The 141,660-nt window shown below is 47.6% G+C and overlaps 7 protein-coding genes across 11 annotated transcripts; 4 read left to right on the forward strand and 3 right to left on the reverse strand.

Moving 5' to 3' along the window:
* Positions 1–14,590: 14,590 nt before the first annotated feature.
* Positions 14,591–16,997, forward strand: LOC131405728 (mast cell protease 4-like). The gene is made up of 5 exons (XM_058540848.1): positions 14,591–14,645; positions 15,208–15,370; positions 15,786–15,921; positions 16,153–16,407; positions 16,854–16,997. Exons 1-5 carry the CDS (start codon positions 14,591–14,593, stop codon positions 16,995–16,997), a joined length of 753 nt encoding a protein of 250 aa, XP_058396831.1.
* A 10,479-nt stretch (positions 16,998–27,476) lies between these two features.
* Positions 27,477–30,302, forward strand: LOC131405731 (chymase-like). The gene is made up of 5 exons (XM_058540851.1): positions 27,477–27,534; positions 28,240–28,390; positions 29,153–29,288; positions 29,516–29,770; positions 30,159–30,302. Exons 1-5 carry the CDS (start codon positions 27,477–27,479, stop codon positions 30,300–30,302), a joined length of 744 nt encoding a protein of 247 aa, XP_058396834.1.
* A 36,126-nt stretch (positions 30,303–66,428) lies between these two features.
* SDR39U1 (short chain dehydrogenase/reductase family 39U member 1) lies at positions 66,429–69,495 on the forward strand. Of its 4 annotated transcripts, none has more exons than XM_058540842.1 (6): positions 66,429–66,479; positions 66,764–66,870; positions 66,968–67,050; positions 67,431–67,552; positions 68,316–68,462; positions 68,733–69,495. In XM_058540842.1, exons 1-6 carry the CDS (start codon positions 66,464–66,466, stop codon positions 69,143–69,145), a joined length of 888 nt encoding a protein of 295 aa, XP_058396825.1. In that variant the 5' UTR covers positions 66,429–66,463; the 3' UTR covers positions 69,146–69,495. The 4 variants fall into 4 exon arrangements, with proteins under 4 accessions (XP_058396825.1, XP_058396826.1, XP_058396827.1 ...); XM_058540843.1 differs by having other exon boundaries at positions 68,319–68,462; XM_058540844.1 differs by lacking the exon at positions 68,316–68,462.
* A 1,379-nt stretch (positions 69,496–70,874) lies between these two features.
* KHNYN (KH and NYN domain containing) lies at positions 70,875–79,657 on the reverse strand. Of its 2 annotated transcripts, none has more exons than XM_058540833.1 (8): positions 79,569–79,657; positions 78,567–78,787; positions 76,652–77,751; positions 76,378–76,508; positions 76,195–76,291; positions 73,152–73,259; positions 72,843–72,944; positions 70,875–72,278 (listed from the first exon to the last, which is right to left on the reverse strand). In XM_058540833.1, the coding sequence occupies exons 2-8, from the start codon at positions 78,765–78,767 to the stop codon at positions 72,026–72,028; spliced, it is 1,992 nt and encodes a 663-aa protein (XP_058396816.1). In that variant the 5' UTR covers positions 78,768–78,787; positions 79,569–79,657; the 3' UTR covers positions 70,875–72,025. The 2 variants fall into 2 exon arrangements, with proteins under 2 accessions (XP_058396816.1, XP_058396818.1); XM_058540835.1 differs by lacking the exon at positions 79,569–79,657 and adding an exon at positions 79,433–79,561.
* Positions 79,658–79,660: 3 nt separating this feature from the next.
* CBLN3 (cerebellin 3 precursor) lies at positions 79,661–84,260 on the forward strand. Its single transcript, XM_058540846.1, has 3 exons — positions 79,661–80,857; positions 81,188–81,307; positions 81,671–84,260. Exons 1-3 carry the CDS (start codon positions 80,477–80,479, stop codon positions 81,866–81,868), a joined length of 699 nt encoding a protein of 232 aa, XP_058396829.1. The 5' UTR covers positions 79,661–80,476; the 3' UTR covers positions 81,869–84,260.
* A 6,177-nt stretch (positions 84,261–90,437) lies between these two features.
* On the reverse strand, positions 90,438–110,155 carry NYNRIN (NYN domain and retroviral integrase containing). Its single transcript, XM_058540825.1, has 8 exons — positions 109,864–110,155; positions 101,240–101,907; positions 99,568–101,118; positions 98,505–98,635; positions 98,288–98,384; positions 96,573–96,674; positions 96,263–96,364; positions 90,438–95,072 (listed from the first exon to the last, which is right to left on the reverse strand). The coding sequence occupies exons 1-8, from the start codon at positions 110,059–110,061 to the stop codon at positions 92,222–92,224; spliced, it is 5,700 nt and encodes a 1,899-aa protein (XP_058396808.1). The 5' UTR covers positions 110,062–110,155; the 3' UTR covers positions 90,438–92,221.
* A 21,761-nt stretch (positions 110,156–131,916) lies between these two features.
* On the reverse strand, positions 131,917–141,139 carry NFATC4 (nuclear factor of activated T cells 4). The gene is made up of 10 exons (XM_058540832.1): positions 140,933–141,139; positions 138,724–139,819; positions 137,102–137,264; positions 136,314–136,513; positions 135,819–135,991; positions 135,198–135,338; positions 134,201–134,256; positions 133,796–133,922; positions 133,062–133,643; positions 131,917–132,318 (listed from the first exon to the last, which is right to left on the reverse strand). Exons 1-10 carry the CDS (start codon positions 141,030–141,032, stop codon positions 132,251–132,253), a joined length of 2,706 nt encoding a protein of 901 aa, XP_058396815.1. The 5' UTR covers positions 141,033–141,139; the 3' UTR covers positions 131,917–132,250.
* Positions 141,140–141,660: the final 521 nt, after the last annotated feature.

Genomic DNA, 141,660 nt, shown 5'->3' on the forward strand with positions numbered 1-141,660 from the left:
ATAATTAATTTGAAATTCTAGATTAGAAGATTGATTAATTCTTGGAAAAAATGTAACTCACCACAATTGACACAGGAAAATTTGAAAATATGAGTAGCCCAATATCTATTAAGGAGATAGAATCTAATTCAAAACTTTCTCCCAAAGAAAACTCCAGAGCTAATATAGAAGACTGTCTTCATGACCTTCAGGTGGGCAAGAATTTTCTTAAATACAAAAAGCACTAATCATAAAGAAAAATAACTTAAAAAATAATTTTTGTTTATGAAAAGATGAGAGGATTAAAAGGCAAGCCACAAAGTGGGAGAAAATATTTGCAATGCATATATTGACAAAGGACTCATATGTAGAGTATATAAAGATATATAACTTCTACAAATCACTAAGATGAATACAGGCAATGTAACTTTTTAAATGAGCAAAATTTCAAACACACATTTTGCAAAACAGAATATCAAAATGCCTGACAAGTATGTAAAACATTTTTCAACAGAATTAGTCTTCAGTGGAATGTAAATTAGAAACTGCAATAAGACACCACTACACAGCCACCAGAGTGGCTAAAGTGAAAAGTTCTGACAATACCAAGTGTTGACAAAGTATACTGACAACATCAAAATTTTCATACACTGCTGATCGGAGTGGTACAATCACTTTGGAAAAAATGTTTTGCTCGGTATACACTTATGTTGAGCACAGCAATCCATTTCTAGATATACATGCAACAGAAATGCATACATATATGTAGCAAAAAGATAAAAAGTTCATAGCAGATCTAGTCCCAATAGCAAAAACACTGGAAATTCCAATATCCAGTAGAATGGATATATAAATTGTAGAATAATCATAATGGAATACTAATCATCTATTAGAATGAAGGAACACCATTCCACACAACCACATGGATGAGTCTTTAAAAGCATAACACTGAATAAAAGAAGCCAGATAAAAAGAGTGCATACTTGATTGATTCTATTTATATAAAGTTTAAAACAAGGAGACAAAATTAATCTAAGGTGATGGAATTCAGGATAGAGGTTACATTTAGGGAAAAGAAAAGTAACTGGGAGGGGCACAGAGGAGCTTCTGGGGTGCTGGCAATGTCTATTGTCTGATCTAGGTTGTAGTTTCATGAGTGTGTCACTTTGTGACAGTTTATGGTGAGTATACTTAAGACTTGTATACTTTAAGGAGTTTTGAGGGGTTTTTGTTGAGATATAATTTCTGTATAACATTGTATAAGGTTAAAGTGTACAACATATTGATTTGATACCTTTATATATTGCAATATGATTACCACCATAGCTTTGGCTAACATCTCTATCAGGTCACATAGTTACCACATCTTTTCGTGGTGAGAACATTTAAGATCTAGTCTCTTAGCAATTTTAAAGTATGTAACACAGTATCATTAACTATAATCACTATGCTGTGCATTAGATCTCCAGAACTTATTCATCTTCTGGTTCAAAGTTTGTATCCTTTAAGAATATATCCCCAATTCTCCCACCCCCCAGCCCCTGGTAACCACCATTCTACTTTCTGTTTCTACGAATTTGGCTTCTTTAGATTCCACGTATGAGTGATATCAGACAATATCTGTCTTTCTATGTCTGGCTTATCTCACTAAGCATAAAGCCCTCAAATTTCATCCATGTTGTCACAAATGGCAGGATTTCCTTCTTTCTCATGGCTGAATAATATTTCATTATACATGTATGTTCTTAGGTTTTTTCCATATGTTGGCTATTGTGAAAAATGCTGCAATAAGCATGAGAGTGCAGATATCTTTTCAATATCCTGTTTTCACTTCCTTTGGATATATACGCAGAAGTGGGATTGCCAGAGCATATGGCAATTTTTAACTTTTTGAGGAATCTCCATACAGTTTCCATAGTGGTTGAACCAATTTACATTCCAATCAACAGTTCACAAGGGTCCCCTTTTCTCCATATCCTCACCAACACTTGCTATCTCTTGTCTTCTTGAGGATAACCATTCTAGCAAATGTGAGGTGATATCTCATTGTGGTTTGGTCTGCATTTCCCTGATGATTAGTGATGTTGAGCATCCTTTCATGTACCTGTTGGTCATTTGGATGTCTTTTTTGGGAAAATGTCTATTCAGTTCCTCTGCTCATTTTTAAGTCAGATTGCTTTGGTTTTGTTTTTCTTTTTGTTTTGTTTTGGTTTTTCCTATTGAGTTGTAGGAGTTCCTTCTATATATTGTGGATCTTAGCCCCTTATCCAATGTATAGTTAAATTTATTCCTAAGAATTTAATGTTTTTGATGCTATTGTGAATGGGATAGTTTTCTTTATTTCTTTTTCAGATATTTTGTTGTTAGTGTGTAGACATGCAACTTATTTCCATATGTTGATTTTACGTCCTACAAATTTACTGAATTTGTTGATTAGTTCCAACAGAATTTTGGTTAAGTCTTTAGGGTCGTCTACATATAAGATCATATCATTTGCAAATAACAACAATTTTTCTTTTTCTTTTCCAATTTAGATGCCTTTTATTTCTTTGTCTTGACTAATTACTCTAGCTAGGACTTCAGTATGAGATTTGTATACTTTGATATGTTTGTGTCATTCTTCAATAAAAAGTTTACTTGAAAAATTTCTCAAAATACCACATGTTAGTGCAGATATGGAGCAAAGAGAAGTCTTGTAAGCTGCTGGTGAGAGCATAAATTGGTATAATGATTCTGAAAACAGTTTGGCATTTCCTATTAAAGTTGAAGATATGCATCTGCTTTGACCCAATGATTGCATTCCTAGTTACAGGCCATAAAGAATCTCATGCAAATGTGCACCAGGATATATGTTCAAGAATGCTTTCACAAGTACTATCCATAATAATCAAAAACTAAAAAAAAAAAAAAAAAAAACAAATGTCTGTCATCTGTAAAATGGATAGATAAATTGTGGTATTCATGCAATGAAAACAATGAATAAATCCCACAAACATAATTTTAAATGAAAGAAGCAAATTACAAAAGAATATATACGTGTCATCATATCATCCCATTTATGTAAAGTTCAAAAATAAACTAAATGGTATTGTCTAGAAGTACATATATAGGCAGTAAAAATATATTTACTCTTCTCCAAACTCAGGAACCAAATAGATATAGAAAAATAAGGGAAGAATTATCACAGAAGTCACGTTAGTGGTTACCTCTAGTGAGGGACAAGAGTTGTTATCAAGAAGCACACAGAGCTTCTGGGTGCTGGCTATGTTCTATTTCTTAGCCTGGGTGATAGTTCAATGAGCATCTGCTCTATTGTTCATTAAACTATACATGTAAGTTATAAGCACTACCTGTATAGGTGGCCTATTTCACAATTAAAAAACAAGCCAAGGGGTAGAAGCAAACTAGATGTCCATAGACAGATGAATGGATAAAGAAAATGTGATATATACATGCAATGGAATATTACTTAAACCTAAATAAAAACTGGGAGATCCACTTCCTCTCTTCTCTTTATGACATTCCTCTCACAAGCACAGAAAAATCGGTTCTTTACAACAGATCTTGGTGCTTAGATCCATTCACCATGGCAGCATCAATAGACCAGCCAAATGTTCAAAATTATGTCAATCATATATAACACCTATGGGAAGGAGAAAGTTATCCCTGGATGGTTGTGTTAAGAGATAAGGAAATGCAGGAATAAGGAGCAACTGAAAGAAAGAATCGTTACCTGGGAAAATATTGATTTCAGATCCAGGAGAGCTAAATGAAGAGTCCTGAGTAGCACCCCCTCAATTAACTGAAACTACAGATAGGGAGAGCATAAAAGATACTTTGAGGCTAGGCCCTCTCACTCTTGCCATGCTGGCTCAGAGCAGCTGCCCAGCTCCATTCCTGGCAACAACCACACACCAAACAAGCAACATGTGGGCACGTGAAAAGGACAGTTGGTGCCACACAGGCCTCCTCCAACAGCCCACCAGATATGAGATCGCCGTTGATAGATTTGATTCTAAGATGCAGAGAAATGTCTATTGCTGGCCTGGCCGATGCTGATTGCTGATTAGAGAATGGCAGCATCACAAGGTTTACGAGAGAAGCATCTCAGATTTCAAGGATTTTACCCAAACTCATGGGAAAGAGATTTCTTGAGAACTGCCTAGCATGACTACTGGATAAACAGAGAGGCTGGTGAAAGGAGATGAGACAGAGCAGGGAATAACACAAAACCAATGGTTCTCACGTCGGCAATGATCCTGCAACAGAAGTGAGAAAGCAAAACAATAAGCTCTGCATGCCACCTCTCACGCCAGGGGGAGTTCTACCCCTGAGACTTTGGAATCCACCTCCCCTCAACCTTTTACTTCCCTGGCTACTTTGCTCACTACCACCTTCAAGCACCAGCACAATTTACAAAAAAAAAAAAAAAAAAAAAAGACCAAGATGTCTTCAGGCGTAAGAGAGACAGAGTCCAGAATTCCTATAACTAAAGACCAAAGTACAATGAAGATCAGAAGCAAAGCAAAACTTTAAAGTAAAGCTAAATATTAAGAGAACTACAAATGGACTCCAGCTAAAGTACAGAAGAAAAAAATTATCCAGCCCCTATCCTATTCAATCTCATTGGGGATGCCCTCTTTAGACATAAAACAAGCATAGGTATCTGGTATTCAGATAAGCGCCGAAATGAATTATATAGACACAACCAGGGATTTCTGGAAAGAGAACGTTCATTGCATCCTGAAATGGCTAAGGAAGATTTATAATCATGGAAAACTCCAACGCAGAACCTTCAAGGTCAAGCCTCACTGCCTTCCCCATATCCTCACACATTAGACCCCTCTAGAGAACCCAAAGAGTTCATCCATACCCTTCTTAAACATGATCATTGTTGGCTAACTTATTATACTCTTAAGCAACCCATCAACAATGGGGCAATTGATTGTTAACTTATCATGATGTCGAGCAAAAGCCCTTTCCCTCTACTTTTCACTTCTGGTTCTGTCTTCTGAGACCCTCAGGACAAGACTGCTCTCCCCCACATGGCATTCCTTATGAAATTTGATGTCATTCATCAAGTCCCCTCTGAGTCTTCTCTTCTCAAGTCACACCTGGTCTCTCCCTTTCTTCTCCAGTAGTCCCAGCACCTCTCACCATCTAGAAGCCCTTTGCTGGACATCCTGTAGATGGCCAACTTCCCTCTAAAGGATGAGATTCTCAGCTGCTCAGAGGTGAGAATTTAGTTTGACCAGTGTAGACCATGTCTGAGTACTTTGTAGCTCTGGACACTCAACTTCCCTTGATGCAGCACAAGGTCACGTTGGCTCTCTGGCAGCCCCAACATATTAGGGATGCTTATGGGGTATGCATTCAAGTAAACCCCTAGGTCTTTCTTGCATGTGCTACTGCTGAATCACAACTTCACTGTCTCATCTTGTTTTGTTCTGTTAATCCTTTGTATAAAAATATTGGAATTTACATTTTTCTTTAAGCTTAAATGCAGAGGTTTTACAGATGGGATTCCTGATTCAAGCTTAAGTATGAATTCCCCACTCTGTCATATCTACCTATGTGTTGCTGGGCAAGTTCCTTAACTAAATCTCATTTTCCTCCATTACAAAATGGGGGTGGTAATAATTGAACATACCTCTTAAAGACATTTGAGGTTTAGAAGATATAATTCGTCTACAGTCCTCAGAACAGTGTCTGGCACAGAGCAGTAGCCAATCGATGATGAGTAATTTTACTTTCCTATATAAATTTCATTTTTTAATATTTGATCAGCTAAACTATCATTCAGAAACAAAGAAAAAATAACTTTCTGAACAAACAAAAAGAGACCCTCACTGAAGGAACTTCTGAAGATGTGTTTCAAGAAGAAAATTTAACCCATAAGAAAAGAGTGAGATGCAAGACAAAATGGTAAGTAAAGACGTTGCTAAAATGAGGGTAAATCTAAGCAAGGATTGACTTATAAAATCTTAATAATGATCTGACTAATTTGAGAAGAAAAGAAAAGAAGAGAAAGAGTATTGAACAACAACAACAAAAAGGTGATACAGGAAAAGGATGATAGGAGTCCTGGTGTTCTAAGATCCTTGGATTGTTCAGGAGGGATGTAGACACTGATTAACTAGGACTTTATTACTTCGAGTACTGTGTTAAAATTCAGGGGCTAAAAACCACTAAAAGAAGCAGAATATACTGTTTTTACACTAGTAAAAAGAGAAAGGGAAATATTTAAAGACTCAGTCATTACAAAAGCAGACCAGAAAGGAGAAAATTACACAGGCTATAAAATAAGTTGGTATAAAAAAATGCCAAATATAACAGCAATAAAACAAATTGTAAATAAACTTCACACATAAGTTAAAATACGGACATCATATTTGGAGAAAAAATCCAGCTAAATATTTATTTACTCATAAGAATGCTAAAAGGTTGGAAATAAAGGGATGGAAAAAAAGTACACCTGATAGACACAAACCAAAATAGAGCTGATGAGCTTATTTGAAACCAGGCAATTGGTTTTTTTTAAAAGCATCACTTGGGATAAATATTTTCCATATACTATCAAGATAAAAATTAGAAATCTCTAGAAAAACACAATTCTAAATATGCCCATATATTTAAAATCAATAATTCAAAATATATATAACAAAAATTAGAAAAGAAGAAAAGTCTCAAGCCCGTTATGTAGGACTCCACTTTAAGAAACTAGGAAAAAAACAGAAAATTAAACCCAAAGTAAGCAGAAGAAAGACAATAATAAGATAAGAACAAAAATCAAGAATTAGAAAGTAGAAAAACAACAGAGAAAAATCAATGAAGCCAAAGGTGGTTATTTGGGAAGATCAATAAAATTGATCTAGCCAGACTGATCAGGAAAAAAGAGACAACTCAAATTACCACTATCAGCAATGACAGAAGAAACACTGCTACATATTCTATGGATATTAAAAAGATAAGAAGGGAATATTATGAAAAACTTTATGTCTGTGAATTTGACAAATTAGGTGAAATGGGCAAATTCCTTGAAAGACACAAACCAACAAACTCATTCAACAATAAATAAGTATCCAGGGCCGGCCCCGTGGCTTAGCGGTTAAGTGCGCGCGCTCCGCTACTGGAGGCCCAGGTTCGGATCCCAGGCGCGCACCGATGCACTGCTCCTCTGGCCATGCTGAGGCCGCGTCCCACATACAGCAACTGGAAGGATGTGCAACTATGACGTACAACTATCTACTGGGGTTTTGGGGGAAAAATAAATAAATAAAATTATAAAAAATATAAAAATAAATAAATAAATAAATAAGTATCCTTACTAGTACTATACCATGTAGTTAAAAATCTTCCTGCAAACAAAGCTCCAGACCCGGAAAACTTCACTGGTGAAATCCACCAAACATTTAAGGAAAAAATAATATCTATTCTACAAAACTGTGTCATAAAATAGAATAGGAGGGCACATTTCCCAACACATTCATTGAAAGCAGTATCACCCTGATACCAACACCAGACAAACACATTATAACAAAAGGAAACCAGAGACAAATATCCCTCATGAACATTTTATTAATTATCTATTGCTGCATAACAAATTACCCTAAAATTTAGTGACTTAAAACCCACAATTTCTGTTAGTCAGGAATCCAAGTGTGACTTAGCTAAGTGTTTCTGGTTCAATTTCATCTATGAGATTTAATCAAATTGTTGACTGGGGCTGCAGTCTCATCTGAAGACTCAACTGGGGCTAAAAGATCCACTTCAAAGCTCACTCATGTGGTTGTTGACAGGTTTCAGTTCCATACAGACTAGGGCCTCAGTTCCTCATAGGCTGTGGAACTGAGAGCCTCTGTTCATCACCACACCATGTGGGCCACTCCATAACGTTGTGCACATTATGCCAGCTTGTTTCCCTTAGCACAAAAGAGCAAGGGAGAAGGAGAGAGAAAGAAAGACCCCAATATAGAAGGCATATTCTTTCAGCAACCTAATCTTGAAAGTGGCATCCTATCAATCCTACAATATTCTCTTAACCAGAAGTGAGTCAGTCAGTCTAGGCCACACTCAAAGGGATGAGATTACATGATAGCATAAGTAACAGGAGGCAGGGATCATGGAAGACCATCTTAGAGGCTGTCCACCACCATAACACATATGAAAATTGTTAACAAAATTTTAGAAAATCAAATATTAACAACAGAAAATTGGATAATGCATCATGATTAAGTGGGGTTTATCCTGGGATTATAAAGTTAAACATTCAAAAATCAGTCAGTATAATTCACCATATTAACAGACTAAAAATGGAAAACTCTATGATAATCTCAATCAAAGCAGAAAAGTCTTTAACAAAATTCAACATCCATTCATGATAAAAGAACAAAATCTCTCAGCAAACAAAGACTAGAAGGGAACTTCTTCAACCTGATAAAGAGCATCCACAAATTCCCTAAACCTAATATCATAAATGGTAAAAGACTGTATGCTTCCACTTAAGTTTGGGAATAAAGCAAGGATGTCATTCTTACCACTTCTATTCAACAATATACTGCAGGACCTAGCAAGTGCAATGAGGCAAGAAGAAGAAACGAAAGGTATATAAATTGGAAAGAAAAATTGTCTTTATTTGCAGGTGACATGATCATCATGTAGAAAATCCTAAGGAATCTACAAAAAAGCTACCAAAAATAAGCTTTTAGTAAAAGTAATAACTGAGTTTAGCAAGGTTACACGTAGCAAGGTTACACTCTTACAAGATTAATATGTAAAATTCAATTGTATTTCTATATACAAATAAAATCAGACATTGAATTTTAAAACATTTACAATATGTTTACAATAGGTTACATACAAAATATATGTCCATTTATGTATTCTTGAAATGACAAAATTATAAAGAGGAGATTAATGGTTGCAAGCGGTTAGGGATGTGGTGGGAAGGCACAGTGGGAGAGAGGTGAGTAAGGCTGTAAAAGGGCAGTATGTTAAGGGTCCATCAATGGATGAAGAAAATGTGATACACACACACACACAAACACACACACACACACAATGGAATATTATTAATCCATAAAAAAGAAGGAAAGCCTGCCATTTGTGACAATGTAGATTGGCCTAGAGGGCATTAAGCTAAGTGAAATAGACAGAGAAAGATAAATACCATATGATCTCATTCATATGTGGAATCTTAAAAATGAAACAAAAAGCAAAAAATGAACTCACAGATACAGAGAATAGATTGGTGGTTGCCAGAGGCAGGAGGTGGCAGGTGGGTGAAATGAGTGAAGCCATTCAAAAGTTATAAACTTCCAGTTACAAAATAAATAAGTCCTGGAGATGTAATGTACAGCATGGTAACTATAGTTAATAATACTGTATTGTATATTTGAAAGCTGCTAAAAGAGTAGATCTTAAAAGTTCTCATCGCAAGAAAAAAATTGTAGCTTTGTCAGGTGATGGATGTTAACTAGACTTACTGTGGTGATCATTTCACAATATACACATACATCAAATCATTATGTTGTACACCTGAAACTAATATAATGTTATGTTTTTTACATAATTTTTTTTAAAAAGGGAAGCATGAGAGGTCCTTGTAGTAATGAAACTGTTCTTGAAACATACCTTGACTGTTGTGGTGGATATATGAACCCACACATGTGATAAAATTGCATAGAACTAAATACACCACACACACACACTAGTACATGTAATACTGGTGAAACCCAAAGAAGATTGGTGGATGGTATCAACGTGAGTTTCCTGGTTGTGATATTATGCTGTAATTTTACGAGATGTTGCCATTGGAGGAAGCTAGGTGAAGGGTACGCAGGATCCCTCCGTATTATTTCTTACAACTGCATCTGAACCTACAACTATCTCAAAATTAAAAAGTTTAATTAAAAATAGTTCTGCTTGCTACTTCTTACCATAGCTACAGAACAATCCATCTTTTCCCAGGAGTGTGGAGACATATTTATTTTCAGCTTGAATTTTTATGCACCATTATCCTCCAGAGACACTTCGGAGTTGGGCTGTATTACTACAACCATCCACTTTCAAGTGATGCCAGCATATCATGGAAAACCATCTGTAAACCAGGTGTGAATATATTCCTTCTAAATCAACTGATCATTCAGAAAGGCTCCTTGCGGGTTGTACCTCTTTTTTAGTAGTAAGAGGGATCAGATGCAGCAACTTGTCCATTTCTTCAGAAGGAATATCTTGGTCCCAGATCACTGAACTCAGATATTTCACTAATAATGAAGACCCATGAATTTTTGTGGGATTTATTTTCCACCTTCTGGCATGCATGCATCTTGCCAAGATGTCTCAAGTAGTTGCTCCCTCTTGCTTCCCAGATCCAACCAATGTAATATCATCAATGTAATGGACAAACATGGTGTCCTATGAAGTGGAGAGGTGATCAAGTTCCCTGCAATAGTTGTTGATATGGCCCTGAGTGAAAGTGTATTGGTAGCCCTGCGACACATTCCCCAGAACAATAGCTGCAGGAGATTTGTTCCTTTGCTCCAGCAATAAAACTACCTCAGGAAGAGCAGCTGCAATTAGAGTCACCACCTGAATAAATTTACAATAATCTGCTGTAATTCTCCAAGATCCCATCTTTCTTCTGCGCAAACCAAATAGGTGAGCTGAATGGGGATGTCATAGGAATCATCACTCCTACATCAATCAATAATTTGGTGGTTGCACTAATCTCTGAATCTCTCCATGAATACAATATTGCTCCTGGTTTACTATTTTGGTAGGTAGATGTAGTTCTGGTGGCTTCCACTTCTCCTTTTCTACCGTAATAGCCCTCACTCCATGAGTTAGGCAACACTCTGGGGATTCTGCCAGTTTTTTAACACGTCTATTCTGTCTCTGTTTTCTGGAACTGGGGAAATAGTCAAAGGTTGGTTTGGGAACCCATCGGGCCCTCTATGAGATGGACTCATGTCAAAACTTTGTTGATCACCTCCACAATCCCTTCCTCTGACTGGCAATTCACAGAAGCATTTTGGGTCTTTAGGAATTAGGATCAGTTCAGAACCAGTGTCCAGTAACCAAAAAAAAAGACATGATTACTTCTCATATTTTTTTTCTCTAATTCATAGTCACTCTGGTAGATGGTCACAGGTAGCTTTGGGGAGGGCAAGGAGGAAGATGTACAGTACAAATTCTTGGCTATGTAACAAGGACCTTCCTCAGGGGCACTAAGTCCTCTTCATTCAAGGAGCTCTGGGTCAGTAAACTGGCTCACGTCTGGGAACTAGTTGAGATGCCTTGTGATGTTCAAGACCTCTGTTCAGCAGACCCAGAATGCTGCCACTTATGCAAATCAACTGAGACTTTAGTAGGCTGCCTGTCTATTTCAGTTCCAGGGACACCATGATCAATTAGCCGAAGTCAAAGACGTCTATTCGTCAAACTGTCTTGACTTCTGTCTCAACTCTGATACCCACTACAGTAACCAAGCCTACTTTATATCTGATAGCCTGGCTTCTCCCACCCTGGATCCCATCATCACCTTGGAACTCAGGGATCCCAGTTCAATAGCAGCAGTTCCTACTGTCATTCTAGACCTGCAGCAAACACTACAGTGTTCTTCACAGATGCCATTATGGCCCTCCCCAATGTATTTTTCATAGCTTTGGTGGAAAGAGTGCTCTACCACTCTCCTAAGACATACTTAGGGAGTGAGTAAACCAGTCTCACACAATAAATCCACTCTACCTTCTGATTTCCCTAAGCTTTGGATACCTTCCTCCACAGTATACCAAAGAAGTTCTGGAGACTCAATTTCACTTAGTATAGACCACCTTTGGTTCTACAGTCATGCATCACTTAACGATGGGGATACATTCCGAGAAACGTGTCATTAGGCAATTTTATCATTGTGCAAACATCATAGGTATAGCCTACTACACACCTAGGCTATATGGCACTAATCTCACAGGGCCACCGTCATATATGCAGTCCATCATTCACCAACGTCATTATGTGGGGCATGACTGTATATTTAAATCCAACCAACTAGGTAAATAGTTAAAGCCACTTAGATATGCTTGATCTAATATGCTGACATTAGAATCTCTACTTAGTGCATCCCATCAACAAAGTCAGCCTGGCCTAACATTACCACGTTCCTTCTATCCTACACCAACTACTTAAGACCCATTTCCATTCATGTTTCTGTTGATATAAATCAGCAAAAATCTTGCAATTGTTTTGATATATATTGCAATTCCTCATGGCTCACACTTACCTCCGAGACCTACTGGGACTTGAGTCTGGTTACAGACCTAGAAGCAGTAAAAGGCCTTAAGGGACGGGAGGGGGCCAGCAGTCCCCTGCAAAGTAACTACCTCAGGGGATCCCATTACAGATTCTTCAGGCAAGAGAAGACTAACCTCCTCAGCTGGAGAAGATTGACTGCTGTTAATGGCAAAAGAGGATTGGAGGAATTCAGGGGTTCAAGGTCCCAGCTTCATCAGAATCTGCCCAAATATAGTCCCATCCCAATTTTCAGAGTCCCAATTAATGCCTTAACTTTAAATAAGAGGTCCTGCCAGACTGGGAATTCAAAATGTGTTGCAAGCCACCCATAGGATTAGACATAGGTTTGGTTTTTAGAAATCTCAGACATGAGGTTTTATGAGATAAGAATTTCTTTTATGGCAGTCATAGAATATTTCTGGACCCTAACCTAGACCATCAGCTTGGAATTTAAAGCCCAAAGCTCATCATTTTCTTACGTTCTTTAGTACACTTATAGGCAATCAATTAACCCCATTATACTCCTTATTTCCACTAATATGTTTTATGGCGGCAAATATTTGGTCACCTAAAGTCTTGCCTTTGATTACAAATATCTACAGGGAATAATTTAGGTAACAGGTTTGCTACTGTGTGCCATAAATGATCACTTACAACTTACAACTAATTTCCTTTACCACTTACCACAAGGTAAGTAATACATTTAAATATAATCAGGTTAGAGAACCAATAGTAGATAACCCAGGCTAATTTACAGAACCTACACTTAGGTTCCCCTGAACCCCCTTCCAGTGCCAATATCTCTGTTATTTAGAGTACAGTCAGGGAAGCAGAAGCACTATGAGTGACATAAAATAAGGGATTTATTGTAAGGATTGTATCTTATAAAATTTTTGGAACTGGTGAAGAAATCCTCTCTAGATCCTCCTTGTTGTTGTTTTCTTTTGTTTTGTTTTTACAGATCAGGAAAGCAGGGTGATATATGGAAAGATCATGTGATTTGAGTCAAACAGGTATGTGTTTGACACCTAGTTCTGATATATATAGGCTCTGAAATCTTGTCAAGTGACTCAAGTTCTCTGAGCCTCGGTTTCCTCATCTGTAAAATCAAAACAATAATACTTCTCAGGGTTGATGTGAGAGTGAATGAGATAAAGTACACACTTGTAATATACCATATTTCTTTGATTCCAAGATGCACAATATTTCCCATTTTAACGTCTACTACAGGAAATCGTCTTGTAATCAATGGCATGTTTTTGTCTGAGAATACTTTTTTTCTTTCTCAGTGTTACATAAAATAATGAGGGCCCAGAGTAACATCTCAAATAATGACAGGTGCAGATATCACTTTGTTATCAAACCAAACGTGATTCTCAGTGCACAAGTGGAAAATCCCAACACACCCTAGAGAACACAAGCACTCTCCTTTATACATTCCATTCCTTTCTCTCTTCATTGGACTAACCCTTCATCCCACATCCCTTATTATTGAAATTAGTGGAATGAAAAAAGTATGAGTTTCAGAATCTGACATATTAAATTTTGGACCTTGCTGCTATGTAACATTCTGAGCTTCAGTTGAATGCTCCATAATTGTGTATAACACTTACCCAAAAGGACTGTTACAAAGATTAAATGAGACAATGCATGTAAAGTCCTATCAGTGCCAAACATAATGTGAGTAGTCAATAAATTCACCCTTTTTCCTTCTTTCTCTCACTGCCATATTCTATTCTTCTTCTGATTATTTGGATTGAAGGAAGAGCTGATCTCCTAGATCAGGGGGCAGCAAACTACAGCCTCAGGCCAAATCGGCCCACCACCTGTTTTTGTAAATAAAGTTTTATTGGAACACAGTTAGACTCATTGTTTACATATGGCTGCTTTTGTGCTACAATAGCAGAGATGAATAGTTGCCACAGAGACAGTATGGCCCGCAAAGCTGAAAATTCTTACTATCTGGCTATTTACAGAAAAAGTTTGCTGATACTTGTTCTAGATTCCTAAAGCAACTAAAAATTCTGCCCCCATTCGTGTTACTATTCTGCCTCTAGAAAGCTGCATTAGAAGAGATGCGTGCATGCCTCATCCTAGGAGTCAGGACTCTTGAGCTCTGACCACGGCTTCAATAGCAGCAAAACAGAGAGGAGAGTTGCGAGGATTTCTGATGAGGAAGCTAGTCAAGCCAGAGTGAAAGACAAAAATGTGACTATGTGGTTTCCAGCCCTCCCCGTTTCTTCTATTTCTGAGCTTATAAAAGCAGGGGCAAGGGAGGAGGGGACAGAAGAAGCTTACCATGGGCAGCCTCGCTGGGAAAATGCATGCCCTTCTCCTTTTGTTGGTCTTTCTCTGTCCTTCTGAAGCTGGAGCTGGTAAGTCCAGAGTGTAACTCCCTGTCCTCTGGTTCCTCAGCTCCTATTCCTAACTCACTGCCCTTAGTCGAAGAAGACCCTAAAATGAGATCTGTTGCAACTGTTCCAGGGGGAAATCTCTATCTGGAAGAGTCATACCCATTCCCTGCAGTTGATGACAGTTTCCCAGGGATGAGAAGTCTTGGATGGAGAAAGAATCAGAAAACTGGCTTTGGAAGTTCCTCCTTGTCTGTTTTCCTCAAAATATCCACAATTCTGCTGCATGGTCCTTCTCTGCCCTGGCTCTTGTGTGGAGAAGGCCAGGATGGGGACATGAAGAAATGTTTAAATGACAGCTCAGAATCAAGACAAGCCATTGTGTTCTGAGAAGTAGGATGAGGATAAATGGGCAGATGGGGGTGGAGAAGGCCAACAAAAAGGACGCATAGAGGGGCTGAGCTACATTAGGGGTAAGGGTGAGGTAGGGGGGGGTCCTTCAGCTTTCACTTCATTTTCCTCACCCAATGCTCTGTCTGAAGGCACAGTGAGCCTGTGTTTGGGGAGCTGGGGTTCTCTGTTTCAGGGGAGATTATTAGTGGCATTGAGTCCAAGCCACACTCCCGCCCCTACATGGCCCATCTGGAAATCATCACTGACCAGGGTTATGTTGCCATCTGTGGTGGGTTTCTCATAAGTCAAGAATTTGTGATGACAGCTGCTCATTGTAAAGGAAGAAACTTTGACTTGTTCTCTTTTCATGTGAGGAGCTGTGGTAACCAGAGTTATACACAACTTTGGAGTGGCCTATGGAGAGATTCTTGTGCCTTGCTTATCTCAAGAGGATCAGCAACGTATATTGAGAGGAACCAGGCCATTTTCATTTGTCATCTCCATCTCCAGAGGCCAGGGCTTTATTCAGGGCAGCCCAGGTCAAGGCAGGCCAACACTGCGTCTATTGTCCTGGCGCCAGCAGAGCTTTCTCAGTCCCGTGTAGCTGCCAGGGCCTGAAACTGTGATCCCTGGGGGGGACTTCTTTCCTGAATAAGATCTGAGTTCCTCAGGTGGCCCTGTACTGGCGAAGAAGAGAGCCTGAGGTCCCTTTGCTCAGAATGGAGTGGTGACCAGGAAACCTTTTCCTGCCTCTCTTTTCCCTCTCAACAGGCAAATTACTGTCACTCTCGGAGCTCATGACATGAAACAGGAAGAACCCACGTGGCAGAAGCTGAAAGTCATCGAACAATTTGTTCACCCAAAATATGACTGCTTCACCATTCTCAATGACATCATGTTGCTGAAGGTGCCATTATCTTCCTCGCATGTCTCAATTCCCCCTTCTTTAACTCTTCTCCTGACCTGTACCTTTCTCATTCTCTCTCTTCCAACCTGTTTCCTCGGGGTCTATCCTCCCACTCCATGCCATCACCACCCCATTGGGGAGAAACTCTTGCCCTCGCCCAGGGAGCCTCTACCACACCACACCCCCACTTTCCCTGGGACTGGCAATCCATCCACTCTCCGTCCCTCACAGCTACAAACGAGAGCCGAGCTGACCCACGCTGTGGGGACAATCCCCCTGCCCACCTCGTCCACCTTTATTCTACCTGGGAGAATGTGCCTGGCAGCTGGCTGGGGGAAAACGGGAGTGACAGAGCCGGTGTCAGATGCTCTGAGGGAGGTGAAGCTGAGACTCATGGAGGCCAAGGCCTGCAACCACTTTCCGTTTTACAAACATAAGTTCCAAATCTGTGTGGGCAATCCCAGGAAGAGAAGATCAGCATTCAAGGTGACCGCATACCTACACTGCCTTCCCCATGATGCAGTCCCTGGGAGACAGCCTCCTCTTGGGAGAGGGTGGGGTCAGGAGGTTCCCTAGAACAGTGGCTGGTCTGAGTTCATGGGTCTCTGGGACTATGGAAACTGGAATCCTCCTTCTGGGTTTCATCCTCCCATACCCAAGTCCTGCCTCTAACCCTCCCATCTAGTTCTCCACACAGGGTTCCAGGAGAGAAAGAAAGAAGATGGAGGGGGACAGGATCTAGAGTGATGGTTCTATGCCAGAGAGAGAAAGAAGACATTAAACCCTAACTTATGACTCCATGAGGAGCCAGGATTCCTGGACTGACTCTGGGGTATCTTGGGGCTGGCCAAGGTGCTGCTAGAATCAGGATGAGGTGATAGTAGGGAGAGAAGAATGATCCCTGCTCACGGACCGCTTTCTCTAACCCACAGGGAGATTCTGGGGGCCCCCTTCTGTGTGCCGGGGTGGCCCACGGTATTGCGTCTTATGGACGTGGAAATGCAAAGCCTCCTGCTGTCTTCACTCGAATCTCCCCATATGTGCCCTGGATTAATGAAATTCTAAAGGGCAAGTAGCCTCAGAAGCCTGGCCAGCCTGAGCGAGAGTCCCAACGCCAGAGCCCTCCCTGTTAGCCCCTAGGTTCCACAGGATCCTGGCCCCAATCAGAGCCCAGGGCAACTCCTCGAGGCACACAAAGCCCCTGCTGGTTTTATCCCCACCAAATCTCAATAAAGATGCATCCTCCAGCATGTGTATGTGAGACTCTTCTCTCTCCCCTCTAGCTGGTCTGCTCTGCAGGGAGGAGTCCACATCCTCCTCTCTAGCTTGAATGAAGACTTGCACTGGGCTCCTTTCTTGCCAAATTAATAATCTTGCCTACCAGTTTCCCTGTACATTGTGTGGTGTTATGGATTATTAAAGAAAATATTTTGATCTGCACAATAGGATTTAACATCCAGAGTAACATTGGCACTGATTTACCTTCTTCTTCCACTGCCCCCTCTTCCTCCTTCTCCTCTTCTCACTTCTCCTCTTCCCACAAACCCTGTGCCTCAGCCACTGCCATTCAGGGTATAGCTGTCCCATGGCAAACTCCCTATGACTGTTTCCAGAGATGGCCCCAGGCCTGGGCTGTTGATACCTTGTGTCCTTACACCCTCCTTTGCCCCATCATCCTCATCCCCCTCAATACTGTGTCTGCAGCCAGAGGAGCATCTATCTGCCCAGTGAGAAAGAAGAAAATGTCCCAAGCACAGGAGTTCAGGATGGGGGTCAGGGGAGGGATGACTCTTGGAAGTCCTCGGGATGGGTCTATCTGTTGCAGCAGTCCCAACGGGGCTGTGTACATTCTAGCCATTCTAGCCCAAAATGGAGAGAGGTACCCAAAAACGTCAGAGTGAGACTGGTCCCTGAACTGCATCAGAGCAATCCAATTCAACTGTCTTCCCTCAGAAATGACACAGAATCTCCAGGCCTTCCAGAAGAGGAAATCCTGAGTTAGGCTAAGTCCTCCAAGTGACCTGCAACACTCTGAATTCCATCCCCACCAGCCTCTGAGCTGGATGAGTACACTCATGGCCATACACACCCAAATGCAAGGGACACAGGGCATGAGCTCCAGCTAGCTCTCAGGAGCCTGCAATTAAAGGGCTCCCATACAGGTCCCACCATGGTCCCCAAGAGGCCTAAGAAGAGAGGTCTGACCCCGTGCAAGAAAGAGCTGCTACTCCAGGCCCCACACCGGGAACCCAGCACCTCCACCTTCCCCACTGCCTGCCAGCCCACAGATCTGGGCTTCCAGCTTTGCCACTTATCAATACAGATGAAATATAAAGAAAGTATAATATACAAGACTGATTAAAAACTCTAACTCTATGGGAAAAACAAGCATATGTGCAAAAAAAAAAAAACCTGAAAGGATCTCAAAAATAAAAGAACTTATGCTGAAATGGTAATAAAAGGATGTTTTTTCTTTTTGTCCTAACTCTTATTTTATATTTGTATAACTAAATAAGAGTTTTAAAATGTGAAATACAAGAGGCAGAGACGCTATGTGTAATGTTTGCTTAGGAGACCAGAGTACACGCTGAGTGGCATCTGAGGCCCCATCCTCTCTTGACCCCAGACCCTAAGGACAGCACATCCACAGGGCAGCCCTTCTTCCTGGGAAGCTGGACAACTGGAAACATGGGGGCAGTGGTCAGCCTACCCTGCCAGCCTGGCCCACAGGCGCTAATGGAGTTGGTGGAGACTGCAGGGAGCTGGGCTGAGCCCACAGGCTGAACTGGACCCCAAGGGGCTGATAGGCACTGACTCCAGCATGACCACCACTGCAGACTAAACAAGTATCACATGGACTCCTGCCATGGAAAGAGCAGTTGGAGGCCCAGCCCCCCAGAGAAGATAAGTGCGTATCATTGCTATAGTGTTAGTTCAGCGGTGCAGAGGATGGGGCCCAAGGAATACACCCTCCTGACCAACACTGAGAGCGATAAGAGAGTCTCAGCATCACAGGGTCAGTAGAAGAAACCATCCAGATAAGAGGGTTTTGCCCAAACTCATAGGAAGAGGCCCTCTGGACAGCTGAGGGCAGGAAATGCTGAAGAGCCAGCTCGCTCCTCCTGGGGTCAAGGTTGTTGGGGCCCAGGTCCAAAAGCCCAACAGGAAAATATCTGCTCCTCCAACCCCACCCCAATGTTAGGCTCTCCCCTGGGGACCTGGAGATTGTCTGTCCTGAACCCATAGTTCCTCTGGCAAAATTACCCTCACATAGTCATGCACTGTGTACTGGCTTGGCATGTGTATGTACTGAAGGAGTTGGTATGGTTGTACTGTGTCCTTCCAAAAAATATATTGAAGTCCTAACTTCCTGTGCCTCAGAATGTGACCTTATTTGAAAATAGAGTCATTTCAGATGTAATTAATTAAGATGAGGTCATACTGGAGCCCTTAATCCAATATGGAGAGAGACACACACAGGGAGAAGGCCATGTGAAGACAGGCATAGATTGAATGATGCATCTACAAGCCAAACACCAAGGATTGCCAGCTGTCACCAAAAGCTAGAGGAGAGGCATGGGACAGATTCTCCTCCATAGCCCTCAGAAGAAACCAATCCTGCTGACAGCTTGATCTCATACTTCTAGCCTCCAGAACCGCGAGAGAACAATTTCTTTTATTTTAAGCCACCTACTTTGTAGTACTTTGTTACAGTGCCTCTAGGAAACCAATATAGGAGTTAAGGTAGAGTTTTAGGAATTTAATGTTTTCTCAAAAAAATAGCCGTTTATTTTAATAAATGTTTTATATTGAGTAGCTTTTAAATTCATGAAAAGCTTTGCCATTCAAACATATCAAGAAAAGAATCTGTGACCAGTGGGGTAAAGAGATCACTAAAACCACTTATATAGGGTGTAACTCCAGCCTGCTTCAGAAAATCTCCTTTTTTTTTTTTTTTACAGTAATTAGAATAACAGACCCAGGGCTTTACTCTCACCTTGTCCTCACAATCCACTGCTCCCAGCTCCTGAGCCCACCCCATGGCCCGCTCCATCTCTAAGCCTTTCCCTGAAAGAAATTGCCACCCTGCGGAAAACTTGCCTCACTAGAGTAAGGCAAGAGAGGCATCTGGGTGCAAAATTTAAGGAGACAGTCACTTGAGGAGGCACTTGCAGAATGCTGAGAAATGACTTGCAGAATGCTGAGAAATGACTATCTCCTCACCTGTATGCCCCAGCTGCCTCTCTTGCCTCACCCTAGTCCCGGCCCTGACTAGCAAATTTGTGAGTAGTCGTGGCTCATAGCTGGCCTCTACTTGGCCTCTACATAGTTCAAATGAGTTTTTACTCAAGGTCACCATCATAAAGGACATTTCCTCAACATCAAAGTGAGTGATAGCCAAGCAGACATACAGATGAAGGAAAATTTATGTCCAAAGGAAATACATTTATTAGAAGCTGGAAATGGGTGAAGTTGATAACCACGCTGTGGACTTATAATTCATCCAGAGGATCCAAAAGAAATGCAAGGTGAGCTGTATCTCTGCCCTTGTAGGGCCACAGTCTCGATGAGTCAGCATGATATCCATGAAGGAGGCCATTTAATCCAAGGCCATACAAAATTCAAGGGAAATAACTAACTTTTACTAAGGGCCCACTTGGTAATGTTTTACCTACATTGCTTCATCTAATTATCATGACACCACATGCAAAAACAAAAAAACTCAACTTTAGTCTCACACCTTACACAAAAATTAACTGAAAATGGATCATAGATCTAATTGTAAAACTATAAAACTTTTAGGAGAAAATCTTCATGACTTCAAGTTAGGTAAAAAGTTCTTAGACATGACACCAAAAGCACAGTCCATAAAAGAAAGAATTGATAAATGGGACTTATCAAAATTAAGAAACCTTTGCTCTGTGAAAGACACCTGTTAAGAGGATGAAAGGACAAGCTACAGACTGAAAGAAAATATTTGCAAATCACAAAGCTGACAAATGACTTGTGTCCAGAATATATAAAGTACTGACAAAACTCAACTGTAAGAAAACAAAAACCCAATTAAAATATGGGCAAAAGACACGAACAGGCACTTCAACACGGAGGATTTATGGGTGGCAAATAAACACATAAAAATATATTCAATTTCATTACCCATTAGGAAAATGCAAATTAAAAACAGTGAAATAACACTACACACGTATTAGAATGGTTAAAATAAAAAATACTGAAAATATCAAAGGTTTACATGGATGTAGACCAACTAGAACTCTCATACATTGCTGGGGGAATGCAAAATGGTACAGCCACTTTACAAAATAATTTGGCAGGTTCTTATAAAATTAAACATATGATGGGCCGGCCCCGTGGCTTAGTGGTTAAGTGCGCGCGCTCCGCTGCTGGCGGCCCGGGGTTCGGATCCTGGGCGCGCACCAACGCACCACTTCTCCGGCCATGCTGTGGCCACGTCCCACATACACCAACTAGAAGGATGTGCAGCTATGACATACAACTATCTACTGGGGCTTTGGGGGAAAAAAATAAATGAATAAATAAAATTATAAAAAAAAAATAACATATGCTTATTATATGACCAGAATCTTACTCCTGGATATTTACCTTACAGAAATGAAAACTTAAGTTCACACAAAAACTTGTACACAAATGTTTATAGCAGCTCATAATTACCAAAACTGGAAATAATCCAAAGGTCTTTCAATGGGTGAATGGGTAAACAAACCGTGGTGCATGCATACAGTGGAATACTACTCAGCAATAGAGAGAAGCAAACTACTGTTCATGCAACAGCTTGGATGAACCTCAAAGGCATTATGTTGAGTGAAAGAAGCCAGCCTCAATAAGTTACACATTATATTATTCCATTTACATAGCATTCTCAAAAAGACAAAACTATGTGATGGATAACAGATTCTGCCTGTGCTGTCTGGGCTATTCATTTGAATATTCAAGGCCTGCAGCAATCAAGAGTGGAAAGAATTTGAACATTACAATTAGATAAGCCTGTGTTTGAATCTAGGCTCTCCAACTTGCTGTCTTTGTGCCTCTATGAGCCCGGTTTTCTCATCTGTAAAATGACAATGGACTATTGTGGGAAAAATTTTATTTTTAAATTCTCATGACTTCTTTTGGTGTACCGTTCTATGAATTTTAATGTACATATAGATTCATGTAACCACCACCGCTATTGGGATACACAACAGTCTCACCACCTCCCCAAAGTCCCTATGCTATTCTTTTATATTCACATCTCCCCACCCTCCAACCCCCATGAAAAAGAACTTCCAGTTTGAGGATGGAGGTAAGGGGGAATGGAAGGAAGGAGGGAAGGAGAGGGAGGAAGAGGGAGAGTGAGAGAGAAGGGGGGGTGCAGGAATTTCCTAACAGTGATTCACATTAATATACAATTGAGATACAAAGTTATACATCTCTCCCTGACCACCTGACACATTCTCTGTATTCTTGAGCTGCATTTCCACCCTCCACACCTCCCCTAGATGTGAACCCATTCTCTCTGAACAAACTGGCATTGGTCCCAAGGAAAACAGAAGGGTTTGGCGCTGGTCGTGGTCCTGATTTTCTCCCTCTACCCTTGCCCCAAGGGTGGTTGGACAGAAGCACCATTGAAAACTCCCTAAATGACACCTGGAGTGTTGGCCCTACCCTATGACTGTTGATACTGTACGCCACCTGTCTCATTAGTCTCAAATAACTTGCCCCTTCATGCTACCCTAATAGACTTACCAAACTCATATCTGCAGCTGGGCAGCATTTGCCATTCAAGAAACAAAGGAATCTCCTTGCAACCAAGAATGCAGGATGTGGAGAAAAGTCTAAACAAATGAGACACCCTTATAAGGCCTCAACATAATATAGCAATCCCAGTAGAAGAATATCATGCCATTTTAGGACTACCTAGAAGACAAGTCACTCCCAATCCAGGAACTATACTCTGACAGCTTGGCCCACAGGAAGCAGGAGCGGAGACTGTGGGAAGCAAAGTGGAGCCTGCAAGCACTGACTCTACAATTGGCAACAACCACAGGTTAAACAAGCATCATGTGGACCCCCGGAATTAAAATAACAGTTGTTGCCTCACCAGTCTCCCCTACAGCCCACTCAGAAAAGTTAAGATCATCATGGCTACAATGTTAATTCTGAGGTGCAGAAGATGATGGCCCAAGCAGTGGACCTGCCTGACTGATGCTGAGAGTAACAAGGGGGGGGGTGGCATCACAGAATCTACAGGAGAAACTGTCTAGGTAAAAGGACTTTCCCAAACTCATGAGAAAGGGCACCCTAGGACTTTCCCTCCTCAAATACTAGTCTATTGCAGGAATGGTAAATGGAAAAGAGAAATACCAGAAAGAAACTCCAACAAAGCAAGATTTGGGGGGTTCTTGTTGAAGATCTTGGGACAGAAATGAGGACAGACAACCATGAGACATCCTCCTCCCAGCCAAAACTTGGAGTCATCTCCTAGGACCCCTCCATTCATCATTCTCCTGGATACTCTGTCCACTGAAAAAAAATTGTGCAGAGTGAAGTAGTTCAAAAAGAAAATAGTGTGTTAAGAGTTAAGGCAAGAGTATAGTAAAATATATTAGTTTATACCCTTGCAAATTACTTTATAGATATTGAATGTAAGCTAGTAGCAGTTAAATTTAGACTTTAAATTTAGAAAAACTTGGTCATCCAAATTATCAACTACAGAAGGAGGTAGAGTTTATTGTAAGGACAAGCACAGAGTGAGCTCCAGCCTGCTTCAGGAAAATGTGGCCAATGCCATAAAGGATGTACTATTCTTGCTCCTTTGCACTGCTGTCTCAATCTGATGCAAGATGGCACAAGCCCGTGCCATTAGTTGTCCCTTATCCACAGTATTTCTTACAAGAGACTTCAACATTTATGAAAGTTTATAGGTGTTGTATTCCTACATGGCAACTTGGGGTTTAAAACAACTTTTACGCACATGGTCAATCAAAAAAGACACAGCTATTACTCAAATAACAAGGTTAAGAAACTGTCTGGCAGCCTAAAGCTGAATGAATAAAACAAGATGCTGTGCAAAGCAGAGCATAACTAAAGATTGTAAATCTGATTAATCTGTAATATGTTTAGAGGAATTTAGAGGAAAAGAATTATAGCCTCAATGAGGACATATCCATCATTTACCCATCAAATGGTTATATGGTGGTACAAGGTATAACACAATTAAAGGAACAAAACTAACATTAATTAAGGACTAATTAATAAATTAGTGGAATTTTACATTTTGTACCATATTTAACTCTCCAAAAACCCTGTTTCATATCATTCTTCATATTTTACAGATACAGTAACTAAGGTTGATGACTTAAGGAACTTTCCTAAGGTCAGACAGATAGTTAAGTGGCAGAAGCAGGATTCAAGCTTGCCCCATCTAACTGCAAAGCGAGCTCCACGCCCTGGATGTCAAGGTGAATATTGCCACAGATAATACATGTTTCAGAAACTTAGAAGGGATGTTTCCTCCACATTATAAAGGGTCAAGAATCACTGCCATCATTTAAATGTCAGTGCTTTTATATTAAGTCTAACCCTGACCATCCCGCTAATTGTGAATCTTAAACAAGACTCCATCCAACATCTACTTGAATATCTCCAGCAATGGGGAAATCACTTACTCCCCTTCACCACACATTCATGTTGTAACAACTGATTTTGAGTAAATTCTTCCTTATACAGAGTCAACATCTGCTTCCCAAGATGCTATAGAATCAGATCTGGAGGCTACCTAGCCAGAAACCATACCCAACTACAGCACGGGACTGTTCATCAAAAGCCACACTGCCCATTGGCTTGTCCCAGATACTGTGGGCAGCACCAGACACCTGAACCATGGCTGATTCTTCCCCCAAAGCCAGACTCATCTGCCACTCACTTTCACTAGAAAAATTGATTCTACATGATGCCTGCTCCCTCGAGTTATCCCTTCTAAATCAAATTTTACACCCATTCACCTGATTGGCAGAGACTTGCTCACATGGTTGGGCCTAGATGCAAAAGAATCTGGGGAAGAAAGTTTGTGGATTCTACCTTAAGAAAGCAAGAATCATAACTGGGAATTCCCTTAACACAGAAAGAGTGTTCAAAGGACATTTGAGTGGTAAATGTCCACTACAATCCATCACTTCGCTGCCCAACATGAATGTGCTCTCTTGTTCCATATTTAACCTTCCCCCAAACAAAAATGCCCCCACTGAACATAATTCTCACTACCTTTTATACAAAGGAAAATGTAAAAAAATGTATATTTTGACTCTCCCCAGAACTAAAATTACCCAGTCTCATCAGTTACTGCTTTCTGCTCCAAGTACAGGATCTCTAGGTGATACGCATCCCACCTCTAATTATGTCACACTCACAAACTGACAATTGTAAACCATGGACTGAACTGTAAAGTTCACCACCAACAACATGACACAAAGAAAATAGCAGAAGGAGGGCAGAGGAGACAGAAAAAGAGAATGTGTTAAAATACACAAATATACACATGACAGAGCAAGGAAGACAATATTGGCATTTTCTCATTTCTGAAATTGATCACCTGAGCAGAGCTGTACCTCTTCCATTCTCCCTTGACATCAGCCAGTGCACATAAAGTAGAACTCGAGTCTTGGTGGATCTGAACCTTAATGATGCTGTGGAGCCCATACTAGCCCATACTACCTCTCTACTTCTCATTACATGAGTGAAAAACAGAAATGCTTCATTTGTTTACACCTCTGCTTTTTGATCTAACAGGTGCAGGGCCACAGGACAGGACTTCTCCAGCTCCAGATTCTCCTCTGTTCTGTTGATGGTGGAATACCCAGAGCAAGGTGGCCAACTTTAGCAAACGAAAATACAGGACTCCAAGTTAAATTTGAATTTCAGATAGACAACAACATACATATACTAAAAAATTATTTGTTTTTCATCTGAAATACAAATTTAACTGAGCATTCTGTATTTTATCTGGCAACACTAGAGAGTGAAAAAATTAGTACAGGGACTCCTCAGACATTAAGAATATGTGTAAATGTTCTATTCTAGACAGGGTCAGAGCTGAGGGCAACAGACGACCCAGCCAATATATACTAAGGAATGGATCACTCCAGTCACAAGGCCAAGCTGAGACCAAGGGCACGGTATAAGGATTTGGGGAAAGTATTTATTCCCTGTGTTTCCCCATCTCTAAACTAAATGCCTTCTAAATCTCCAAGAGAAGTGACTCTCCACCATGTCACTCCACTCTTCCCTGGACTCCTTGCTTCTCCAAGTCTGGGGAAAACTAAGGCTATGTGCTTGAAACCCAGTTATGAGTTGTGTGATCTGGGCCATGTTAATGTTTCTGAGTCTCAATTCTACACTTGTAAAGTGACAGTAATGGTATTTCCCAAGATTGTTGTGAAAAAAAAAGAGTAAAACTTCAGATACTGACATCTGTTTATATTCTATTTCAGCAAAACAAGCTTGATTCGTAATGTGAGAGTAGGAAACCCCAGCCTCCCTGGAGCAAACCACCCTTCTACATCTACATCCCCACCGGGGGGACTCTATTTCTCTATTTCTCTTTGATGGTAGAGCAGAAAGGGTCCTTGATTTGGAATCAGGAAAATTTAATTCTAAACCATAAGCCTTGATAGCCAGATCCATAAAATTGAGAAAATCATTTCTACTTCACAAGGTTATTATGAAAATAATAATATATCTAAGAGTTGTAACAACAAATGGTACGTATAGGCTCTCAAAAAATGCTAATTCCAATCCCATTTGCTCTTGTGATCGTGTGTGTGAAGTCCTATCACAGGGTGTTCCCTTCCTCCATCTGTTCTCCTTGGGTCTCTTTCTTCTGCCAGTGAACATCGGTTCAGAGAAAGAGAGAGATCCAGATCAGTCTTTTTCAAATTGCAGGTAATCATCCTCCAAGTGGGGTGCTGCTCACATTTTAATATGGAGTGGAATAAAATTGAATGGAATGGAATGGAAACTAACAGACAGCATTGAACATTGTTTCCTGAAACTTTTGATTCATTTGCATGTGTGTATGTTTGTGCTCATGTACTCACACATACTTGTGTATGTGCATTAGGTCCTTTTGCAAAATGCATTTCCTACTGTGGGTCATAGCCATAACAATGCATATGCTTCTGAATGCTCAAAGTAAGGACTCTCCTCCACCCATGTTTCTGATGGGCCTCTAATGAACTGCCCTAACTGGGAAAGACATGTTCCTTCCACCTCCCACCCCAGAGAGGGCACCACAGTTGAGAGCTCATCCTGGAAGACAGGACTTTGGGAGCTCAGGCCTCAACGTCTCCTCCAGCAAAACAGAGGGCATCTCTGGGGGAACTTCTGATCAGAAAGACAGAGCTTAGAATGAGAGAAAAAAACATGACCACGCAGTTCCTGTGGTTACCAGCGCTGCCCTTCCCTCACTTGCTGGGAGTTATAAAACTCAGAACTGGGAAGTAGAAGCAGCCCCTGCCCCGGGGAGCCTCTCGGAGAAGATGCATCGTCTTCCTCTCCCCCTGCTGTTCCTTCTCCTGTGCTCCAGAGCTGAAGCTGGTGAGTCTCGGGGTTCGCCCCTCTGGAAGCTGCAGGATCAGCTCCTAAAACAAAGTTTAGCTTGCATAGAGCTCACCCTTAAACAGGATTCCAGGATCTCTATTGAAGAGCCCAGAGTGAAGTTTCCACCTGGGATATGCCTCCCCATTCTCTGCAGCCTATGGTACTTCCTACCATAGGCACAGGGAACCCCACGTTGACCAAGGGAAAGCCCAGTGCAGGAGGGAAGAAGAGGGGTGTCTGTTCAATATAATATGTGATAATGTGGTATAAAGTCCTATGCTCTCTTCAGAAAAGTCCTAGCCTCTCTTTGAGGCTACACATCACCTTGTAATTTGGCCATTCTGTGACATTGCTTGCGGACTATAAAGAAGGTCGAGACAGGAACCTGGCGAGCTTGTCCCGCACAGTGAGAGAGGAGGGTTGAGTCAGGGGCAGAATGAGAGTGTGGGAAATGCAAGGTGGAAATGCCTGAATGACATCTAAGGCCAGGTTGGCTATTGTGCCTGGAGGAAGGGATGAGAATTTATGTGGGAGGCTGTGGGTGGGGAAAGCAGGTACCAGAGACACCTGAGAGGGAAGACGGGCAGACTACAGGGTGAGGATGAGATTCAAAAGAAGCCTTTCTCAAGCTTAACCGAGTTTGCACATTCTCTGGAGAGAGGACCGATGCCTATGTTCAGGCCCTGGGGTTCTCTGTTCCAGGGGAGATCATCGGGGGCACAGAGTGCAAGCCACACTCCCGCCCCTACATGGCCTACCTGGAAATTGTCACTTCCGAGGATAACCTGGTGTCTTGTGGTGGTTTCTTGATAAGACGGAACTTTGTGCTGACAGCTGCTCACTGTGCAGGAAGGTGAGACAACAGGGTCTTGTTTATCTACAAGTGGGAGATAAACAGCCAGGGTAGCACCCAGGGACACACTCGCAGGGGCCCTGAGGAGGGGCTCCTGGGCCTGGGTCACTTTAAGAAGAGGCAGCACTTGGGCTTAAGGAAATTGGTCTCATAATTGAATAGATGCCCTGATCCTCAGTCATTGTAAGCTCAGCTCCCCTACAAAGGAAAAGGAGGACCCATCCAGGCCTCCTTCCTCTAAAAGTAGCTCTCCTCACCCCAACCCCAACACATAAGACACGGGACTCACTTTTCAGGGCCTCACCCAGTTCCCAGGCCACTTTTTCTATGCACTTTTCAAGAACATTGGCCTTTAGTTCTCAAAGACCTGAACCCATTCTTTTCATGGGGGCAGAGAACAGGGTCCCCAGGAAACCCCACCACTTCCCCCTTTCCTCTGATATCTCTTGCTCCAGAGGGCTGGCCCTCATATAGGGCTCCCTGAATTAAGAAGTGCTAACCCTGTCCCCTGGGTCCTCCCTGGCTTGCTCAGTCCCCAGCAGTCCCCGAGGGTCCTGGAAATTGTCTCTGTTTCCTGAGAAGCTCTTCCCTGAATAAAATCTGAGTTCCCCAAATGTCTCAAGTGGCCCAGGAAAAGGGGGACAGGTAGAGTCCAGTGACCCTGTGACAGACTCCAGTCCCCTTTTCTCAGAATGGGTACATCTCAGGAGAAGCCCCAAACCATCACTGTTTCTCCTTGTCCCTCCTTATCCCTCACAACAGGTCTATAACAGTCACCCTTGGAGCCCATAACATAAAAGAGAAAGAAGACACATGGCAGAAACTTGAGGTCGCAAAACAATTCCCTCATCCAAAATATGATGACTTAAATATTCACCACGACATCATGTTACTAAAGGTGACAACATCTTTCTTCCCTTCTCCAGTTCCTGCTGTTAGGCTTCTCCTTCAGGTCCCCATTGCCCTAAAATTTCCCAACCTGCCTCTGGACTGAACCCCCTCAACTCCAACTCACCTCTCTGGACGTGGCTCTAACGTGAAGCAATTTGCCCCGTCCCTCCCTGATTGCCTCCCACTGCCCCATAACCCATTTCTAGCACTGACAGCCCCTCATTCCCTTCACAGTTGCAGGAGAAAGCCAACCTGACCCTGGCTGTGGGGACACTCCCCCTTGCACCCCAGTTCAACTTCATCCCACCTGGGAGGATGTGCCGGGCGGCTGGCTGGGGAGTGACAGAAGTGGAGGAACTGGGCTCTGACACTCTGCAAGAGGTAAAGCTGAGACTCATGGATCCCCGGGCCTGCGGACACTTTACAACTTTTGACCACGACATCCAGCTGTGTGTTGGCAATCCCAGGAAGAGAAAATCTGCATTTAAGGTGATCCTCAGACCAGGGTCCTTCTCCACAAATTACTGTTCAGGGTCCAGGCATCTCCTGGAAGGAGATGGGGTCAGAAGATTGTCAGCCAGCGACAGGGTTTGAGATGATAGGACTGAGGAAGGTGGAATTGCTCCTCTGCAGGTCTGTCTTCCTATGGCCCCACACAGTCTCTGACCATCCCTCCCAGGCTACTGCCCCCAGGGCACATGGGGTGACAAGAAGGAAAGAAAGAAGGGGTGTCAGACGGAGACGTATGACCCCATGAGGAGCCAGGGCTCCTGAGGCTGGCCCTCGGTCTGACTGTGACTCAGACGTGGGACCTACAGGCAGGAGTGGATGACTTCCCTGGCTCACTTTCTGCTCTCTCTCTCTCTCTGTCCCACAGGGAGACTCGGGGGGCCCTCTTCTGTGTGCGGGGGTGGCCCAGGGCATTGTCTCCTATGGCCAGGTCAATGCAAAGCCCCCAGCTGTCTTCACCCGGATCTCCCATTACCGGCCCTGGATCAATGAAGTCCTGAAGGAGAATTAACCCTAGAGCCTGGGCTGGCCTGAGAAAACCTGGAACTGGACCCGAGCAGCTTCTCTGTGCCACTCGCTCTGAGCTGCCTCTGGTTCCTACTAAAGTCCTGCCACATACCTAAGCCTCAAGAAGTTTCCTCCAGGTCACAGAACTCTCAATAAACCTCAATAGAGATGCAGCTTCCAGACTTGAGTATGTGTCTTCTCTCTCTGATGCTCGCTTCTCCCAGCACATAGCAACCTGATCCCAGTGCAGGCAGCCTATAAGCTTTGAAAGGGGTGGGTGTGTGGGTGTGGGTGCAAAAGAGATACAGAGAGACAGAGACAGAGAGGAAATAATGAAGAAAAAATAGGGAAAGAAAGAAGAGAAAGAGATTCCCCAGAGAGGCAGGATCCATATTTCCAACTTAAACAAGAAATTACACCAGATCCTTCCTTGCCTTAACCATCAACCTTATACCAATTCCAATTTATCTTTAGTAATATTCAGAATCACTAAGAACGTTTTGAATTGCAAACAAGATGCAGGATGTTTCCAGTATCCCTGACCTCTTCCCCTAGATGCCAGTAGCAACACCCCCCTCTCCACCACCAAGTTGTGACAACCGCAAATGTTTCCAGGCATTGCTAACTGTCCCAGGGTGGGGGCGGGCAGGGATCACCCTCAGTTGAGAACCACTGGTTTAGATACATGACATAGAGAAGGCAGTTGGTGCCACATAGGGCCCTCCTCACAGTCCACCTCGATCAGAGAAGATCCACCATCTGTGGAGCTTTGATCTGAGATGCAGAGAAGACTGCCTTTCACTCGTTGCTGCAAAACAGATACCTGGAGCAGATAAGAGGAGGGATGGCATCACAAGTTCTGCATGAGCGACACCAGCCACAAAGGGCTGCACCCAAATCAGCGGGAAGTTGAAAGCCGAGAGCCCGGTCAGCACAAACTTGTGCCAGTGAGGGACTGGCTGGAGGAGAGGAAACAAGGCAGGACACAGACAGATGCAACAGGAGCCCACAGCTGACACCACTCCCCTCTGAGGGTGTGTGAGCCCCTTCCATCAAGTGAGCTCTCCCTAGGAATTCGTCTTTAAGAAATAGTCAGAGATATACATGAAGATTCATGAAGAAAGATTTCAATCTCAGCATTTTTAATAACAGAAAAACTGAAATCCCAGCCATAAAACAGTTTAAATGGTAAATTTATATGATTGAATATTTTGAATTCATTAAAAATTTCTTTTCAAAAACATTTAATCATATGGGAAAATTCAATATAATATAATGCTTTTTAAAAGCAATATAAAAATCTCCCTCCAGTAGAATCTCAATTTTGTAATTATATATTTTATGTATGCATAGGCAAAAAATGGAAGTAATTACATCAGAATAATTACGGTGGTTATCTCTAGAGCATAGGATTAATAGCTACTTTTATTTTGTTTCTACACTGGCTCCAAACCCCATGCATTCTAGCTGTTGGGGACTCAGCACCATATATCACCAGTAGATATGGACATATAACTATCCATTCTCCCATTGGTCACACAGGGAGCCCCCACCCAGACCTGAGTCTTCACCTGAGACACTGTGAGCTGTTCCCCTCCTTCCCTCTCGTTGTTGCCCCAGCTGCTTCGTGCCCTTGCAATCCAGCTTGACATGCAGAATCAGTATATTGGGGAAATTAAGTTTCCTTATATGTTACAAACTATTTTTAAGTGGTTATATAGTAAATGATTACCGAAAAAAATTGAAAAAGAAAACAAAGAAGGTTTACCCAATTGCAAGAGGCTGTATAAAACATAGCTCTAGAATGTTCAGGAAAATTTGATTCTTTTTTTTTGCTTTGGTGAGGAAGATTAGTCCTGAGCTAACATCTGATGCCAATCCTCCTTTTTGCTGAGGAAGATCGGCCCTGGGCTAACATCCGTGCCCATCTTCCTCCACTTTATATGGGATGCCACCACAGCATGGCTTGACAAGCGAACCCGAGAACCCCGGGCCACTGCAGCAGAGCATGCGCACTTAACCACTTGCGCCACTGGACCGGCCCTGGAAAATTTGATTCTTATAAATATTATGCTCTGATTGCTCTATAGTTCTCTTCTCTCAACACATTGCCCATCACGCTTGAATTTATCTCAGCAGCTGTCCTTTCTCTAAGAAAAGTCTTTGCAAACAAATTATAGCCACCGTAAGTTCTTATAAGTGGAAATTTTTCTTTCCCTGGCCATTTGATGAAAGAAATTAAACAAGACACAAACAAATGGAAAGATATCTTGTGTTCATAGATTAGAAGACTTAATATTGTTAAAAATGTCTATTCTTCACAAAGTGATCTATACCTTTAATGTAATTCCTATCAAAATTCCAATGGCATTTTTTACAGAAATAGAAAAAACAGTTCTAAAAGTCATATGAAAACATAAAAGACCCCAAACAGCCAAAGCAATCCTGAGATAGAAGAACAAAGCTGGAGGCATCACATTTACTGATTTCAAAATATATTACAAAGTTACAGAAATTAAAACAGTATGGTACTGGCATAAAGATAGACAAATAGACCAATAGATCGGAACAGAGAGCTCAGAAATAAATCCATGCATATACGCTCAACTGATCTTGGACAAGAGTGCCAAGAATACACAATAGAGAAAGGGTAGTGTCTTCAACAAATAGTTGAGGAAACTGTATATCCACATGCAAAGAAATGAAATTGGACCCTTATCTTATACCATATACAAAAATCAAACTCAAAATGTATTGAAGACTTAAACATAAGACCTGAAACTATAAAACTCTAGAAGAAAATACAGGAGGAAAGTTTCATGACATTAGTCTTGGCAATGATTTCACAGCTATGACACCAAAAGCATAGGCAACAAAAGCAATAATAGACAAGCGGGATTATATCAAACTAAAAAGCTTCTGCACAGCCAAAGAAACAATCAACAGAGTGAAAAGGCAACCTATAGAATGGGAAAAAATATTTGCAAACCATATGTCCAATAAGGGGCTAATTTCCAAAATACATAAGGAATTCCTACAACTCAATACCAAAAAAAAACTAATACCCTGATTTTAAAATGAGCTAAAGATCTGAATAGACATTTCTCCAAAGAAGACATACAAATGGCCAACGGGTATATGAAAAGATGCTCAACATCGCTAATCATCAGGAAAATGCAAATCAAAGGCACAATGAGATATCACCTGACACCTATTAGTATGGCTGTTATCAAAAAAAAACAAAAGACAACAAGTGTTGTCAAGGATGTAGAGAGATGGAAGACTTGCACACTGTTGGTGGGAATGCAAAATGGTGCTGCCGCTATAGAAAACAGTATGGAGGTTCCTCAAAAAGCTAAAAACAGGACTAGCATATGATCCAGCAATCCCACTTCTGGGTATATATACAAAAGAATTTAAATGAGGATCTCAAAAAAATATTAGCATTCTCACATTCATTGCAGTGCTATGCACAATAGCCAAGATGCGGAAACAACCAAAACGTCTATCAATATATGAATGGATAAAGAAAATGTGCTGTATACATACAATGGAATATTATTCAGCCTTTAAAAAGAAGGAAATTCTGCCATATGTGACAACACGATGAATGTTGAGAACATTATGCTAAATGCCAGTTTTATATAATATATAATTATGCCAGCCACAGAAGGACAAACACTGCATGATTCTACTTATAGGAGGTATCTAAAATAGTCAAATTCCTAGAGTCAAAGAGTTAAATGTTAGCTGCCAGTGACTGTGGGGAGAGGGAAATGGGGAGTTGCTAATCAACGGGCATAAAGTTTCAGTTAAGCAAGATGAATAAGTCTTAATGACACTGTACCTATAGTTAACAATACTGTATTATACACTTAAAAATTTGTTAAGAGGGTAGATCTCATGTTAAGTGTTCTTACTACAATAAAATATATTTCTACAAAAACTTTTGGGGTACAACAAAATGGGGCTTAAGGGGATAATTATAGCCCTAAAAGCATGTATTTGAAAATAAGTGCTAAAAATTAATGAGGTAAATGTTAAAACCAAAAAATTAGAAAAAAGAAAACAACAGGGTAAAGTTATTCATAGAAAGTGAAAGAGAGAAAATAACAGAAATAATCACAGAGAATAATTGAATTAAAATCAAAGAAACAGTAGAGACTCAGGGTAAGGAAAAATTTCATAATGACACACAAAAAGTATAAACTAAAATGAAAAAATTTAATTTGACCTCATTAAAATTTAAAACAACTGGACTGGATAAAGAAAGCATATTGAACACACACAGGTATTTTTTTCCTCCCTCCAGAAACCACTCTAAAATGGCAGCAAAGAGATTTTTTAATAGATTTCTATCTCTCAAGAGAAAGAGAGAGAATAAAGAGGAGACAATATCAACAGAATTTTGGAAGAATGAAGTAAAGACCTGACAGTTTCTATGCCAGCAGGAGGGAAAGTTGAAAACCAACCTGATTTACATTATAGAATCCCCAAAAGGAATTATTAGTAGCCATTTGAAGAATATCAGACCCGCCACTCCTCACAGCTGGACTGCCTCTCCATCACTCCAGTAAAAGGCTGGAGATTTATTCACTGGAGAAGAGAAAACAGAGAGTCTCTGATTTGGGATTCAAAATGCAAAGTTGAAGGTAGGTGTACTACGTTGAAAATAGGAGTAGTAAGTAAACTGTGAACACTAGATTATGAGACACATCATCACTCCTCCCCCAATCCTCTTCCTCTACTAGGCTCCCAGAACACTGGCATTCTGGTCTTCACCCTCCAGGAAGGACATAAGAAGCATTTTCTTTGGAGACTCCAACTAGCCCAAGAGGAAAGAACTGAAGATACTAATATCCGAGGCTCCCCAACTAAGGATCCAGCCAGAGAACCCCATGGGTAAGTTTGCAATTAACGAGCCTGATTTAGCTTTTTGGCCCCCAACTCTTAACCAGGCAATCAAGAGTCCCACCTGAGGACATCCTCTAAAATGAAAAATACAAAGGAAAGAAATGTGAGGAAGAGGAGAAAATGCAGGAAGAAGAATCTTTTTAAACTATCATTAATATCCCCAGAGCAATAAAAGACAAAGTTGCACTCTTGAAAAAAGAACAGGATACTATGTTTTTTAAAAAGAACTACTCCAAGAACACAAAGAAGCTATTGGATATTTAAAATAAGATAATAGCAGAAATTTAAAAACTCAATGGAAGATAAACTTAAGGAACTCTCCCAGATATCAGAGCAAAAAAAAAAAAGAAAAGAAAATAATAGAGAAATAAAAAGCAAATTGGAGCACCAGTCTAGGAAATTCATCACCGGTGTGACAGAAGTTTGTATCAACATAAAATAAAAATACTTTCAAATAATTTACTTCCCAGCACCCTTTCTCAGGACTGGAGGATGTCTTCCACCGAAACGAGAGCGTAAACCAAGAAATGAAGGGAGATCCCAGGATGACAGCGTTATCCCAGGTGAGTGGTCCAGATTGGAGCATGTCAGAAGGCCTGAGAGAAATCACTGTTAAGGAAGAAATTAATGGAATGTCTGTAGCTCTGAATGTGTCAAGAGGATATTCAATTTGGGATTGAATTAGTGAGGTATACATAAAAAACTAAGCAAGGAAAAAGGTATTAATTCTAGCAAAAATGAAAGTTGAAAAGAACAGGAAAACTAATCATAGTTTATACATGGCGCAGCTGTGAGCAGCATTTACATAGTCAAGATAGTGTGAACAGTGAATATTGACCTTCCACCCATGAGTCCTAATAAGGTACTTGGTCACTCACACACATAGGGATGTACTTTATGGTCCTATCTCCTTAGGTTTATAAATATTATTATTATCATCTTCATCATATTGAGCCATCCTCTTTCTTCTCATTATTAGTCATCATTATTGTAATTATTACCATTATTATTATTACTTACAGCTGTTGTTGTTGTTATAAAACATTGAATAAAGTTTCTCTACCCTTAAAAAAAAAAAAAGGTCAGCCCTGAGCCAAGGAAGAGCAGACTCCGCACGGGTCAGGGCTGGGCAGGCAGCCCTCAAGGTCCCCAGGTGCAGCGCTGTCCAGCCCAGGTCCCAGCTGAAGCACCAGCACTCTCTCTGCAAAACTTCACCACTGGGCTAGTGCTCAGGCCGGAGCCAGTGTGACCACAACAAAGGCACAGCACTTGTGGGGAGGCAGAGAGGGGAGAGGGTCAGTCCTGCCAAGAGGAGCAAAATACTAGCTCTAAATCCTGAGCCCAGGGTAGAATAGCTGCTGATGCGTAGGAAGGCGCCAGCCTGAGTGGTCTCTGTCTCGACTACTCTGGTTTTGAGAGGAACTCTGACTTCCTGAAACCACAGCTTTGACACACAGATCCAGAGCTGCTTTGGTCTGTCAGAGCCCAGACACCACCACGTTCTCTCATCCCCACCCCAGACCAGCCACACTCAAAGAACGCCCTGAGGGTGACTTTGGCCTCCCCTCTTTATTCTAGCGTGTCAACACCAGTGTCCAGGAGCTAGAATGTCAGCTCAAGGCCCTCCAGTCCTTCTCCCCTGAGAATAAATAGTCTGCACACACCCAGGACCCCTGAAGGCTGCTCTGATGTCCCAAGACTCCCAATATGCAGAACAGGCTTCCCCTGTTCTGTACAAGCTTCTCTAGCTGTGTGGCTTGTCTGAAATGGGCAGCGGCTAGAGAAAGCCATCCTATCCCTGGCTCTGAGTTCTGGCCGGTGAGAGGAGCAAGGTGAGCCAGAATCCTCTGAGGCCTGCTAAAGCAGGAGGCCACCCAAAGGCTCGGAGGCTCACCCAGCCTGGGAGCTGAATCGGGTAAAGGGAGGGGCAGCATGCAGTGTGGACAGGGACCCTAGAGCAGCCATCAGCACCAACCGAGAGAAAAGTGGCACCAGCTGAGAGTTGGGAAGGAATCATAGTAGAGCTGCCACGAGCCCCACAGATCGAGCGTCCCTGAAGATAACAGGTCTCCCTTCAAGGTCAGGCCTCAGGCAAATTTTTAAGGTTAGTATCGCCCTGGGAGACAAAATGATTCTGGGAACTCTAGAATTAAACTTCACCCACAAGTGCCAAGAATAAGGAACTTAGAGATGAGAGTTGGGACGTCCTCTGTTGGGGCACTGAGTAGAGATGGTCCCCTCCAAGCTAGACATGGCCTTTATTTACCTACCCCAAAGTAAACCATTCCTGAGACTCCCTGGGAAGGAAAAATGAGAGGGCAGAGGAACTAGCATCCTCAAGTAAATCCCTCTGTCTAAAGATGACAGGAGGCAGGACAGGGGCCACAGCATCTAATGGGGCCTCAGGAGCCCTGGCTCAGCCCTGGCTGTCCTCTCCCCCTTAACCTCACACTAGCAGCTAGTGGAGGCCTCTCCTGCAGCCCCTTGCTTGGGGAAGAGCAAATAGAGTTAAGAAGAGGAGAGTTTCTGGTGCAGGCCCCTCTCATAATGCCTCAATTTCCTTTTTTCTTTTTCCCCTCATCAGAGTGGAGCTCCAGGCCCCTCCTCCTATTTTCCTCTCTGGTCTCCATCTTGCTGCCCGGGGTAAAGGGAGCAGTGCGTTCTCTCAGCCTCAGCACCCACCTCATGGCCGAGCCACACTGTGTGGAGCAGCTACCGGAAAGAAGACCCTGAGGTGGAACGAGAGTGTGAGCAGCTCCGAGCCTTCTCACCCACCGGAGCTCCCCTATCGCTGCCCCAGGGTCCTCCTGACCCACCACCAAACTCTGCAGGCGTGCACCCACTTCTTACACACACACCGCCATGCCAGGCCCCTCTGTCAGGGCTTCTTTAGGAGAGGGGACTCTCCCCCATCACCTCCTACCCACCCCGCTCCCTTCAAATGGCAGAGCGATAGCCAGGGTGGGGTGGGAAAACACCTGAAGGTTCCCAGGCTGAGTGGCATGGCTTAGAGTCCCTTGAGGGTCCTACCCGCATCCCACTGGGCAGGAGAGGCCCTTCCCGCCCAGGCACAGGGCTCTGTCCCACAGCCACAAAGCTGCTGCTGGAGCCTACACAGGCCCAGCTTCCACACCCTTCTCTTCCCTGTCCTGCTTTGCCTGTCACCAGCCCAGACCACAGCTCAGCCTCAGGTGCCCTGTATGCCCACCCTCCTTCAGCCTGCTTGTCCCTGCAAGTTTCTCAGAGTCCCCCCTCCCCTGCTGGCCACCAGCTCCTGTCCTCTCCAGATCATCTTGACTTGAGCAGGTTCCTCCCACCTCTCCTCCGCTCAGAGTCCCTCCACTGTCCCATGCCTTGGCTGAGAGGGGACCAGACTTCTGGAGCAGGCAAAGGGTTGAGTCTCCTCAGAGGCAACTCAACCCAGGCCAGCATTCCCATGGACTCAGAGCCCACTGGCCGCCCAGTCACTCAGCAGCCCTTGCTTCCTTCAGCCTGCCTCGGACTTTGGGCTAAGACTCCCCCAGCTGGCCACCTGGAGCATGGCACCTTTTGAGCAAAAAGTTTCCTCCCTGCCACAGCGTGCCATCAATCCGTAGACAAAACTTCCTGAGCACAAAGAGTGTCCCAAGCACAGCGATACAAGCTAATAAGATAGGCTCAGGGCCTGCCCTATCAGAGCTCACGGTCTATAGCCTTTTATCCTACGTTAATATCCCAGGAGGAGCACAGCTTGTCCAAAATCCACTTGAAAAAAAACTGTAATAACCTTGTTTTGAGAAAAATACAAGATGTGAAGATGTGTCATTTGTAAAAAATAATGCAAAGTTCACATATATTATCTCATTGAATACTAGAATTACAGTATGAGTAGAGCTGAAACACTCAAGCTTATCTTTGAGAGGTAGCACTGTGTCGTGTTTAAATTTGCTGGTTCTGGAACCGACTGCCTGGGTTCAAATCCCAGCTCTACCACTTAAGAACTGCGTGATCTTCGGCAAAATATTTAAATGTCTCTGTATCTGTAAAACAGATCATTACAGTTCCTATCTCATACAGTTGTTGTTAGCATTAAGTGAGCTAGTATTTTGCTTAAAACACATAAGAGCTCAACATAAGTTCGCTACCATTGCTATCACCTCATCCAAAATCCTGATTGTATAAGCAGGACCCAGAAAGGTAGAAGGACTTCCATGATCATACTAAGTTCCTGACCCTTAACCAACGGTCTTTCCTCTGTGTCACTGATCCTCTCAGGAACTAGAAAATTCATTCAAAGGAATTTAATTAACCTACCTACCTGCCGCCCTAACCAAATCCTTCAATCCCCCTACCTCATCCTCACCTGGTAATCACCAAGCCCGGCTGGCTACTCCACTTTCTGACCACTCAAATGACCAGAAAGTTCTTGAACTAAAATCTGCATCCTGGTCATTTCTGCCCAGAGACTCTGTGTTCACACAGAACTAATACTTCAGACCCAAGACCACGCTCCAAATGCTTGACAATAGCTGTCATATACATCTCTGGGTCTTCTGTCTCTCTGACTACTAGCTCTCCTTCCTCCAACCACCTCCTCCTCTCAACACACCCCTCCAGGTCCAGGCCTGACACCTTCCCAGGACAGACGTTTCCCCCATATGTCCAGGTGTTGTATGACACCACGTGCACAAACAGTAGACAAAAGCCCTACCCCTGACTCCCCACAACAAAGAAGGGGACGAGGTGAGGTCTGGATGAGGCCACTGGGGGAGTGGAACCAGCCAAGGGTACTAATCAGAGCTGGGCCACTCCCCTGACTTGAGACCCATGAGTTCAAGTGTAAGTGGCTGACAAGAGTGCTTGTTGATGTCTGAGATTTGCTTCAAAATAATGGGGGAGGACAGGGAGTGAAGGTGTAAGGGGACTGAAAGGTGTAAGTGAGACAAAATTGGCCATGTATTGATAATGGTTGAAGCTGAATAATGGGTACTTTGGGTTCACTGTATAATCCTCCCTACTTTCATATATGTTTGAAAATGTTTTAAATGTTTCTGATGCAATATCTAATACAAGAAGATGACCCCTCCTTTCTCCTTGAAATCAGATTGTTCCCTTGTACAAGAAAGGATGAGGGCCAGGCTCTTGAAACTCCTTCCCTCCCCCATATGGAGCCATTGTCCTGCCTCTAGAATAATGTAATGTGGAGGCAAAGAGAAAATGTGTATGTACCATACCTATAACAATGTGATAACGGTGCACATGTTTGTGAGGTTATAAGTGACTGGGTACTTTTTGATTAATTTTAAAGTTAGTATATTGATTTTTACAATAGATATGATTAAACATAAAACAAAAAATATCAAGAGACTTTTCTGAAACATCCTCAGAGGGTCCAGAATATAAACTGAGACAGAGCACATCAACCAGATAGATCTTCCCAGAGGGCTGTGGAACCAGAGCACACAGGACCCAGATCCCCAGGACAGCAAGTGCAGGAGAGACCCCTGACCCTCCAGACCCAGTGCTAGGGGAACCGCTCATGGAAGCAGCTGTAGGGGCCCCAAGCTGGACACTGCTAGGCCCTGCCACTCAGGGCCCAGGGCCCAGGGCCCTGATTCAGCCCATGGCAGTGACCCCACCAAACAAGCTCCATGTGGGCCAAAGTCAGGAAAGACAAGAGCTCCCAGCAGGAGAGATTTGCCTCCGAGATGAGAGGGGTGTTGCCCATTCCTTGCTCCTACCTGGCTGGTGCTAATCGCCAACAGCAGGGAGTTGCAAGAGATTTGTCCCTCATAACAACAGGCTTCTCCCAGTCCATGGGAAGGGGTCATCCCAGGCCTGCACAGCACAGGCCCTGACCAAGCTGAGTCCCCTATGCTAAGGGAAAGGAAAGAAGCTAACACTGCTCAAGTCAAAACACACTGTCTGAGCGCTGACGCTGTGTGTGTAATAAGGGGAGGGATATGTGTCAGTGCGAGGGTTCTAAGACAGGATTTGTTTTCCTGAGAGGACCCTGGACTTTTCCTCTTCTCCCTGTCAAATATCCCATGACTGAATGTCCCATTTCAGTCCACCAGATCAGAGAGAGATGAGGAAGAAGCAGCTAACAGATCTGTCCAGATTTTGTGATTTGTGGCTGGGGCCATTCTTTACCGAGTCTATGTTTTTGATTAAATGACGAAAGGCTTCTGTCCTTACTCAACCTTTCAGTGCTTTCAACTTATGTGGATACTTTAAGTGTTTGGAGTTTTTGTTCTTGTTTTTGTCACCTGGCTTTAGGGCCATCAAACACCACGGCTCCCAGAAGAGGATCTCGCTGCATTACTTTGGGTTCATTTCCTCACCAATAATTGCATCGTTAGGAAGGGGTAGCCAGGAAGCTTGGCTAGTTTTCATGACAGTTTTCCTGATGAGAAGCTTCTCTGATTTCCATCTCGCACATGAGCTTATCTTTGCTGGGCCTGCTGGCTCTGAAAATTGTGCCATGACCAACCACAGGTTTTCCATTGCCAGCCCCCGCTCTGGGTGTGAAACAATCACGTCAGCCTGTTCTATGGCCTTTATCTCAAAGGTCCCAGCAGTGACAGATGGCACAATCACGCAGGATAATTCAGGAAAAGTTCGATGGAGGATCTATTTGCAAAGTAGACAAGGTTACATGAAACCAATAGAGGGTGGTGACACACTCCAGAGCCTGAGAGAGTGAGAAACCACCACTGCCCCTTCGGCATGAAGGGACCTGGGTAAGGAGTGGTCACTGGAACCCAGGGAGAGGGTTGAAGCTCTGCATCCACAGGCTCTGGCTGCAGCTGCAGGACAGGAGCTGTGGGCTGTGGTAGAGGAAGGACCTACAGCTAAGTGGTGGCCTGGCATTGGGATTGTGTGAGTAAATTCCACCATCTCACTCTTCTGCCCCCAACTCGTGCCAGTGCTCCTGCTGGCCAATCCCAACTGAAAGCCAGAGGACAAGGGGGGCTTTTGAAGCAGCCCACAAAGGTGGGGGGCGGGCAGGGTGGAGAGCAGATCCAGAGGGATGAATGCAGAATAACTGCACCAGGCCTTTTTCCCACCTGCTCCCAAGCCCTGAGGGAACCTTCCACAGAGTCCTCTGGCCTCTTCTCTCTCTGGTTAAAAGTCCTAAAGCCACATCCCATTCTGTTCCCAGCAGGCTCCTCAACTCTTCCTCTTCAAGGTCAGAAGAAAGGAACAGGTGATATCACTGAGCCTGAGATATTCTCAAGCCTGAGCTAAAGCAGTTTGTGGTGCAGGAGAAGCAGCAGGCCCGGGAGGAATACGATTGTGATTCACTTCTACCTGGGAGGCAGGAAGTGCTGCTTTTTTTAAGGCAAACTTCTCAATAGGGAGAGGCCTGGTCCCTAGGTGGCAGAGGCCACCAAGGGGGTCAGAGCTGTTCTAGGAGCCAGAGAGACATCTTTTGATTACTCAGTAACAATTAACTCCCAACACTGGTTCCTACAAATGGTGATATAACCTGGATCCCTCCATCCATCACAGAGAAGGACACACTCCCGTCCCGGGAAAACTGAGGTGACACTAATCAAAGCTTGGCTAACAGCTTCAGGAGACAAAGTGTTTGACATCTATTCTGCCCTCTTTGTTGAGCATTTATAAACAGTTTCTCTAGTCCGTCCCTGCCCCAGCTGCATCTGAGAGAACTGCTGACCTCACATCCTCCCACCACACTTGATCTGACCTTCAGGAGACAGAGTTCCAATATTTTGCCAAAGGGACCTACAAAATATCCAGCACTTTGAGGACTCTTGTGTACAGGATCTGAGCTGATACTAATCCTTGAGGCCCAAAATGCAATCGTGGCCCATCCGTTAGAGATGGAACTTAACAGATGCCAAGTGACAAATGGAGTCCTCGCCTACGTCCATCTCACAGTGGGTCAGTTGGGTTCTTGACTCCAGCCTGTGGTCACTTCCCTGGTCCCTGAGAATACCAATTCCCTGGTACTGAGTACTTGGAATGTACACACAGTACTTAGAAGCTGACAGAACTCTCATAATGATTCTCTGATTTCTGAAATAAAGTCCACTTTGGTAAGAAAAGCTGAGTGGAAGCGTGTGTAGCTGCCTCCCACCTCTGGCCAAACTGGTAAATCAGAAACAATGCAACATCCCAGGTGAAATGGCATAGTCAGTAGCCCCCTCAAAGACTTGAAGTGTGCAGGGGATGGGGCCCTGGAAAGCCAGATACACCATGGCAGATGTCAATGGACCACCATAAACTTCATCACGTGTAGCCCCAATTGCTGCTGCTGTTTTGCATGTCATATCTTTGTAGCCTAAAGGGCAGCAACCTAAACCAACAGAAGTGCTTACCAAGGGGTGGAGCAGGGTTGGAGGGTGGGACTCAATCCTCCACACTAATGGCGTGAGCAAAGAAGAGATACGACAATTTCCAGGCATAAATAATATTGACCACGGTTTTTACTGTTCTACACATTATGTCCAGAAGTCAATCAAAAATTACAACACACACATAAAAAGGGTAGAAGAGGTGCTAGAGGAGGAAGATAACAACTATTAATAATGACCCCAGGAGCAACTACAATGACAGGGACTGTAGCTTTTCCCTATAAAGGCATTTTTTAACTGTGATTAACATTTAAAACAGCAGACTTTGAGTAAACCTCCATAATGCAGGTGGGCCTCATCCAATCAGTTGAAGGCCTTTAGAGCAAAGACTGAGTTTCCTTGAAGTAGAAGAAATTCTCAAGACTGCAACAGAGAAACTCCACCTGAGTTTCTAGCCTGCTGCTCTGTGGAATTCAGATTCAAGACTGCAATATCAGCTCTTACCTGAATTTCCAGCCTGCCGGCTTTCCTCTCTTCTCTCTCTCTCTCTCTCACTCTCTCTCTCTCTCTCTTTCTCTCTCTCTTGATATAGATATAGATACAGATATAGATATAGATATAATTGTTGTTATAAACTGAAATGACCACTCCCTTGAAGAATCAGTAACAAAATGAAATGAACTGAATGTGGGGCATGAGTGCATCAGACCATTTCAGAGGGAGGAGGGTAGCTGATACTGTTGGTGTCCTGTCCATATTCCATCACTGCTCCCTGAAGTGAGGCTCCACAGAAGGCTTCTTACTCCAATCACCCACAACTCTCTCCCTAACAGCTTTCTCTGGATGCAGGAGCATACTCAGCCAGTACACATGGCAGACCAGAAATGGCCCCTAAAGTGGCCTCAACCCACAATGCATGGGAATTGGTGGACAAATACTCATCTGGTGGGACAGCTCTGAGGCATGTCTTACACCATCTCCCCAAAGCCCCAGATGAGATGAAGCTCCAGCTGCCCACAGTCATAATCTTCTCTTAAGGCACCCTGTATTTTCTTTCCTTCTTTCCTTCTGTTTTACCTCTCCTCTCCTTGCTGATGCTTCTAGAGAGCACACCACAAATAAACTACTTGCACTCAAATCTTTGTATCAGGGTCTGTTTCTGGAGGAACTCAATCTAAGATACTCTTAGACGTCAAGATTTATTTAAAACTACTATAATTAGTGCAATGTGACATTGATGCAAAGACAATCAATTAGAGGAATGAAACAGAATAGAGTCCTGAAAAAGACACATCCCTCCATGGACACTGGGTTTATGGCAAGGGAGGAACTGCAGAGCAATGAGAGGATGGTCATTTCAGTACCTATTGCTGGGCCAAGTGAACATCCACGGGGGAAAATGGAATTTGACCCCTATCTCACAGACACACAAAAATCAATTCCAGGTGATCCACGCGTGAAAGCTAAAACAATAAAACTTCCAGGAAATGTGACAGGAGAACATCTTCGTTACCTTGGGGGTCAGAAAGATTTCTTCAGAGATTGGTGTCAAGATGGCAGCATATGTGGACTCTGAACTCACCTTCTCCCATGGACACAGCAGACTTACAACTAATCTTGGAAAAATTACCACTGAGAGAGAACTGAAAACTGGATAAGAGGAACACCTACAACACGCAACAGTCCTGACTGAGGTGAAAGAGACAGAAATTCCCTTCTGTAGAGAAAAAAAAGCCACCTTTGTAAGGCACAGTGCCTCATAACCACCCAGGAGAAATCCAAAGGTACACAGCCTTCCCTGGAGGAGTGGGGCACCTGAGCAGGGACTGTTGCTGCTACAACCACTTTTTGGACCCAGCACAACCGAGACAAGTGTCATAATATCTGGCTTTGCTGGCTACTAACAACAACCGGGAATACTCCCAGAAAAGCAATCGGACAGAAGGGAAAAAAAAGGCGGCTCTTAAAGGGCCCATGCACAAATTCATCCATTTTGGAAAGCAACCTAAAATCACCAGACAGAAAGATGCACAGTCTTTTGGTGAAAAGAGACTCACCAGATAGGCCCTGGGTGCATCTTGGTGAGAGGTGAGACCTCTCCAGGGACTGAGACATTGGTGGCAGCCATTGTTGTGACCTGCTGCAGGCATGCTGACACAGTCACTAGCAGACACCATCGGCGTTCTCCCCCTGGCCTCTCCACCCAGGGTCTGCCCCACCCACTAGAGCACCAATTTAATCCAGCTCAGCCATGGCAGGCAGCCCACCCTAGGGACTGGCCCTACCCAACAACAAGCCCTCAGGCAACTTGTGGGCCCGCACAGGCTAGGTGCCTGGATTCTCTGCAGCCGGGTGAGTGGGTCCACCTCTGTGGGGCAGGGTGTGCACGAGGAAGGAGGAGGTGGAGTGTGCAGAGCATTGGGGGAGTGTGTAGGGCCTCCGCCATGGGGTGACTGGGTCTGCTTCAGAGGGTCGGGACACACCCATGGGGCAGGACTGTATGACAGTGTGTGTGGCCCTGTGGGTGGTGGGCTTGTCAGCTGCAGAAGACTTCTGTTTCTCAAACAGCCACATAGGGCATCAGCACCCCCTTCCAAAGCCTGAAACAATTGGATGCTCCCCTGCCTGGGGCCAGCCCCACCCAGCTGCAATCCTGAGAGAGCTGACAAGAGCCTTATAGGACAGAAGCCTACAGTCATTGTAAGCCCCTGAGCCTAACATCCAGCCATGCTGGGAGCCTACTCACTTAACAGAAAAACTGCATCAGGAATGTGCTATTAGACCTTGCAGCCAACTGTGCTGGGGCTCCCCACACCCAATAAAGAGACTGAAGAGTCCATAACAGCCACACACAGCTGAGCATTACAACCAGCCAGCCAGGGGGACAGTTCAGCCTCCCTGGGCATCTACAGCAAGAGCAACCCTACCACAACAGAAGGATGTACATAGTCCACACAGGGGTCACTCCTGGAACATTTGGAACTGGTCATGAAAGGTAAGCACACTGCTGGGCCTCATAAGGCATCTCTTACGTAAGGTCACCGCTCCAAGATCAGGAGACGTAGCTGACCTACCTAGTACATAGATACAAGCACAGAGAAAGAGGCAAAATGAGGCGGCAAAAGAATACATTCCAAGTAAGGGAACAGGATAAAAACCCCAGAAAAAGAACTAAATGAAACAGAAATGAGCAATCTGCCTGACAAAGAGTTCAAAGAGTCATAAGGATGCTCACTGATCTTGGGAGAAGAATGGATGAACTCAGTGAGAACATCAACAAAGAAATGGAAAATATAAAAAAGAACCAATCAGAAATGAAGAATACAATACTGGAAATGAAAAATTCACTAGACAGACTCAAAAGCAGAGTAGAAGATACAGAAGAACAGATCTGTGAGCTGGATGACGGACTAGAGGAAATCACCCAAGCTGAACAGATAAAAGAAAAAAGAATTAAAAAGAGTGAGGACAGTCTAAGGGACCTCTGGGACAACATCAAGTGCACTAACATCTGTATTATAGGTGTCCCAGAAGAAGAAGAGAGAGACAAAGGGGGAGAGAATCTATTTTAGAAATAATAGCTGAAAACTTTCCTAATCTAAGGATGGAAACAGACATCCAGGTACAGGAAGCACAGAGGGCACCAAAAAAGATAACCCCAAAGAGGCCCACACCAAGTCACATCATAATTAAAATGTCCAGAATTAAAGATAAAGAGAGAATCCTAAAAGCCACAAGAGAAAGGCAACAAGTCACATATAAAGGAAACACCAGAAGGCTACCAACTGACTTCTCAGCAGAAATATTACAGGCTAGAAGAGAGTGGCATGATATATTTAAAGTGCTAAAAGGAAAAAACCTACAGCCAAGAATACTCTACCCAGCAAGGTTATCATTCAGAATGGGAAGAGAGATAAAGAGTTTCCCAGATAAGCAAAAATTAAAGGAGTTCATCTCCAAGAAACTAGTCCTACAAGAAATGATAAAGGGACTTATTTAAAGGGGAAAGAGAAGACCACAAATGGGAAAAAATTATCTACTTCCATGATAAGAGGGTAATAGACACTAACGCACAAAAAAGACGTTAGATATGATATCAAAAACATAAAATGTGGGAGGAGGGGAGTAAAAGAGTAGAGCTGTTAGAGGGCAAACTAAAGAGACCATCAACTTAATATAGATTTCTATATATGTAGGTTATTATATATGAAGCTCATGGTAATCACAAACCAGGAACCTATAATAGAATAATTGCACAAAAAATTAAAAGAAAGGAACCCAAACATAATACTAAAGAAAGCCACCAAACCACAGGGGAAGAGAGTGAGAGAAGAAAAGAACAGAGAATAACTACTAAAACACCCAGAAAAAAAGTAACAAAATGGCAATAAGTACACACTTATCAATAGCTACTTTAAATGTCAATGGACTAAATGCTCCAATCAAAATGCATAGGGTGGCTGATTGGATAAAAACACAAGACCCATATATATGCTGCATACAAGAGACACACTTCAGACCTAAAGACACTCACAAACTGAAAGTGAAGAGATGGAAAAAGATACTCCATGCAAATGGCAATTAAAAGTAAGCGGGGGTAGCAATACTTATATCAGACAAAATAGACTTTAAAGATTTATTTTTATTTATTTTCCCCCCAAAGCCCCAGTAGATAGTTGTATGTCATAGTTGCACATCCTTCTAGTTGCTGTATGTGGGATGCGGCCTCAACATGGCCAGAGAAGCGGTGCGTTGGTGCGCGCCTGGGATCCGAACCCGGGCCGCCAGCAGTGGAGAGCGCGCACCCAACCGCTAAGCCACAGGGCTGGCCCCAAAATAGACTTTAAAACAAAAAACTGTAACAAGACACAAAGAAGGGCACTACATAATGATTAAGGGAACAATCCAACAAGAGGATATAACACTTGTAAATATCTATGCACCCAACATACGAGCACTTAAATATATAAAGCAATTATTAACAGACATAAAAGGAGAAATAGACAGTAGCACAATAATAGTAGGGGACTTTAGCACCCCACTTACAGCAGTGGATAGATCATCCAAACAGAAGATCAATAAGGAAAGATTGGCCTTAAATGACACACTAGACCAGATGGACTTAGAAAATATATACAGAACATTCCATTCAAAAACCGCAGAATACACAGTCTTTTCAAATGCACATGGAACATTCTCCAGGATTGATCACATTTTAGGCCACAAAACAAGTGTCAATAAACTTAAGAAGATTGAAATAATACCAAGCATCTTTTCTGACCACAACAGTATGAAACTAGAAATAAACTACAGGAAGAAAATTGGAAAAGCCACAAATATGTGGAGATTAAACAAAATGCTACTGAGCAACAATTGGCTCAATGAAGAAATCAAATGAGAAACCAAAAAATACCTGGGGACAAATGAAAATGAAAATATGACATGCCAGAATTTATGGGATACAGCAAAAGCGGTTCTAAGAGGGAAGTTTATAGCAATACAGGCATACCTCAACAAACAAGAGGGGCCGGCCCCGTGGCTTGGCGGTTAAGTGCACGCGCTCCACTACTGGTGGCCCAGGTTCGGATCCCGGGCGCGCACCGACGCATCGCTTCTCTGGCCACGCTGAGGCAGCGTCCCACATACAGCAACTGGAAGGATGTGCAACTGTGACATACAACTATCAGCTGGGGCTTTGGGGAAAAAAAAAGGAGGAGGATTGGCAATAGATGTTAGCTCAGGGCCGGTCTTCCTCAGCAAAAAGAGGAGGATTGGCATGGATGTTAGCTCAGGGCTGATCTTCCTCACAAAAAGAAAAAAACAAAAACAAGAAAAATCTCCAATAAACAATCTAACAGTGCACCTAAAGGAACTGGAAAAAGAACAAACAAAGCCCAAAATCAGTAGAAGGAGGGAAATAATAAAAATCAGAGCAGAAATAAATGAAATAGAGACTAAAAAAACAATAGAAAAAAATCAATGAAACCAAGAGCTGGTTCTTTGAATAGATAAACAAAATTGAAAAGCCTTTGGCTAGATTCACCAAGAAAAATAAAGAGAAGGCTCAAATAAATAAAATCAGAAATGAAAGAGGAGAAATTACAACAGACATCTCAGAAATATGAAAGATTATAAGAGAATACTATGAAAAGCTATATGCCAACAAATTTGATAATCTAGAAGAAAGGGATAAATTCTTAGAATCATACAACCTTCCAAAACTGAATCAAGAAGAAATAAAGAATTTGAATAGACCAATCACCAGTAAGGAGATCAAAACAGTAATCAAAAACCTCCCAAAAAATAAAAGTCCAGGACCAGACGGCTTCCCTGGTGAATTCTACCAAACATTCTAAGAAGACTTAATACCTATACTCCTCAAACTCTTCCGGAAAATTGAAGATGAGGGGAAGCTTCCTAACTCATTCTACAAAGCCAACATTACCCTGATACCAAAACCAGACAAGGATAATACAAAAAAAGAAAATTACAGACCAATAACACTGATGAACATCAATGCAAAAATCCTCAACAAAATCCTAGCAAATCGAATATAACAATACATTAAAAAGATCATACACCATGATCAAGTGGGATTTATTCCAGGGATGCAGGGACAGTTCAACATCTGCAAATCAGTCAACGTGATACACCACATTAACAAAATGAAGAATAAAAATCACACGATCATCTCAATCGATGCAGAGAAAGCATTTGACAAGATCAGCACCCATTTATGATAAAAACTCTGAATAAAATGAGTATAGAAGGAAAGTACCTCAACATAATAAAGGCCATATATGACAAACCCACAGCTAATATTCTCAATGGTGAAAAACTGAAAGCTATCCCTCTAAGAACAGGAAGAAGACAAGGATGCCCACTTTCACCATTCCTATTTAACATAGTACTGGAAGTCCTAGCAAGAGCAATCAGGCAAGGAAAAGAAATAAAAGGGATCCAAATTGGAAAGGAAGAAGTGAAACTGTCACTATTTGCAGATGACATGATTTTATATACAGAAAACACTAAATAATCCACCAAAAAAATTTTTGAAATAATAAATGAAGATGGTAAAGCTGCAGGATACAAAATCAACACACAAAAATCAGTTGCGTTTCTATTCACTAACAAAGAAATAACAGAAAGAGAAATTAAGAATACAATCCCATTTACAATTGCAACAAAAAGAATAAAATAGCTAGGAATAAACTTAACCAAAGATGTGAAAGATCTGTATACTGAAAACCATAAAACATTGTTGAAAGAAATTGAAGAAGACACAAAGAACTGGAAAGATATTCCATGCTCTTGGATTAGCAGAATTAATATAGTTAAAACGTCCATACGTCCTACAGCCATCTATAGATTCAATTCAATCCCCATCAAAGTTCCAACAACATTTTTCACAGAAATAGAACAAAGAATCCTAAAGTTTATATGGAACAACAAAAGACCCTGAATAGCCAAAAGAATCCTGATAAAAAGAAGAAAGCTGAGGGTATCATACTCCCTGATTTCAAAATATACTACAAAGCTATAGTAACCAAAACAGCATGGTACTGGTACAAAAACAGACACACAGATCAATGGAACAGAATTGAGAGCCCAGAAATAAACCTACACATCTAATGGACAGCTAATTTTCCACAAGGGAGCCAAGAACATACAATAGAGAAAGGAAAGTCTCTTCAATAAATGATGCTGGGAAAACTGGTTAGCCACATGCAAAAAAAAAAAATGAAAGTAGACCATTATCTTACACCATACACAAAAATTAACTCAGAATGGATTAAAGACTTGAATGTAAGACCTGAAACCATGAAACTTCTAGAAGAAAACATAAGCAGTATGCTCTTTGACATCCGTCTTAGCAACATATTTTCAACTACCATGTCTGACTGGGCAAGGGAACCAACAGAAAAAATAAACAAATGGGACTACATAAAACTGAAAAGCTTCTGCACAGCAAAGGAAACCATCAATAAAACGAAAAGACAACCTAACAATTGGGAGAAGATATTTGTAAACCACATATCTGATAAGGGGTTAATGTCCAAAATATATAAAGAACACATACATCTCAACAACCAAAAAAACTAACAACCCAATTAAAAAATGGGCAAAAGACCTGAACAGACATTTCTCCAAAGAAGATATACAGATGGTCAACAGGCACATGAAAAGATGTTCAACATCATTAACTATCAGGGGAATGCAAATCAAAACTACAATGAGATATCACCTCACTCCCATCAGAATAGCTATAATTAACAAGACAGGAAACAAGTGTTGGAGAGTATGTGGAAAAAGGGAACTCTCATACACTGCTGGTGGGAGTGCGAACTGGTGCAGCCACTATGGAAAACAGTACGGAGATACTTCAAAAAGTTAAGAATAGAACTACCACATGATCCAGCTATTCCACTGCTTGGTATTTATCCAAAGAACATGAAAACACCAATGTGCAAAGATACACGCAGCCCTATGTTCATTGCAGCATTATTCACAATAGCCAAGACTTGGAAGCAACCTAGATGCCCATCAAGGGACAAATGGATGAAGAAGATGTGGTATATATACACAATGGAATACTACTCAGTCATAAGAAATGATGAAATCCAGCAATTTGTGACAACATGGATGGACTTTGAGGGTATTATGCTAAGTGAAATAAGTCAGAGAGGGAGAAAGTCAAATATCTTATGATCTCACTCATAAGTAGAAGATAAAAACAACAACAAACAATCACATAGAGACAGAGACTGGATTGGTGGTTACCAGAAGGGAAGGGGAGAGGGAGGAGGGCGAAAGGGACGATTAGGCACATGTGTGTGGTGATGGATTGTAAATAGTCTTTGGGTGGAGAATATGATGTAATCTATACAGAAATCGAAATATAATGATTATACTTGAAATTTATATAATATAAACCAATGTTGCCACAATAAAAAATATTAATTTAAAAAAATAATAATTTTTAACAAAATAAAGGCAATGTATTTCCAAAAAAAATAAAAAAAGAAAGATTTCTTCAAGGCACACAAAAATCACTAACTTCAAAACAAGTTTCTCAACATTGCACTATTGACATTTGGAACTGGATAAATTTTTCCTGTGGAGGACTGTCCTGGGCATTGTAGGATATTTTACAGCATCCCTGGCCTCTACCCAGCAGATACCAGTAGCACCACCGGCACCATCACCCCAATTATGACAACCAAAAATGTCTCCAAGACATTGCCAAATGTCCCCTGAGGGTACAGTTGGCAGACTTTGGGGGGGAAAAAAACACAGAATTTGAATCTCAGATAAACAACAACAACAAAAACAGTGTAAGTATGTCCCAAATATTGCCTGGAAAATACCTATATTAAATATGTTTTCATTGTTTATCTGATATTTGCACTTAAAACTGGGTGTCCTGTATTTTATCTGATAACCTTACCTAGGGGGCAAAATCACCCCCAGTTGAGAACTACTATTTTAAAGGAAAAATGATTTGATAAGTTGGACTGTTGGACTACAAGAAGGACTTCTAGTCATCAAAAGACACTGTTAACAGACTGAAAAAGCAAGCAACAGAGCGGGGGAAAATCTTTGTATCACATATACCCACAAAGGATCATATGCAGAATTTATAATAATGTCTATCAATCAATAAGAAAAAATCAGACAACCTAATAAGAACACAGATAAAAGACTCAAAAAGGAAATTCACAAAATAAAATATCCATATGGCCAATAAATATATGAAAGGTACCCAACCTCATTTTGTTGTTAGTGCCATCGAGGCGATTCTGACTCCTAGCGACCCTGTGTACAGCAGAGTGGAACTCTGCCCGCTCTTTTTGCGGCATCCTCTCACCTCCAGTGCCATTTCAGACGATGTTCCACTGCTATTCACAGGGTTTTCATGGCCAATTTTTTTTGGAAGTGAGTGGCCAGGTCCTGCTTCTAAGACAGGCCAGGTCTGTCTTAGTCTGGAAGCTCCACTGAAACCTGTCCACCATGGGTGATCCTGCTGATATTTGAAATACCAGTGGCACAGCTTTCAGCATAACCTCAACATGGAGTGCCTGACAGGCAAATGGTGTGGTTCCCTGACCGGGAAACAAATCCAGCCATTAAGACAGCACCATGGAGAGAAGGGAACACTTATACACTGCTGGTGGGAGGGCAAACTGGTGCAGCCACTGTGGAAAACAGTATGCAGATTCCTTAAAAAATTAAGGATAGAACTACCATATGATCCAGCTATTCCACTGCTGGGTCTTCATCCAAAGAACTTGAAAACACCAATGCGTAAAGATACACGCACCCCTGTGTTCATTGCAGCGTTATTCACAATAGCCAAGAATTGGAAGCAACCTAAGTGCCCCTCAAGTGACGAATGGATAAAGAAGATGTGGTATATATACACAATGGAATACTACTCAGCCATAAGAAAGGATGAAATCCAGCCATTTGTGACAACACGGATGGACATTGAGGGTATTATGCAAAGTGAAATAAGTCAGAGGGAGAAGGTCAAATACCGTATGATCTCACTCATTAAGTAGTAGATAATAACAACAACAAACAAACACATAGAGACAGAGATTGGATTGGTGGTTACCAGAGGGGAAGGGTGGGGAGGAGGGCAAAAGGGATAGTTAGGCACATGTGTGTGGTGATGGATTGTAATTAGTATTTGGGTGGTGAACATGAAAACATGATGTAATCCGTGCAGAAATAGAAGTATAATGTTGTACACCTGAAATTTATACAATGTTATAAACCAATGTTACCACAATAAACAAAAACAAAAAAAAGTTAATGTACATTTTCAGGGCATTCACAGGTAGAAGGAGGCAACAGATACAGTCCCCTAGTCTAGCACATCCATACTCATAACATCTAATTGCTTTGCTTTGTCAAAACATATGAAAAATCATTAAAGTGTTTTAATGAAAAAAAAAAAGAATGTACTGAAACATTGCCCTTTTGGGCCAAACTTCTAGATTTAATCACTTTGTGTTTTACATAAAAAGTATAATGCATATATTTTAACCTCTTACATAAGAAATGGAAATATATTTTAAAAGCTAAGCATTTTTAGCAGTTAAGTGCGCACGCTCCACTACTGGTGGCCCAGGTTCGGATCCTGGGCGTGCACCAATGCACCACTTCTCCGGCCATGCTGAGGCCGCATCCCACATACAGCAACTAGAAGGACGTGCAACTATGACATACAACTATCCACTGGGACTTTGAGGGAAAAAAAGGAGGAGGATTAGCAATAGATGTTAGCTCAAAGTCGGTCTTCCTCAGCAAAAAGAGGAGGATTAGCATGGATGTTAGCTCAGGGCTGATCTTCCTCACCAAAAAAAAAAAAAAGCTAAGCAATTTGAATTAACATTTCAGGTCTACAATAATAAATAAATTTTGAAAAAATTTAAAAAAAAAAAAGAAAAAAGACAGCACCAAATCTTAACCACTAGACCACCACCCAACCTCATTAGCAATCAGGAAAATACAAATTAAAACCACAATACAATACTACTACACACTTACCAGAATGGCTAAAAAAAAAGATTGATAATAACAAGTATTGGCAAGGAGAGTGACAGGAGCTCTCATACACTGCAGGAGGGCATGTAAATTGATTCAACCACTTTGACAGCATCAGGTGAGAAACTGAAAATGCACATGTCCTGTGACCTATCAATTCCACCCTAGAAATACACCCAAAAGAAATACCTGCATCATAAAGCATGAACAAGAATGCTCGTAACAACAAGACATTTGGAAACAACCCAAAAGTCCATCAACAGTAGAATGAATAAATACAATTGTGGTCTGGTAACACCACATGGGATACCACCCCTCAATAAAAATTAACCACTGTTACATACAATAACAGGGATGAATCTCACAAACATACTGTTGAAAAGAGAAAAAAAGCCAGACTTAAAAGAAGACCTGTTGTGTCAGTCCATCTGTATAAAGTTCATAAGCAGACAAAACTAACCTATGGTGTTAAAAGTCAAGATAGCAGTTACCTTTGGTGAGGATGGAGGAGGCAGGAATTAGGACAAAGCACATAGTTGGGAATGGGGGGTTTCTGAAGGGTTGGTAATGTTCTGTTCCTGACTGGGGTCGTGGTTACTCGGATGTGCCCACTCCGTGATAACTCACTGAGTTGTATTAGTGTCACACTGCAATTGAAAGTTTGGAGTTTTTTGGTTAAGCTAGTTTTCAGTCCCTCTGAGTTTTTTGATTACCTCATTTCTAGTTAACATGTAACTCTTGCCACTCAGTGACTTCTCTTTTTTTCCTTATCTGACAATTTTACCATATTTTAAAAAGGCATATTTTTAGTTGTAGCAGCCTCTTTGACTATGCTGTTTATTCACTAAGGAGGACTTTTTTTAAGTGCCTGGAAATATTAATCCAGAAATTTTATTTCTTAATTTACAGAGTTCTTATGGGTTGTTGCCTTTTAATATTCTACCTTTCAATTTTTCATTAACTAATTTTCCTATTTTAGCTCAGTTATCTCCCTTCTCCCTCAAGGATGTTGGATTTAATTGGGTGTAAACACTATTACTAAAGGAATTACAGCTAACACCTGGCCTGGTTTATAGTGCAGTCTACTTCCACATCTTACATTCCAAACTCTTAAGTAAACGCATCACCTCTAATTTCCACCGTAATATGGCATTTGCCACCCTTTTATTCCCTCAAGTAGTACAGTTGTATTAAATTAACAGCTTCTCTAGCCTCACTTTTTACCCTTCAGTCTGGTCAGGTGATCCACAATAGGGAGTGCTCCACTTTTTCATATCCACACTTCACTCTTTCATCCATTCAATCTTTCTTTTTACTGGTTCTGTGTGTGTGTGTGTGTGTGTGTGTGTGTGTGTGTGTGTGAGGAAGATCAGCCCTGAGCTAACATCCACTGCCAATCCTCCTCTTTTTTTGCTGAGGAAGATTGGCCCTGGGCTAATATCCGTCCCCATCTTCCTCTACTTTATATGGGACACTGCCACAGCATAGCTTGACAAGTGGTGTGTCGGTGCAAGCCCGGGATCCGAACCTGTGAACCCTGGGCCACCGAAGTGGAGCACATGCACTTAACTGCTGCGCCACCAGGCCAGCCCCATCATCCATTCAATCTTAAATAATAAAAGTATACTTGCTTCTCACTCCCTCACCCTCTCACTCAAGAATTCCCAAAAAGGATGCCAAATAGTTCTAGCAGGCCAATGAATAAATAAGTTTTATTCATCTGGCAATGCTCTGTCCTCTAAAGTAACTTCCAAGAGTATGTTGTGTCATAAAATCAGTGAACATTTTACTATATGTGAATGTGATTCTGAAAATCACTTGACAATGTGATTTCCTCCCACAGACATTTTTTAGGTTTTTACTTTAAGATTCTTTATGTCTTCCTCACACACAGGCCCACTTCACTCTCATCTGCCTACTCATACCCCTCTTTTACTCTGGAATTACATCCCATTGGTCACTTTCCCATTAAATCCCTGCTTATCAGATAATACCTCATATGCTGCTCATATGCCCCTGAGGGTTTCAAATCTCCTGTTTAATAATTCATGACCCAGCAATGAAATAGAAGGACCATTTCTCCCACCTGGCTTGGCTTGGCTTTTCCTGCCTGTATCTATTTGCTACACTGTTGGCCAGAGGAAAAACAAACCCATGAAAAGCCTCCTGATGGCCATTTTTAGAGCCCAGAGCCAGACAACTGGCAACAGCCTGCAGCCTATAGCCCTCCCTTTGAGTGGGTAGGAAATGGAATTTCTAGGCTAGTGAGGCCTCTGGTGGTGCAAGAAGAGCTGCTCATGCTGAACACTTCCCTTCAGCCAGAACAAAGTCCAAACTCTCTCCCTCTCTCACACACACACACACACACACTCCAGCACCGACAGAGCACGTAGGAGGGCAATCCTTAGCTCATTTCTCACTCACTGCTCTGGAAAGTAAAAGCGGAGAGGTCTCAGGGTGCTTGATCTTCACAGCAGGTCCAGACCAAGAGCAGAAGGAGATGGGCTGTCACCGGAGGTGACAAGGTATCAACTCCTGAGCATGGCCCACTGGGAACAGATGTCTGGACAGAGGTCTGACTGGAGAGGGTGGTGTGGGAGATCAAAATTGGACACCCTGAAATATATCTCTTTACCTTGATTGTTTTCTCTGATGGACATTTGACCTCCCCCAGTAACTGCCTAAAGAATTTAACATAGAAGACCTGATCCAGGAAGGAGTTACTATCTGATGGCTGTAATATAATATAAAATAGATGTTACAATAGGAAAGGCACAGATGGGCCCCTCTTATCAAAAATTCTATCTCTTCCTGGCAACACTCTCTGGATGGCCCTGCTAGGAGTTGCCAGACAAACATTTATATTTATAAGGGAAATCTCCATTTGTAAAGGTATCTCCTTCTCTGTATTGGGAAGAGGGGGCATGACCTCATTTCTAGAAACTTATCAGTGTGAAAGGTGAGGCCTTAAATCTGCATAATAACCTTACTCTTGTTTACTGTGCTTTGCTGGTAATCTCCCATAACTGACTCCCCCCACCCCCAACATCCTCCTTTGTCTTTGGCTGAAGATGGTATTTAAGATGAGAATCTCTGCTATTGTGTTGACAAACTCAGTTTCCCTGGTTTCTCCCATGTATGTATGTTATTAAACTTGGTATTATTTTCTCCTGTTAACCTGTCTTTTAATTATTTGGCCAGCCAGAAGAACCTTAAGGAAAAGGGTGGAGGGGGATTCTCCCTCTTCCCTGACAGTGGCATTTAGAAGGCTTCATGGAGGGGAAGGAAGACAAGAGAAGAGACAAGAGCTGGCATCTCCACAGAGGGCGAGGCTCAGGGAATGCTGCTTTTGTCACCACAGACTCTAGGGTCAGAGGAGACTGTCTTAAAAAAGGGAGGGTTCTAGGATCCTTTATCTGTTGTGTCTCCGTGGTAGGATTTTGGTTGCTTGGTTGATTGGTTCTACCATATTTTAATCAGAAACGATGTGAGGGCAGGCCCCGTGGCGTAAGTGGTTAAGTGCGCAAGCTCTGCTGTGGCGGCCCGAGGTTCGCTGGTTCGGATCCAGGGTGCGCACCTATGCACTGCTTGGCAAGCCATGCTGTGGCAGCATCCCATATAAAGTGGAGGAGGATGGGCACGGATGTTAGCCCAGGGCCAGTCTTCCTCAGCAGAAAAAAAGAAAAAAAAGAGGAGGATTGGCAGATGTTAGCACAAGGCTGAGCTTCCTCACAAAAAAAAAAAAAAAAAAGAAGCGATGTGAAATGATGATGTGAATAGCATTTAGCAAGTAACATCCCAGAGCCTGAGAGAAGATGCAAAAATCTGCCTGAACAAAATGAAGCAGGGGGCATTCACACAGTTAGAAGTGGCACGGGGGAAGGCCAGAGGCGCCTGTCACCAGCAAACTCCCCATCCTGTCCTGCCCCAGCCCACACTGAGGGGAGCAGCCAGGATCCCTCTCTGAGTCCCGGCTTCCTGTCTGCGGGGGGGTGATGGCCTGACCACCCGGAGAGACTGTGCTCAGCTCCTTTTGCTGTTTCAGGAAGCAGCTGTGGGGGAAACAGTCCCATTTCAATGAATGAAGTCCTTGTGATTGGTGCAGACTCAGGAGGGACCCTTGTCCTCCTGAAGGGCAAACCAGCTGCACCTGCTCCCACACCCAGATGTGCAGACAGAAATTTCTCATGTCTTGTTGTCTGGCTCAGATTTGAATGTTTTCACTGCCAAAGTGTCAGATGGACTGTAAGAGCTGCAAATAGTTTAACTTAACTAGTTCAGTTGTTAAAGGAGAGGCTGAGGAGGAAAAAGTTGACCCACCCATCCTCAGAACCCAGAAGAAAAAGACTTTAAGGCGTTTGAGGGGAAGCTGAGTACACTCAGCAGAGCCGACTCTCCATCAGCCTCCCTGGAGAGGAGGGAGTGGTTGCCGAGAGTGGAGTGCTGTCCCTATATATATATTCCCTCTCACAAGGGGCACAAAGCCCTGGAAGGGATTCCCATCACACCTCCATGAGGATATTGATGGACCTCCACCCTCCTGAATCTATGATCTAAAGGCAGCTGATTTAGCAGAATCTCCTCTCCCTCTCCCCACCCTGCCCTCCAGCTCACTGGAAAAAAAGACAGAGCCAGGAGAGAAAGAAGGGGTTGTAAATAACTAGGGTGTGGTTGAAGAGGGGAGGAGTCCCTTGACACACCGGAGGATGGTGAGTGGGGATCCCCCTCTACCAGTGGTCCAGCAGTAGACACATGTCCCAGGCCTGGCCAGTCAGAACACTCCATACTTGGCCACAATGGTTGGTTCAGAGATGGACACACGAACCAAATCAGTCCAATGAGGGTCAAATCTGAGATTTTTGCTGTGATTAGAAGCCAAGAATTCATCCTTGTCATAAAGCGGGGGAAATCTTCCTGAAAATGAAGCCAAACTATAAAAAAAAAAAAAAGAGCCAAGAATTAGAAAGAAGTGTATTCCTAATGGCATTATTTCAGCACCTGGATCCAACCATGCAGGAAGTCAACATATTTTGAAATATTACCTAATACGTCTTCCCTTCTCAGTACTTCCTTTTCTCTCTGCAGTATAAAGGAACAAACAAGGCAAGTCTCAGTTTTGAATCTCAAAACAAAGTTCTTTTAGTCCATACCTAAATAATAGCCTGGAAAGTAGGAGATTCACTTGCAAAAGCAAGGTTTTGTTGAGATAAGAAAATATTTAGGTGTTCCAACAAGACAGATCTTGGAAGACTGAGCATAGAAATTGCTCTATAAATCAAAGAGTAGAAAAGAAACAGGATATGACATCAGAGCAGTTACCCATCACACAGCATTTCCTGGGCTTGAGGGAGGAGCTAGAAGAGATTTGGAGAGAACAAAACTAGATTACAAACGCTGAAACCAGCAAACAGCTAGCCACTGATGATAAGCAGCTAGTAACTATGGGGAATCGGAATTGGCCACCTCAAAATATGTCTCTGCCTGAATGACACTTTGGCCCCCATGCCGACTAACTAACCAAAGGAGTTTGGGATGGGAGGCCTGCCCCCAGAACAGGCCATTACCATAGACATCTCTGGATATCTGGGTGGCTCTGTGCTAAGCCCATTTTTAGTTCTGGTTGCCCTTTATAAGAGACATTTACATTAGTAAAGAAAATCTCCATTTGTAAAGGTGTCTTCTTCCCTGTACCAGGAAGAAGTGGGGAATGGCCTTACGTAGAAACTTATCAGAACAGAAGGCAAGGATTTAAATCTGCACAGTTATCCAATGTTAACTGTGCTATTTAGGCAATATGCTATCTGACTCCCACTAGATTCCTATAGGTAACATACCCCTGGAGTTGGGGTCACCACTGTCATGGGTGCTTGAGCTATTTTTTTCAGAAACTGAACCCCTTGTCCACTTCAGGCTGGATTGAGACCACCAACCCATCAACTGGGCCCACGTAGACATGTGTCGGATAAGCGACCATTTGATGGCAAGAGGTTGGAACTCCACCCTCAGGGCATGCTAATGCCACCATTCTGTGAACATGCGTCCTACAAAGAGGCAAAAAGCGTGACTACACTTGCACAGATCATCAATTCCCTCATCTCTCCTCACCTCCAATCATTTCAGACCACCTTGCCCCCTACCCTATAAATATCCCTGAGTCCCTTTTTTCAGGGAAGCGGATTTGAGATTCATTTTCCTGGTTCCACACTTGGCTGTCTTTTGATTAATAAACCCTCTCTCTCTGCAATCTCATCATCTCGGCGATTGGCTTTCTTGGCAGCGCGCAAAAACGGACAGTAACAATGCTGCCTAGGTTCTCTGAGAAGGAACTCAGCTAGAGGGATAGGGAGATATGCTCAACCCAAAGAGGTAGAAGGGGCATCTGAAAACAGCAGGATTGTGCCACAATTCCCAGGTGTAGCCCAGAGACTGCAAGCCTCTCAGAGAAGCCCTAATTGCAGCACAGAGCTTGTGGTGCTTTTAAAATATGTCCATAAATTCTTTGACACTTCTCTCTTCAAAAGTTGGAGCCAAATTCACCTCCCCTTGGACTTAATGACTCACTTCTAACAAATAGATTATGGCAAAAGTGACTGTATGTAACTTCCGGGACTAGATCAGTCACTAAGGGCATTGAGCCTTCCTCCTCTCTCTCACTCTCTTAGATCACTTGCTCTGGTGAAGCCAGCTGCCATGTTGGAAGGTCACTCAAGCAGCCAGCCTTATGGAGAGGTCCATGTAGCAGAAAAATTGAGGTTTTCTACCAACAACCAGCAAGAAATGAGGTCTCCTGCCAACGGCCATGTGAGTGAGCCATCTGGGAAAATGATCCTCCAGCCCCAGTCAAGTCTTCAGATGATTGCAGCCCTAGCTGCTATCTTGACTATGAGCTCATGAGCGACCCTGAGCCATAACCACCTAACTAAGCGGCTCCCAGACTCCTAACCCACAGAAACTGTATGAGATAATAAACATTACTGTTGTTGTTTCAAACCACTAAGTTTTGAGATAATTTGTTAACAGCAACATGTAACTAACAGATTGCTAGATTGCAGCACGTTTCCTGGGCAGTAATAACTGTGGAAGATAACCAAGAGATGTGCCTAACAGGAGACTCACCAAGGCCCGCACCTTCCATGCTGTTGGCCAGAAGATAAGCCAAGTGTTCCTTGGTCCTCCAGGGACACTTTGGAACACTGAGATAAACGCAAGGACCATGGGCAGCAGAAGCAGAAGGTATGATGCCCAGAAGCATATGTATCAGTAACACAACACTACACCCAGAGGCCTAGCCTAACCAGCTGTGCCTTAGCTGATAGCAGGTGACATATAAAGGCCAAATGAGATGAGATTCTTCTGAGCAAGCATTGAGGACTAGATGACAGTGCCTGGACTAAAAGGCCTCCTACACCCAGGTTATCTAGCTGGGAAAAAGAAAGGAGAAGAGAGACACGGCACTCTGAAAGACTAAGAATTTACTCAGAGAAAACTAAGTTAACTGAGAACTTTTAAACTAGAAATGATAAAGTTAGTTTGGTTGGGTGAGTTCAAGTTTATTCCACTGGCAAGGAGAAATGTTCATGAGCAAGTTGTGTTCAACTATAAAAAATAAAGTCATGTTTCTGCACATCTGAGATACGACAATAAATTGTATATCCATTTTTATTTATTATGAAATATTTATGACATATAAAAAATACAAAGGAAAATAAAATGAATGCCCATGTACCCACCACCTAGCTTAAGAAATAATAAGTTAAAGTCCCCTGTGCAGTCCTCCCTGATCACATTCTCACTCTACCCCCCACAGGAAAATGCTATCCTGAGTTTTCTCATTTTCACTCCTATGCATTCCTTTTTACTTTGACTACAAGTTTACTTATCGCCTCAATAAAAATAGTATTTTCCCTATTTTTTAACCTTTAAGTAAATAGTATCATATTGTAAATACTTTTCTGCAACTTCCTTTTTTGCTTAACATTGTAGCTGTGAGATTCATCCATGTTGAAATTTGTAATTCCAGTACAAGCAGTTAATTCAATTTCTTAGTTTGTTGTACTGATTATTCCTATTACCTTATTTAGAGCTTTCTAGTTTTGTCTAAGCCCTCTTTTTTTAATTTGTCTCCTGATAACTTTTGAATTGATTAGATTGTTTTATTGTTTCTCTCTACTGATTTGGAAGTGCACACTTTATTTTTAATATGTAATAGTTGCCCTTAATTTTTTAAATGTATATTTAACAAAGTTTAATATTATTCAGCCTTGTTATCCTTTTCCAGTCACATACTTATACATTATTGACAACTAGTATTTTACTTCTGCTTTAATTTTTACCCAAAATTAAATATTACTGTTGTTGCTTTATGTGGTCAAGATTTGCTTACATTTACCTATGTGTTTACTGACGTTTTGATCGTTCTTCTCTTGCATCTCACACCTTCCTTTTGAGATCATTTTCTTTTTTCCTGACAACATTTAGAAGTCTGATGATGGTAAATGCTCTCATTTTTTGCTTGTTTAAAAGTATCCTTGTTTTACCTTAATTCTTGACGCCAGTTTGTTGGTAAACAATTCTCAGTTGGCAATTATTTTCTCTTAGCATTTGAAGGTACTATTCCATTGGCTTATATTGTTGCAGTGGAAGTGTCAGTTGTCTATCTAATTGTTATTTCCTTATAATCTGTCTCTTCTTTCTGCTTTTAATGTCTCTTCTTTGTCTTTGTTTTTTTAGTTTTGCTATGTTGTGACTAGGTATGGATTTCTTTTTATTTGTTCTACTTGAGATTCACTTTGCTTACTGAATCCGAGTATTCATATCTCTCATTAATTTGGGAAAATAATCGGCTATTATCTCTTCAAATGATTCTCTCTGTCCCCTTCTCTGTCTCCTCTCTTCTGGGATGCCAAATAGAAGAGTTAGAATCTCTCACTTTATCTTCCTTGTCTCTAACTCTCTCTTTCATATTTTCTACCTCTGTCTCTCTGTGCTGCATTCTAGGTAATTTCTTCATATGTAACTAATCTTCTCTTAACCAATGCTAAATCTATTCCCTGCTGCTTAAACTCATTAACTCATTTTAAATTTCAATCCCTATATTTTTAATTTTTAGAAGTTCGAATTGGTTCTTTATCAATTCTGCTGGAATGTTGTTGGTCTCAATTCTCTTTCTCATGTTTTTAACATCTCCTCCTTCTTTAAACATTTTAGACTTGGTAGCTTTATATTATATATCTCATAATTTTAATATCTGAAATCCTTTTTGGTCTAACTCTGCTGTGTGTTGTGTCTGCTGACTCTTCCTCGGAGTGTCTTGTTTCCTTGTGTGTTTTGTAATTTTGGATTGTGTGTTCATGCTTGGCAGGACTTTATCCATTGGGATCCTATGAAACCTAAGGAGGATTTATGTTTGCTCCTATCTGGAACACTTAAATTCTTGGCTTAGGGCTTCCTAGGCCAAACAGGTAAGGATAAATTCAAACTCCAAATCTGTAGGATGGCAGGACAATGGATACAACTTCTCAGGGAAGACATTTTTTTTTTAATTTTATTTATTTGTCCCCCCCCACAGCCCCAGTAGATAGTTGTATGTCATAGCTGCACATCCTTCTAGTTGCTGTATGTGGGACACAGCCTCAGCGTGGCCGAAGAAGCAGTGCGTCGGTGCGTGCCCGGGATCCGAACCCGGGCCACCAGCATCGGAGCGCACGCACTTAACCACCAAGCCACGGGGCCAGCCCAAGGGAAGACATTTTTGTACAACCAATCCTAACCAAGAGCCAACCCTATAGAAACAAATTTCCTGATTATGTTCTTTGATACTAAGTGGGCTTTTTTAAGTTCACTTTATCCTGGAGGACATAGCCCATGAAGTGCTTTATGCAGAGGTCTCAGACCCAACCATGCTTGAGTCCCAGCCATTGCCTCCTGTCACCCAATCCTCTGAGTTACTGAGACTGACAAACAACCACAAGGTAGCCTCAGTCCCAAGGAACACTTTGTTTTTGGTCTCTGGGAATTTCCTTATTTTTCTGGCTAACTCAGCAATGCATTTAAATGGAGATGTGTTATGTTTTATCCAGCATATCCAGGAATTTTGTTATGGGAGTTTTTTAGGACATATACATGCCACCATAGTGTTCCTCCCGCATGTTTTTAGAAGATCATTCTGTTTGCAATGTGTGAAACAGTTTGGAGAGGAGAAACACACAGAAGCAGGAAGATCTATTAGGAGTCTATTGCAGGCATTTAGACAAAAGAGGATAATAACTTGAAGGAGAGTGGTAGTGGCGGAGACAGAGAAAAATAGATGGATCTAGGAGTAAATTTAAGTAGTAAAATTAACAAGGTTTCAGACATCCAAGAAGAGATGTCTAGTGGTAAGTTTTTATAGGACTCAGAAGCTCAGAGGAGAGATTCAAGTCACATAGGGGGTTTGGGAAAACTGGTAACTGAATTCATCCACGTAGATGCTTGGGAGAAAAAGTGCAGAATGGGAAGAGAAGAAGGTCCTAGGACCCAGCTTTGAGGAATACCGACATTTTAAGACCATGGAGGAGGTGAAACAAGCAATAGAGACTGAAAAAAGCTAGGAGAAAGACCCAGAAAAGAGTCTGGCTTTCACTGAAGCTGAAAGACAAGCATTTCCAAAGGGAAGGAGGAGGCAGCAAAGGTCCAGTGATACAGAGGCCTAAAAAAATGACTGAAAACTAGGCATTCGTTTTGGTGACACATGGGAAATTGGTAATCTTGGCGAAAGAGGTAGTTAATGACAAAGGCTGAAGCCAGACGGGAGTGAACTGGGAAGTAGCAAATTGACACCACTCTTTTGAGAAATTTGGCTATGAAGATGAAGAGAGAGGACATTAGCAGAGGAAGAAGAGAGCTGGAGAAGGGTTATTTTAAGATGAGGGGAACTTTGGGATGTTTAAATGCCTATAGGAAAGAGCCAGAACACGGAAAAGAAAAGATAAAATAATAGGCCGAGTAGAAAGAAATCCATAGTATCGGTAGACGGATTCTCTTGGATTACTGATCCACCAAACGGACTGGACATCCAGAATTTCGCAATTTGAATAGCTTCGAGTTTTAGGTCAAGGGTAGTTTTCTGCACTAAAACCTTCCCTCCTCCGCCTCCTCCCCTTCTTTCCCCGCCCGCTGTGTCTTTGTCCCCCCCAACCCCACCCCTCGCACTGTCCCAGCCACGCCTCGCAATGAAATATACATCCTCCTCTACGAATTCTTCCGGGTCCCCGGGCAGGGCCACGCCCACTCACCATTCTGCCCGCCCCCTAATTGGAGCGCGCTTCCCGAAAGACGCATGCGCAGAGAGGTCGTAGTTGCAGCTAAAAGGGGAGGGACGCTCTAACTAACGCATGCGCGTTAGGTCCTTGGCGCTATGCGGGTGCTCGTGGGTGAGAGAGGCTGAAAGGGAGTGAGAGGCGGGTTTATGGAAACAAGATTGAGCCAGACAGAGATTGAAAACTGGGAGGCCATTCCGAGGGAGGGCACTGTTACGTGCACAGGCAACCTGGCCTTGGCTTCCTAGCCCGAGAAGTTGCATCTCGCTAATCTCTGTGACCGCTGCATCGCGGGGAGGGGGCGAGGAGGAGAGAAGTCTGAAGTCAGATAGGATGGGCCACATGCGGGGACCGGAAGGCGCCCCCAGGAGGATAAACACGTGTTATTTTCCGATCAGGTGGCGGGACAGGCTTCATTGGGACAGCCCTAACCCAGCTGTTGAAAGCCAGGGGTCACGAAGTGACGTTGGTCTCCCGAAAGCCCGGGCCGGGTCGGATCACGTGGGTATGTCCATCCTCTGGAATCTGGGGAGGAGAATGGGGAGGCCTGGTTTGGCGGCGCAGGGCGGGGCCTCGCGGTCACTGTGTCCTTTCTCTAACAGGATGAGCTCGCTACGTCGGGGCTGCCCCGCTGCGATGCCGCCGTCAACCTGGCCGGAGAGAACATCCTCAACCCTCTCCGAAGGTCAGCCTGCGCCCTAAAGCTTCTATCCTTCAGAGCAGAGGGAGGAGAGGGCACGGTTCTGATGAGAACCTGTGAGCTGCGGAGAACGGAGCTGCCAGATAGAGAACTAAACCTATATCCTGGACTACTCATCCCTCCCCACCCCTCCACGCCCACCTGCCCTTATACCCACTCAGCCAGTTGACTTCAGTCCCCACTTATAACTCAGGATGCCCAAAAAAGATATGCCTTTTCTCTCCGCAGGAAAGATGCACCATTTCTCTAAGCCACAAGGGAGGGTTTTACTAGACATGGATATGGACCAGCCCCAGGGAAAGAGGGAGGGATACCTGCATGTATGTATTTAGTGGCTCTTTATTTCCCTTATGTTTCTCCTGCAGATGGAATGAAGCCTTCCAAAAAGAGGTTCTCAGCAGCCGCCTGGAGACCACCCACATGCTGGCTAGAGCCATCACCAAGGCCCCACAGCCCCCGCAGGCCTGGGTCTTAGTCACCGGTGTAGGTATGCACCAAATCACCAACCCTTACATGAGCCAGGGGAAGGGAGTCCACAGTGAGGGGGGCGCTCAGGCCGTTCTAGCTACGTATGCCCAGATTGCTGGTGTCCTCCAAGCACAGGGACTTCCTAGGCCCTTGATCCATGCGGGTTTTTCCTGACCTTATGTACTTTCGCTGAGAAACGAGGACCCTCAGAGATAGAGGGGGTTGTGGCACTGCTCCCAGTGCCAGGAAAAATCCCACCTACTCCCAAGTCCCTTGACTCTCACAGTACAGTTCTTTAGGAACAGAATTCCTGATTCTTGTATTTCACCTTTGGGACCAAATAATGGCCAACAATCATAGCATATATACCAGCCACTATTCTAAGTGTTTTACACATATTACAGCATTTAATCCTCACAAGAATCCTGTGAGGTAGGTACTATTATTATTCCTATTTTAAAGATGCAAAAATTCTGCACACAGAGGTTATATAACTTGCCAAGGCACAGAGTTAATAAATGGTGGAGCTGAGATTAACACTCAGGCAGCCTGGCACCCACGTCTCTGTTCCTAACCACTATACTCTAGCAGCTGCTCAGCTTAGCCCTGCAACTAAAGATAAGAGTTCCTCAGGGCAGGAACAGTCAGCTCAAGGAGAAAATATCCATGGGTCTGTCTTCTTATGGGGACATCCCAAGGGCCAAGGCGGGTGAGGCCATGGGGAGCCTTGGACTGCAAAGGGCCTGCAAGGACCCCGGGGCAAATGAGTGCTGTTGCCCCAGCAGCTTACTACCAGCCCAGCCCAACTGCAGAGTATGATGAGGACAGCCCAGGAGGGGATTTTGACTTTTTCTCCAACCTTGTAACCAAATGGGAAGCTGCAGCCAGGCTTCCGGGAGATTCTACACGCCAGGTGGTGGTGCGCTCCGGTGAGACCCAGGGGCCTGGGTATCAGAAGAAGGCCTGGGACCTTCTTCTCTGGGATGGGGAGTCGGGGGATCAGGGGAGCTGAGCTTACAGAGTGAGACAATGCCACCACTTCTGACCTACCTGGGAGGACAGGAAATCCCAACAAGCCACACCCTCAACTGCTACAGAGCGAAGTCAGCATGGGGAGTGAGGAAGGGGAAGCAGGAGGAACAGTGGGGCCACCTGGAGGCTGAGGGGCCTCCCTGTACCATCCTTCTTGCCTGCTCTAGGGGTTGTGCTGGGCCGTGGGGGCGGTGCCATTGGTCACATGCTGCTACCCTTCCGCCTGGGCCTGGGAGGCCCCATCGGCTCAGGCCATCAGTTCTTCCCCTGGATTCACATCGGGGACCTGGCGGGAATCCTGGCCCATGCCCTGGAAGCAAGCCATGTGCAGGGGGTCCTGAATGGAGTGGCTCCAGCCTCCACCACTACAAATGCTGAGTTTGCCCAGGCCTTGGGTGCAGCCCTGGGCCGCCCAGCCTTCATCCCTTTCCCCAGCACTGTGGTGCAAGCTGTCTTTGGGCGAGAGCGTGCCATCATGCTGCTGGAGGGCCAGAAGGTGGTCCCCCGGCGGACACTGGCCACTGGCTACCAGTATTCCTTCCCAGAGCTGGGGGCCGCCTTGAAGGAAGTCGTAGCCTAAGTGGGGAGGCTCATGGCTGGGCCCGAGGCCTGTCCCTCCACAATGGCTTCCTTGTTAGACCTTGAATAGGCTCAGGTGCTCCTCTACTTGAGACCTGAAACCCTCTGGGTCTTAGGGATTCCTCCCCTATCCTTTCTCATTGCTCTGTTGCTCCACCTTATTTAACTGAGAAAGACAAGCCACTTCTCAAGGTCACAGTCTCATCAAGGTGGGACCATGACCTCTTCAACTACTAGGAAAAGAATCTCCAAGTTTGGTTTCTCCACAGGTCCCATCCCTGCCCTGTTCCTCCTTTCTGTTGTGTACAGGATGCTCTGTCGTTTGGGCAATAAAGATAAATTATCTCACTAGCTTTGGCTCATCTCTTTGGCCTAGATCCTCCTGGAATTTATTTCAAGGAATGTCACCCTAGATGACTCTTTCCCCTACATGGAGTTTTGAAAGTTAGAATGAGCAATGGACCAATGGACCTTCTTGGTCCCTCTATTGCCAAAAGAGCTGGTAACAAATTTGGGGCATGAGGTTATAATAAAGGTAGAGACTAGAAGACAAGAGAAATGATGCTCCATTTCCAGTGGGTTCTGTGGTCACCCTGCATACTTATTCACACTGCCATTAGGATGCCAGCAGAGGAAGAGTCGAGGCCCAAGTCTAGGACAGCCTTCAGTCTGTCACCCAATGGCAGTGAATTAAGAAAGCAATCACACACTGGTCCCAGTTCATTAACCTGCAGCAAGACAAAGCCAACATCCCTCTCTGTAAGAAGCTTAGTACTTGCCTTTCATCTGATTGGGGCCACTTCAGTCAACCAAGGTCTCCAGCATGAAAGGGCAGAAGATACCTCTGGCCTACTGCACACCCCCATCATTGAAAGTGAAAAGGGCAAGGACCCTATCCAGAACTATAGACTCAGGCTTCAGGAAACAAAGCCCCAAGTGTTCATCTAGGACCCTCTCCCTTTTTATCTACCCTGGTATCTTCCACAACTTGACCAGAAGTAGTTCCCCTAGCCCCCAATTCAGGCCATATTAACCAATCTCCTTTCTTCCTAGGGGACTTTAAGTCATTGTCACCTCCCTGGATAGCCTCTCTCCAACACACCTGCCCCCAGCCCAGGTCAATATGGTCTAGTGGTGCACCTCATCAATGGGGAGGCGGGGCTCAGACACGGGGACCCAGAGACCCTCTCCATCACCATTCAGCTCCCCAAGCTAGTCGCTGGAACGGACTGGAACAACAGTATTCAACTTCCTGTGCCGCTCAGGGAGAAGTCAGAGTCTGAAGAGGATCACGTCCAGGGCCTTGCTGCCGGGCCCAGACAGCACAGAACCCAGTGGCACCTGTGTTACTCCCTTATCGGGTCTTGGACGCTAGGAAGTTGACTGGCTCTGTATTGTTCCCGGGGGGATGACCGGCCTCAAGGGTAGAAGTAACGGAAAAGCACAATTGGGGCATGCTAAAGGAAAGCCTACTGACTAGTGTGGTGGAACGTGCTGCCTTGGAGGCAGTCAATTCCCAGGGAACAGGAGGACTTCAAGCAGATGCAGAACAATGACCTGTAGGCATCAGGGTGGAGAGAGAATGTCCTGATGTGACAGCAGTTGGTCTGGTGGCCAGTCAGGTATCCTCCATCTCTGATTCTTCAGTTTTCATTTTCCAGATCATTGGTTCATCTAGATACAAGCTCTATAACCCCTCCCATCCCCATACACACACACACACAAACACACAAAGCAAAAGTGGGCCTCGCTTTATGCAACACGTGTGTTCTGCGGAGAAAATGCTAGGGTCAGAGCACATTAACATCATCATTGCCAAGCATGACCTCATGGTTTGGTGAATGCTCGACACTTCAGCATGTGCATCTACCCGGGGACTTCCTGGCACATCCGTTCATCTGTAAACAAACACCCAAATGCAACAGGAGAGCTGCCATTTATAGGAACCCTGAGAGTATTTTGGTAATGCAAACAGTCACCCCTAATTAACTGTTTTATAAATGTGGATTTGGGGGGTTGCCCAAAAGAGACGCAGCCATTACAGGGCACATTATACTGAGGACGCAGTGTTAAAATCTAGGGCACAGGCCCTGGGGACAGAGGACCTCCACGCTCTGGAAGTGAGGTTTTGGTTAGGAAGCCTGTGCAGCCACAGACACACCTGAGACTTGGTCCAAGTACCTTCCCTCCAAGGGGCCCTCCTCCATGTTCTCATTTCTCCTCCCAACAGGCATTTTTAGCCCTGATTTATAGGCAGAAGTAAAGGCCATGCAGCTCAGTCAAGGTCACAGACAGGCACAGCTGAGACCAGAAGCCAAGTCTCCCTCTGCCTTCTCCACCAGCTCCCTGCTGCACCACTGTGACCCGGGCCCCATGACACTAGCCTTTCCAGGGCCCAGCATTCCCTTCACTGCACCCAGGAGCCCAGCCAGGCCTGGGAGCATCCTGGCCTCCATCCTTCCTCAGCCAGGGGAAGGAAAGGCTTCACTTCCCAACCACCCGAGCCTCCATCCCCAGCTCAGGTTGGAGGAGGAGCCGCCATCCCAATCTCCAGGACCTGCCCTTTCCAGCAGCCCCATACCCTACAGAAACCCTGTGCTAAGGTAAGGTTGAAAAGTAAAGGCTGAGCAGGACCTCCTGAGAGCTGGTTGAGGTCCGGACTCAAGATGAGATCAGGTCACTTAGGGACCCGACCCCAAAGTGCCCCAGGCAAGAATATCCCCTACACGTGAATGCTCTTCCTCAGTGCTTCCCTGACCTAAAGCACCGACTCAGAGTGAGTCTGGGTCAGCGTCCGAGCAGCCGAGGGAGTGCTCACACAAGGGGCTGAGCTGGGTGAGGCTGGAGCCAACCAAGTGGTAGCCACTCAGGCAGGTGAGGCTCAAAAGTTGAGACTGAGCAGGGCCTCAGAGAGCTGGTTAATGTCCCGGCAGTACGGCTCCCGCTGCAGGATGAAGTCCACTTTGTGATCCTGGCCCCAAAATACCTCCAGCAGCTGGCGCCGGAGCCGCTCTGTCTCCCGGGTCTTCCGAATGCCACCACTGCCTTTTTCCTCTTCTTTTCTTCCCTGCTGCTGATTACCATGTTCTGTGAAGCCCTTGGAAGGATGCTGAGCCTTAGAAGACCCCTGTGCCCTGGGAAGAAGCAGAGAGAACAAGAAGAGCTGATGAGCATCCTGGAAGGCAGTTCGAGCTCAGTGGACCTCTCAGCTCTCCACTCCAGTTAACTGCCCTGCCTATTCCTGGCTCTGAGGGGCAATCCTGCAGTTCCCCAAGCTGTCCACTGAGCGGCACTATCAACCCACTTCTGAAAGGAAGATGGAAAGTTCCTTTGGAACCAGGAAGGTGAACCCGGTCACTAGGGTGATGTAGTTCTACTTTAATAAATTAATCACTTACGGTCCAGCAGAGGGCGTGCGGAATACAACTGGCTGTAAGTAAAAGCAACCATCTTCCAAATAACTCCATCAAACCCACTGATTGGGGGAAACAGGACAAAGGACCTTCCCTCCCAGCCAGGAGGGTCTGTGTCAGGATTCCCTGGGAAGCAGTTCAAGGCCAAGCCCAAGGCTACTTAAACTACTATAGAATTAAGGCAGCCCAAACTGAGGTCACGCTTCCCCCAAGCCTCCAGGCCTGCAAGGCCCCTCAGAGAAAAGGCCAGTGCTGGGGGCTGTCTACGAGAATGTGGGGCATTACCTGGCTGGCTTCTTCAGGAACTCATCCAGCATGGGGCCGTGTCGCCCCAACGGATCATCAGGGACCATGAACAGGTTTCCCACGAAGGTGAAGGGCAGCAGGCTGGATGGGAACAGAGAATGTATGGTCACAGAGGGGCCCTTGCCCACCTTCCAGACAGCTGAGACCAACACCACCAGAAGCTGCTGGCTACCATCCTTCAAGGCAATGTCAAGCCCCTTCCCAGAGTCCTCACCCGGTGGCAGAGCAGAACTGGTTTTAGAGAAAGGTCTGAGTCCATGCCCTGTTCTCAGGGCAGGGCTCCCTCACCGCTCTCTGATGATTGCCATCCACTTCTCAGACTCCTCCGCCAGGTCCCGGAACTGGTCGTTGGAGACGATGATCCCATCAGTCTCTTCGGCCAGCTTCACCATGAACCTGTCTCGAAAACCATGGCGACCATTCTGGGATTCTCCAAGGCCCCAACCCCAAAGAGCATTGTTGACTCCCATGACCCACTTCTGGTGAGGAGATTTGGCCTCCACCTCACCTTGACCGAGCGACCAGGTGACTGAGTAGATACAGGTGCCATGGGTTAGAGAGGAAACGAAGACCAATCCAAAGTGGTCTCCCAACAGCATCCCCTCCACTCACCCCAATCCTCCACCCAACACTTTGTGCCTCCTTAGTAAGAGACAGTAAGATCTGGCCCTGGCTCTGTCTTCTTCCACCTACCTCACCAATCGGTCACAAACCCATTATGTTCTTCCTCTGAAAAGCCTGCCACTCTGCCCCCTTCCTTCCCAGTCCCACCATTACCACTTTAGCTATTGGGATATTGCAACTGAGATACTGCATAGCCTCCTGATGAGGTGGTCCCCTGCCCCCAGCCATTTACCACGCTCCAGTCTCTCCTGCACCCCCGCGAAGAGAACATGCTCTTCCCCTACACATAACCCTCCCATATACAAAACTCTTCCACACGTGCTCTTTATCTACTGAATAAAGTCCACATGCCCAGGCCTGGCAGCTAAGGCCTTCTAGAATCCAGTTCCAAGCCACCCTTATGGCCTCGTCTCTCCTGACATTCCTAATGTACTCTCAACTCCTGCCAAAATCAATGATCAGATTACACCTTGTTCTCCAAACATGTCCTGTGCTGACTTGCACATTTCTCAAACTATTCCCTCTATCTGGAAGGTGCTTCCCAGACCTCAGTGATGATCAGAATCACCAAGGAAACTTTTTAAAAAAGATGCCTGGGGGGCCGGCCCCGTGGCTTAGCGGTTAAGTGCGCGCCCTCTGCTACTGGCGGCCCGGGTTCGGCTCCCGGGTGCACACTGACTCACTGCTTCTCCGGCCATGCTGAGGCGGCGTCCCACATACAGCAACTAACAGGATGTGCACCTACGACATGCAACTACCTACTGGGGCTTTGAGGGGGGAAAAAAAGGAGGAGGATTGGCAATAGATGTTAGCTCAGGGCCGGTCTTCCTCAGCAAAAAGAGGAGGATTGGCATGGATGTTAGCTCAGGGCTGATCTTCCTCACAAAAAAAAAAAAAAAAAAGATGCCTGGGCCCCACTTTAGTCATTCTGATTCCACAGGACTGGGGTAGGACTCATGAGGTGGTGGGTGGGAATCTTTTTTTTAACAGGTTTAAAAACCAAGAGATCCAGCCCATCCCAGGTCCTTCTCAATCAACCAAAAACTCTCAAATCCCTCCTTTCCCACAAAACCCCAGCCACAAGGGGGCGCCCTTTCTTCCGAATTCCTGTAGAATTTATCATTTCTTTGGGCTCTTTGACGTCAAGAATCAGGTCTGGCCTGATTCCCAGCATTCCTGCCTCCTTCTGCAGGCCAGACACCTAGTACTAAGTGGGCAATCAGTATCTGAAACACAGAGTATTAGAGAGGGGACTGGTAATCAAGATTAGACTGGTTCTGAGTTTCTGTCTGGAAAACAAATTAAGAGGATGACATATAAATGTATATGGTATACATATGATATACAAAAGGATCTTTCAGGTGAAGCAGGTTTTACTATTATCATGTTACATCATACGTTGTTCAGCAGTATTCAGTCAGTAGGCCTATGCTGGCCACCACTGTGCCTATTCACTGTTAACTAGGCAAAATTCCAGATTCATATTGTGCTGTCTGCCTACCAGGACCTACACAACTGTACAGACACACGCCTTTAAAATTCATTACAACTGACTCAATCTTCAGTTTCAATTCTGTGTCAATGCTGGTATGGAAAGAAGGTTCCAAATCTTGGATAATCTGTGAAATCCAGACATAAAACAGAACAGCCTCAGGAGAAAGTGAACTGCCTTTTGGTAGAATACCCTACGTGGTAGTGAGTAAAAGTTAAGTATTTGAAAAGACAAAATGTATCATCACTACAATTTGGAAACTAGTTTTTATTTAAAATGGAAAATCCCAGAGAATAAAGAACTTGTAGTTGTAAATTTTTTAATTGATGAATTAGCTTTTAAAACCTGCCCATTTCCCACCTGGTGTATGTGCACTGGGAGGGACTGTGCCCTGGGTTTTCATTTCAACCCCCTGGCAGCTGTAAGTTCTCCTTTTCTTTTGCCCCTGAGGCGCCTTTGCCAGTTAACCATGCTCCCCCTCTGCCTCCAGCTCTGTACCACAGGAGTAAGAGCCTCTGCCACACTGGGGCCAAGACAGGTTGGGGAATATCACTGAACGCTTGCCTGGCACCTTGAGTGCAGCGAGCACATACCTTATCTTCTTTTATATTCTCGAGGAGGGTGAATGAATGGAAGAGGACCCTGAGACAAAGAGGTTAACCCTCTACGTTTGGTCCACAGTCCGAGTCAAGGAGGAGTGCCACTTGGGCTCAAATTCAGATCTTCAAATTCTAAGTCCAGCGATCTTTCTATTGCACCATGTTGTGTACAGACTTATTATGCATGGATTATGACTCTTCACTTGTCTTGCTATTTGGAACATTTACTCTGGTTTTTCCAGAAGGTTGGGGAATTTCTCTACATGTTTCGAGTTTAGGTTGTAAGAAGGCATCTGTCAGCTACTCATGTCATTAGCTTTCCCATCTTTCCATTAAGCCAGTATTTTCTAGACACTATGGCACTAGATAAACACAAGGCATCATTTAGTTTGATGAGTGAAAACCGAATGATGAATGGGCAAACAACCATCCGTCTCATCTCGCCTGCAAGGCAGGTTTACCTACCCAGTCTTACAAGCACTTGGAGGAATAATTGGCTCTTTTCCCACTACCCAGGCCTAGAGACAGCACAAAGGGTCAGGAGCATCTGTCTCTCCCTCAGTCTTCTACTGGGCTCCTTGAACATCAAGCCTGAGGCCAATAGAGAAGCAAGTACCTGTCATCATAGGAGGAGATCCTCTTGCCATCCATGACTCGAGAGGGAGTGAGGGAGAGCAGGCTGAGGGAGTACAGCTTCTGCAGGTAGTGACCCTCTAGAGAAACAGTGGAGCATAACAGAGTTACCCTCAAGGTGGAAGCAGGGCCTATCCCAGGACACAAAAGACCAGGCCCAACTCACCTCTGACCTTGGAATCCTTACTGAAGCGCCACTGAGGCACAAAGACGGTTATGTCACGGTGGCCACGGTCCCAGAAGTACTGAACAGCAATGGCAATGCCCCGGCTCGAGAAGTGGTGCTGGAGGCCGTGCCTGCGGTCAGAAGGGGTCAGCACTTTGGGGCCCCAGAGGAGGGGCCTGGCAGCCTGACTGGACTGCCTGCCCCTCAGCACATGTCCCCAGAACTGCCCATGTCCTCCCCCTCCCCAGGACCCTCAGCCCCACTGGGTACTCACACCATGGCCACGTTGCTGCCGTCAATGACAATATGACGGAGGTCTGGCTGGCCAGGCACATTGGCAAGGCACAGGGTGAAAGGGTCCTGTAGGGCCTCCTGGAAACGCTGCGTGCCAGTCACCAGGTTGCCCCCCCGGGTGCCTCGTTTCCACGGAGACCCCCGACCTCGAGCCACGACCTGCTGCTTGTCTCCCCTGTCTCCTCGGTCTCCACAGTGCCACGGGGGTTCGGGCGCAGGTGGGGGGCTCGGCACTCTTGGAGGTGAGGCTTTCCCATTGTGGAGCCGCTGGAGGAGGGAGGCTCCCCGGGGTGGAGGTACCCTCTGACAGGGACCCTGGGCACCAAGAGGCTCACTGGGGACACAGAAACTTCCTCTTTCCTGAGGCACCTCCTCCTTCCCCAGGGCCTTCCCTTTCAAGGGCCCCACCTGCCCTGCCTCTCCTCCCTCTGACTGCAACCTGAAGGCCGCTTCTCTCTCCCAGGCCTCTTCCCCAGGCAGCTCCTTCCACCCCAAATCCATCTCCCTGAGACCACCCTGCCTCCCTCCCTCCTTCTCCATAGCCTGTCTCTCTCCCCTTGACTCTCCTCGCCCCATAGGTCCAGTGTCCAGGGACTCGCTGCCTTCACTCAGGGGAGCTCTGACTCCCTGGTACTGAGCACCCAGTGGGCCTGGGCTCCCACACTTCCAGGAGGGGAGTGCTTGGGGCCCCTGCCCCCTGGATGCCTCCTGCACCAGGCTCAGCAGTTCCTCCTGGACGGCCAGGGGCAGCTGCAGCAGGGCCTCTCTGTGGGCATCCCCCCGGGCCTCCAGCAAGGCAGAGAAGTCTCTCAGCACTCCAGCTCCAGGGGCTGGCCCTGGCCGAAAGTCCCAGCTCAGCCGTTCCACCAGCTCTTCCACTCGGCTCTGAGCCATGACGAAGGCCTCAGTCAGGCCACTGACCATCAGCGAGCCAGGTGACCCAGGCACCAGATGTGCTGACGTGCTCCAGGCCAGGCAATCCAGGAAGAAGCCCTGGGCTCCCAGGAAGATGCAGTGCAGTTTGGATGGGTAGTGGATTTCATCCTGCAGCTCCGGGCTGCAGAGACCCTTCAGGTATTCCTGGGAGGGAAAAAATGGGAGGGAGGAAAAAGGAGACTGCTGGGATCGTAAGTGGCCCAGTAGCCCCTTCAGGCCCATTGCTCTCCCCTGAGCTCCAAGATGCCTTTGCAGAGCAACGGAGCCCCACAGATCCTGACAAAAACGGGGATTAAAAAGGGATGCAGAATCTCACTTCTTTCCCTTTTCAGCTGATAGCCTGTGGCTAATATTTCCATTTAGAACTTGACTCAATTTGAGATATTATAATTAATTGGTTACAAGGCTGTCTCTCTAAATATTTATATGTGTATATTGTGTTGTATATTTCCATCATAATGATTGTCATTGCTAACTTTTACTGAACTCATGCGTCACATGCTTTATCTCATTCACAATAAGCCCAATGAGGTGGATACTATTATTTACATTTTATACATAAGAAAACTGAGACTTGGGCCTCAAGGCTGGTAGGTGGTGGAGCCCTACTAGAAGCCCCAGCTGACTCCCAAGGAAGCAATGTGGCCCAGCCTCCCACCTCACAGAGAATTCCTTGGTGGGGCCTGCTTGCCCAACCGGATTATCTCTACTCTCCCAAAAAGCACCAGTGATTTGAATTGAATCACTTGTCTCCAAGCCCTGGCAGAACTTGGGTCGTCACAGCACAAATGAAACCAAAACTCCAGATAAACATAGTTAGGAAGTCCCTCAAAGCTCAAGGCCGCTGAGGTTGCCAGTGAGACCAGCAAGGAGGAAGATCCGCCCCAGCCCCTCCTCTCCCCTGCCTCCACGGGGGAGGAAGTCATTGTTCCCCGGAAGGGTCAGGGAGGGGCGTTCACCTTAGCTCTGCTGGCGTTCTCCTTGGGGCCCTCCAGCTGCAGCCAGATGTGAGGGTTCTCAGGACAGTCCTTCGGAAGGACGCTCATCCCCACGCTGAAGATGCGCTCCACATGGGGTTGCTGCTCCCGCACCTTGTCCTCGGCCTCCGCACACACCGCAAAGCGGTCAGGGGACGTCGAGCCAGCCCCCCAGGTAGGCATGGCTGCCTGGCCGCCCGGCCCTGAAAGAAGGGAAGGCAGCTCAGAGCTCTGCCGTCCCCTCAACCCAAATCTTGGTCTCGCGGCCTACACCAGCTATCAACAGGTCGCACCTAGTTACTGATCCGGTAAACAACTCAAGAGGTAACAAGCATATCAGTCCATCTTGGAGGTAGGAGGGGAGTGTCAGGTTATCCAGCCACACCGGCCTTCTCTCCGGAGAGGAAGTCATGGATAAATAAGGCTGTCTATCTGGGATGGGTGCCTGGTCTTTAAAAATTATGACCACAGCCCTGAGCTGGAAGGGTGGGGGGCTCCAGCTTGGTCTGGAGGCCAGAAGGAGTGGACAGGTGACGAAAGAGTCCCTCTCCTCGGGGGACTCTGCAACCTCCGGGCCCAAGACGACCTCTTAAAGATGAATCCGCACAAGGGCTTGAACTGGGCTATCCTCCGGGGTCCCCAGTCTGCCATTTCCAAGGTTCTAGCCACTCCCACCCCTCCCCCTCCCTCCGCCGTCCTCTGGCCCCCTAGATAGCGCCAAGCGCCCCACTGGGGACCCAGGGGCCGGGCGGGCCCCGCCCACAGCTGCCTGCGGCCGCCGCCCCCGGACCGCTCTGCGCCGCGGCCTCCGGTCCCCGCGGCCCGGGCGCAGGGGACGGGGCGCCTACCCGCCTCGGCCGCCCGTGCCGCCTCAGTCCCTCCGGCGCCTCTCGGTGCCCGCCTGCCCCAGCTTCGCCCGCGCCCCCGGCCCAGGGGAGAAGGGAGGGGGCCCGAATCTCGGGCGGGCCTTCCCGGATTCCTCACCCAACGGGGACCTCTCTTCTCTGCATCTCGAATAGTTTTTTGAGTCACTTCCTGGCCCGGGGCGGAGTCAGCCGGGCCCCTCCCGCAGCTGGGCCTGCATGGGGCCTCGGCGCCCGCCCGGCCTCGACCCCGCCCCCGGATATGGCCCCGCCCCCGGCCCCGCCCCGCCCGCTCGCCCGGAGTTCTCCTGGGCTCTCTCCGTTGCCTGCCCCACCTGCTCTCTCCGCTTCGGTGAGTTCTCGCTCGCTCGTTCTGCGCAGTGGTTTCTCAGGAAAGAGGAACCGCTCGCTGAGAGTTGGAGGTGAAGAGGATCTTAAAGGAACTAACCCAGTCCTTTCGGATGAAGATATGGAAAACCATGGAGAGAAAGAGACTGGCCCAGGGTCACAAGATAGTGACACTGTTGGCGCAAACACTTTCCACCAAAACAATTGTGGGGAAAAGACAAGGGCTCCCCCTTGCTTCCGTCAGTGGAAAACACGCCGCTGAGAGGGCAGTTGACTTGTGAGGGATTTCAAAGAGAGGAGATGAGGAGGAGGAAGGGGCCGTGGGAGCTGTTTCTCGCGCATATGGACACGCTCACACACTCACATACACGCAGTCACGCATTCTCACACTCTCACACGCACACCCATGTTCTCTGTCGTCCCAGTTCCCGCCTTCAGTGCTCTCTGGAGGGGCTGCCCTGGGTTCTGGCTGTAGCCCTCCTCTCTGGCTGCTTCATCCCTTCTCTCCCTCCCAGAGCCCAACTGCTGTCATTTTGTGCCCTGCCAAGGAGGAGGGAACTACAGTGACAGCAGGAGTGAGAGGCAGGACAGAGTTGTGGGGCACAGAGAGGTATGGAGAGGGAGATGCCACAGGACCAGGTGACACTGAGTCCCAGAGAGGGCTGAGGAGCGGGGTGAGGGATGGTGAGAGTCTGGGGAAGAGGAGGGCAAACCGAAAGGAGCAGAAAGAGGAGGACTTGCAGGTCACAGAGCCACTCAGCCATGCTGGGAGCAAAGCAGCACTGGCCGCCAGGTCCCTCCTTCAGCCCCGGGCTGCCCTTGGCCCTAGTGCTTCTGGCCTTGGGAGCTGGGTGGGCCCAGGAGGGGGCAGAGCCTGTCCTCTTGGAGGGCGAGTGCCTGGTGGTCTGTGAACCCAGCAGAGCTGCCGCAGGGGGGGCTGGGGGAGCAGCCCTGGGAGAGGCGCCCCCCGGAAGAGTGGCATTTGCTGCAGTCCGAAGCCACCACCATGAGCCAGCAGGCGAGATCAGCAATGGCACCAGTGGGGCCATCTACTTCGACCAGGTAATCCCCTACCTGCAAGGACCTGGACCCAACTGTTCAAGCCCACTTTGCTGTTATGGAAACAGCCCCCCACTGTGGCCAGTTGCCTCTCAACCCCACTGCTTGCCTCCTTTCCCTACATCCTGCCCACACCCCTCCTTGCTCTTTCTCACCGTTTCTTTTGAATCCGTGCATTCCTCCTTTTGAATCCGTGCATCCCTCCTGTTCGAGTCTACTTGCCACCCCTTCTTTTCTTACTCGCTGCCCCTTCCCCCAACCCAGTGGTTTCCCTGAGCCCCAGGCATCCTCGAGCCCCCACGAGCCCCACTCAGCAGGGTCTGCTTCCTGCAGGTCCTAGTAAACGAGGGCGGTGGCTTTGACCGGGCCTCAGGCTCCTTCGTGGCCCCTGTCCGAGGCGTCTACAGCTTCCGGTTCCATGTGGTGAAGGTGTACAACCGCCAAACCGTCCAGGTGACCTGCGTGCTGGGCCCCATCCCTGGCTCCCTGGCTTGGGAAGGGAAGAGAGGGGAGGGAGGGGGAATAAGTGGAGCCCAGCTGACCCCTGGGCATACCCTCTATTGACCTGTGTCCTGGGGGGCCAGGAGCAAGGGACTCCTGTGTGGGAGGAAAGGGCCTGCCTAGCAGAGGGTGTGGAGGAGGGGCAGAGTCCAACACTGGCCACCCCTCAGCCCTTCCAGAGGAGTGCACTGAACCCCAGGTTCCCAGGTTCCAGAGTGTCCCTCTGGGGCTGGAGAGAAGAGAGGGAGCCCTGGGGAAAGTGGCAGTCCTAGGAGAAGGGCTGGGGAGAGGTGCTAACTAGGCTCCCCTCCCCAGGTGAGCCTGATGCTGAACACATGGCCTGTCATCTCAGCCTTTGCCAACGACCCTGACGTGACCCGAGAGGCAGCCACCAGCTCTGTGCTACTGCCCCTGGACCCCGGGGACCGGGTGTCCCTGCGCCTGCGTCGGGGGAACCTGCTGGGTGGCTGGAAATATTCAAGTTTTTCTGGCTTCCTCATTTTCCCACTCTGAGGGCTCAAGCCTTTCAAGGATGGGAATCTAGCCCCTGCCCTCTGCCCTCTGCCCTCTTCTACCCAGAAGCAGCATCTTTGGGGCAGGAGAGAGGCTGCCTCTGGCTGTCTGTGTTCCACTTCCTTGCATGGGACCCTGTGCCGAACACCCAAGGTGAAGAGCAGAGCTGTGGTGTCTCAGGACCTGGCCCCTCTTCCCCTCCCCATTGCCCTCCCAGCCTCCCACTGCATCTCTGTGCCTGCAGCCCTAGTCAGGACAGCACTTGACAGGTAGGGAGGCCTGTGCTACTTTGCAGACTCTGCTCCTGTCCCGCCCCCCTGCCCCCAGCTTCCTGCTCAGTGCTATTTAGGGACAGGTGGCACAGGTGAGCCTGACAGGCCCCCACAGGGGCCCAGATGGACCAGCCTGAGAGTACCCTGCAGGCTCCTTCCTGTGAGGAGTGCCAGCATCACAGATCTCAGTCAGCACAGTCAGAAGCTGAGCCAGCGCCTCATGGTCTAGGGCGGGAGGCTCAGCCACCAGCAGAAGTGTGGGGAGGGCCATGGAGCAGCCCGGTGCCTGTGGCTGGTAGGGCAGCAAGGCGGCATGCGCCCAGCCTGCACATGGTACTCATATTTTATGTACATTAGGGCAGCCAGCAAGCAGCAAACCCAGGCGTCCATCTGTGCCAGGTCCCAGATGGACTGTGGCCCTCACCTCCCCACCTGAGACATGGAGTGTGTATGTTTGCTCTGCCACAGAGCTGGTGGCTGCCTCCTGGGTCACGTCAGGTGTGCAGAGCTTCCTTGGGCAGCTGGAGGTGGGGGTAGAAGGTCATATGTGGGCAAGTGTAGATATCCAGGCTTGAAACATATCAATGACCATGGCCACCTCCTAGAACTGCTCCACCTCTGTAGTCTCAACTTCCATCACTCCACGCTCTGACTGCCACCTCCTTCCTCCCAGCTCTCTCGGTTACCTTTATTGTACCTTTTCCAGACTATCCCATAACCTCTCTTCTTTCTCCTGATTTGTGCTGTCTTATCCTCCTTCTTAAAAGTCTCATTACCTTGGATTCCACGATTCATCCCTTCACCTACTCTCCTTCCAGTATTATAAATTCTCTGTCTTATCTCGCTGTCCCATTGGCCCAGCATGGATGAATCCATCAATAAAGTAATTAGAGAAGGATGGTCGATGAGACACTCTAGGATCTTTAAAGAGAGAAGATGCTGTTACAATTTGGATCAGGAGTTATAGAATATAAGCAGGTATGTTGTAGAGAAAATAAATCTAAAACTGTATATTAGAGTCAAATAAAAAAAGGATTTGGTAATGCTTGAGTTAAATAGGAAATACCAATGTGAATTTGTGGTTTTCAAAAGAAACAACTTTTTCAAACTTAGAAACAACATCAGGAAAAATCTGATATGCATTCTTAGCACCTGGATCTTTGCCTCAAATATTATTCACCTTTAAAGGGACTCAGAGTTCCTTGGAGAATAGCTCTGTGTCTTAAATAACTCTAGGCCTGGAACATATTGATGACCAAAAAGAAGGATACTTTTGTCAATGTATAGAGTAGAACTGAAAAGGCAAAAAAAAAAAACAATTTTAAAAGGCTCTCTGTTGACATTCTGTGACAATTTGATAATCAAAAGGAAAATAATACTGCTAATTGGAACAAGGTGAATTTTTAAAATCCATGACTCTGTAGTAATATTCAAGAAGCAAAAAGTTACTATAAAATGTGCAAAAGGTAACCAATACACTGTGTGAAGAAGAATGAATATAATAGGATATTTTTAGTTAATTGTGATAAGTAGAAGAGTATATAGTATTTTATCTATTCATAAGGTACATTTATTTTTATCTATGTAAGTAGGGAGGGGTGGATACAGTAAGCTGTGAGTAATTCCAGAGAAAGTTGGAACTGTACCAGGAGTGAAAGAGACTGATTGGCACCATCTGGTCATGTATTACAACTAGGAAGAAAAAAAGTCCAACAGTGTGTTTGTTACAAGATGAGGAATTGGTCAAACATCCAAAAGATAACTGCTCACTGTTCAAACTTGATCCTTCATCTCTTGGGAAAGGGAGCCTCTATATTACCCTACTAATTATAATGAGATTACAGTAACAGTGAAACCCAAAATAATAATGGCTTAAACAAGACAGAAGATTATTTCTGCCTCACATAGAAAAATCTGCAAATAGAGTCCAGGGATGGATGGCAGTTTTATGATCAACACAGCCCATCATTTAGCATGTCACCTCCTGGCGCAAGATGGCTCCTTGAGCTCCGGCCATAACATCAGCCTTATAGCCCCCAGGAAGGAGGAAGGAAGAAAAGGCACACTCCTTTAAAGACGCTTTCTGAAAGGTGCACCTGACGTTTCTGATTGCATTTAGTTGGCTAGAATTTAGTCATGCCTGGCAGGAGACAGGCTAGGAAATAGAGTCTTTATTCCAGGCAGCCATGCCCAGCCAAAAGTCAGCAGTTTTGTAATAAGGAAGAAGAGGAGATTGGATATTGGGGAAAACAACTAGAAGCTTTTTAAAATGCAAATAAGCTAGATAAATTTGTAAATAATATCAGTAAAGTTATTGTATTGGTTTTCTATTGCCGTGTAACAAATTACACAAACTTAGTGGCTTAACACAACAGTTGTTTATTCTCTCAGTTTCTGTAAGTCAGAAGTCCAGCAGAGTGTGACTGGATTCTCTGCTTGGGGTTTCACAAGGTCAAAGGCAAGATGTAGGCAGGGCTGCCTTCCTTACTGAAGTGGAAGGATCCACTTCCAAGCTCACTCAGAATTCGGTTCCTTATGGTTGTAGGACTAAGGTCTTCGTTCTCCTCTTTCTCTAAGCCAGGTCCTTCTGACACTTTGAATCTTTCAGACCTACCCTTCTGCCACATGTCTCTGACCTCACTGGAGGGTTCTCTGATTTTAAGGGCTCATGTGATTAGATTGGGCCACCCAGATAATCAAGGATGGTCTCCCTATTTTAATAACCTTAATTACATTTGAAAAAGGCCCTTTTGCCATGAAACATACTCAGAGCTTCCGGGGATTTGGTCATGGACATCTTTGGGACATCATAGTCCCACCCTTAAAGATGACATCATTTAAAAAAAAGGCATCCTGGGCCGGCCCGTGGCTTAGCGGTTAAGTGCACGTGCTCCACTGATGGCGGCCCGGGTTAGGATCCCGGGCGCGCACCGACGCACCGCTTCTCCCGCCATGCTGAGGCCACGTCCCACATACAGCAACTAGAAGGATGTGCAGCTATGACATACAACTATCTACTGGGGCTTTGGGGGGAAAAAAATAAATAAATAAAATCTTTAAATAAAAAAAAAAAGAAAAGGCATCCAGTTACAATACAATAAATGCATGGAAAAGGTGTGGGCTTGAAAATTTCCCGTGATATACAAGATAAACACTGGCTCAGATTTTCATCTTAGCAAGTAAACCAGTTCCCAGGTCCCAACCAAGAATTTATCGATTAATAATCCAAAACTTCATCTGAACTGAGATAATGTTCTTTTAGCTATCCAAATTCAAAAATTGGTCTGAACTGAGATAATGTCCAGCTCTTGGGTCTACAAACCCAGTTTTATAGTGGGTTTAAGTGTAATAAATTGTATAATCTTGTCAGATGTGTGTACTTTACCAAAATGTTTGATGCTTTTAGAGAAGCTGACATGTTATACTTGTGATTCTATTGAAATACTAGGAGGATTTAAGTTTGCAATCAATGTTTAAATAATTTGATTTGTAAAATGTGTAGATTTTGACTTGGTTATATAAATAATATTTAAATATTTAAACAATTTTTGCTTAAGTAGGTATGAAGTAAATAGATTAAAGAATAAATAAAGCACAGAGGGTGGTTAGTGTTCCTCTCCAGGTGCAAAAAGCTCCTCAGACTTCAAGGATGCTAAGAATAGAATCCAACTGTCCCTCCTCCCTACGCCCACACCCTGGCAGCTGATTACTACAGAGAAAAGTCCCACCAGCTGAAGGATTCGCTGTGAATCTAGATCCATGGTCTCCAGCGACCCCTGGTTCTCAATCCTCCAAGCGATTCCTCTGTGGTTTCCTTTGCCAACTTCTTTCCTCGTTCTCCCCAAACTCCAACTGAAGCCTTCTGTTTTCTCCTTAAACCTTTTACCCCACCAACTCTGCCCCCACTGTGAGCAAAAGACACCTTACTTTCTGCTTCCCTGAAAAAGCAGGACACCAGGCAGGAACATTCCCAACACCACATGTATAAACTCACCTTGCTTCTCATCTCTGCTTCTTCCTATCTGGGTCAGGAGAAGACGTGTCCTTTCTTCTGTCAAGGCAGCTATCTTCGTCCACCAGTCTTGGATCCCATTTCCTCGAAGCATACTCTTTTCCTTTCCTCCCCTCTCTCCTCTATGTTCAGCTTCTCCCTCTGTACCTCCTCCTTCACTTCAGCAGTTAAATAGACTCACATCTCTCCAGGAAATAGCTGTGGGTATATAGTTATCCCCAGTTCTACGTGCCCACACAGCTAGTTAGCGTCACCTCTCCTCCTCTTTAGAGCCAAATACCTCTGCTCACCACTTGCTCACCTCTTAAGTTAACTCTGGCCTCCACTGCTCCACCTAAACTACCCTCAGCTGGTCACTCACACCTTTTGTGTCACTAAAGTCAACGGACCCTGCCTAGTCCTTCTGTTACTCATGTCTCCCTAACATTTGACCTTGTTGGCCACACCCTCCTTCTCGAAGCATTCTCTGCCCCTACTTCTCTCACTGCACTCTCTGGGCTTTCCCTCCACCTCTCCACCCAGACCCCAGTTTCTTTTTCAGGCTCCTCTACCTCTGCCCATCTCTTAGATGTTGGTTTTTCTCAAAGTTATGCCCTAGGATTCCTTCTGTCCTGACACTCTCAAAAGCATGAATTTCCATCCATGGGCTGACAACTTCCACATTTTTTATCTCGATCCAGGATCTCCCTCCTAAATCTCAGACTCATACGTTGGATATCCCACCTGCTAAAATTACAGTCTTTCCTCCTTAAATCTGTCCTTCTTCCCTTGTTCTCTGTGTCTGTAAATGGAACCTCCCTGTTGCCCTAACCAAACATGGGCCGTTATCCTCGATTCGTCCCTCTCCCATAACCCCCACACCCAACACTCACATCCACCAGTTCCGTCCCTTGTTCTGCATCCACCCTGGCTCAAACTACCAGTCTCTCAGCTACAGTTCTAGGAAAGCTTCCTAGCTGGCCCCTTGGCCTCCAGTTTGGCTTTCTCAGTCCATTCTCTACACTGGGGTTGCCATAGTGATCTATCTAAATGAACCTCACAGGATCTTCTAGGGGATCCTGGGAGAGGGAGGGAGTCTCAGAATGAATCCATATTTCTCAGCATGGTTTTTGAAATCCTTTGCAATCCAGCTGCTACAGTCTCCCCTGCTTCATTTTTTACCATCTGCAAGAATGTGGAAACATTTGACACCAGCACCATTTATTAGCTGAGGGAAAATGATACCCTTCGTGTGTTGAGGGGCCCACAGCTGGTGTATTTAATTAAGAATATGCAGATTCTGATCTGCTGGATAAAGACGCACAAGCTACCCACACAGGGTGAGCAGGGAGCTCCCTCAGCATCCGAGCTCCCACTTTGGGGAAGTGAAAACCCCGGGGTCATTTTGATCAAGGTGCAGTTTCAGTACTCCCACACAAAGGAAGTAAAGTCACAAGATTTATTACCTATAAATCCCAGAAATGGGGCGGAGTGGGCACTGAGCTGGGGGAGGCAGTCCTCCACCCCAGGTCACCACTGAGCAGGAGATGGAGAGCAGGGGAGCAAGCACCTGTGACTTATAAGGTGGTTGGGGCGGAGGTCACTAACTTTTCACGGGCTCAGCTGTAAGTGGTTGTTTTAAAAGGTGCCCCAGGAAAAGCAAAGCAGGAACTTGCGGCGGGAAAATCCCAAGTCAGGTCCTTATCTAAACATCCAGACTCTGGGTGTGAGCAGGGTATACTGTAAAATGCCTAGGCAGCAACTCAAAATAGTTGTTTTCTCATCACATCTCAGAGAAAGAGGGCATGGCATTCGAGTCAAAACTTCTCAGGGCCAAGAGAATCATTACTGGACCCAACTGAGGTAAATCTCCACCTGTTTTAGTTTGTAAATCATCTTAATCTGGACCAAACTGAAATGGAGAAGTCTCGACTGACACTATATAACACATTAATAAAAGATGGAGAGGCCATAGATTAGGGAGGGAAAGTAACACCAGCAACAAAGTGAATACACTTGTATGGGAGGCAGTGAGCAGAGTGGTTAAGATGGTGTGCACAGGGGCCGCTCGCCTAGTAGCCGCATGTGACCTTGGGCAAGTTAATCCCCCCACATAAAGTGGGGAAATTAATTGTTTCTACCCCACAGGGCTGGACAGCACTTAGAACAGTGCCTGGCACAGAGCAAGTACTTACTATGTGTAAGTTATTGTTACCGTGTGAATTAGTCAACAAGTCAAAACTGGTGCGCGTCACAAGGATTCTGGGACAATCTTAAAAATGCAGGTAGGATTTTTGTTTCCTTTTATTTGTGGCCATTTACCTGTTAACAGTGCTTCTTTCTTTCAGGTGGGTTCACTTTTCCCCATAAACACGAGGACATAGTAAATGGTTGCTAGGAAAACATGGTGGAGCAAGGCGTGGGGCTCCCAATCTCACTGGATGGTTTCCATAAGTTTTAACATAGGAATGAGATACAGTGAGGAACCTTCTTTATCTTAAGTCATGGGACTGTCCGCACACTGGTGACTTTCTGATTTCTCTGTTAGAGACTTGAGGAAGCTCACCTGCCAGTGCCCCAAATGAGAGGGGAAAAACGAGAGAATCGGTAATTAGTAGTCTGTGGTGCCCACGGTGCTCACCTGTGAACAAACCTTTCTCATTCACTCCTCCAAGAATAGGGGGAACCTAGGATCTCTGCTCAGACCCTGTAATTGTTCAACAGCAAAGAAGAGAAATCTCACCATCAGAGGGCTCAGAAGCCAGTGTGGGGAAAATCTGATTATGGCTTAAAGATTTTGAGTAGAAAATAAGGAGATTGTGCTGAGCCATCTTTCTGATCAGTCTTCCACTTAGGAGTTCTGAACCTTTCACTGGCTGACCTACACCAAGAGTATGAGCGTTGCTTTTGTGAAGGGGGTCAGGGAAGACCAAGACTCTCTGAATTATGTTTGAGCTGAGACCCAGGCGCCTGCGCTGTGGGCTCCTATGCCCTGCTCTTTCCCTTACTTACCGCCCTGTACTGTATTTGCTCGTTGCATTGTCTCCCTCACCTGACTTCGGACTCCAAAGGAGCAGAGAATATGTCACTTATGTTACCTGCTATCCACCCCACACCTAGTCAGGTCAGGGCCTGGCATACAGTATATGCTCCATAAATAATGAGGGACAGTGTGCACGTGAGGGGGGACTTCTCAGGAAAGATGGTTCCTTCCTGCCACTCCATGTCCCTGCCAGTGCTGAACAGAGGTTTGAGCGGGTAAGAGAGGCAGCAAGAAGCAGAGGCCCAAAGTTGGGAAGCTTGGCCAGGGTTGGGAAGGTCTCTGAGCACGAGGAGTGATGACAGCAAGAGTGCCAGGGGCAGGAAGAAGAGAAATGTTAGCTAGCATGTGATTGTCTTCATCAGTTCGGGCCACTATAACAAAAACACCATAGATGGGTGGCTTAAACAACAGAAATTTATTTCTCACAGTTCTGGAGGCTGGCCATTCAAGATCAGGGTGCCGGCAGATCCAGTGTCTGGTGAGAGCCTGCTTCCTCACTTGCAGTTGGCCATTGTATCCTCACTTGGTGGCAAGAGCTCTAGTTTCTTCCTCTTATAAGGGCACTAGTCCCATCACAGGGACTCCACCCTCATGACTTCATCTAAACCTAATTACCTCCCAAGGGCCCCACCTCCTAACACCATCCCACCAGGAGTTAGGGTTTCAACATATAGATTTGGGAGGACACAAACGTGCAGTCCATAACAGTGACAGATGCTTACTCCACACCCGGCACTACAGGAGCCTCTTCACCCAGATTATTCCATATCATCATTGCATCACCCATAACATAGGAATTGTTTCTCTGCATTTGATAGATGGGGAAACCAAGGCTCAGGAAACAGGCCACATAGGTGGCAGATATAGTCAGTTCCAAACCCAGTTCTATCGTGTTTCCAATCAATGAACCTGGTTCAGCACTGATGCCATTCTCTTACTCCAGCCTTCATTCATCTTCATTCCCATCCTGCCCACTTCCAAGACATGAACTGGAAAGAGCACCAGCGTGGAAGCCCACAGCCTGGGCTCTCCTCCCAGCCCTGCCAAGATCCAGCCGTGGGGCCTTGAGCATGTCACCACCTGGGCGCTGGTCTCCTCACCTGTCAAATGGGCCTTGGGTCAGATGAACTTGAAAAGGTACTATCCAGGCCTTCAAATCTGCATGTCCACCTGGGAAACACGCAGCCACCATACCCCATGACTGCCCCCCACCCTCCTCACCCCCATAATTGAGTCTGAAGCTAAAAATAACTGGACATTGGCTCCATTTTGATCCGTTTATTGACAAATCAAATGAAAAAAAGTCACATAAAAGGGTATAAGATGATAAATGTGGTTAACAGGGGGAAGGGGTACAGCACTGGGGAGGGAGAAGGAGGCTGGATGTACCATTAGAGGGAGGAAGGGGAAGAGGAGAGGCAGAGGAGGGAGAGGAGGAGAGGGAAAGAAGGATCTGCTAAAAATCCCACGGCTCACCTTTCAATTTCTCAGCTGTCACCCAATCATTCTTTCCCGGACAAAATTAGCAGCAGGAAATGGTTTAAGGGCAACATCTAAGTAGATTGTCTACTAGACTTGGGAGATGGGGAGTTGGAAGGAATATGAGTATAGGATTTTGAGGGATTCTCTCGCTTGAACCTGTCTCCAGAACCCGGTCTATGGTGAACTGAGAGTCAGGAAGCTTAATCCTGGCCCCAGCTCAGCCACGAACTAGCTGTGTGACTTTGGGCAAGTCACTTTGCCTCTCTGGGCCTCTTTCCTTGACTATAAAACAAACAAATTGGACTCGATGGCAGATTCTCCTCTGGTTCTAGCAATGCCAAGTGATTTGGCAACCTGAGCTAGGCCAGGAGACCAGCTCAGCTTTGGAGAAATAAAACTAAGGGGCCCAGCCAGAGTGATGTGGTGCTGGCCTTTACTCCAGTTCAGAGGAGTGAGTGGAAGCACGCACACCTAGAAGAAACTCCCTCTTGCTACAAGAGCAATCATTGCAGAGTGGCTCTGAGGGATCCCGGGTTTTGCTCTACAGAAGTCAGGTCCAGGGAATGGGGCGAGATCCAATCAAAGCAGTCACACACTATGTAGGGTCTGGGGATGCAGGGTACAGTGGAGGCGGGAGGAGGAGAGGGCTGTGGGCTCTGGGGTGGGGCTGAGAGGTAGAGCCAGCACCTCTTTGAGTGCCAGACTGCTCATTTCAGAAACCCGCCCCCTTGAAACAGAGGCCTGGGCCCCTTGGCCTAGTTGAAGCAGCTTTTCAGTTAGAGATGCCACACTTGGCATCAAGATCCTTGATTCCTGTGGGGTTGACACCATCAAAGCATGGGTCAGGGGGCTGTCTCCATTGGCTGGAGTCAAATGAGGTAGGCTGACTCAGTCTCCCCCTTGTCCTTTCACACCTACATGGCTGGCCGTCCTCCCACCCCAGCTCCGAGCCTTGAGGCCCAGGACTGCCAGCCCTCCCTTGACAGCTGGGCGGGCCTAGTCTGGCCTGAGAGAGCTGACCACGAGACTGGGAACAGGCTGCCTCTCCACAGCCCGCATGGATTTGTCAGCTGTGACAACTCCAAGGGCGAAGGGTGCCCGGTTGAACAGGTCGGGGGAGGAGTCTATATCTGAGGTTTGTGTTTGAGAGGCAAACATGGTTCTGATTCTGAGGTCCAGAGCCACACTGTTTCATGCTTAAGATAGCCAGGAGTGACATGTGCATGTATACCTGCACATGTGTGACAGGGCTAAGGGCATCCTTGGGGAAAGACATTGAGCCTGGCCTACCTTAGTAAGGGGACTTTCTACCCCTCAGGGTAAAACTGCCAGAGAACCACATCAGACAGCCCTTGGCAGATTCTCCCAATACCCCAAACGGGGGATGTGTCCATACAGACGCTGGTGCCCAGTTCAAGGCAACTCAGCAAAGCTTTATGAAGTAACTTCTCTACAAAAGGCACGACGGAGGCCCCCAGGGGGCTGTAAGAACACTGCTGGGGCAGGGGGAGGCCTGGCAGCATCAGCTCAGAACCCAGGGGCCAGGGCTCCCCCACTGCTCCAGCTCACTGCTCCAAGACCTTGAAGGACAGGGGAGTGCCACTCTTGGCAAAGGCCTTCATCAGACTGCTGGGATAGATGCACCCAAGTTTCTCCGGGGTCGGGAAGCCCCAGACCCTGTAGAGAGACAGGCTCAGCCGGTCCCCGATATAGAAGGGGCCCACCCATTTGGCGCTGCTGCCGTTCCTGGGGAGGGACAGCAGGAGGACCTGGTCGCCCACGTTCCACTCCTTCTCCTGGCTCTCCCGCCTGAAACGCCTGTTCTCGGCCTTTTCGCTCGCCTTGTCAGCCACCCTGCAATGGAGCTCCAGGAGCTCCCGCATCAGCTGCAGCAGGAAGACGTCCATCTTGAGCCCTTCGATGTTTGCGCTGCTCATTTCCCACCACAGGGGCTCGGTCAGCCTCACCTCGGCCCCTGTCAGGATCTGGACCGGCGTGGCCTGGCTGGAGGAGGCCCTGAAGGCCAGGTGCAGCAAGGGCAGGGAAGCCGCCCACTTCTTGCCATGCAGGAAGATGAACTCCTTGAGGGCCCTCTTGAATTCCCAGTAGGCCCCTGAGCTCGTCAGGCACGGGAACTGGAGGTCCCTGCTCAGGGAGGCCACCTGGGCCCCCAGGGCCAGCCCACAGCTCACCAGGACATGGCGGGCAAACTGGGGGCCCTGGGCGGCCTCCAGCCTCACAGGAACACCCCACCTCGCAAACACGTGCTGGAGCAGCAGCTGGGCCACCGCCGTGTGTGTGTAGGGCTTCAGCGGGAACGCCTCCACCCACCTGGTGTTGGGGTCGGCCACAATCAGCACATGCTTGTGGCCCTCCTCACTTATGGTGACCGGGCCCACCACCTCGATCTGCAGGTTTGACCAGGGGGCGGTTGACCTGAGGGGCCACAGGGACTCAATAACCTTCAACTCACTGCCTATGAGGTTCCGGGGGATGCAGAACAAGCAGCTCCTGCAGTAATCTCTCACATGCTCCTGCATCCCCGGCCACCACCCCAGCAACCGCAACTTCTTGTAGGTCTCCTCAGGCCTCTGGTGGGCCCCCATGGGGAGGTCATGCACAGAGAAAATCAGATCCCTCCGGAGTTGCCTCGGGACCACCCAGACCCTGGGCTTCTTATCTCCCTTGAACAGCAGCAGGCCGCTCTCCTTGTCGAGGCTGAGTGAGTTAAAGGCAGAACTGAAGGGTGAGGAGCTAGACAACTTCTGCCCGGCCTGCAGCTTGGCAATGACATCGGCCAGGGTGCTGTCGCTCAGTTGTAACGCCAGCAAGTCGGGCCTCTTGCCCATGGCATGGGGAGACACGACCGGGGCTGGCACATCCTTTGGCAAATTCCACCACTGCCCGCCTCCCTGCGCACCCTGTTTGGCCAGAGTGTCCACTGTCACAGCAAACAGGGAGCCACGGTAGGAGGTTCGGTAGATAAAGGGAAGGGACGAGAGGCCAGAGGTGAGGGATATGATGTAGGAGAGCAGGCTTGGGTGAGGTAGCGGAGCCCCGTCGGAGGAGAGGAAGCCCCGAGCCCTCCAGAGGGGCAGGAGCTCCCAGAGGAGGCTGAAGATCCAGTTGCAATGCGTGAGGAAAACCACAGGGAGGTGGGATTGGCCAAAGCGCTCCAAGCCACAGGCCACGGCAGCCAGGTGGGCATAGGTTGGGGTGTAAGGGGAGCAAGAGAAGGAAAGGGAGACGGGGGCGCTGGTGGGAGACAGGACATAGAGACCAAAGCCAGCACACCACTCATCCTCACGGTAAAAGCAATAGCCTGACATGTGGATACAGACAAAAGTGGACAGGTCGGAAAAAGGCGGCAGAACCTGGAAGAAACGAGGCATTGAGGATGCGGGCGTCAGCAGCCGGTTCCCGCCCAGCAGGCCCTGGAGAAGCGTCAGTTCCAGGGCCCGCTTGCCTTTGTCCTGGACCAAGAGGGACCAGCGGATCAACCATGCTTTGGAAACCCTGCGGTCTTCCCGGGCCTCGGGGTCCACAGTGGCCCGGGAGGCATAGGACAGGTCCAGGACCACCGGGCTGTCTCCAATGCAGCGGGAAAAATGCTTGAGGGCCCAGGCCACCGCATAGGGGCTGTCTCCCCCCGACTGGGGGCCCTCGCTGTCCTCGTCCGGGAGGAGGGGTTTGGAGGTATAGGCTATGGGGTGCTTCCTTCCTGAGTGCTCCTGATAGACAGTGGCCGTCAGGGCCACGTGGCTCACCGTCACCTCCAGGTGAAAGGGCAGCTGGGGGTTGGGGACCATCAGGCAGAGGGCAGACACCAGGGCTCGCTTCAGGGCCAGGAAGGCCTTCTCGTGCTCCCGGTCCCACTGCCAGTCCGGCTTCTGCTTGAGGAGGCTGTGCAGGGGGCCCACCAGGGCTTCGTAGTCGGGGATGACATCCCGGTGGGAGTCCATGAACCCCACGAAGAAGGAGAGGGCAGTGAAGTTGCTGGGGATGGTCAGCTGGGCCAGGTGGGCAAGAACCTGCTGGCAGGGAGCCTTCCCATCCCAAGGGACACCCAGGTGGGGAGAAGCCACAGCCGGCAGGAGATCAATGTCCAGGGCCCCGTCGGAGGGGTCATGGAGGCTGAGGCAGCGGAGGATTTCCTCTGAAAGGGAGGGGCACTCAGCCCTGAACACCGACGCCAGCGAAGAGTCCAGGTCATCTTCCTCGGCGGGCTGGTGCATCCCCTGCCCCTCCCTCTGCTCCTCGTCCTGCCTCTCCTCCTTCTCCTCCTTGACTTCTTCCACAGTCTGCGGACTTTCCGGGGGTCCAGGGTCAGCATCGTCACTCAGCTCAGAGATGCTGGCTGAGCTGGGAGGAAGAGTCTTCCACACTTTCAGGAAGTTGCCAATGTCGGTGTCCAACCTACATCAAAAGAGCAGAGCAGAGGGGCTGAGGGGCTGCTGGAGGACGGAGGAGGACGGCCCACCCCAAGAGGTCATCCAAGGGGAAAACCACACGTGTGGAAACCCCACAGAGCCTCACCCCACCGCTAAGTATCCCTGAGGCTGGGCCAAGTGCCAGGCTCCAATGTGGCAGGGCCTCAGTCAGAAGCCTGCCCTCAGATACCTCCTCTACTTCCGGCACGTGCGGGGCCTCAATATTACAGATTCCTCTGTGCTTTGAAGGTTCATCCATCAAAACCTCTTTGACCAAGTGACATTTCCAACCAGTTTTAAACCAATGGTTTGATAAGAGTTAGATGACCAGCACTTCCGACCTGACCTCAGGACGAGCAAGCCAGGGGGGTCAAGAGACCTGACAAGGGACTTAGGAGGACACAGCAGACAAGCCTCGTCCACATCACTCCAAACCGGGCAAATGGGACTGGGGCACCTGGCCAGGGAAGCAGTGCCCTGCCCAGAAGGTCCACCACAGTCCCCTTCTGGGCCCAGGGAACTGGGAGGTGGGCAGCAAGGTGGCTCAGAGCGGGCAGAGGCCAGAGGATCTGAGAAACTGCAAACTAGTTGTGGCAGCTCCAGCACAGTGACCTTGGGAAAGTACTCAGGTCTCAGAGTCCTCATCTGTAAGATGAGGACAGCGGTCACGTATGTGTCACTCAAGTGAGGACCACAGGGGATAAGAAATGTGGGAAAATCCTACTTGGTGTATACTCTAGACACAGCTGTACACAACGAAACGAGAACAGGGCTACTCCCTGCAGCACTGGCACCACTGACATAACTTGGGAACTGCCAACTGCCTCCACAAGATATCCGATAAATCTGCTGGGTCCTCATGTAAGGGAATACCACAAAGCCATGGAAGTGAATTAACATGGTGCACATCTGGAAAATACGGTAGAACGTTGAGTACAAACGCCCGTTGTGGAAGGATACATATAGTATTAAAGCATGCGTGCAAAACTGTAAACTGCAAAGCCATGCTAGGAGTGGTTTATGGATGCATGAATATGCGGTAGAAGTATGAAGACCCGAAAAAGTCAACTCACTCTGCTCATTATTAAGCACCAGACAAGTGTTGGCTAGCACTAAGGGGACGTTTCTGGTCAGTCCTAGGAGGGGCGGGGAGGCAGGGGAGGCCCGGCCCATTACCTGTTTGGCTTTTTCAGAAACTCATCCAGGGTGGGGCCATCACGGCCCAGGGGGTCATCGGGCACCATGAAGAGATTCCCCGCAAAGGTGAAGGGCAGCAAGCTGGACCCGGGAGAGAGGAGGCATGGTCACAGAGGAGCCCTTGACCCAGGCACACCCCGTTGCCACCTGGCCATCCCCATGGGGGCTGAGACCCACATCTCCCCCCGGCAGGGGCTGGTGAACGCTGCTCCAAGGCCCCTCTCCCTGCCCCAGGAGCTCCTGACATCCAAGGGGAAGGAACAGCCCTAGCCCCTGAGAGCCACCTCACCGATCTTTGACCATCAGTTTCTTGGAATTATTCATCAGGATGTGGAGCTGCTCATTGGTGACGATGATGCCATCTGTCTCCTCTGCCAGCTTTACCATGAACCTGCAGGGAAAGGGAGTTGCTAACGACCCAGTAACCAGCCCCTCACTCCCCAGGTCCTCTGAGAAAGTGAACTTGCAGCTTCACATTGAGGTGTGTTGGACAAAAATCTGCCCTTGGTAGTCAGGGAGCCTATCCCCTTGTCTATGAGGACATCTGGAAACACCACTAGCCCCTGGGAGGGTGAACTTGGATGCACACCCCCCCCAACTGTATATGCAAACACAGACCCCTATTTGCACATACGCATTCATATCACATGCACAGACACACACGCACGTGTCTACCTCCACACGTGCATTTGTACTGCTTCAGTTCCCACGTCTGTAAAGTGGACATAAAACACCAACCCTATATTGCTGTGACGATCAAACTGAATGAGACAATACATTGAGGAGTCTAACTCGTTTCCTGCCACACAATACACACAAATTTTCCATTATTATTCTTCACCAACACAAAACATTCATGTACAAGCCAAGACACGCATACATACATATATGTATGTATGTATGTATACACAGATAAAACTCATATAAAAACACAGACTTGAATAAAACATCTATTTTCCAAGGATCACTTCTCCTCGAAAGAGGGTTGTGACCAGGAAAGAAAGCCAAGGCTACCTAATTCTCTGTAGTCCCTGAAGACTACCAGCGGGGGCCCCAAGCATGCTATTCCACAAGTGCCCGACAGAGGGCCCTTCTGCAGAAAAGCCATCTTCCCTCAAATACAGGCCCCAATTTAAAGGCACTTAAAGACCTTACCCAGGGGGCTAGCCCTTGATGAGGGATGTCTGAGCTGCCCTGCCCAGCCCTTCCCAGGCCTGAAAGCTGAGTGGGTGCAGGTCTTGGGAAAAGTGGGGATGAACAGAACTTCTCCCTGCCCGGCATGGGAGGGGCCTAAGTGAAGCCAAGACCTGTGTGTGCCGGGCATCAACTCCAGCCCAGGACTACCGGCAGGGCCTTCCTTGCCCCAAGGGGCAGCATCACAGGCTTCCCGTGCACTCCCCACCCCTCTGCCATGCACACTGGTCCTGCAACCAAGTTGGGGAGTGGGTGCTTAGAATTGACAAGTAGGGAGACATTCGGGGTTTAGCTAGGAGATGGGGCCAATCTAACTCCATTTTCAGAGCCCAGCCAGGGCTCCAGCCACATACAACCACACATGTCCCTCCTCCCAGGGCTGAGGAAGGAGAAGACTGAAGCAGACATGAACTTCAACCCCAACTGGCACCCAAAATCCACTGCTGGGGGAAGCAGCTCCCTTGAAGCACCAGGAGTCACCCAGGCGAGTCCCATCTGGGCTAGTCTTATCCCAAGCAGTGGGTCTCGGCCCGCAGGGCATGAGGAAGAAAGCCTGTGAACTAAGGGAATGGAGCTGCAGGCCCAAAGTCAGGAACACCCCTTGGCCCTGGGTAGAGCCGATCCTGGAGCCCTCTCTTCGCCCTGTCCCTCCCTCTGTCTACAGATGCCCATGTACCACGCCATCCTCTGACACGACCCCCTCTCACACGTTTGCCTCCATCTCCCAGGCAGATGAGGCAGGATTCCCCCTGACCCACCAGCCGTCCTAGCCTCTGGCCCCACAGAAAGGCGCCCTGAGGACTGGCACACCTATAATCGTAGGTGGCGATCTTCTTGCCGTTCTCGAGTTGGGAGGGGGTGATTGAAAGCATCTTGAGGGAGTGTAGCTTCGTCAGAAAGTGGCTTTCTGGAGGTAAGAGGCAGAAGACAGAGATGTCAGAGGAAGGGCTGAGTGGAAAGGCCATGGTGGGGACAGAGAGGCAGGAAAAGTGACACTGGAGGGGCTGGGGGGCAGGGGACAGCTCACCTCTCACTCTCCGGTTTTTCTTCAGCTGCCAGGTGGGTACAAACACAGTGACCTCTCGGTGTCCCCGGTTCCAGAAATACTGCACTGCCATGGCAATGCCACGGCAGGAGAAGAAGTGCTGGAGGCCGTGCCTGAAGGGGTAGTGGGAAGTGAGGGGGCAACTTCCTGCCCGAGGAATGGCCCTGCCTCCCCCAGAGCCAGCTCAGGGCAGCACAGTGGGCAATGCCAGGGCACCAGCATCAGCACCACAGGCACTAACAATGTCCTCAACAATGCCCTCCCCTCCTTCCATCATCTAACATTCTGTGAGCACCTACTGGGTGCACTCACCTACTGTGCGTGTGTGTTTGTGTGTGTGTGTGTGTGTGCGTGTGTGTGTGTGTAGGGGCCTCCAGGGCAAGAGGAGGAAGAAAGCAACCTCTACGCTCAGAGTTCAGTTCAGAGCTGGAGGAAATATTCGCTGACCACCTACTGTGTGCTGGGCGTGTGCTCAGCACAGACAACTGCTCTGCCATGTGGCAAATTAGCGGTCTTGCATATGTTTCCGCTCACACATATACAGCAGTAGGTGCCGAGCAGGGAGGGCAATCTCTAAGGGTGGGCGCGGCCAGGAAAAGCTTCATGGAAGAGATCTGTGCTGGTCCTCAAGGTTCCAGCCAAACATTTGAAAGCTGGCCTGGGGTTGCCAGGCGCCATGCTCTGTGAGGCAGGCTGCAGTGGGGAGGGCGTGGGCCTTGGCAGGGGACAGGTCTGAACCCAAAGGCCAGCTGGGCCCCTCAGTGGCTCTGGGGCCTTGGGTAAGATTCCTCACTTCTCTGAGTCTGTTTCTGCTTCTGTCAAAGAGGGGGAACAGACACCTACCTTTTCAGGGCTGCTATGACCACTCCATGCTCGCTGCCTAGCATATAGTAGCTGCTCAATATGCACCACTCCCTCCCATCTTTTCCCCATTGGAACCCCGTATCAGCCATATCCAGAGGTCAAGCAAGGACGCCCCACTCTGTCCCGCCCCTGGCCCAGCTCCCCCGCATCCCCAGCCCACACCTTGCCCATGGCTACTCACACCATGGCCACGCTGCTGCCGTCAATGACCACTCGCCGCAATCCCTGGTCCCCGGGCTCCCCCGACAGGTTCAGCTCGAAGGGCGTATTCAGGGCCTCGTGGTACCTCTGGAAGCTGGTCACCGTGTTGTTCACCTGTGGGTGGCGAGCCGGCTGCCTCGGGGCCCCCTCCCAAGTCCCCAGGAATCTGTCCACCTGAGGTTGGTGCTTACTACTGGGGGCCACAGTGCTGCTGGACTCGGGACCCTGCCTTCTGGCCTCCCCCTGGCCCTTTGGGAAGGAAGCACTGCCCCTTGATGAAGGCTGGCACTCACTCCGGAGTTTGGCTGCATCTGAGGTTGGCCCTGGATCTGTGAGTGCCTTCTGAGCTGCAGGCGTTTGGGGCGCCCTGGGGGCTTTGGGGGCCACAGGTGCTTTGGGGGCTGTAGACCCTGTTTTAGCTGCAGGCCCCGTGTGAGCCTTGGGTGTTTTGGGACCTGCAAGTGACATTTTCGCCGCAGGCATTTTCCGAACCATGGGGGTTTTGGGAGTTGCAGGCACCATTTGAGCTGCCGACACCGGCTGGGCCACGGCTGCCTGTGGAGCTGTGGGCACCACTTGAGCTGCCAGCTTTGTTGGAGCCGAAGGCACTTTGCGGGCTGCAGGTTCTGCGTGGATGGCTGGCACCATCTGAGCTGTAGGCACTGTGGGGGCTGCAGGCAGCTCTTGGTTCACAAGTGAGGGCTGAGCCATGGGCACTGCTGCAGTCATGGGCACTGTGAGAGTTTCAGGCACTGTTTGAGCATCAGGGACTGACTGAGCTGTCAGCCCCCCGTGAGCCAAGGGCCTCTCTTGAGCTGGAGGCACCCCTTGCCCTGCAGGGGACGCTGGAAAGGGCCCCTCTTCTGGCCCCTTACAATCGCACTGCACACTTCTTTGATCCCCCAGCTCACTTCCAGCTTGGAGTTGGGGTGTCAAGGTCAAAGGTGGCCCTATCTGTGGAAGTCCTGGGCTCGCCTTGTCCTTTACACCCGAGCTCCCTGACACCACCAGTAAACTCATGACTTTTTTGGGGGTCTCTGGCCTCGGGCAATTGTGTAGGGCTGCCTCTCCTCCTGGCCCCCCATCGGGTCTACAATCCGGGCTTTCCACACTGGGCAAAGGAACCAGCTCCTTCTGCTTCCACTCCAGATTTAAGGGCAATGGATTCTGCCCTGGCAGCTTGAACTGAATAGGGCCCAGTGGCCTCTGCCAGAAGGGGAAACTGAGGCACGCCTGGGACAGGAGCCAGGCCAGGTGGAGAGAATGCAGTTCATTGATCCTCCAGAAGGTTGCAGCAATAGCCCCTGGCCAAAAGGGCCCAAAGGCTGGCCCCGGGGCCCAGGCCTTCCAGGGCGGGCACACACTCAGGGCCGACACTGGAGGCTGGAGGGGGAGTTTGTCTTCCACCCTCTGGACCTGCTTCTGCTGTGACAAGGCTTGTGTGTGGTTCGCAGAGTCCTGGCTGCTGGTGGCTTGCACTGGCCCTTCCTCACGAGCGCTGTCCGTACCACCGTGGTTGTTGGAACCGACCCTGGAGGAAGCCCAAGTTAGTCAGAAAGTGGGAAAGCCAGTTAGGTCCCAAACTGCTATTTCCTTGGGGTTGGGGAGCAGGGGGAGGGGCAGAGAAGCCAGACTGATTCTCCAGAACTTACCGTACCGGCTGGTTTGCTGTCTCCTGCTGTGTGTTCTGACTTGGGGTGCCCGAGACTAGGGACCTGGCGGCTCCTAGGCTGGTTAATCTCTTTGAATTTTCTGAGCTCCCACTCTGGAAGGTCCCTATCTCCAGGAGGGGCCCAGGACCATCTCCCACGGACACCATGGCCGGGCCTTCCTTCTGCTGGTGGGGAGGGCAGATCAGGACCTCCGGGTCGGAGCGGGAGTCGGAGGTGCCAATGCGGCTGAGCCACTCGATGATGTCCTCCTTGCCCGCAGCATCCCGCACCAGGCTGAGCAGCAGCTCCTGGACCGCTGGGGGCAGCTGCAGCAGGTCCCCTGCATACTGGTCACCACGGATCCAGACCAGGGCCCCAAAGGCCCGGGTCACCTCGGCCTCCCAGATCCCCCGGGGAGTGAGCAGAGGGGCAGGGCCCCAGCGCAGCCGCCCCACCAGCTCCTCCAGCCAGTTCTGGGTCATGATGAAAGACTCGGTCAGCCCACCCACCATTAGGGAGCCAGGGGGGCCAGGCACCAGGTAGGCCAGAGTGCTCCAGCAGAGGCAGTCGAGGAAGAGGCCCTGGGCCCCAAGGAAGGCACAGTGCAGGGCCGGCGGGTAGCGAACCTCCTTCCACAGCTCGGGGCTGCACAGACCTTTCAGATACTCCTGAAGCCACAGAGAGGAGAGCACAAAGGAAGTCAGCCCTTTATGGACCTGCCACTGGCTCACAATCGCCCACCCAGAAGGCCCGCCCCTCACCAAGCATGTGCCCTCCCCTCCAACCAGAAACCAAATGACGCCCCTGGCCAGGCCCTCGCTCCCTGGTCCTGCCCCCTCACACACACATTTCTTTCCAGGGAACTCTCTGACAGATGGGGAAGCCTGCAGGGAAGGAGGAGCAATGGGCTTGGAGTCAAGGGACCTGGTTCTAGTTCCAACCTGACCTCATAGGTTACAGTGATGGTGGGAAATTTATCATCTCAGGGCCTCAGTCTCTTCACCTGTAAAATGGCAGGTTAAACGAGACGCTCCTAAGGTCCAGTCCTACTTTGGCATTCTAGAATTGTGAAATAGCTCGGAGGAGGGAGACTGCACACTACTGAGTACCCTCCCTGTGCCAGGAACTTATGCGACCTGGGGCAAGTTATTTATCCTCCCTGTGCCCACATTTCCTCATCTGTAAAATGGGATAATAACAGTTCCTGCCTCATTAGGCTCTTACGAAGCTTCAATGAGTTAATACAAAGGAAGAACTTAACCGGGTGCCTGGCACAGCCTACTCCCTTTCTGCAGGCTCAGAAGGGCTATGCATCTTGCCCAAGGACACACAGCTAGAAGGTGACTGGGCCAGGACACAACCCACATCTGTCTGACTCTGAAACCAGAGCTCTTTCCACCTCCTCAGGCTGACTGCACAGTTCTACAGGGTAATCCTGTGGGATTCTGGCTTAATCCCCCTCCAGAAGGTCTCTGGCACAACCTGTACCCGTAACCATGGTAACTCTGTTGGCCAGATGGGACAGAGGAGGAGATAAGTCACTGGGCCAGCATCCAGGGGAATCCTGCAGATACACACAATGGCTGAACCAGAAGGAAGGCCTCTGGCTCTCTGGGTAGACCAAGTACTCATGTTCACAGGGCTCACACACTCCGTCTTTAGCAGTAGTTGGCATGGGAGAGGCTGGGTCCCCCCACTATATGGCTGAATTCCACCAGCATGACCCCATGAGCTCCAAGGGAGCACGCCTTCTTAATCAGCCAACCCAGGTTGATTGCATTTGCCCTCATGTCTCCACATCCCCATGCTGATGGCAGTCATCCCTCTTCCTGCTTTCCTCTGACAGTTTCATTAAGGAACAAACGCTCCACTTTGGGTCTCCAGCAGCCATCCTGAAGACCACTCCAGCCCCTCTGCCCAGTAGCCAGGCCATCCTGCCCTGCTCAGGCCTATGTTTATGCTTACCTCTTCCACCTGGCCCAGGCCATAGACCTCCAACCCCTTCCCCAAAGGGCCTGAAATATACCCAGACACTTAGGCCCAGGTCTAACCCTTTTTCAATTAGTCCAACACCAGCTCCAAACGTGATGGACATCCCAAGACAACCCTCCCACCTGGAACCTCAGCTGGTCCCACTGCACAGCAACAATGAATCTGACCAGGCAGGAGAACTCCCATAGGCCTTAACAAATGCACCCATCCCATGCACCCCCCATTCTCTAATGACATGAAAACAAGATGCAAAAATGAAGAGATGTGCTGGGGAAGAAGATAATGGGTGTTTTTTTCTTTTTGTGCAAAGAGCTTAAATTATTTACTGTTCCACTAACTGTTCAATATTTTTTAACTAAAAGATGTATAGGAACTGAGATAATTTTCAAAATAATAAATCTGAACTAATATTTATTGAATACTTACTCTGTGCCAGGCTCTTTACACACCATTATCTCATTTATTCCTCTCTTAGCTCTATAAGGAAATTACTCCCATCCCCACTTTAGGGAAGCAGGGAAGGACACATGTCAAGGTCACACAGACAGTAAGCTGGGAAACTCAGGCATTCTGATTTCATAGTCTGGGGTCTTAGCCATGATGCTGTCTATAACTTAGAGCAAAAAAAAATAAGGAAACAATAGGCATTTACATCCAGAAAATACCTGGAGCAATTTTCCTGCTTAAAGCCCACCCAGGCCTTTTTCCTCCAAGAGAAGAAAAAGTAGAAAAGAGGCAGGAACAAAATAAGCACAGAAAGAGTGGTGTATTTGTAAAAATATACTGCCCAAAGTCCCGCAGATCCTTTGTCAACTTGTAAGTTAAATAAAAAAGATAATACCAAAGAGTTTGATACCGCTCTATACTTGATCATGGTGCTTTATTAAACACCTGACATAGGATTCTCCTTTCTCATAAGTCAGTTATTCATTTTCTGCTTTCCAGAACCTCCCCAAATTACACTGCAGAATACTCAAAAGGCTCAGAAAATGGCAGCACCAAAAATCTCTGGAATTGGGAGTGAAGGGGAACATTAAAAAAAAAAAGGCAGACTGAGGTAAAGTTGTTTGAGGAGCAATTAGATCCGGGAGCCTGACTACCCCCCTACACACGGGCTGGGCAAGTACCTCCCCAGCCACTGGAGGATTTTTCTCCAGAGAGTGGAAAGCAAGGTCCTAGGATTAGAGGTTGATCAGCATGCTTGAGGGTGTGGGTACCACAAAAAAAACATGGAGGAAGAGAGGGGGCCAAATGATGTGTACAGTGAGCTAAGTGCAGAGAAACCGTTCTTCCCATTCAGAGATTCAGGAGCCAGATCCTAACCCAGGATGGAGAAAAGAAGAATACGTTCTGGAAATCTGGCCAGCCCAAGGGCAAAGACCTGAAGATCACCAAACGGACTCCCTAACAGACAGCGCCTAAATCTCTCTACAACAAGCCTCAGCCTCAGCTCCCAATCGGCCTTTTGTCCTTCACTCTTAATCATGTGAGGATTACTTCACATATGAGGAAAACTTCAAACATACAGAAAACACACAGAAGAAAAAGCAACTTGAAGGAAGAGAAACTAGCAGGAAGGAGAAAACGTCAGGAAACTTACTCTCATTACTGTCCTCAGAGAGAGAACACAGAATACTGTACAAATCAAATAAGAATAGGATACAATTTTAAACAGAGAATTCAGAGAGGACATAAAAGATTTTTAGACATTAAAAAAATGATAGCAGGGGCCGGCCCCATGACTTAGTGGTTAAGTGCACACGCTCCACTGCTGGCGGCCCGGGTTCAGATCTGGGCGCGCACCGACGCACCGCTCGTCCGGCCATGCTGAGGCCATGTCCCACATGCAGCAACTAGAAGGATATGCAACTATGACATACAACTATCTACTGGGGCTTTGGCGAAAAAAAGGAGGAGGATTGGCAATAGATGTTAGCTCACAGCCGGTCTTCCTCAGCAAAAAGAGAAGGATTAGCATGGATGTTAGCTCAGGGCTGATCTTCCTCACACACACACACAAAAAAAAATGATAGCAGAAATGAAAGACTCAAGAAAAGAGTTGGAAGATAAAGTTGAGGAAATCTCCAGAAAGCAGAGCAAAAAGTCAGAGGTGGAAAATAGGGGAAAAAATAAGAAAAGTAGACTAGTCCAGAAAGCCCAGTGTCTGAACAGGCGAGTTCCAGAAAAAGAGCACAGAGAAAACACAGGGGAGAAATAGCTCCAGAAACCATCCTCGATCTGAAGAAACTGTGTGTCCAGATGGCAGGGGCCCCCAAGTACAACAACAGAACCAACGATGACGAAGACAGACCCACACGAAGGGGTCTCCCGGGGAAACCTCAGGACATTGAAGGAAACCACAAACTTCCAGAGAGAAAAAACTTCACATCCAAAGGACCAGGGATCAGAACAGCTTCAGACTTATCAACAAGAGGTCAACAGAGAAATGGTTTTACATTTCTAAAGGAAAATAACTTTCCACTTACAATTCAATACCAGCCAAATTATCAATTAAGTGACCTTCAGATACACAATGTAGCTATGCAACCCCAACATGTTACCTCCTCTAAAACCCTTCTCAGGAAGCTACTGTGCAAATCAAGAAAGGAAACCAAGAAAGGAGATCCAACATAGGAAAAAAGCAAAGATAATCTCTAGTATGATAGTGAAGAGAAATCTCAGGATTTATTCATCCGCTCAGCAAACCATTATTGAGCAGCTACTCTGTGCCAGGCACTGTTCCAGAATGACAACTGTCATCAGACATAGAGGACAACTAGTTCAGATTGGCGAGTCTGACTCCAGAGCCACGCACATTGAGAGCAGTTAGCAGCATGCTCTTCAGCACTGCACCACCTTTCCAACTTGACGAAGTGCTCCACCAACCCCGGAGAGAGAAAGACACATGGTCCAGGAAACAAGGCATTTAACAAAGAGCAAAAGGCAAAGGGATGCCAAGGATGACAGTAAACCGAGGTCTCAGGATGACAGCCGTGCAGGCCTGGAAAGCGACTGACTAGACAGAAGGTGGGATGTCTCTAAGGAAAAATTCGTAACTGAAAGAACACTTTGAACCGATGGACTGACCTTGTAGAAAATTGCACTGAGAGACTATTGGAAGTTGTAAGAATTAGCAATAGTACAAAGAAAAACAAGCAAATTGGAAAACAAGAAGTTCTTAACCTCAGTGAAATCAAAAAGTAAGAAAGAAACCATAATCGTGGTATACTTCAATGCTTAGATGTGAATGCCATTTGCATGGATATAATAATGCAAATACTAAATATAGACGTAACAGAAAATTGAAATGTAACTATATTGGGAAAAAAGAAGATGGCAATGTCAGGGAGCTAAATCCTCCCCTACAATAATAGGAAGTAAAAAGTATCTAAAATTGATGAATCAAAAGATAACGGTATCTACATATTTTTTTAGGAATGCGGAGATGTGTAAATGCCAGAACAAATATTGGCCACAAGGGAGGGCACTGAAGAGGGAGCTGGGAGGGACAAGGCAGGAAATCACTGTGTTCCACTGTGAGCTTTTAAAAAATTATTGGACTTTCTAATTGGTATTACTTTGATGAAAGAAAAATTAAGTTTAAAAAAAGAAGAAGGATTAGGTGGCCACAAAACAATTAGGTGTGCTTGTAAGTGTTTAAAAATGGGGCAGGGAGGGGCGCGGATAGCCCTCATTTGTAGCATTTGCCAATCTCTGAGGTGTAACTACTCCCACCATGGCTGATTTCAAACTACCAATGGGACCCCACTGGCTTGCAAACTTTCTGAAATTTTAACAATGGGTCAGGAGGAGCCAGCTCCAGCACACTCCTGACCACTACCAGCTTCCATGGCACCACTCACAATTCGTGTGGAACAGGGACAGATTAACTTCCATCTCAGAGCCAAGCCAAAAGTCAGCGCACCACACCCTGTCCCACAGCTCCCCAAAGCAGTCTCTGGCTCCCCATCACCTCCCTCCATCTCCCTCCATTGTCTCCAATGGGAAGAAGTGAACTTGTCACCTCTCCTCTGCGCCCAACCCTTCCTCACATCCTGCCAAGGGCTGAACAAGGACAACTCTGATCATTATTAAACCCTCCTTTCCACTCACTGATTTCACCTCACAGAGGCCAGGCCTCCCCAGCGTTTGTTTTTGCTGCCTGGGAATATGATTTCCGGCAGTGCCTTTACTATTTTTTAAATCTCACCACAAGAAAACAATTTAAAGGCACTCTTGAGTTCTACAGCGATTTTCCTGGAAAACCAGCCACATATAATACAGAAACACACCCAGGCCCTTCTCCAGATGATCCTGGATCCTTCTTGACCCCTCCTCCCCTCACAAACAAGCCACCCCATCCCCACCCCCTCCTCCATCCTGCAACCTCCAGGCTCACTGGGTCCTCTCTGCCAGGTGGCCTGCGGAGAGCGTACCATCATCAAAGCGCATGATTCTGGTCCCTACAGCTGGAGTTGGGGCCAGCCACGGCACCTCTCCACATGGAAACCACGAGACATCCTTACATTTGGGAAATTTTCCCATGTCAGATCGCTGGACCTTAGAGAGTATTAAATTCGAGCTTCTCACTTTACAAACAAGGAGATGAAGACTCAGAGAGAGAAAAGGACTCGTTCAAAGTTGTACAGCTAGTTAACAACAATAACTGACATCTGTATACTGTAGCTTTTCACATTTTGCAAAAGTCCTTAAGTGTGCATTATTTCCTCTGACTCTCACAACCCCTCTATGAAGTGGGTGTTATTATATTGTTTTATAGGTGAGGAAATAGGCTCAAGGGAGGGTAAATGATTTCAGCCAGGTCACTCAGTTAGAAGGTAGCAAACCCCAACCTCAAACTCTTTCCACCACACCCCTCTGTCCCAGCCATAACTTGGTGGCAGCAAATTGAGTCCAGATCTCCTGACTCCCAGGACAAAGCCTTATCTTCCCCACCTTCTCTGCCCTCCTGCTGCAAACCTCCAACCATCTCCTTTCTGCTTATTCTGTGCAATAGGGAGGGAGTTACCCAGAACCTCCCCCGCCAAGTTATGTTTCCATCTTAAAAGTGCCTTTCCCCAGGGAAAGACAAAGAGGAATGAGGCGGCAGGGTGGTGGGAATTGAAGGAGCCACTGGTTTCTTTAGCAGAGCCTGGGGTGTGAGGGAGGGAGCAGTGGCCCAGGAACCCTGAGGTTGCAATGGGAGCAGACTTAGACAGGCCTGGAGAAGCTGAGCCAGGAGTTAAGCAGAGAACAGGGGAGCCGGGCACCTGAGAAAGCGCCAGTCCCATGGAAGGGTGAGCTGTTGTATTTCAAATTAACAAAAAGATTTTAAGAACCCAAAACAACCCCAAAGCCTCCTCCTGTTAACCCACTTTATTCCAGTTACTGAAAAGTCTTAAGCTCAGGGGCTCCTGCACATCTGTTCTCCGGGCAGGCACCCCTCCCCTCCCCCAGCACCTCTGTCAGGATTGGTAAAACTGCTGACGCAGCAGCTTCACAGAGGGGCTGAGGGAGGAACTTTCCAGCCAGCCTGCCCACCCACTGGCTAGCATATTCTGGGCCTCCCCCATCCATGGCCTTGACCAATTAGGATATTGGTATAGACCCAGCTGAGGAAGGGGTGTGTGTTGGGGCGGGCGGGGGGGATGTTCATGGAGAGCCACGGTCTGGGGCAGAGAGACGCTGTAGCATTCCTACCAGGAAAAGATAAGATAAGAGAATCTGGTGGAAGAGGGAGATCTTGGCCATGACTCAGGGTCAGAGGGAACCCGAGAGGCCCAAGTGGAGGAACAGCCTGTGAGGGGAGCCAGGAAGAAAGCAAGAGAGGCGCCCTGTGACCTGGCCGGTCCAGCGTCCAGCCCACACAGCAGCCCCTTTCATCTGAAAGCCCACAGCACTCCTCCCAGATTGCCACCCATCCCCAAGGGCTGGTGCCTTTGAGAGCAGCTGCACTCCCACCCCTGAGCCCTGCAAGAGGCTGCCTAGGGCATCGAGTGTGGGGCTGGGAGCCCAGAGCCCTGGGTTGTGATCCCAGCTCCTGCCACTCCCACCTACCTGACCCTGGGCCCTCAGGCAGGCCCCTTACCCTCTTCAGTCTCCAATTCCTCATCTGTAAAGTGCCAGCGTTGCGCCAGAAGCGTCTCTAAGGGCCTCTCCAGTCCCAGCACACTGAGAGGCTCCAAGGGGCAGCCCAGGATTTAAGGAGACTTAAAAGGAAACAGAAAGACCTGGGCTTTCCAGAGTCTTGGTGAAGAACAAAGAGGTGTGTTGCAGAGGCCATAGAAATACGGGACCTTAGGTTGCTCCCCAGAGGGAGGAGAGGGGCTGTGGATGCTGGGGCCCTGGCCAGGAAAGGCTCATGGGGGGACACACGCCGCGGAGCCTCTCTCAGCGCACTTGAGGGACAGAAGTGACACGCAAGAAAGGAGTGGGGCAGAAAAGAAAGAAGGAACCAGAGGGAAGGAACCTAGGCTGCAGATCTGGAAAGGCGGGAGGACGGCCCAGTACCTGCCCGCCATACTGCCGAGTCCAGGTCGGGGGACCTCTGGGGACCCCTGTCTCCAACGGGCTGGGCGCGGGGGAGGGGGGTCTGGCTGGAAAGGACGGGGTGGCGGGGAGAAGCTGTTTACCTTGGCTTTGCCCATGTTCTCCCTGGGCCCCTCGAGCTGCAGCCAGAAGTAGGGGCTGTCCGGGCGGCTCTGGAAGGCGCTCAGCTTGACCCTGAAGATGCGCTGCACTTGGAGCCGCTGCCGCTGCACACGGGGCTTGGATTTCGTCTGCACCATAACCCATTCCTGCGCCGGAGGGTCGCCCCCGGACAGGAGCATGGCTGCCCCGCCCGCCCCTGGAGGGAGGGAGCCGGCAGTGTCACCGGGGTCCGCAGCGGGAGGCGCCCCAGCCCGGGCTCGGGGAGCCTCGGCCACGCCCCCTGCCCCCCACGGCGCCCCCCGCCCCGGCCCCCTCCTCCCGGCTCGCTGACCCACCCGCCACGGCGCCGGCGCCCGCCCTCCCGAGATTCGTCCCTCTCGGCCGCGGCTCCGCGGCAATCTCTTCCTGCCAGGGGCTGCAGCTGGGGGTGGGACCGGTCGGGCTCCCGCCGCCCCTCCCTCCGCCCCCAGCCCCCCCTTCACCACCCCGCCGGCCCCTCCAGGATGAACGTTCTCCTTCCGCGGGGTAGCTAGAAGGGGCGCGGAGGGCGGAGGAGGGGGAGACGGGCGGGGGAGGGGCGGGGAGGGTCCTGGAAACCTCTGCCTTCCACCCAAGAGTTAGGCCCAGCGCCAGAATCCAGGGGTCAAAGTTAATTTCCTTCCACGTTCCCCATTCCCCAGTGGAAAGAGAGGAAGGGGAAGGAGGGCCATTAGGCTGGGGGAGAGGGGGTTGGTTCAGGGCCTCGGCCTGTCTCCTGGTCCCTCGCCCCCACCCGGCCCTCCCAGGCCTCCCTGGAGACGGGGACGTGCCACTCCTTCCCTAGGAGGAAGGGGCTGAGGGAGAGCAGGGTGGGAGCCGGGGCCTGAGGAAACTCCGGGCTGGACACCGAGCCGGAAGGAGAGGGTAACAGCACCGCCCCCCCCACCCCGGAGTCTGGGGACAGCGGGGCTGGCAGGCAGCCCAGATCCTCCTGGAGCCCCCAGGGCTAGAGCGGCGGGGGAGCGCCGAGTTTTCAGACTCTGCGTAGTTTATGAAAGCCCTTTTTAGGCAGTTGGAGTTTATGTCGTGAGGGGAGGCTTTAGCATGGGGGTGAGGGTCTGGTTCGTGACAACCTGTGAGGGTTCCTTCAACCCACAGCCCGCCGCTGGGCGTCAGTGGTCAGGTGGTCAGGGACCATCCTGGGGCTGGGGGGCTGCCTCCGACACCCTACCCTGGAGACGTCCCCAGCACAAAGAATACCTTATGCAGCCCTGTGGCCTGAACAGAACTTGGCTCTGTGGAGGGCAGAGTCTGCATCCTGGGCCTCAGTGACCTTTATTTTCCAAACCCAGAGCGGTGGTCTGACAGGCACAAGTGTACCGATGGGGACAAAGGGCAGCAGACTTTTAAAATAAGCCTGCCCTGGAGCATCAGGGCTACTGGGCCATCGCATGTTTGTGTGAGTGCAGTAGCAACAGGCCAGGAGAGCCCCAAAGGGAAGGAAGAGGCCTCTCCCTCTCCACAGGGAGGGGAGAGGGCTGCCCTACACCTAGTCTGGACTGGACTCAGCCCATCTCGTCCTACCCCACCCCCACCCTGCTGCTTCTCCCTAGATTGGAATCCAGAAAAGGAGACAGTGATCTGTGTCACCTCTGGTTCCACTGCCTTCTGCTTGGCCCTGTCTGACGGCCCTGCGCTGCCCCTCTACAGAGCCTGGAAGCAGAACACCCTCTGGGTGAACTTCCTCTCTCTCCACTCTTCCCACCTCTAACTGCTCTCCCTTTATTGGAAGAAGCTCCGGCCTCTTGTCCTTCAGTTGCTCCCCTGAAGCAAGGTGAGGGCCTGTGCCCTGCTCCCCACACCTGCCCTGAGTAAATACTTAACTCTTGTTGCCTTCTTCCAACTGACTGTGGACCCCAAGCACAGTGGCATCTTAAAGGAAGACTCTTAATCCTCTGTTCAAAGAGGCTGTGTGGAGGGTGGGGAGAGGTCAGGCTTAGGAGTCAGGAACTTGATAAATGGGTAAAAGAGAGTAATTTATTTAAACTTTTGTGCCTCCATTTCCTTAGCTCATAAAAATGGGAATAATAATACCTATAGCACAGGTACCACATAGGTACCACACCTGGCACAGAGTTGCCTGGCACAAAGTAGACACCCAATACATTTTAATTTTTCCTTCCTAGATCTTGTCTCTTCTCCCTCACCTCAGCTCTGGCCAGTATGTCACCAGACCTTCCCAGAGATCCCCTTCCCATCCCTTCACATCTCACTGCCACCAACGCGGCTCCCAGACCAGGCTCCTCACCTGGATGCAGCAGATTTAGTTAGAGAGCCTGGTTCTAGTCCCAGCTTTGCCAGTGATGACGTATGAGCAGTCAGCAGCTAACTAAGTCCCTTGACCTCTCCGGGCTTCCTCATCTAAATTCATTCACTGAGCCAAATTCATTGGCTCATTCAACAAATTCAACACGTATTTATTAAATGTCTTCTATGAGCCAGACCCTGGGAGTATAGCATTGACTAAGATAGATATCTCTCTGCCCTCATGGAATGGGAGAAGAAAGAAGAAAATAGCTGTGATTTCAGGGAGTGAGAAATACTCTGCTGGAACAAAACAAGGTGTGGCAATGGAGAGGACCCTGATGGGGCCTCTCTAGTGAGGCAATATTTCAGCTAGAGGGAGAGCAAGAACATGTGCCCCAAGATGGCAATGCGCTGAGCTCTCAACAATTTTTGATCTAAATCTCTCCCCAGCTCAAATACACTTCGTGATTCCTTGCCTAGAATATTAGGTTAAAACTTGTTTGATTGTGTTGGAGGCCTTCCTTGCCCTGGCCCAAATCTACCTTCCCAACCTGTATAGAAGGATCTCAGCTCAATCTAAGTAGAATTAGGTATGTCTAGGCACGTCTGGCAACAGGGTAGCACACCCTGCCAGGAGCCTGTTTGCACAGGGATTGAGAAACCTCCAAGGAGAGCTCAGCTTGATTTAAGGAGGGCCCTGCCCTGTGAGCCTGACAGAGTAATAAATCCTTATCCCTCCAAGGCTCCAGAGGGAGAGGCAGTTCTGTCACTCAGATATCTCCCAGACTAGCCCAGTTTCTGGGGAACAGAGCTGGGGAGCCTTGGGACCCAGGCAGCCTGCTTGGGACCTTTGTGTGGAGTAACCCAGAGGGGAGACAGGCTTCTCCCTGACTTTGCCAGAGTCCCTGAGCAGCTTGCATTCCTGCAGAGCTCCCATAGAGAAGAAATGGCTTCCCAGAGGCACATAGAATGGTCGGGACTTGAGGTGGTTCCAAATGAGCAGGTGGAGGCAAGAGCTGAGGAAACTGGGGTTACTCCAGGGGGGAATGGTGGCTCTCCCATGTTGGTCAGGATCTCGATAGGAAATACATGGTCCTCTCACAAGGGATGGCTGAAGGAAGTCTAAAGAATGGATCTCTTGTGGGGTTGTGGGCAGGGTTAAGGAAAACCACTAAGGGACTGGTGCAGTACTCTAGGGCTGGGATGGGGGAAGCTGTTACCACCTGTAGGCCTGAAAGGGAAAGGGGAAGAAGTGGTTCCTGGAACCAACCCAACAGGCCAGAGCTGGAGGCTCTGGAAGGCCACGAGACAGAGGCTGTGGCCGTAGGTGGAGATGCACAGCCAGTGACAAGCTGTGCCCCAGCGTTGAGGGGCCAACTTCCAATTTCCTGCCATTGCCTAGCATTGGCCAAACCCCATCAGAAGCCAAAGGGCAAGGAAGTGGGGTTGAGGTCAGTCTCCTGGACACAGGGCAGGGTGGAGAAGAGTAAAGAGGAGAAGTGGAAAGGACACAGAACAGTCAGCATACCCCTTCATCCTTTAACACCCACAGGCTGAGGAGGCCCAAGGAAGTTGAAATTATACTAATTTCCTCACAACAGGGAAGGGGATGAATATCCCCATACTCCCATTAGGAACATAAGGCTTATAGTCAAAGACTTGCGTTCAAATCCCAGCTCTGTCACTGCATCAGTTTCCTAGGGCTGCCGTTAACAAATGACCACAAAGTGGTGGCTCACAACAACAGAAATGTACTCTCTCACAGTTCTGGAAGCCAAAAGTCCGAAATCAAAACATATAAAGCTACTGGTGCATGAATAGACAAACTGTTGAGTGGAACAGACCAAACATCTAGAAAAGAAGAGCAACTACATACTGAAATTTAGCATATGACAGAGATAGGCTCTCAGTGGAGATAAGAAGTAGTTTTCAATAAATGATCTTGGGACAATGGGGTAGCCTTCTGAGATAAAACAAAATATCCACACCTCACCCCATACACCAAAACAAATTCCTAAAGAATCAAGTATTTAAATATTAAAAATGAAAGAGGGGTTGGCCTGGTGGCATAGTAGTTAAGTTTGCCAGCTCCGCTTTCATCGCCCAGGGTTTGCAGGTTTGGATCCCGGATGCAGACCTACTCACCGCTGATCAAGCCATACTGTGCCAGGCGTCCCACATATAAAGCAGAGGAAAATGGGCATGGATGTTAGCCCAGGGACAATCTTCCTCAGCAAAAAGAGGAGGATTGGCAACAGATGTTAGCTCAGGGCTAATCTTCCTAACCAAAAATAAAAAAAGAAATCATAAAAATATTACAGCAAACCATGGCAGAATTCTTTTAATTATTATATTTGGGAGAAGCAGGACTTTCTAAGAATGACAGCATATCAGAAGTCATTAAAAACTTGTTTAATACATGCAGTTACAGAAATATAGAATTTTTTTCCATGGGAAAATAAACACCGTAAACAGAGTCAACAGACAAATGAAAAGCTGGGAAAATATGTTTGCCAATTATATCACAGAGCAAGAGCTAATTTCCTTAATATAGTATTTAAACAGCTTTTATAAAACAATAAGAAAAAAGACTAACTCAATAGAAAAATGGACAAAGGCTGTAAAGAGTCCACAAAAAAAGAAATATAAATGGTTCTTAAACATATGAAAAGATGCTCCCCTTCACCCTCGATAAGAGAAACACAAATTAAAACTATAGCAAGATAGCGTTTTTCACCTGCAGAGTGGCAAGAATCAGCAATGTTTGCTAACACACAGTGCTGACCACTCTCATACCTTGCTGGCATGTCCTCACAACCTCCAGGGATGGCAATTGGCAAGATCCATCAAAATTTTAACTGGATATACTCTGTGACCCAGCTGTCACACTCTAAGAATGTGTTTTACAAGTAGATTCTCACATGTGCTTAAGAAAAACATATGAGCAAAGGTATTCTTTGCAGGACTGTTTGTTATGGTAGATTGGAAATAATGTAAATGTGGATGTTCCTATGATGCAATACTATCATTCAAAAGAAGTTGGAGGTAGAGTTAGGCTCCTCAATTTGTCCTAATATGGAACTATGTCCCAGACGTATAAAGGGGAACTTTATAAAGCCAAGAGCAAGGGAGGGAGAGCTGGGGGAGCCATCCAGCTGCCGGTGGCCCCAATGTACCAGCCAGCACCCACACCCAGAGGCACATTGACCGTGAGCCTAAGGGAGCTGAGGCTTGAGGCCCTGCCCTTGCACAGGTCCTGGGAGGGGCCCCAGCCATGTGTTCACAGGGTCCTGTGTTTTTGTAAATTTTCAAAAGATATTTTAAACCCAACTGGTAAGACCACTGTGTCTTTCCCTTCAGGCTTCCCTCTGTCACACTTTCCTTGTGTCAGGTGGCATTGGAGCAGCCAAGGGCAGTTTGGGGATCTGGTTGAGGGAAGGTGGGTTGGAGACACATTAATTGTCCATTTAGTGGGATAGATTTATGTGGCTTGCAGTAACTTCCATGCAGAGTTGTTATCACTTGCCATCCCTGTTGGGGCTTCCAGAAATATTCCTGTTGCCTGCTGTGCCACCTCACCTTGGGATCACACAAAGGTATAGATCACACACACTGCACATCAAGCAGCTAATAATTTTTTTAAATGCCATACTATTTTTCTGGATTTTAGAGAGTTTGTGGTATTTATCAGTTTTTTTAAATGTGTATTTAGTTTCATTTTTCTATGTTTTGTACCAAAAATTAAAAGCAAATGCAAAATACCTTGCTAACCTCTGTCTCTAGTAAAAAAAATAAATTTAGAAAAAAGAAAAAAAGAGCTACTGTCAGGAGTGTCCTTCCTATTGGCTTAGACCTCAGGGGCCCAGGTAGCCTGATACTACCCCAATTTTCCCCCCAAAACAGAAAATGTTATTAGTAGGAAACGCATGTCCTCTATTTGATAATGGCCCTTTGTCCCCCCAACAGAGTCCCCAAAGCCAGAGTTTCTCATACTAAGTGGTTTGCTCCCTGTCTCTCAATTATATTACAAATGACCAGACTGTCTCCAGTGTGTCACTGCTGGCAAACATTCAGGTCATACAGTCTTTCATGCTGGTGCCAGCGTTTCTGGTAGACAGATTCCTAGAAGCACAATTGCTGCATTAAAGGCTGTGAGCGTTTAATTGTTCTCCAGAATTATGGTGCACTCATACTGTGGAATACAAAAATAATGAAGTAGATGATTTCTCAGTTCCTTAAAGTGGGGGAGTGGACAAGACCTATGACATGATTTTAAAATGAGGGTGGGGAGGGAGTGCAGGAGGAGACTTCCACTTTCTGCTTCGTAATCCTTTATATTTTTAAATTTTTTTAATAAGCAGTTACTGCCTTTATAACTTTTTAATATTAACAGGAGGAAGGTACACTTGTTGTTATACAAATGTATCAATACCTAAGGAGGAGATTCTTCCTCCTCTTATGTATTGAGAATGTTCTAACTGACATGAAGTTGCTATTTTGACCTCTCTCCCAGACTCATTTCTGAAACAGAGATCATCTCCAGGATGTTAAGATTACTGTTTATCTTGGCTTGAGCTAGCAGAGAAGGCTCTGTCCCCAACATCACACCAGATAGAGTGATTTCTGCCTTGCCTCAGTCCTGGCATATCTGCAGCCCATCCTAGAACAAGCCTGGGGCCCATCTTATGAGGATCTACTCCCTGGCTGCCCAGGAACACCAGAGGACCCTGTTGGCTCCCACATTTACCCCATATTTACTGCCATGAGACACTGGTGCACTTTGGGTAATTCTGCAAAAAAACAAGAGCAACAATATTTCAGAGCTCTGTGGGCTTTGAGGTTGGGTGGAAGGACTTCCAGGGTAAGTAGCTTCAGGGAGTCTGGAGGTCTGGCAGGGGGACAGTGAGCACCATGTGTTCTGGGGCATGTACACAGACTTCTCTGGGGGGCAAAGCTGGTGGGGGCTCCAGAGGTCAAAGGCCATCACAAGTCAAGCAAAGCAGACAGTGGAGAGCTTTGGGGAGATCGGGGAGTGTCTAGGATCTGACTAATTAAAGCCATTCCGACGCTATCGCCCTCCTCCTGTTCCCTCAACTCTCTCATCCAGTCAATGGTCAAGTCTTGTAGATTGATTTCTCTTCCCTTCAACCAGTGAGTACCTAGTGCATACCATGTGCTGTTCTTTGCTCTAGGTGCTGGGGATGCTGGGGTGATCATGGTCCCTGCTTTCATGGAGCCTATGTCTAGAGCTAAACAAATAATTGCAAAATTATTTCATTGTGATTGTATTAAGTGTTGTGAAGGAAAAGTAGTGCTATAAGCCCCGAAGTTAAAAAAAAATTACCTTTACCTTTGTTTTCTAAATTTACCTCAGAAACCACCACCCCATCCTTTTTTTGTACATGTAGACTTTTTTTTTTTTTTTGGTGACGAAGATTAGCCCTGAGCTAACATTTTCTGCCAGTCTTCCTCTATTTTGTATATGGGTCACCACCACAGCATGGCTTGATGAGCAGTGTAGGTCTGTGCCCGGCATCTGGGCCCATGATCCTGGGCTGCTGAAGCGGAGCACACTGACCTTAACCACTACACCACTGGGCCGCCCCCATATAGACTTTATTTTTAGAGCAGTTTTAGGTTCAGAGCAAAGTTGAGTGGCAAGTACAGAGTTCCCATATGCTCCCTCCCTCCACACATGTGTAGCCTCCCCCACTAGCAACATCCTGCACCAATGCGGTACTTTTGTCACAACAGATGAACCAACATTGACACATCAGTGCCGAAGTCCATAGTTTACATTAGGCACCCCCCCCTTTTTTAAATATAATGTGTATTAACACTGAGACTTATAGCCACAGACAGTAGGGAGTGTACACAGTTTCTAAGAGGGAAGTGGCACGCTTAGACTAGTGTTTTGCACAAACAATTCACTCACTGCTTCTCATTATCTGCCTCATGAATGTGTCCTTATCTTCTCAGATTTATTTAGTTCAGATACCACAGACACCACCCTTGCCCAGGCTATTGAAAAGACCTACAAACTGGTCTGCCAGCCACCAGACCATCCCTCCCCTCCCATTTGACTCTGAAACTGGATCCCCAGTTAACTGAAGAACACTACTTTCTCTGTGGTATGAGCTTGCTCAGACATTTCCAGGAATTCCCCAGTGATGGTTACCATTATCATTATTCACAGAACATATTTGGCAAGGGCAGTTGAGTGTAATGATTAAAACCATAGGCTCTCACATCTGTAGCCCAGAGACCACATCCTAGCTCCAAGAATCCCAACATCCTCATCTTTAAAGAGAGAGTGATAATACTACCTAGTCAAGGAGATGGGAGTCTGGGGGGCATTAAATGAGATCAAACACATAAAGCGCTTACTAGAGTGCATAATAAACACCTGATAATCATGGGCTCTTTGTTGTTGTTATTATTATTATTACTGCTCAAAGGAAGTCTTAAAGGAAGTCCAAAATATAAGATATAAAATCAGTTGATGTGATTTGAATACCATGGTTCTACCAAATGACATCTAACCTCTCAGCCCAGTCTGATGCCCATCGCACCCTGCCCCCACGCCCCCAATCCCTGCAAATTCACTATTCACCTTTACAACAGACCCTCCTGATCACTCACTTTGCACCAATATGTCATAGAATCTCTGGACTTTTGTCCATGCTCTTCTTTCACTTCCTCGCTACTCATCTAAACCCTATCTGCAATCCGAGGTCACCAACACGACTTCCCACTTCCTTCTGAAGCCTCTTTTGGCCATTCCAATCTCTTCTTTGACCGAGTAGCTCTCTCTATCCTTACAGCTGTCCCCAGCCTTTGCCTTCCTTTTCCTCCTCCTCGTACCCTGGAGAATTCACATGCCAGATACACTCTCTGAGTATGACCACAGTTGTGCAAAATCCTTGTTATAATGCCACTGGTCTCTCACTCAGTAAAGTACATTAGAATGCAAGTGAGTGTGAGTGATGATTATTATAGGCATAAACCTAAAGAGGCTCTGTTTCATCAAGAAGAATCATTCACTAGAGTAGTGGGTTGAATAGTGTCCCCCTCAAATTCATGTCCACTTGAAACATCAGAATGTGACATTATTTGGAAATAGTCTTTGCAGATGTAATCAAGTAAGATGAGGTCATACTGGATTAGAATGGGCTCTGAATCCAATGGCCAGTGTCCTTATAAGATGAGGAGAAGAGACACAGAGACACAGAGGAGACACACAGAGAAGACCATCTGAAGATGGAGACAGAGATTGGAGTGATGCAGGCAAGGAACAAGCCAGTTTCACTGGGAGTCATCAGAAGCTGGGAGAGGCAAGGAAGGATTCTTCCCTCAAGCCTTCAGAGGAAGCATGGCCCTGCTAACACCTTGATATTGGACTTCTGCCCTCTGGAACTGTGAGAGAATAAATTTCTCTTGTTTTAAGCCACCCAATTTGTAGTAATTTGTTATGGCAACCCTAGGAAACTAATACAACTAGCTTCAACATTTAAACTATTGTTAGTAAAAATAACATGCACCACTTGATAATGCATCAGATCATCCCACAGTGGCAAGTAGTTGAGTGATCTGTAGGACACATTTGACCTCATCACGTATCATCCTCCATGGTTATCACCTAAAATTCTGGAAGACTGCAGTCACAGATAGTGGTCACGCAGGAGACATACTGGGAGAGCAGAGCCTGGGATAAGCAATAGGAAGGGAATAATGGGGACTCTGATGAGCTGGAGATAGAATGTCCAGTCTGAATGGATCAGTAGTTACTCAGCTCCAACAGTTTGTTGCCGAATCTCCCCACTTTCCAAGATAGTAAATATCTTCCCAAGATAGTAAATCTGATCTTTATGTGAAATCTAATTTTGTTATTATGTTGGCAACTGTGGTGGACTGCAAAACATGGCCACAAATTCCTCCCATCCCTATACGCACACCCTTTGCTGCTCCTCCCATCAGAGGTGGGGTCTGTTCCTCCACGCCTCTGATTCTGGCCGAGTCTTGTGTCGACCAATTGGACACAGTGGGAGCGACATTTGCCACATTGAATAAGACTGCAAGAGACCTTGTGACTTTGGCTTTCACCGTCTTGAAATACTCTGTCATGATGTAAAGGAGCCCAGGATAGCCTGAAGGAGGCTGGGGTCCCATGTGGAGAGAAGCCATGGGGTCAGAGAGAAGCAAAGTCATCCCAGCCATTCCAGCCATCCCAGCTGAGGCCCAGACCTGGGAGTGAGGCCATTTAGGACCAACTAGCTGAACCACCCAGTGAATGTAGCCGCCTAAGTGGGCCCAGGAGACCAGTGGAAGAACCACCGGGGTAAACCACAGAATGATGAGAAAAAGTAAATCATTGTTTTATGCCACTAAGTTGGAGTGGTTTGTTATACAGCAATAGATAACAGGCAGAAATTATTACAGTGCCATGCCAATCAAACATCTCAAGTCACCAGTTAGTGATCTCTTCAGTGTGACTGCTGGAGGACAGGAACCATATCTTACTGATCTTAGTATCCCTATGCCTAACATTGCCTGGTGCTTACTACGTAATAACTTCTTTGTGAACAAATAAATGTGGCAATATGACAAACTCCTATTGCAGCTGCAGCATCCATGAGGATAGGCCTTTGTCAAATATGCCTTCTTAATCCCAATAGAGACCAACACTTTTCCCTGCAGTTCTATAGTCCTTATAAAAGGAATGTTTCTTTTTTTTTTTTAATTTTTATTTATTTTTTTCCCCCAAAGCCCCAGTAGATAGTTGTATGTCATAGATGCACATCCTTCTAGTTGCTGTACGTGGGACGCAGCCTCAGCATGGCTGGAGAAGCAGTGCGTCGGTGCACGCCCGGGATCCGAACCCGGGCCGCCAGCAGCAGAGCGCAGGCACTTAACCGCTAAGCCACGGGGCCGGCCCAAAAGGACTGTTTCTTAAGTGATGAATTAGTAGTACGAATTGCATAACAGAATGGAATTTTGGATGGCTAATGAGCAATTAAGCCAACAAGAATTTTGGTGACAGTGTGTTACATCTTGAGAAAGCAAGAGAAGGTCAGCCTGACCAACTACAATCTCAGAGAAACAATGAGGCATCTGGATGGTGGCAGAACATGGAGTGTAGCCAGATCCACCAAAATTAGGAAACTCCAAATCCAGGCGAGACTATGGTCAGCAGCCAGTAGGGTACTAGGAAGTGTTAGAATTTTCAGGATGGAGCAAATAACACAAAAACAACCCAAAATGGAATTGAGACAATCTCCTCTGCATTGCAAAACCCTTCATGATCTCCATCATCACTCCCATTAGGGATAATGAAGTATTTCAACATCTGTTGAATCTAAGTGCTATGGCTTCGTCTACACGGCCAGCGTGTGGGCTGGCCAGGCACCAGGGCCTGCCAAGGCCTTGGCCCACTTTCTTCCTCTGCCCTTTGCCACCAGGGGGACAAGGAATGAAGACTTTTCTCTGAGGCTGAGCAACGTCCTTAAAGAACCTAAAGAATGGAGGGGAAAGGGACTCAGTGGGGGCTCGAAACAAGTTCTGCCCCTCATCTCCACATACACCCAGCCCGTGTACCCCTTCCTCACGCCCCCAGGGGACTAGGGGCTGGGACTTGGACATCCTGTATTTTATCTAGCAACCCTGAATTGGGAGGGTGACCTTCATGCAGGGTCCTCTGCACACTGCCATTTGTGACATAAACTCCTGGAGTGTTAGAATTGGGAGGGATCTTAGGCACTGTCTGGACCAGTCCAATCCCTGCATTTTACTACTTCCGAAGTAAATGATATCCAAAGGGGAGCATGAATCCAAGGCCTTTGATTAAAAGTCGGAAGTTAACCTCTGGGCTGTCTGGCTGCCTCATCTGAAGGCAGGCCTGGATGATTACTTTTCATCTGATTTCACTCAACGTGATAAGGAATTGGCTGCAGTATCGTGGAAAAGATTGCTGGACCTGGAGTTAAGAGATAGCCTAACTCTGACTATCTGTCCTGGCTCTGTCCCTGGGGATCTGTGTGACAGTAGACGTTACTTAGACCCACTGTGCCACAGTTTCCTGTCTATGAAATGAGGAGTAGTAATAGCAACAACTTCCCAGGATTGTTGGGAGAGGATTATATGAGATGAGCTATGTAAAGGGCTTGAGGAGGCGCTAGGAGCAGAACGAGGACTCCAGAAGTGTTATCTCTTGCTGTTGCTGCTATTCTGAATAAAGATCTCTGAGCCAAGGTTTGAGACCGTGGTAAAGCACTCCCCTAAGGCACATCACAAAAAGGCAGCTTTTATTATTCCCTGCACAGGGAGGTACAAAGAGTTACAAATAGAAACACCGTCTCTCCTCTTCAGGACCTTACAATCTAGTAGGGGAGGCAGGGAAGGCTCCCTAAAAATACAATTAAGGAGGCAAATCTATGGCTACTAAGGTCCAAATGACTGATGATTCTGAGAAAGGGGAACACGTCTGGGGAGCGGCAGGGCTCTGAGAAAATACAGAAGAGGATCTGGGATGTGAAGTTCACGCAGGACATGGCTGTTGCTTTTCAGACATTTCTCCTCCTCCGGCTGCCCACCCCACATTCCATCTCTTACTGCTGCCCCCTGGTGTCGGTCACCTTCCTAGCACTCCTGGGTGATGACCCCTGGCATGCTCACCCCTGGGGCAGCGTGAGGGGAGGGGCTGCCATTACCCCAGGGCACAATCAAGAGGACTTGAAGCTCAGCCAAGTCCTGAAGGGACGGAAGGGGTCTTTCTTCTTCAGCTTCTCCAGCCTGGACAAGGACGCAAGCAACAACTGCCTGGATGGAGGGAAGGGAAGAAACCAAGAATTATTGTCCAGTGGAAGAAAGTGCTTCCAAAGTGGAGTGGCTGTGACACATCCAAATGGACCCTGGGTCCTGAGAGTCACAGATACAAGGGCTGTGTCTCCAAAAGACACAGGACCGCAAAGCTTTAGCATAGATTGCCCCTCCCTCTGCTAGACCTTGAGCTTCACTCCCTTGCTGGCATCAATATATAAATATGCTTGTGTTTTTCCTCATAGCAAAAATTAAAATCTCAATCCTTTTCAAGATTTGTGGTTAGGCATTTTGTAGAATGTCCCCCATTTTGGGTTTGTTTGGTGGTGTCTCATGAAGAGACTGAAGTTACGAGTTTGGGGAAAGAATATCCCAGAGGTGATGTATGCTTCTCAATGCATCAGATCAGGGGCACCCGATATCAACATGAATTATTGCTGGTGATGTTAACCTTGATTGCTTGGTTAAGGTGGTGTTTGCCTGGTTTCTCTACTGTCAAGTTGCTATTTTTCCCTTCCCATACTCTATTTGTTAGAAGCAAGTCACCGAGTCCAGACCACATTCAAGGCAAAAGGAATTAAGCTCTATCTCCTAGAGCAAGGGGTATCGAAGAATTTGGGATTGATTTTTAAAACCCTCACAGTAATTAGTATATTTTGGAGCAGATATCTGAGGCTTTACAAACATCCTGTTCTTCATCAAAGTTTTACCTACTGATTTTAGCATTCATCAAGGGATTTCGCCTGTAGCAATTATTACTGTGATGGTCTGATGGTGATTTTCTGTTTCCCTCATTCCTTCTACATTTATTCATTGGAATTCTTTTGTAAAGGAAATTTTTCCCTTCTCTTCCAGTGAGTTATTTATTCAACCATTTATTTATATCAGTATGGACACAGATTTACTTTATTCTTTGAGTTATAATCTAATATTATCATTATTCATTACATTGCTCAAACTTTTTCAGCTTTGGCCACTGCGACATCTTCTGAGTTATTTCCTGTGTCTTTTTGATATGCCTCCTCCTCCTATATTTTTAGCACTTACTTTCTGGCTATGCAAGTTGCTCCAGGATTATCTTGTATTTGCCCTGCCCCAGTCCTAGAATTAGTCATTTTTCCAAGGAACCCTGGTTCCTTTTATTGAAGAATAGTATTTAGAAACCAACATGTGGGGCCGGCCCCGTGGCTTAGCAGTTAAGTGTGCACGTTCTGCTGCTGACCACCCAGGTTCGGATCCCAGGCACACACCGACGCACCGCTTCTCCGGCCATGCTGAGGCCACGTCCCACATACAGCAACTAGAAGATGTGCAGCTATGACATACAACTATCTACTGGGGCTTTGGGGGAAAAAATAAATAAAATTATTAAAAAAAAAAGAAAACAACATGTGGATGCTAGGTGTGCTCATTGCTAATGGGGTTTCCTTTCTTTTAGGCCCTCTTAGCAGACAAGGCTAGCAAATATATGTATGTATATTAACCCATATTTACACACCATATCTATATTTATCTCTGTGTCTATTTGTATGTATATACACACATATGTATATTATACAGACATCTATGAATGGTAAATCTATATAGAGATATCTATATAAATCTGTTACATATATTCTATAAAATTATGTGTGTGTGTATATATATATATATATATATATAAAGATCTTCCTCGACTTACAACGAGGTTACATCCCAATAAACCCATCGTAAGTTGACAATATCGTTAAGTTGAAAATGTATTTAATACACCTAACCTACTGAACATCCTAGCTTAGCCTAGCCTACCTTTTTGTTTTTTTCCCCCAAAGCCCCCGTAGATAGTTGTACATCATAGCTGCACATCCTTCTAGTTGCTGTATGTGGGACGCGGCCTCAGCATGGCCGGAGAAGCGTGCGTCGGTGCGCGCCCGGGATCCGAACCCGGGCCGCCAGTAGCGGAGCGGGCACACTTAACTGCTAAGCCACGGGGCCGGCCCAGCCTAGCCTACCTTAAACATGCTCTGAACACTTACATTAGCCTCAGTTGAGCAAAATCATCTAACAAAGCCCGTTTTATAATAAAGCGTTGAATATCTTATGTAATTTATAGAATACTGTGCTGAAAGTGAAAAACAGAATGATTGTCTGGGTGCAGAATGGTTGTAAGTATATCGGTTGTTTACTCTCATGATCCTGTGGCTGACTGGGACCTGCAGCTCACTGCATCATGAGAGAATATCGCTGCATATCACTTGCCTGGGAAAGATCAAATTTCACAATTCAAAGTATGGTTTCTACTGAATGTGTATCACTTTTGCACCATCATAAAGTCAAAAATTGTAAGTTGAACCATGGAAGTCGAGGACCGTCTGTATATATATAAAATGAGCATGAGTTCACAGTATCTCCAACTCCAATCCAGCACTACAGGGTTTATTCTAGCCTTCCTCCCCCCACACCATAACAACCACCCTCCTCTTTCTCTGACAGCGAGAAACCGACCTCCCATTAGGTGCAATTTAACGACTTCTTTGTTCAACGCTAGTATACATGTTAAGTAGTTTCAGAACTGTTAACCGATAACAAATGTACCAACTACAATGTTTATGTATGGTTCCTTTTGTCTTTAGCCTTACAGTATCCAGTCAAAACATTGTTTTTCAAAATTACTTATTTTAGCTTCTTCCCCCCAACCCACCGCCACCTTTTTCCTATGTATTTGTAATACAGTTAGATTCATATGGTGCATTCTGCATTCTATCATGGGATTGATTTTTTTTTTTCACTTGTATACAGTTTAGTCTTTGTTGAATTCTGTGGGTTATGACAACAGCACAGAGTCATGTATTCACCACCGTGATACCACACAGAGCAGTCCCATCACACCGAAAATTCCCATTTGTAGTCACCCTTCCTTATTCTCTAATCAGTCCCCTGGCAACCACTGGTCTGTTTTCCGTCCCTATCATTTTGCCTTTTCCAGAATGTCAAGCCTAGGTCAGGAGCCCCGGTGCTCATGGTATTATGAGTTTCCCCTATCTTAGCATTTAACATTCTGTATTCATACTTCTCACTTACTCTTCTAAGTCCCTGTGAAGCAGTATTTCCTAAACTATCTCAAGCAGATATTGAGTGAGGTGTCACTAGAATGTGAGCTCCATGAGGACAGGGATGTGTCTGTGTTTTCACCGTTATATCTGCAGTGTCTAGAACAGTGCCTGGATTATAGCAAGCACCAGTAAATATTGGCTGAATGAATGAATGAATATTCATATTTGTGGTACCCAGCCTCCAAGATGGCCCCATATGACCTTTATCTCCTGGTGTTGCACACTAAATCAGGGCTGGTCTGTGTAACCAACAGAGTATGATGGAGATGACATTGTGTGACTTCCAAGGCTAAGTTATAAAGTTTCCACCTTGGCTTCTTGGATTGCTCACACTGGAGAAAGCCAGCTGCCATGTCGTGAGGACACTCAAGCAGCTTCTGGAGAGGCCCATGAAATGAAGAACTGAGACCTCCCACCAACAGCCAGCACCAACCTGGCAGCCATGTAAAGGAGCCAGCTAGAAAATGGATCCTTCAGTTCAAACAAAGCCTTCAGATGACAGCAACCTCATGAAAGACTCCAAGCCAAAACCACTCAGCCATGCCACTCCCAAATCTCTGACGCTCAGAAACTGTGAGAGAGAACTTTTTATTGTTGTTTTAAGCCACAAAGTTTTGGGATAATATGTTACCCAGTAATAGATAACTAATACAGTATTGTCCTACAGAAAGTAGCTTCATGCTTAAGTACATTTAGGAAACACTGGTTTCCACAGTTTTCCCACAGTTTCCACTGGTTTTACACAGTTAAAAGGATTTATTTATGGGAGGAATCTTCAGAGCTTTTAATATACTAATGCTCCGTGAGAATGCCCATTCTCATTTAACTGTTTAGTCCTTTTTCATCTTGTTAACTCCTTCCAGTTTGGAAATGTAGTTGTAAGTAAATCTACAAGCTCCCAGCATCCCAAGTAATATAACACTGAGATTGTCCAAGAACAGCAGGAGAGGGAGAACCTGAGGAGTGAGGGAGTTGGCCTTAAAATTCCTACGCTTCTCTGCCTCAAAAGTCACCTTTCCCTTGGGAATCCCGTGCATCATGGCCGCGTCCACCAAGCTGGCATCAGAGGACATTGCTCTCCCCTGCATCGCTTGGGCCCAAACATGAGTACCTTTACTTAACTTTCCATAACACAACTGAGATCAGAATGATTGACAAAACTTTGCAAGCAATTCAGTGTAGTAAATTGAATTGGGTCCCCAAAAAAGATATGGTCAAGTCCTAACCTCCGTTACCTTTGAGTGTGACCTTATTTGGAAATAGAGTCTTTGCAGATGTAATCAAGTTAGGGTGGGCCCTAAATAGTGTCTTTTGACTGGTATCTTTATGAGGGAAATTTGGACACAGAGACAAAGAGGAGACACAGGAAGAATTCCATGTGATGACAGAGGCAGAGATTGGAGTGATGCTTCTACAAGCTGAGGAACACCAAAGATTGCCAGCAACCATCAGAAGCTAGGAGAGAGGACTGGAACAGATTCTCCCTCAGAGACTCCAGAAGAAACCAACTCTGCCAACAACATGATTTTAGACTTCTGGCCTCCTGAATTACAAGAGAACAAGTTTCTATTGTTTTAAGCCACTCAGTTTGTGGTGCTTTGTTATGGCAGGCCTAGGAAATTAAGACATTCAAAAAGGTCTAAAAAGAATTACTCAGGGGAACATAAAATGGAATGCCACTTAGTGATGGAGCTGCCACCTTGCCCAACCTTGGTCCCTGGCTTCCTGCCCTGCCAGGATCCTGCCTCACTGCGGTAGAGGCCACTTGGACACACTCAAGGTTAACTAGATCCCTCAGGATTCAGGCCTGAGAGAAAGAAGCATAGAGAGATGCTCCTTCAACTCTACCCAAGGCCTGAGAGACAAATTCACATTTCCTGACCTGGATGCTCTTCATCCAGGATAACCGACATTAGGAATTTCCATTCCTTTCAGAGAATGTCTTGTTCCCCCCTAAAGGGATGGATCCAATAGATTCTCTCAAAACACATTCGTCCACCATTCCTATGAGACATACATAAGCAGCAGGAGACAGCAGGTTCAGTGGCCTTTCGATAAGGTCCCACAGTCCCCAGTACTTCCCCACAGTTACACATTGTTCCGTAATTGCATGTTAAACTTTGAGTTCCATGGAGGAAGGAACCATCTTGGTCTCATGTGTTCTTCTATCCCCAGCAGCTACCACAGAGGCTGGCGCACAGTAGGACCTCAATAAACATTTACAGAGGAGGCAGCTGGGGCCCAGTTAGGTCTGGGACATGCTAGAGGTCATACAGACAGTTGATGGCTGAGCTAGGACTCCAGCCCAAGACCTTGCCTATTCCCTGACCCCTTACCTTAGCTCATCCTGTTTAGCTGAGCTAAGTAGTAGGTAGAGTCCAGATTTCTCTTTCCTGAACTACTGCAAAACCCTTCTTTCTGGTCTTCCTACCACTCTCTCTCCATACAGCTTCTAAGTCTTAAATCACACACACACATCCACACCTGTAGACCCCCTGACCACATGAGTGCATGACTCCCTGTTATCCATATACCTTAGCATCCCAAGTCTGATTCCTTCCCACCTATCTGGTCTTGACCTCATACGCTTGAACCCCCAGGCATGACCCCCTCTCTCATGCCCATCTTGTTCACCCAGAAAATTACCACTCCTCCTTGAAGACCTAGCTCAAAATCACCCCACTTTGTGAAATGTTCTTTGACCCTCCCCCTTGGGCTCGGTTCCGAGTGTTTCCACAGCAACATACCATTTCTGTCTCTCAGAAGAGGCAGATCAAACCATGTCACCCCATCTCCAGGCAGGCAAGTCTCCTCTACCAGTAACTGATCATCCACTCTTCCAGGGCGAGGCCCAGTGTGATGCCCATGTCCCTCAAGCCTAGCACAGGGCTTGGCACAGAGGAGGGGCCCTGGAGGACTTTGCGGGGAGTGGCTAGGTGAGTAATCAGACACAGAGGCCACTAAAATCAGCTCCCAAAAGAGCAGCCAAACCCCTATGCACTTCCCACATCTGGAATTTCCAGGAAGTGCACAGGATGCTGCTTCTCTGCAGCCTTCTCCACAACGACTTAGAAAGTCTGGTGGTGGGTTCCAGTGCACCACAGAACCTGCTCCAAGCAGAGCCCAAAACCCAATGGGAAGGCTACCCAGTGTGCCCTCCGCAGAGGTCCAGCCAGAGGAGGAGACTCAATAAGTTCCCGGGGCAGCTGCTTCTGCACGAGAATTCCAGGCTGTCCCTGAGACCATCCTCAGATTATCTAAGGAGCAAGACTGAGCCAGGTGAGGGGAGAGATGAGCTGCAGTGCAGGAAGGTGTGTACCCTTCCCCTCCCCTAAGTACACTTTTCCAGGTGACCCTCCACCCAGGGCGACCCAGACAAGATCTGGGAGAAAGGGACAGGGAGCTACTTTAGAGTCTGGAGGAGGAAGGAGGGACACCTAATTAACAAATGATTCTAGTTCTCAAACTTCCCTGTGCTGAAGAATCACCTAGGGTACTCTCCAAAATGCAGATACCCGGGCCCTGGCCCCAGAGAATATAATTGAGTAGGTCGGGGTTGCCTAGCAATCTACATTACAAACCAAAACAGAAAACAAGGAAAATAAACCCTAATGATTCAAATGCAAGTAATCCTCAGACCACACTTTGAGAAACCCTGGCCAAGAAAGTCTTTTCTGGCACCAGCTGAAGATCCAGCCTCCTCTTCTCTCTCCCAGCGCCAGTCTCAGGGAGCTGGATGTCTGTAGGGGTCCTGGGAAGAGACAATGACCCTGGGGAGGCCAACCCACATCGGGATTTTAATGGGAAGAGGGGTTAGGCCCATAAAGTATGAGCCCAGAGGGCAGAACAAGGCCCTGGCAGAGTAGTCACAGGGAAGCAGATGTCAGCTCAATTCAAGGAAGAACTTTATGGCAAATCTATTGTGTCACTCCCAGCTTAAGGCCTACCGTATAGTGGGAAAGCTCCCATCATCCTTGGATAAGTCTCAATTCCCCCGCATGGCTACGAGGCCCCTCAGAATCCAGCACCTGCTTCCCTCTCCAGTCCCTCTTCATAGCTCCCCCACTTCCAGAACTTAACTTGTCCTCAAACCCCACCAAACAGAACCTCTCATGGTCCTCCAAGCATGCCAGGCCCTCCATCCGCCTGCCTTCTTTGCCTCTCGCCTCCAGGACTTGGCCCGTCTGGTGGCTCCACCTGGCCTGCCCTTCCACTACTCAGCCTGCTCAATCCCGTCATGCCTCAGGTCTCAGTCTAGAAGGCATCCCTTAGAGCCCCCTCTAACCTCACAGCTGGATAGAGCACCCCTGCTCTCTGCTCCTTCCATACCCCATATTAAAATTGCTCACTGGCCCCCAAGACCTGACATAGAAACATTTACTGAGCTGAACTGCTGAGTTATAATGAGCCGGGTACTTACTGTTGCCCCAGAAGGCTAAGAGGCCCTCCAGGGCCCACTGCCTGGCACTTAGTAGCTGCTCAATAAACGTCTGGCAATGAACGAATGGCAGTGGTCTGGCAGAAAACAAAACCGCCAGAAAATGAAAGTACTACAGCTTTCCATTCACAGAGTCTGACCCCGCCTTGTCAGAGATCTAGGGGGAGCTGGATGCTGGATCTGACTCCTGCCCCCGGGGCCTCTTCTGACATGGGTTACAGGGTGATGACTGCCTCCTGCTGGACGGTATCTCTGAACAGCAGCCAAGGCCCAGCAAGCTGATCACATGATGTCAGTTTAGTTCACAGCAGTTTGCGTTCAGAAAGATAAAGGCAATTCATTGCTAAGCAGCAATGGACTGGACGGGACCAGCATCATCTGCTTCTCTTGTCCTCCAGTCCACAGCCAGCCTTTGTCACACCCACCCCTGAACACATGGGCACTTCCAGACCTGGCAGCACGTAGAGGTCCCCCCGGCCTTGAGGTAAGGCAAATCTCCCCAGGACTAACCCCCTGAATATATTTTGGGCACAGCACCCTGCAACCAGGCCTGGCCAGCTCAGGCTAGTGGTACTCAGGCCCCAGGGGGCAGGGCAGACAAGGTCTGACTTTCCCCAACGCACTGGGGCCTTGGCCCCATAGGCTGTCAAGACAGGGGACAAACCAGGTTTCCAGGCTGTCCACCGTGACAGGGGGTACAACTGCAGGACAGGCCAGGAGCTCATACATGCCCTGTGCCCCAGGGCAGGAGGCATCCAGAGCTGCTGGGGAGGATGCTTGGCTTCCTACAGTCTACCTCTGAAGCACAGATCTTTCCAGAATGTCTTCACAGTCCCCAAGGGTAGGAGAATCCAGAGTGTGGATGGACCCATGCCAGCCCTCCCTCATCTCTAACCCTTCAGGGGCCTGGGTCCCGTGGGTCAGAGTGTCTGAGGGTGAGCTGGGGGCAGGAGCCCAGGAGTGTGACATTCAACCTGCTACTGATTAGCTGTGTGATCTTGGGCAAGCCCCTTTCCCTCTCTGAGTCACAGATTCCTACTTTGTAAATGAGGGAGAGGGACTAGACTGGTATTTCCTGACCTTGGCTATGAATCGAAATCATCTGGGCGGTGGCAGGGGAAAGGAACTTGAAAATACACAGATTCCTGGGCCCCATCCCAAACTCCTAAAGGAATCTGAATCCGCAGGGAACAGAGGCCTAAAGCCCTGGCCTCCAACCTCACCCCAGCTAGGGAGCTTCTGGGGCCCCTTCAAACCCTCCCCAGCCCCCCTGCACTGAGAAGCTCTTTGGGATGCAATGACCCCAGCCACATCCCATCTCTTTCCCACCTCTAAGCCTCCTCAGGCCAGGGCTAGAGTAAGCTGCCCCATCTCTCTCTCCAAAGAGTGCTAGAGCCTGGAGCACTAGTCAGTGAGCAGTTTATTACCCATCAACTTGTCCCCAGTCTCCCGCCACCATTGCCTGTACACAATCTAGACACAGCCTTCAGTCCAGTCAGACCCGCACCCCGCCTGTCTCCACCCCATCCCAGTCCTCCACGATCTCCCTCCCCCAGCCCTCACGGCAGCACCAGGCCCAGGGGCCACACCTCAGCTAGGGGAAGGGAGGGAGAGCAGGGGAGAGGAGGCAAAAGCCGGGGAAAGAGGAACCAGATTGGCTCCAAGCTTCTGGAACCACCACCCCAGGAGGAAGGGCAAGTGGGCAGGGCTGGGGGGCAGGGGTTGCCAGGCGATGGTTCAGGCAGGAGGCTCTTCTCCAGGAGGTGCAGGGAAGCCACTCAGGTCTCGGCCAATGATCTCACTCACTGTAAAGGAGGGGCAGTTGAGAGATTGGGCTAGGGGCGGGTCCCCTCCTTTTCCAGAGACCCCCAATCCATTCCAGGCAGGCCTCAGTCTCGGATGCCTCTAGTCTCCTCCACTGGCTTCTCTTCCACTGGGCCTCAGTTTCCCCAACATGTCTTGATACCTGCTCCCAAGCAAATCTTGCTCAACTCCATCCACCAGTGGTGGGCTTCCAGTCCCCCATCCCAGCCCTTTCCTGCTGGTTCGGCCTGCAACATCCGGGCAATCGGTGTCAGCAGGGCCAGAGGTGGGTGTAGCCAGTGGGAGGAAGGAGAGGCAAAGTGTGAAGGCTCCTCATCACCAATCCTGCCCACAGTCACCATATTTAGGGGGAAGCTGAGGCACAGGGAAACGAGCTTGACTGGGCCCTCAGCAAGCCACTGCCCCTCTCTGAAATTCAGTGCCTGAGTCTGCAAATTGAGGGAGCTAGACTCAATGATCTTGAAAGTACTTCTAGCCTGAGATTTTGTGATCTGGGGCAGAGGCAGGAGAAGGGTTGGGGCAGGTACTCCATGCACCCTTCAGAATTAAGTTAACTTGGTTCAGGTGGCCACACGCACCAAGCACTTGCCTCCTGAGTCCCTGCAATTGGCCCTGAGGGACCAAGGATGCTCAATCTCAGGAAAGCCAAGCTCCAGCCCTCAGCAAACATGCAGAGCAATCTCTTGCACACACTCACACTCACAGCCCCCAGTCCCACACCCACCTTCCTCCAGCGTGATACCCTGGATAGGGACACTGTCTCGGAAGCCGCTGCCGTAGCCACCCCTGGATTTCTCCTGCTCCGGAGCCCCCTCCCCAGGGCCATAGCTTGGCCCTACCTCACTGTATCCCTCAGCAGGTGAGGGATGAACACCACTCTGGGGAGGGAAGGGGGCTTCATTTGGCGGGGATGAAGGCAGTGGAGGCCGAAAGGGTGATGGAGTAGAGAATGGCAGCCCCAGGGGAAAAGGGGAGCCCCGTCCTCCATAGGGGTCACTAGGGAAGGGCCGGGGAAGGAAGGAGACTGGAGGTGGGCGGGCACAACCTGTGGTACCCCCAGTCTCAGGGAACATCCGCAGGCCAGGTCTGTAGGATGGTGGGGGGCCCGTCTGGGGATATAGAGGGGGTGTGCCATAGCTGAAGCCTTCTGACAGGTAAGGAGTTTCATAAGCAGGGTCTTCATGGGGATAGGAGGGGTAGGGGGGCCTGGGTGGTGAGAAGTCCATGTCAGTGCCAAAGGGGGGGCCTGATGCTGAAGGGAAGCCCCGGAGAGATGAGTCTGGTAGGGGCTCCTCCTTGAAGATCACTGGGAAGCAGGACGACACGTAGTGAGAGGTCTGGCAGTCCTCCCGCTGCCACCCTCCAACCACCTTCCCATCCCCAGCTTTTATCCATCCCTCTGCCCTGCCTCAGCTCCCCATAGCCCCATATCCCACCACGGGCTATCCCAGAGCGCACCAGGCAGGAACTTGAAACTTTGGGTAGGGCTGCGCTTCCTCCGCCCATTGGAGACATAAAAGTAGACCTGGACCGGCCGGGACACCCGCTTGTTGCTGTACTCCGGGACGGTCAGGGTCAGTGTCACCTGGAGAAGAGCAGAGGATGAGGCAGGGAGCCCTCAGGGATCTAGGCTTAGCCCAGCCCTTCCAAGGACCCAAACTCCACCTCCTGGTTTTTTCCATTTGCTAAGGAGCAAAGTCCATTCCCTAGAGATGAACCTGCTTCCAGAGTGGCCAGATGGCCTCCTCAGGAAAAGAACAGGTGGCTTCTGGAGTCCACTCCCATGGGCAAAGGACCCAGCTGAGAATTTCCTGACGTCTCCCACCCCCACCCCCAGGGGGGGTACCCTAGTGACACTGGTACCTCATTGCTCTGCAGCCGGTTCACTGTGGCCTCCTCCTCCCATTGCAGCTTTCCATCTGTGCAGGAGGAATAGACAGCTCCAGCCCAGCCCCAGGCCCCAGGCCCCAGGCCCCTGCCTCCTGCCCCCTGCCCAGTGCCCTGTCATTTGCCCTCTTGTTAGAGCCAAAGCCAGACTCAGAAGGCCCTACAAGGCCGGGCTCACAGAGGAACCCACTGGGTGTTTACCCAATCAAATGGAAGAGGCAGGGTTTAAAATTGTCCCCAAGGTAGAGAGCAGCAAACTGAGACCAAGAGAAATGGCAGGGCCAGCCCAGGGACCAGAAGGAGTTAGTGACAGGAGTAACTCTTGAACCCTCCCACCCAACTCCAAGCAACCCCTCCCATGATAGCACTGAGAGGAAGGTCAAAGGTAGCAAAGGGTCCTAGCTTGAAGAAAGGCAAGACCCCAAGTCTCACCACCTAGACCTGGGAATCTGCTCTGATACGGTCCGAGGGTGCTAGACTTGAGTGTAGGGGCTGGGGTGGGCAGGATTGGGGGACAGCAAAGGCCTCAAGTTGGTGGGTGCACCTGGACCCCTCAGTCTTCCCTCTCTACCCCTGCAGCTCCATCCCGGGGCACCTCACCGGCTCTTATAATCATAGCTGTGCCACCAGGCCCATAACTCAGGAGGGGCTCAGGGCGGGGCTGTCAGGGTGTAAGTCACCTCTTCCCTTCTCCTCATATACCCTATACACATGTGGGGAAATTATCTCAAAGCTGGCTCCTCTTTAATAAATAGACCGTGCATTTCTTACATTTGCTCACCATCCTGAGCATTTTGGATTGCTGTCATACGCATGGGAAGCACAGTAAAATAGGAAGGGCAGTCTATCTGTCCCATTGTACACATAAGGAAACTGAGGCTCAACCAGCTAGTTTAATGACAGTGCCAGAGACCTTTCACCCGCCCGTGCCAAGCCCTTCCTGCCTGCCCTCCCCTCCCCAGTGGGTACTCACCAGGGCCCCTCTCGATGAACACCACCTTGGAGTCTGGCAGGAAGTTGGAGCCCGTTAGCACTAGTTCCTCTCCTCCTCTCACGGAGCAGGCACTGGGGCTGTAGGCCTCCACCTGGGGCAGCTCCTGGGCTGAGCGCTGGGCTGCAGAGCAGGGCAGGAAAGGCCTCACTGGGCTAGGCATGGAGAGGACAGCCTCCTCTGCACCCTCCTCCTTGGAATAACTGCCACAGGGCCCTGCAGGAGCCCTCCTCAGTGGCAGACACACAAGTAAACCAAAAGTCTCCCTGGGGTCACACAGACCATGTAAGGAGCCGCTCCTGGGCAGAGAGAGATGTGAACAGGGTAGACCAGAGAGCTACCCAAACAGTTGCACAGCACCACCCAGGGGCAGAAGGAGGACAGGGCCGCTCCGGCCCAGCCCAGAGACAGAGTCTGAGGCAGGGGCAAATTAGAACACTGCCCTCACTCCATCCATGATAGAAATAAGGGCTGAGTCCTTTACAGGGCTACCCAGGACAGACAGGGCACAGGACACTGTGCAGAGGAGATGGCTGGACAGACAGACACATAGACAAGAGGGTCGCAAGAGACAGAGAGATGTTACAGGGCCCCTTTGCTCACAGCACTCGATGGGCACCGATGCTGTCTGCACCGAGACGACCTTCCCGCTGCCCTGGGGCACGTGTACCCGGAACACCAGCCGCACACGTGTGTTCTTGCGCCCGATGTCCGTCTCACCCTTCCGCAGCTCAATGTCGGAATTCCGAAGCTTCAGGATTCCAGCACAGTCGATGCTGAAGGCAAAGAATGGAAGGCAAGCCCTCCTAGCTGAAGCCAGAATAGTGATGCTCCCCAAGAGGGAAGCTCCCACCCTCCACCCAAAGCCCTGAATGACCTTCTCTGCGAGCCTAGGGTGGCTATTTAACCCAGAGATGGCCTCTCCAGAATGTTCCCAGCCCCAAAGTCCTCTTCTAGATGGTGAGAAGGCCTGAAACTGGCTCCTAGGGATGAGGTCTAGGTTTTTTGGGAAGAGGAAGAAGTGGGCCTAGCTTAGGCCCCATGGAAAAGACTGGTCCTAAAGCCTGAAGACTGAGGGGAAGTGGAGGGGGGACCTACTTGGCTGCCATGTTGTTCTCAGGAAGCAGGGTCATCTCCAACACCTTGGTACCACTGACTACAGCTTCATAGCTGGCTGTGGCCACCATCTTGCCCGTGATACGGTGCACCTGATAGAAGGCGTGAGGCCGCAGGTTCCTCTCATCTGCAGTTCCAATGAACATCTGTAGGGTCAGTGGCTTCTCACTGTAGCCTAGGAGCTGGCAGATGGAGACAGAAGTCACCCAGTGAAATTCCCGCTCTCTCATCCTTCATCCATCCCTGGGTTTTTAGTCCACCAGAGGATGAGGATGGTGCAAGATAAAGGATATCCTGGAAGAGATTCCCAAGGGAAATTGGGCACCAGTTGTAGAGAAAACGTGGCCTGGAGTTCACAGTGTTATTCTTGGAATAAAGCCCAAACTGGGCTGGGCAAAGGGGAAAATCTTCCAAGAGAGACTGGCCCAACTCAACAGAGACAACCTAACTCCCAGTGAACTTTGGCCTCAGCCTAACCCTCCCCCACATCTGGCAGGCCATCATTTTCCAGAGCAGACAGGAGGCTGGTGTCCCATGGGATGAAGGGGGGTGGGGGGGTGGAGGGACAGAGGAGTAGAAAGTATATCCGGGTCCTTGAAGTGCACCCTTCCTCCCCCAACTCCAGCCCCTCCCCCAGGCTGCCTACTGGGTCATGGCTGAGAGGGAGTGTGGGAAAGGGCAGTGCCATGGGTCTGCACAGCTGGAGCCCTTCTGCAAGGATCTGGGACTGGAGTGGAGAAAGGCTATCAGGCTGGGACTCTGCCCCCTACCTTGACTACTGGGTGACCACCAGGGGCAGCTTTGACAGCTCCTCTGCTCCCCTCTGTCTCATAGTGGGCCCGGTGGTGGGCTCTAGGCTGCACCTCAATCCTCAGCTCCAGCTGCTCATACTGGCTGGGCAGAGGCCAGTCCAGGGGGGGTAGGGCGGAGGTCCTGGGTAGGAGAGAAAAGCAATTGTCACCTGCAGCCTCAGACCCTGGTCAGGGCAGCACGGATCCCAGCTCCCTGCAATGTGAGGGAGGAAGGGGTGGGTGTGGGAAAAAGGAAATAACAGCAGAAATGAAGAAATCCAAAAGCCCAGAAGCAAGGGGAGATAGGGGACAGGCCCCTCAGAGCCCCCTGAGAGTGTGGAAGATGGCACCAGGCCTGAGACTCCCTTCTCCAGCTCCGAGCACAGGGTCTGAAGTGGCAAGGATTCACCTGGATACAGAGGAACCCTAAGCCCATCCTCATCCCCAGACCTAGAAGGGAAGAGTCAAGTAAAGAAGCACCACTTCAGAATAGAAAAGGCCTGTGAGATTAACCCCTTTGTTTTTCAAATAAAGAAACTGAGGCCCGGAGGGTAGAAGGTAGTGGGCCAAGCATGCCAGCTACTGACAAACACCAGGACTGAGCATGTCCTGTTCCCAGGCCAGGGCCCTTTCCACTAGTTGGGGCTGGACAGGTGGGTTCCAGGGAGCTGAGGGTTACAGATGTGCAACTTTCCTGTATGGAGCTCCCAGACACCCTAGGCCAGGGGATCTCGACTGGTAATTGCCCCAAGGTGATATCTGACAATGTCTGGAAACTGTTTTTGGCTGTCACAACTTGGGGCGGGGATGCTCCAAGCATCTAGTGGGTGGAGGTCAGGGATGCTGCTAAACCATCCTACACTGCCCCTCACAGCCCCACACAACCCCACACAACAAAGAATTATCCTGCTCAAAATATCAATAGTGCTGAGCGTGAGAAACCTGTCCGACAGGAACCCAGAGGAACAGGTGTTAAGGCCTCTTTCTCCAGGAAACTTTTCTGGATAGAACCGGCTCAATCTGACATCCCAAGGTTTAGGATTATTGAAATGGGCAGGATTCTTTGAGGGTGAAAGGGGTAGAAGAGCTGCACGAACTGCTTGTTTTAATAAGAATTCTTTGACTTGCAAATATATGCTATTTCATGCAAATTAGCAGCTATACTTCTAGGCCACAAGTCAGGCCCTAGAAATTAAGAGATAAAGAAGGAAGACTTCCTGCTACCCAGTGGAGGGCTGAAATCCAGCCTCAGGGCCAGGCCCAGGCAGTGCTAGCCAGAACTGGGGGTGGGGGACACCCTAGAGGAACTCCTCCTTTACCTAAGTGGTCTTCCTGGGAGCGGGGGCGGGCGCTTTCTCTAATTGGTCCACAAGGACTGATTGTCCTTTGCAAATCATCTGTCCATAGGGGATGATTTTTTTTTTCTTCTTTTTCAATTCTCCCTAAAACTGGGTAGATGGCAGCAGTCAAGCTAGTTGCACATTCTTGTTTGAAATGCCAAGGGCACAGAACTAAGACCTTTTTTCAAACCCAGCCCTTGACCCTTCTGCTCCTGCAGTGGTATGGCTAGAGACAGCGGTGGTGTCAGGCATAACCCTCACCTGAAGATGGGGCTGTGTCCCCCAATCCGGGCCTTTGACCAAGCCAGTGGGGACGGCACTGCCAGGTAGTCCATGCCAGCCACCTCCTTCCGAGGACCCCCTGGAGGAGCCGCAGCCTCCTCTGTTCCAGAAGGCAGCTTCCCATTGCACGGGGCAGGCTCCTCAGGGCGAGGCAGGGCCACTGCCTGCTCGCTGGAAGTCCTCCGGGTCTTCTGGGGGATGCTCTCCGCAGGTGGGGCCCCCACATAGTCAAAGGGGCCAGGGGAGCCAGGGTCCCGGGCCAGAGGCAATGGAGGTGGTGGAGGTGGCTCTGGCCCCTCCTCCCCCAGACTGCCGCGGCGCGACAGAGCCGGGGAGGCCGAAGATGGGGTTCCTGAGCTGGAATAGCGCCGTTTGCCGCATGGAGAGGCAGGCCGTGGGGAGGCTGGGGTGGGCCCGGGAGCGCTGAGGAGTAGCCAGCTATCCTCCGGCCCCCGGCCTCCGGGGCTCGGACCATACAGGCTCCAGGGATCATCCGGGGTCCATGGCCTAGGAGAGGCCCGGGGCGAGGGCAGCGGGGAGCCCAGGCCAAAGCGGGAGGCCGCCTCATTTAGCTCCGACTCCACCTCATCGCAGGCCGCATACAGGGCTGCCTCGTCAGAGGCATCTGAGAAGAAGCTCCACGAGGACAGGCTGCTGCTGCCAGGGCTTGGGCTGAAGAAGGGGCCCCCGCCCTGGCCGCCTGCCTCTCGGTAGCCTCCAAAGCCTTCTGGAGGGGGGTAATCCCTGGGGGAGCCGTCCCCCCAGGCATCCGCGTTGTCCTCCAGCGTGGCCGGCGGGTCGGGCGTGGGAGAGATGGAGGTGATGCGGATGCTGGGGCACTCAAGAACACGGCCTCCCCCAGCCCCCCCAGAACAACCTCCCGGTCCCCCCAGCCTCACTGACCGGGCTGGCTGGCTCTCCCAAGTGCCAGGTGAGGGGGCCGGGCGGGGTGGTGGTGAGTGCATGCCAGGCCGAGGGGGTGGAGGCCGGGGAATGCCAATAGGGGCAGCGCCATAGGGAGGGGGCTCCCCCAGGGCCAGACGACAGCATGGCGGGGCGTCCTCTGAGTCCAGTTCTGTCAAAATGGGAAGGGGGGGACAGAGAGAGGGATGCCACAGGAGATGAGGGGACAGAGAAGCAAGTGAGATGTCTAGATTCTTGAGTGGCCAGCCGCCCCAAGTCCTGCTCTGCTATCCCCTCCTCAGCAAGGAGGAGTCCTCAGGAACCCTTCAGAGCCATAGAGACAAAAGCCAAGTTGGACCTCTGGGAAGGTGGAGGAGATAGATCCAGGCGTGCCAGGCCTTTTCCCACTCGGAAACCCTCACACTCTGAGCCCCCAGCCCTGGAACCTGGGGTACCCAACGGGGCGGGTCTTAAGGTGAGGGAGGCGGGTCGAGAGGGGCTGGGGCTGGGCCTGGAGGCGGGTTTAGGGAGGCGCTCGGCTGGGCTGGGGGCGACTCACACATGAACCCAATTAGCAGCGGTTCCCAAACCCCCAAACGGCGCTGGCATGAGCCCCAGTTGCCATCGCAACGGTGGCCAAGGGAAGGGGGGCGCCAGGGCTGTGGTGACGAGGGGAGGTGGCTCCTCCCTCGCTCCCCCCAATCTGGGGGGGTGGGGGCGGTGCAGCCGAGGGGTTGCTGCGTGCCGGGCCCGGTGCGGAGGAGGGGGGCGCGGGCAGCGCCGATTCCGTGCGAGCGCCGGCCGCCGCCCCCGGCTCAATCCCCGCCATCTGCCTCTCATTGCGGCCAGATGGGGGAGGGGAGGGGAGGGGGAGGATCGCCCTGGCGGGGCCCGAAAGCGCCCCCGGCCTGCCGTCCGGTCTGCGGGCCCGGGCTCGGTCCGCAAGGGGCAAGCTCCGGAGCCGGACCTCCCGTTCCCCCGGCGGCGCCCCGGGCTCTCGGGACCGCTTGTTCCCGCCCGCCCCCCATCCCAGTGACAGTCGGCCCAGCCGAGAGGCGGCGCGCAGCCAACGGCACCCCCACCCCCACCCCAGTCACCACCTAAAAAGGAGAAAGTGGTGCCCGGACCCCAGCCTCACCTCTGCAGACCCTCGAGCCCCGCGACTCCCCTCAACCTCTGACCCTCTCATCCCCCACCCCAGGCCTCTGCCCTCAAATCCCTAGACTCGGGATCCCCAGGCCCTTCCCTCACTGACCCCAAGACCCCTTCCCAGCCCCACACTAACCTTCCCCCGATCCCCCCGCGCCAAGCGGGGGGGCCTCCTTTTCCTCCCCGAACACCAGCTTAAATTCCAGCTCCTCATCCTCGCAGCTTGCTGCCCCCATGGATCCGGCCAGAGCCCCCAGGTCCCGGTCTGGGTGGGAGGGGGGAGCTCAGGAGGCTGCGGCTGTTCACCCGGGGCTCCCTCCCTCCCCTTCTTGAGATGCCCCCTCCTCCGCCGCTGCCGCCTCCCTCCGGACGCCCCCTCGTTATTATAAAAACTTTTCCAAACTTTTTTCCCTAAACTTCTTCAAAGCGCCCCCCCAGCCTGTCCCTGATTGGCTGCGCGGGATGCTTCAGTCCCTCCTCCAGGGATGAGATGGGAAAACCACGCGCCCCTCGTCCTCCCCCACCCTCCCTCCCTCTGTGCTCTCTCCAGTACCTCCCCCTCAAAAAAAAAGAACAAAACTGAATTGGAAAACGGTCCCTCAAGTGTGGAACGACCATAATGATGCCTATTGGCCCGCAGTTGTGACAATCATTTCCCGCAGGGAGAGCCACCACTACCACCCCCAACTTAGTCTAAATTCAGGGGCTCCGGGTCCGAGCGCCTTAAAGGGGCCACATCCTGCGCCCACAGTGTAGAGAGCCCACAGAAGACCCTTTCTGAAGTTCTAAAGAGTTGGGCAGCCAGCAACTGGCAAGGAAGGACCAACTCTCCTCCCGTTTCCCTCCAACCCTGAGGCCAAGGGT

The sequence above is a fragment of the Diceros bicornis genome, chromosome 5 (assembly GCF_020826845.1).
Source record: "Diceros bicornis minor isolate mBicDic1 chromosome 5, mDicBic1.mat.cur, whole genome shotgun sequence".
NCBI lineage: Eukaryota > Metazoa > Chordata > Mammalia > Perissodactyla > Rhinocerotidae > Diceros > Diceros bicornis.

Bases quoted from the DNA above. Each gene is read 5' to 3' on its own strand.
- LOC131405728 (XM_058540848.1), top strand. From the start codon at position 14,591: ATGCATGCCCTTCTCCTTTTGTTGGTCTTTCTCTGTCCTTCTGAAGCT. The intron at 14,646-15,207 runs GTAAGTCCAGAG...TCTCTGTTTCAG, and splicing joins TCCTTCTGAAGCTGGAGCTG to GGGAGATTATTAGTGGCATT. The intron at 15,371-15,785 runs GTTCTCTTTTCA...CCCTCTCAACAG, and splicing joins AAAGGAAGAAACTTTGACTT to GCAAATTACTGTCACTCTCG.
- LOC131405731 (XM_058540851.1), top strand. From the start codon at position 27,477: ATGCATCGTCTTCCTCTCCCCCTGCTGTTCCTTCTCCTGTGCTCCAGA. The intron at 27,535-28,239 runs GTGAGTCTCGGG...TCTCTGTTCCAG, and splicing joins GTGCTCCAGAGCTGAAGCTG to GGGAGATCATCGGGGGCACA. The intron at 29,289-29,515 runs GTGACAACATCT...TTCCCTTCACAG, and splicing joins ACGACATCATGTTACTAAAG to TTGCAGGAGAAAGCCAACCT.
- SDR39U1 (XM_058540842.1), top strand. The intron at 67,051-67,430 runs GTCAGCCTGCGC...TTTCTCCTGCAG, and splicing joins ATCCTCAACCCTCTCCGAAG to ATGGAATGAAGCCTTCCAAA. The intron at 67,553-68,315 runs GTATGCACCAAA...CTGTTGCCCCAG, and splicing joins GGTCTTAGTCACCGGTGTAG to CAGCTTACTACCAGCCCAGC.
- KHNYN (XM_058540833.1), bottom strand. From the start codon at position 78,767: ATGCCTACCTGGGGGGCTGGCTCGACGTCCCCTGACCGCTTTGCGGTG. The intron at 72,945-73,151 runs GTGAGGGAGCCC...GTTCCCATCCAG, and splicing joins ATGGCAATCATCAGAGAGCG to CCTGCTGCCCTTCACCTTCG. The intron at 72,279-72,842 runs GTAATGCCCCAC...GCTTCTTCCCAG, and splicing joins TTCCTGAAGAAGCCAGCCAG to GGCACAGGGGTCTTCTAAGG.
- CBLN3 (XM_058540846.1), top strand. From the start codon at position 80,477: ATGGTGAGAGTCTGGGGAAGAGGAGGGCAAACCGAAAGGAGCAGAAAG. The intron at 80,858-81,187 runs GTAATCCCCTAC...TGCTTCCTGCAG, and splicing joins GGGCCATCTACTTCGACCAG to GTCCTAGTAAACGAGGGCGG. The intron at 81,308-81,670 runs GTGACCTGCGTG...TCCCCTCCCCAG, and splicing joins ACAACCGCCAAACCGTCCAG to GTGAGCCTGATGCTGAACAC.
- NYNRIN (XM_058540825.1), bottom strand. From the start codon at position 110,061: ATGCTCCTGTCCGGGGGCGACCCTCCGGCGCAGGAATGGGTTATGGTG. The intron at 98,385-98,504 runs GTGAGCTGTCCC...TCTTACCTCCAG, and splicing joins GAAAAACCGGAGAGTGAGAG to AAAGCCACTTTCTGACGAAG. The intron at 95,073-96,262 runs GTAATGGGCCGG...CTTTTGATGTAG, and splicing joins TTTCTGAAAAAGCCAAACAG to GTTGGACACCGACATTGGCA.
- NFATC4 (XM_058540832.1), bottom strand. From the start codon at position 141,032: ATGGGGGCAGCAAGCTGCGAGGATGAGGAGCTGGAATTTAAGCTGGTG. The intron at 133,644-133,795 runs GTGCGCTCTGGG...CCTGCTTCCCAG, and splicing joins AAGTTTCAAGTTCCTGCCTG to TGATCTTCAAGGAGGAGCCC. The intron at 132,319-133,061 runs GTGGGTGTGGGA...CCTCCTTTACAG, and splicing joins GGGTATCACGCTGGAGGAAG to TGAGTGAGATCATTGGCCGA.